Source organism: Acomys russatus, chromosome 20 (assembly GCF_903995435.1).
Source record: "Acomys russatus chromosome 20, mAcoRus1.1, whole genome shotgun sequence".
NCBI lineage: Eukaryota > Metazoa > Chordata > Mammalia > Rodentia > Muridae > Acomys > Acomys russatus.
In genome coordinates this window covers 25,851,703-25,995,489 of record NC_067156.1, presented here as the reverse complement: position 1 = coordinate 25,995,489, position 143,787 = coordinate 25,851,703, and the positions used below count along the sequence as shown (strand labels likewise).

The window sequence follows — 143,787 nt, the reverse complement described above, 5'->3', positions numbered from 1 at the left end:
TAGTGTGGTTCACTTTCAAAGTATAGTTGTATTATACACTGCAATGGTATTGGTAGGCGGAGTTGTGAGCATCAGGCCTTTGGGAAGCAGTGTGGTCTTTACCTGCACTCATTTTTTTCTTGCTCCTCTTCCAAAGTAGCCAGGCTTTAGGTTGAGGAAGGAGCTAAAGGGTTATGCTACTGTGCTTAGATGATCTGTCTAGATGAGAGTTCCCATTAGCTCCCTGTCTCCAGGTCCTAGCCTGGACAGCAATTCACAGTGTTGTGTCCATTCACTGAGGGCTTGCTGATTCACTTTAGGTCACTCACCGTTCTCTGAACCATCATTCATTTTTTTCAGGAAACAGAAAGTAAAGTCAAGAAAAGATTTTGTTCTGTTTGGTGACAGAGAGTCCCGCTGGGTGACGTCATCACTTAGGCAGGACTAGTGTGCGTTTAGTACTAACATTATCACGGTAAGCAATGCAAAGGGGTGATTGACTCTTAAGTTCACCTTGGCTCTATAACTGCTCGCACTACTATCAGTGTTACAGCTTTCTAAATTTGGTTCTGCTGGCCAGAGAGCTTTAATGACACAATATAAAGTAATGAACCATAAGAAAAGTGCTTTTACTAAACTCTACGTATGCATATAAACAGAGACAGTACCTCCCAACAAACCCCTAAATACACCAAAGCAAGATGAAATCCCCCCTCCCCAAATCATGATTCAACTTGCCCTCAACAGACTTAGAATTAAGAAGCTGTTCAGGGACCATACAATTTTAAGAGTCATTCTTTTGTTTTATTTTCCTAGAAGAATATCTCTGTGTAACAGAGCTCTGGCTGTCCTCTGACTCTCAAGTGCTGGGACTGAAGGCGCTCGCCAACATGCCCTGCCCTAGAGTCATTCTTTATACCACTAAAGAAAGCTTCATCTTTCTGTGTTACTACAAGACCAACACGATTTATTTATTATTTTTATTTGTTTATTCACTTTTCATCCTGGTCATAGCCCCATCCCTCAGACCAACATGCCTTTTCAATAACAGGTATTAAATACCTATAGAGCTGAAAGAAGGTGAGGTACAAGTCTTTATTTTTATTTATTTATATTTTATTTTATTTATTTAAAATTTAAAGATACCAGTCTTACTAGTCCAGTCTACATGTGTCCTGTCCCAGGCCTCTAACTTCCTTTTAAAAACTCCATTAAACCATCATGGTAACTCCAAACTATAGTACCAGAGGCAAGATCCAGGGAACCTACATGCTAACAAATAAGAGCTGCTGGGGACAGTTGGCAAAAGGTTTTGCTTAATATCACACCTGGTCTGCTTAGGGTCTACCATTGTTTTTCCACTTATTTGCTTCCAGTTGAAACCATTTGCTATTTTAAGTTGTTTCTGTGTTTAAGTTACATGCATCATTCTTGAGTAGCCAGTACCTAGTGAGCAGTACCTAGTAAGTAGACCTGTTTTAAAGCAGGTTAAAAAATAGGACTGGCTTCTGGCAGGAGTAGGCATTTTAGTCTGCGGAGTCCCCCAGCATATACTGCCTGAGATAGCCTGATAGCTCTGCTTTCAGCAAGCTTTCTTTTCACATGATAAGCATTAAAAGTTTAAATGCCTTCAATAGAAATCTTATGGGGCAAGCAAGAGTGAATGGGAGTAGAAGGAAAGTAAGAAGAAAAATTATCCAATTTAATTTTATTAACCCTTGGTTTAACATCTGGGAACATTTGGGAATCATTTTGGGTTTCTAGGTGAGACAGAATTAAGATTTGAGCAGAGGAAGTGGTTGCGGACAAACTCTGTTGTCTAACCTTAGGTCTGGGGTAATGGGATACCCAAACCGACAAACAGGTATGAGATCAGATCATGAGATCTTGTGACCAGGTGAGATGATTATGGGAAATCCTGGCTCAAGCAATAATCTACACAAGAAGAGAGAAACTTTCCACCAATTAAAAGGAAGGATGGGTGATGTGACCAGGTGACATAGAAAAATATAAAATGCCACAACCTGAGATCCTATCCTCAGACACTTCACTCAAGTCTGTGAGAGCAAGTATTTACTCTAATAAACTTTATCCTAATGAACTTGGCTTGCCGAGGCCCTGTGTGCATCTTGTTGCAATCCCAGTGACAACGTTAAGAACAGAAGATACCCCTGTAATGGGACTCAGATCCCTGGGATTATAAGGTAACATTGTCCTCTCTCATGAGTAGAGATCTAACCCTTGACTTTCTTGGATGTCTCTCTCCCTTGCACTAATGGAGAATCTGTCTTGCTTTCCTTCCCGTATGTTCCCTCCTTTTCCTAGGCTTTTCCCTTAAGGATGAAATCCCAAAGCTTTCCAAAGGCATCCCAGGAAACTACGTTCCTCCCCAGGCTAAGGCAACTCTTTGCTAGGACATGAAGACCAAAGAGAAGGGAGTTTGACAGATTTCAGTCTAAAGAAAAAAATTTCCTGACTTTAACAACTTTTTATTCTCTATTCTCTCTTCCTTTTCCCATCTTTTATGATTTTATCAGCCTCTTCTTCATTTCCAAGGGGTGTTTGGATGCAAAATGTAGCAAGAACAACATCTCTACCACCCACCATCCTCAGTGTCTGTCTGCCCTAGAATGGGCTTCAAATGCCAATGCCCAGAATGTTCTCTTTCATTTCCTTTCATCCCACCATGCCTTGGCCCGTAGTCCTCCATTTTTCTATAAATTGTGTTTCTGCACATGTCTGGCTATTGCTTTACGTGTGCTTCCTCTCTTAAATGCTTTCTCTGTCATGAATAGTGAATATGAGGGCAAAGAGTACTAGTTTTTTCTTTCTTCTCTAACTCCAAGGTTAGGACTCTTTCTTGCGGTACAAAACAGCTTTAGGGACAGCACATTCTTGCATAGGATCCAGGCGTCTTTCTTTGTCCTGTTGATGATGGCTCCCAATGCTACTGGCAAGAACTCCATTTATCCCTTGTCAGTATGTTTAGTGCAAAGTTTTGGAAATAGTCAAACTGTCCACTTTCAGTTTGCACCAAGTTCTTGAATGGTCTTTAATTATTCTGAGGGTATCCTTAAAGGAGTACACTCCTGGCCAAACTATCATCATTTGCAGGATGTGGAACCAATTCCATTGTCCATACTGTCAAGAGGATATCAGAAGTCAATTACTTTGGGGACTCTGCCTAATATGGTACAATCTATTGGCTGCCTATTATTTATCTTAGGATCCTAGACATTAACTTTATCCCCCAATTCCTTTACATGGTTCAACATGGCACATACAAAATTTATGTGGGACTAGGGATGTGAAGGCCCACTTTCTCTGGACATAGAATGGAAAACTCTAAGTAGCTTCTATGCCATAAAGAGAAATGCTATAAAGAACTGACAGAGTCCTCAGTCATACAACCCTGAACATGGTGAAAACTAAGCCAAGTCAAGCCTGCTTAATACTTGGATGGGAGAATAGATAAGGAGATACAGGGCAGTATCGAAGATAGGGTTGATTGGCTGCATCTGATCCTTGAGGTTAAAGATCAAGGCCCCAGGTGTGTCATCTTAGGGATAGCTGATAAAGAAGGTGATACTAGCTCACAGCAAGAACTAAATCTCTGTTTGAGGTGGGACACACACAAATTACAGGGGAGCTGATTTTCTGTTGGAGATGTTGGCATTCAACTAATGGTGAAAACTGAAGGCACCCCAAGAAGACAGTTGTGTCTCTGGGAGAGCTAGGGCTCTTTCTTCCTACTTTCTTGAGGAGATCTCTTTATATGAGTGGACACGTCCTGAGAAACTAGAATCAATTTATCCTCAAACTTTAAAGAAAATTACTTTTCTTTTACAATATGGCCTCAGTACTGAAGATGGAAAGACATTCCCTATATCCAGGCATTCCTTTTAAGAGAAAGCCCTTATTTCCAGAAAGACTCAGTTGAACCCTATTTTAGATGATCTATTCCTCTGGGGAAGTCTGCTTTACCACTTATATATGTTTCAACGATTTAAATTGCAGTGAGGAATTAGGTAAAATCTGGCTTTATAGAATGGAAACTAACAAGACAATTTGAAGTTAAAAATAAATGTCAAAGAATGGCTTTTCTCTTTTTCTTTCTTCCTTTCTTCCTTCCTTTCTTTCTTTCTTCTTTCTTTCTTTCATCAGTTCAAAGCCTGATTCCAGGCCCCTCCCTCCCAGTCCTAACTCATGTCTCCTTCCCCATCTTCCTTCTTCTCAGAGAAGAGAGGCCCCCAAAGGGCACCAACCTACCCTGGCATCTCAAGTGGCATCAGGACTAAACATATCCTCTCCCATTAAGGCCCAACAAGGCAGCCCTGTTATGGGAAAGGGATCCAAAGGCAGGTAACAGAGTGAGATATAGCCACTATTCCCATTTTTAGGGAACACATGTTGACCAGGCTGAACATCTGCTGCATATGTATAGGGGTCTAGGCCCAGCCTATGCATGCTCTTTGGTTGGTAGTCCATGGGCTCAGGTTAGTTTACTCTGTAAATATTCTTGTGGTGTCCTTGACCCCTATGGCTCCCTCTATCCTTCCTCCTACTCTTCCACAAGACTGTAGGCTTCTTTTGTTCTATGGACATTGTCCTTTGCCTTGTGGAAGCCTTTTCACTATAAGGATGGCTTTTCAAAACCATGCATTTCAGGTAGATTTTTCTTCTCTTGTTAAGAAAATTGTTCATTCAAAGAATTAAATGCAAGTTCTGGAAGACAAACTATTGAACAGACACCAAGTCCAAGAGCCCAGTCTTAGGACCCAAGTTCCAGAAAAGGCTGGGCAGGACTAGGTAACACTCTGAAAATGTGAGGATGACAATGCTCCAGATCTAGCCTGCACCGCTGGATTCTCTCAGTTCATTTCTCTTCCGGTCTTTTAGGGAAAATGTAACCATTGAGTAATTCTCCTAGTCCTTCAGAGAAACAGATTCTTTAAAAAAAAAAAAAAGAGTCAAGAGGTTCTTCTTAAGTTCCCAAGAGTAGCCAATATGAAGGCCTGCCCAACTTTAATAATGAAAATAGTGTTTAGTTTTTGATATACCCAACAGGAAAATATAAATAGGAAAATAATGTTCCCAGAAAAACGTTTATCTGGTAAAGTTACTTGCTGCCAAGCCTGATGACCTGAGTTTTAGCTGAAGGACCCACATGGTGGAAAGAGAAAACTGGTTCCTGCAAACTGTTCTGTGACTTCCAAATGTGTGGCATGGCTTCCTTTTCATATACAAAGTACATATATAAAGGCAATTTTAAAAAGTAGGGCTGGTGAGATGGCTTTGTAGGTAAAGTGCTTGATGTCAAGCTTGACAACCTGAGTTTGATTTCTGGAACCCACATAGAAGTAGAGAATTGATCCCACAATCTATCCTCTGACCTTCGCATGCACTCCATGGTATGAGCACTGTAGCATTTATTTGCCCACATACAGTCATAGACAGACAGATAGACTGACTGACAGAGGTCTCCCTCTCTCTCTCAATGTTTAAAATATGTAACATAACGAACTAAATAATTAAATGTGTGAAAAACTCTAGTAGATAATGCCTGACCACTTTCCAAAATGTTTACTTGATAACTGTTCTCATGTATAAGCCATGAATCTCTTGGGTTGCTATGTTTTCCAAGATTTGGCTTTTATGTTTCTTCAGACCTCTGTGTATTTTAGTCTGATTTTCATTGCTATTTCCATGATTAATTGCAAAAATTTTGTGTGTCTCTTCATAGGTTTATATGCACTTTTCCTGTGATATGCCTATATTTTTCATTAATATCCTACTTTTTTGTTTACATTGGTTTAGAATAACACACACACACACACACACACACACACACACACACTTTTGGTGGCCTTGGGAATTGAACCCTTGACCTTGTGCATGGTAGGTAAGTGGATCCACCACTGAAATATATCCTCTTTGAGTGTCTTTTTTGGGTACAGGATCTCACTATGTAGCTCTAACTGAGTGCCCTGGAGCTCACTATGCAGTCTAGGCTGTCTTTGAACTCACAAGGATCTTCCTACTTATGTCTCCTGAGTTCTGGAATTAGGACTATGTGTCAACATGCCCCAGACCCTATATATTCTTGACACTAATTTTTGTCAGTGTGTTGTATTTCTTCCTGATTTTTACCTTGTATTTTCACATCTCTAAAGTATTGGTAAGCAAAAGTATTTTATTTTAATCTGACCATAGTTACTAACTTCTTCCTCCTTCTGCTATTATTATTATTATTACTGAGACAGGTTTTCAATGTGTAGTGATGGCTGTCTTGGAACTCACTATGTACCAGTTTGGCCTGAGACTCAGAGGTCTGCCTGCCTCTGCATCTGGAATGCTGGGATTAAAAGCATGTATCATCACACCCAACTCAACATATTATTATTATTATTATTATTATTTGTTTTTTTGAGACAGGGTTTCTTTGTGTGATAGTCCTAGCTATCTTGGACTCACTTTGTAGACTAGGCTGGCTTTAAACTCACAGGGATCCACCTGCCTCTGCCTCCCGAGTGCTCGGATTAAAGGTGTGCACCACCACTCCCAACTAATCCTTTATTTTATATGAAATATTTTTCTTTAAACTACTTTGTCTTCAAGGTCTAAAATGTGTTTACATTTTTCACACTAGGAACTTTAATATTTTTGAGTTTGTTTTTGGATATTTGCATCTTATTTGCCTTAGGAATTGACCTCTTAAGTTTATTTAGAGGCAGAGTCTCTCTATGCCAACCACCTGGCTATGAACTTACAGAGGTCCACCTGTTCCTACCTTCTGATTGCTGTAATAAAAAGTGTGTGTCACCACACATGGCAGAAATTGACTTTTAATTTATTTTGGTGGACCATGATCCAGTTGGACTATTTTATATGGATCTCCTACTTAGTCTCAGTTCTCAACTTGACACAGAGTTATCAAAAGAGTCACAACAGGGGCAGTGCCTCCATCAGATTGCCTTGCAGACATGTCTGTGAGATAGTTTCTTGATTACTGATGGATATAGGAGGTTCCTGGCCTACTGTGGATGTTACTATCCTTACTTAGGCAGGGAGTTTTGGTCTGCAGAAGAAAGATAACCAGGGAGCAAGTCAGTTTACAGTCCTCTTTCGTGTTTTCTGCCCTTAGGTTCTTGCCTTGAGTTCATGCCCTGACTTTCATTAATGATGCATTGTGATCTAGAAATGTAAGTTGAAATAAACCCTTTCCTCCCAAAGTTAGTTTTGTCAGCATTTTATCATAGTAACAAAAAGCAAAATAGAACAATTATAGATTATAATCTTCAAGTGAGAATTTCATCTTTTTTCCATTGCTGTATTATGGCCTGACCATATCACCCATAATTTGCTTATAGAAACCATTAAAAATTTAAGACTTATTTTATATGTAAGATTTACTTTATCTGTATAAATGTTTTGACTACAAGCATGTAAAATGCACCACTTATGTGCAGTATCCTTGGAGATCTGAAGAACTGTAAAGGTAGTTGTTAACTGCCATGTCAGTGCTGGGTATTGAACCTGGATTCTCTGGGAGAACAGTGAGTGCTCTTAACAATTGAGTCATCACTCTAGCCCACGTGATTAGGTTTGACATGCCATAAAGATGAGCCCTCAATGAGAGATTTGTGCCCTTACAACACGAGGAACTCCAGACCTTTCTGCCTTTCCACTAAGCAAAGACATAGCTAGTGAGAAGGCTCATATATACAGACTCGAACAAGAGTCTCACCATGGTCTGACTGTGCCAGCATCATGATCTTGGATTTCCACCTGCGGAACATGAGAAATAAACACCTGTTAGTCAAGACACCTTAACTGTGGTTCTAATGGCCTGAGCACAATTAGACAACATGACATGTCATCTCTGTGATACTAAAGCCTATTTTGAGCTCTTTTGATCTGTTACATCAACCATAGTTTCTATTTCTGTACCAATATCAAGCTGACTCAATTAATACAACTTCATTAAAAAGTCTAAGGAATTATTAGAGTTTTCCCTCATGTTTTTGATATTTTTGAGAACTTCTTTAGCTATTACTTACAGTTTATTTTTTCACCTGAATTTCAAAGTAATGTTCCAATGATGTTTTTTGTCTATTTATTTATTAATTTAATATCTTCACGGCTTGGTCCCAGCTTCCTCCTTCATCCCCTCCTGATCCTGCCCTCACACTCTCCCCCATTCTCCTCTATCTTTTTTTCTCAGAGAAGGGGAGGTCCCCAAGGGGGTACCAACCCACCCAGGCACCTCAAGTCACAGTAAGACTAAACGCATCCTCTCCCACTGGGGTCTGACACAACCCAGCTAGAGGAAATGATTCAGTGACAGGCAACAGAGTCAGAGACAGCTCCTACTCCCATTGTTAGGGGACCCACATATTGACCTTGCTGCACATTTGTTACATATTGTAGGAGGTCAAGACCTAGTCTATTCCTGTACTTTGGTTTGTGGTTCAGTCTCTGTTAGCCTCCATGGGTCCAAGTTAGTTTACTCTCTAGGTCTTCTTGTGGTGGCTTGACCCCTCTAGCTCCCTCTATTCTTTCTCTCACTCTTCTATAGACTTCCCTGGGCTTGGCCTATTGTTTAACTGCGGGTCTCTGTATCTGTTTCCATCAGCTGCTGGATGAAACATCTCAGAAGGCAGTTATGCTAGGCTCCTGTCTACAATTATAGCAGAGTATCGTTAATAGTGATAGGCATTGGTTTCAAGTTGGGCCAGTCATTGGTCTGCCCTTCCCTCAACCTCTGCTCCATCTTTACCCTACACTTCTTATGGGCAGGACAAATTTTAGGTCTAAGGTTTTATGGGTGGTGTCCACCTCCCTCCACTGGAAGTCCCACCTGGCTACAGGAGGTGGCCACTTCAGGCTCCCTAACCCCCACTGCTAGGAGTCTCAGCTAGGGTTACCCCCCATGAACTCCCAGGAGCCTTCTCTGTCCCAGATATGCTGCATCCACTGATTTCTCTTCTCTCCTCTCTTCTTCCCACCCATTTCTCTCCAACCATTAACTTCAGATGTCTATTTTATTTCCTGTTCTGAGTGAGATCAGCATCATCTCTTGGGCCTTCCTTGGATTCTTTGGGTCTGTGGATTGTAGTATGGCAATTCTGTACTTTATTCCTAACATCCACTTATAAGTGAGTACATACCATGCATGTTTTTCTGGGTCTCTGTTACCTCACTCAGGATGATCTTTTCTTAGTTCCATCCATTTGCCTTCAAATTTCATGATGTCTTAGTTTCTAGTAGCTAAGTAGTATTTCATTGTGTAGCTGTACCACATTTTCTTTACCCATTTTTCTGTTGAGGGACATTTAGGCTGTTTCTAGTTTCTGGCACTTACAAATAAAGCTACTATGAACAGTTGAGCAAGTGTCCTTATGGTATGGCGAACAACTTTTGGGTATATGCCCAGGAGTAATATTGCTGGGTCTTGAGGTAGATCTATTCCCAATTTTATCAGAAACCACCAGATTGATTTCTAAAGTGGTTGTACAAGTTTGCACCCTCACCAGCATGTGCTATCACTTGAGTTTTTGATCTTAGCTATCCTGATGGGTGTAAGATGGAATCTCAGAGTCATTTTGATTTGCATTTTTCTTATGACTAAGGACGTTGTACATTTTAAATGTTTCTCGGCCATTCAAGATTCCTCTGTTGAGAATTCTCTGTTTAGCTCTGTACTCCATTTTGAAAATTAGATTATTTGGTTTGTTGGTGTTTAATTTCTTGAGTTTTATATATATATTGTGTATTAGCCCTCTATCAGATGTGGGGTTGAAGTACTTTTCCTAGTCTGTAGTTGTTTTGTTTTATTGACTATGTCCTTTGCTTTACAGAAGCTTTTCAGTTTCATTAGGTCCCATCTATTAATTGTTGATCTTAGATCCTGAGCTGCTGGTATTCTGTTCAGGAAGTTGTCTTCTGTGCCAATGAGCTCAAGGCTTTTTCTCACTTTCTCTTCTAATAGATTTAGTATATCTGGTTTCATGTTGAGGCCTTAGATCCACATGGACTTGAGTTTTGTGCAGGATGATCTACAATCTTTAAAAATTCAAATACTCCAGAAGCTTAGTCTCTGGGCTGGACAGTGGGCTGGTGCAATGGTTAAATGCACTTACTGCTCTTGAATAGGCCCTGCGTTCAATTCCCAGCAGGTAAGTAATGTCTCATAACTGTCTGTAATTCCAATTCCAGAGGATCCGACATCTCTTCTGGCTTCATATGGTTCACATACATACACTCAGACACACACATATACAGATACTGAAATAAATACAGATTAAATAAAAGCTCTACCCTTAAAATATCTAAATTCTCTCAACTATAGGATTTTTCATAATTAAAAAATTAAATAATACTTTCCTACTCCAAGAGGTTAAAAACCAGGGCACAGTTAGAATCAAATAAAATAAAAACCAAACTCTGAGTGCAATAGTTTAATTGCCAGGGATGGTTTTCTGGGTTCCAAAGAACTCACGAAGTTCCACTTCTCCAGCTCTGTGATCTACAATACACATGTTTTCTCCATCAATTTATTTACTTAATCACTTTACAGACAGATCTCAGACCCTCCTTTCTCTCCTCTCATTCCCACCCTCACACCCCCTCTTCCATCCTCCTTCTCTCCCCTCTCAGAGATGGCGAGGCCCCTCATGGATACCAACCTACCCTAGCACATCAAGTTGAAGCAGGACTAAACACTTCCTCTCCCAGTTAGGTCAGACAGGGGAGCCTAGCTGTGGGAAAGGGATCCAAATGCAGGCAACAGAGTCAGAGACAGCCCCTTCTCTGATTGTTAGGGGACCCACATGAATACCAAGCTGCATGTCTGATACATATGTGTAGGGTGCCTAGGTCCAGCCCATGCATGCTCTTTAGTTGGTGGTTCAGTCTATGTGAGCCCTTATGAACCTAGGTTAGTTTACTCTGTAGGTCTTCTTATTGTGTCCTTGACCCCTCTGGCTCCTTCAATCCTTTCCCCCACTCTTCCACAAAGCTCTCTAAGCTCGACCTATTGTTTTGCTGTGGGTCTCTATATCTCTTTCCATCAGATGCTGGATGAAGTCTCTCAGAAGACAGTTATGCTTGTCTTCTGTCTGCAAACATAGCAGAGTATCATTAATAGTGACAGTGAGTGGCTCTCTACCATAGGGTGGGTCTCCAATTGGGCCAGCTGTTGGTTTGCTATTCCCTCACTCTCTGCTCCATCTTTATCCCTACACTTCTTTTTAAAAATTTTTTTCAAAAGATTTTATTTTTTGGCACATACATTTATATTATTACACATAAATAAACATTACATACAGCAAGAAGAACCATGAAGCAATCAGGGATTATATGAATGTTATATTCATGGTGTTTTGGCTAATTGTATTTGGCAACCTTGAAGAAAAATCCTTCTTATCTTAGTGATTTCAAAATTCTGAATGAGAATCAATATCCATCATATCTCATCTCTGTCAAATTAAAATATCTATCTAGAACTAAAAATATCTTAGCCCCTAAATAGCTAAGGTTAATTCTAAGACTAAACTATCTGGTCTTCAACCCCATCAGAGACTTGAAAAGGAATGAAACTTAATTACTTGAGTGAACTGGAAGTGCAGGTTAGCAGCTTCCAAAATGAGAGGGGGGAAAAAAAAGACAAAAAATGACAGAGACAGTTTGTTGCCTGAAAAGTCACCCAAAAATCCTCTTCAGTCTTCTGACCCAATATATCTGACAGACATTTTTGAGAGGCAGGAAGCACCTCATGAGGACTTGCTTACCTTGTCTTGACAGAGTTTGCCTGTCGATTCTGCCTGCATCTAAGTGTGCCAATTTTAAGGCAGAATTCTGTCTATGTCGGAAATGATATTTTTCCCAGTGGCTGGTTTGCCACATTTGAAGACATCCCCACAAGGAGGTTCTTTGATTCTCATCATCTTCTTGAGGTAGGCTGGGTGTTGCCAGGAGTTAACCTGTCTTGTTGTCAAAGACTCTTTAAAATATTAAAAGCATCTTTAAATGCCATATTCTGTAGGTCTCTGAGGCTTTGAAGACCTTATCTATTTTACCTCATCTATCTACATGATCATATCAATCAGTCAAATCCAAGATGTATATTTCTGTGATTAAAAACAGACAGGTAGTTGACATGACCATGATTTGATCAACCAACAATTAGCTTTCATTACTTAATTATCCTAAATAGCCTGTGGTAACACTTTCAAGGTATTGGAAGTAAGCTTTTCATTATAGTTGAGTTGTTTGGGTTCAATACCTTATATTATAGTAGAAATATATATATATATATGTATATATATATTATGTGTGTGGAAAATAATTTTACATTTGAATTCTATATCAATGTGTCAAAATTAAACTTATTTTGTATCAATATGCAAACTTATTTACCAATGCATTAAAAATAACCTTTTTTGTTAGAACAAATAAGGCCATAGGTTGAGGAGTAGATTCAATAATCTACTTTTTATCTTATCATCCCTATATATTTCTATATCCCCCCTTCTTTCTTTTCAACCCCTATCTCCATATCTATGAAATAAAGATAATGGAAAAGATAGACATTCCTGAGTCCAATCTAGTTTTCTCTCTGAATAAGACCAATAATAAGTTATAAGTAACTCCCAATGAAAATAAGCATCTGTAGTCCAAGAGAGCAAACAAAAACCTACCCAACTCCCCTTAGGGAAAATGGGGCATCATTCTCTTAAGGTTTCTTCTGGCTGATTTGGGGCAAAGAATACCTTTGTAGGGGCCTGAATGAAATTGGGGAACATGGTTAATCAAGCCAGGACTAGCATTTGTGGTCCAGTTTCTACATGTTGGGAAATTCCAGGCTTACTAGGAGTCTTGTGTGAGACAGTCTGAAATACTGGACCAATCTGTATCAGAAGCTTTCTTTGAAGCTGTCCTGTTCTGATGAATAACAGCAACTGAAGCACTTGGGCCTGCAACATGAAGGAATCAGGATATCAGTGTCCAGCATGCTGAGGGGAATAAATCCTGTCAGGTCTGATTCAGCTTCAGTGTCCGGTTCTTTTGTTCTGAAAACATATAAATTCTTACAAGCATTATACAGTCCTAAAATTATAAATATATGAGGTGTATGTGATGCACAGAACAATTAAGGCTGGTTCTCTGCTCTTTGTATGAGCAGAAGAAAGACATCTGCTAATTTTCACTCATGCCATATGAAGAATGGCATTGAATAATAAGTCACAGGGATTATGTGACCAATAAAAAGCATCGTCTATGTATGTACACTCCTGTCTCAGCCAGTATCAGAGCTATTCCCATGTAGTGGGCTTAGCACTATAATTTACATGTTTGTTTTGCAGTTTGAATTCTCTACAGCCCAACTGTAGCCCCCTCCCTCATCCCCTCCCTATCTTATATTCCCTCCCTCCCTCATTCTTTCTCCCTCCCTCCCATAGTCCTCAGACAAGGGAGCCCTCCTCCCCTAACATCTGACCTCTGCCTATCAAGTCCCATCTGTACTACTTGAGTCTTTTTCCTCTGTGGCCTGCCAGGGCCATCCTATCCTGCCAGGGGGGAAGTGATCAATGTTGGAAGACCAGAGTCTATATCAGAAGTAGTCCCAACTCCCATTATTGTGGGACCCACAAAGAGACTGTGTTGCCTATCTACTACATCTGAGCTGAGGATCTAGGTCCACATCATATTGGTCTTTGGTTGGCACATCTGTCTCTGTATTGTAATATCGTTATCTGGAATTAAGTGGCTAATATCTGCTTATGAGTGAGTATATTCCATGCATGCTTTTCTGAGCCTGGGTTACCTCACTCAGGATGTTCGTCTCTAGTTCCATCCATTTGCCTGAAAATTTCAAGATCTCCTTGTTTTTGACAGCTGAGTAGTATTCCATTGTGTAAATGTACCAGAGTTTCTTTATCCATTCTTCAGCTGAGGGACATCTAGGTTGTTTTCCAGATTCTGGTTATTATGATCAAGGCTGCTATGAACATAGTTGAGCAAATGGCCTTGTTGTATGGTGGGCCATCTTTAGGGTATATTCCCAGGAGTGGTATAGTTGCTTCTTAAGGTAGACTTATTTCCAATTTCCTGTGAGAGTGCCAAATTGCTTTCCAAAGCGGTTGTACAAGTTTGCACTTCCACCAGCTTTAGAGGAGTGTTCCCCTTTCTCCACATTTTCTCCAGCATGTGCTGTCACTTGAATTTTTGATCTTAGCCATTTGGATAGGTGTAAGATGGAATCTCAGAGTCATTTTGATTTGCATTTCCCTGATGATTAGAGATGTTGAGCATTTCTGTAACTGTTTCTCAGCCATTCTATACTCTTCTGTTGAGAATTCTCTGTTTAGCTCTGTACTCCATTTTTAATGGGCATATTTGGCTTGGTGGTGTTTAATTTCTTGAGTTCTTTTTATATTTTGGATATTAGCCCTTTGTCAGATGTAGGGTTAGTGAAAATCTCCTAGTCTGTAGGCTGTCATTTTGTTCTGCTGACTATTTCCTTTGCCTGCCAGAAGCTTTTCAGTTTCATGAGGTACCATTTATTAATGGTTGATCTTAGAGCCTGAAGTATTGATGTTCTGTTCAGGAAGTTATCTCCTGTGCCAATGAGTACAAGGCTCTTCCCCACTTTTTCTTCTAATAGATCTAGAGTGTCTGGCTTTAAGTTGTGGTTTTTAATCCACTTGGACTTTAGTTTTGTGCATGGTGATAAATATGGATCTATTTGCATTGTTCTACATGTAGCCATCCAGTTAGACCAGCATCATTTATTGAAGATACTATCTCTTTTCCATTGTATGGATGTGGCTTCTTTGTCAAGAATCAAATGCCCATAGATATATGGGCTTATTTCTTGGTCTTCTATTCAATTCCACGATAAACCAGTCTGTTTCAATGCAAGTACCATGCTGTTTTTTAGTACTGTTGCTCTATAATACAGCTTGAGATCAGGGATGGAGATTCCTCCAGAAGATTTTTTATTGTACAGGGTTATTTTATCTATTCTGGGTTTTTTTTGTTTTTCCATATGAAGTTGAGAATTGATCTTTCAAGGTCTGCAAAGAATTGTCTTGGAATTTTGATGGGAATTGCATTGAATCTTTGGTAAGATGGACATTTTTACTGTGTTGATTTTCCCAAGCCATGAACATGTGAGGTCTTTCCATATTTTGATATCTTCTTCAATTTCTTTCTTTAGAGACTTGAAAGTTTTTTCACATAAGTTTTTCACTTGCTTGATTAGAGTTACACCAAGATATGTTATATTATTTGTGGCTATTGTGAAGGGTGTAGTTTTCCTAATTTCCTTCTCAGTTTGTTTATCATTTGTATATAGCAGGGCTACTGATTTTTTTTAGTAGACTTTGTATACAGCCACTTTGCTGAAGGCATTTATCAGCTGCAGGGATTCTTTCATAGGATTTTTAGTGTCAATTATGTATACTATCATGTCATTTGCAAATAATGATAGTTTGACTTCTTCCTTTCCTATTTGTATCCCCTTGATCTCCTTTAGTTGTCTTATTGCACTAGCTAGAACCTCAAGTACTATATTGAGAGATGGAGAGAGTGGACAACCTTGTTTTGTCCCTGATTTCCATGGAATTGATGGAAGTTTCTCTCCATTTAGTTTGATGTTGGCTATAGGCTTGCTGTATATCACATTTATTATGTTCAGGTACGTGCATTTTATTCCTTTTCTCTCCAGGACTTTAAATATGAATGAGTGTTGGATTTTGTCAAATGCTTTTTTGGCTTCTTTTTTTTCTTTCTTTTTTTTTTATTAATTTATTCTTGTTACATCTCAATGTTTATCCCATCCCTTGTATCCTCCCATTCCTCGTCCCCCCCCCCATTTTCCCATTATTCTCCTCCCCTATGACTGTTCCTGAGGGGGATTACCTCCCCCTGTATATTCTCATAGGGTATCAAGTCTCTTCTTGGCTACCAGCTGTCCTTCCTCTGAGTGCCACCAGGTCTCCCCCTCCAGGGGACATGGTCAAATGTGAGGCTAAGGAGACAATCATGTGGTTTGCTTTCTTTCAGTTTACTTGTATGATGGATTATGTTGATGGATTTCTGTATATTGAACCACCCCTGCATGCCTGGAATGAAGCCTACTTGATCATGGTGGATGATATTTTTGGTGTGCTCTTGGATTCAGTTTGCAGGTATTTTATTGAGTATTTTTGTGTCAATATTTATAAGAGAAATTGGTCTGAGATTCTCTTTCTTTGTGGAGCCTTTCTCTGGTTTAGGTATCAAGGTGATTGTGGCCTCATAGAATGAGTTTGTTAATGTTCCTTCTGTTTCTGTTTAATGGAATAGTTTAAAGAGAATTGGTATTAGCTCTTCTTTTAAGGTTTGGTAGAATTCTGTGCTGAATCCATCAATCCCTGGCCTATTTTTGGTTGGGAGATTCTTGATGACTGCTTCAATTTCCTTAGGAGATGTAGGACTATTTAATTTGTTTACCTGATCTTGCTTCAATTTTGGCAGTTGGTATCTATCAAGAAAATTTTCCATTTCATTTAGGTTATCAAATTTTGTGGATTTTTGGATTTCCTCACTGTTGTTATGTCTCCCTTTTCATTTCTGATTTTGCTGATTTGATTACTCTCCCTTTGCCTATTAGTCATTTTGGCTAAAGGGTTGTCAATCTTGTTGATTTTCTCAAAGAACCAGCTCTTGGTTTTGTTGATTCTTTGAATTGTTCTCTTTGTTTCTATTTTATTGATTTCAGCCCTGAGTTTGAAGATTTCCAGCCATCTACTTTAGTTTGGTGAGTCTGTTTCTTTTTGTTCTAGAGCTTTCAGGTGTGTTGTTAAGTTGGTAATATGGGATCTGTCCAATTTCTTTATAAAGGCACTTAGAGCTATGAATTTCTCTTAGCACTGCTTTCATTGTGTTCCATAAGTTTGGGTGTGTTGTGACTTCAGATTCATTTCATTCTAGAAAGTTTTTTATTTCTTTTTAAATTTTGTTCATTACCTAGATATCATTGAGTAGGGAGTTGTTCAGTTTCCATGAGTTTGTAGGCTTTCTGTTGTTTATGTTGTTATTGATCCAGCTTTAATCCATGGTGGTCTGATAGAATGCAAGGAATTATTTCAATATTTTTTGTATCTGTTGAGGTTTGCTTTGTGACCAAGTATATGGTCAATTTTGGAAAAGGTTCCATGAGGTGCTGAGAGAAAAGTGAATTCTTTTATATTTGGGTGAAAAGCTCTGCATATACCAGTTAGGTCCATTTGATTCATGATGTCTATTAATTTCATCATCTCTCCATTTAGTTTCTGCTGCAATGATCTATCTATTGGTGAGAGTGAGGCGTTGAAGTCTCCCACTACCAATGTGTGGGGATCGATGTGTGATTTAAGTTTTAGTAATGTTTCTTTTATGAATGTGGGTGCTCCAGTATTTGGGGCAGAGATGTTCAGAATTGCAACTTCATCTTGGTGTATTTTTCCTTTTATGAGTATGAAATGTTCTTCCTCATCTCTTTTGATTAGTTTTGGTTATTAGATACTGGATTACTACTCTAGCTTGTTTCTTGGATCTATTTGCTTGGAATACTTTTCTCCACCCTTTACTCTAAGGTAATGTTTACTTTTATTGTTGAGGTGTGTTTCTTGTATGTAGCAGTCCTGTTTATGCATCCATTCTATTAGACTGTGCCTTTTCATTGGAGAGTTGAGGCCATTGATGTTGAGAGATATGATGTTGAGAGTGGTTGTTGGTTCCTCTTATTTTGACATTGATAGTGGTAGAGAGAGAGAGTGTATGTGTGTATGTGTGTGTGTGTGTGTGTGTGTTTGTGTGTGTGTGTTTGAGAGAGAGAGGGAGAGAGAGAGAGAGAGGGAGAGAGAGAGAGAGAGAGAGAGAGAGAGAGAGAGAGAGAGAGAGAGAGAGAGAGAGAGAGAACTTCCTTTCTTTTGTTTTTGTGCATGTGAGGTTATTTTTTCCTGTGTAACGTTACCCTCCTTGGGTTGGAGTTTTCCTTCTAGCATCTTCTGTAAAGCTGGATTTGTGGCTAGATACTGTTTGAGCTTGGATTTGTCATGGAATATCTTGTTTTCTCCATCTATGGTGATTGGAACTTTTTGCTGGATATAGTAGTCTGGGTTGACATTTGTGGTCTCTTAGAGTCTGCATGATATCTATCCAGGCCCTTCTGGATTTCATATTCTCTGTTGAGAAGTCTGGTGTAGTTCTGATAGGTTTACCTTTATATGTGACTTGGCCTTTTTCTCTTGCAGCTTTTAATAGTCTTTCTTTGTTCTGTAAGCTTAGTGTTTCGATAATTATGTGGTGAGTAGATTTTCTTTTCTGATCCAATCTGTTTGGAGTTCTGTAGGCCTCTTGTATATTTATGGGCATTTCTTTCTTTAGCTTGGGGAAGTTTTCTTCCATGATTTTGTTGAAAATGTTTTTGAGGCTTGCAGTTGGAAGTCTTCTTTTTCTTCTATCCCTATAGTTTTTAGGTTTGGACTTTTCATAGTGTCCCAGATTTCTTAGATATTCTGTGTCAGGAGCTTTCTAGATTTAACATTTTCTTTGAGTACTGTATCAATTTCTTCAGTCATATCTTGTATCTCTGATATTTTTTCTGATCTCTTGAATTCTGCTGTTAATGCTTATGTCTGTAGATCCTGTCCTCTTCCCTGAGTTTTCGAGTTCCAAGATTATCTCAGATCATGTTTCCCTTGTAGATTCTATCTCCATTTTTAGATCTTGAAACCCTTCTTAAAATTTTTTCTTCCCCTGTTTGATTGTAGTTTTCTGACATTCACTAATTTGTTTAAGCAATTTGGTCAATTCTTCCCTATCTTTGCATATTCCTGTTCTAGTTCGAGGGATTTATTTTCCCCCTTTAAGGCCTCTATCATTTTCATAATCTCAGATTTGAAATCTTTCTCTTGTGAGTCAGCTGAGATAGTATCTACAGGGCCTGTTGTGGTGGTGGGACTGCCGGTTTCTGTTTTTGGTGGTATCCAGTGGTCCTGGGAATTGTTGCTTGAGTTCTTATGCTGACCTCTTCCAATTGTGATGTCTCTGGTTGGAGTGTATGCCCAATGCCTGCTTGGACCTCGGAATTTTCTGTGTATTGGCTATGAGAGCTGAGGTCAGATCCACTAGTGTTTATGACTGTGGGGTCTGCTTGGTGCTAGAACTCACAAACATTGGAGATTTTGCAGTCTCAAGCTAGTTCTGTGCCACAGGGAGTTCAAGAGCTGCAAGTCATACAGGTGTGTGGGGACCCATAGGTGTGCTGCGGCTGTTTAGGAATCCAGGAACTCTCTCTGTGGTTTTTCTGGGATGCCTGTGATCAGTTCCTCTTGTGATCCTGACTGTGGGGTCTGCTCAGTGCTAGAACCCACAGACACTGGTGATTTTGCAGACTCAAGCTAGTTCTGTGCACTAGGGAGTTCAAGAGTTGCCCGTTGGCCAGGCATGTGGCAGTTGTGAGGCTGTTAGGGAACCCAGGAGCTCTCTCTCTCTCTCAGGCTTTTCTGGGTGACTAGAGACCAGACCTGCTTGTGATCCTGAATATGGGACACTCCAGTTATTTTATTCTAACATTATACAATGTTAATTTAGGCTGGAAAAGGTTACTACTATCAAAGTTATCTTGCCCTTGCTGCTCTTGAGAGCAGACAGCCCATTTGATTCTCAGTCCCTTTTGACCGTGGCTAGACATAATCAAAAGTAAGAACTCCAGGTTTGCCAGGAGTGTCTTAGGACCAAGGTCTGTGCAGCTCTCACATTGCATCAAGTGAAAATCCTCTAAAGAGAGAACATTTCTTTAAGGTTCAAATGGTCTGAAAACAATTTCTCAGCCTCTAGTTATTAATGCAAACATAGCAAAGACTTTGCTGAAACATTTCACTTAAAGCTAAACATAAAGATTTACTGTACATTTTACTACACCTTCCCTATTTCTGCTTTAAATGGATTTACATGGATTACAATTATGTTGAGGAGTATGAAGTTGTATAATTAATATGGCCCTTTGTCTATCTAGTTGGCTAACAATTTTATACAAATAAACCAGCACACATTTCAAAGCCAGTAAAATTATCACCACAAAGATAATTATAAAAAAATAGCGGGAGCAAGAAACTTTTCAAATTGATTCCTGGGATTAAATGAAGCTACAACATCTGCAGGATGCTCTATAACATTCATCCCTGTTGCTTTAGGCAGCTTCTTTGAAAATGTTTCTGTAGCATCTTGTTGTAAGTCATTAATCATTTGAGAAGAATCAAATGCATTTTAACCTTTCCCCAATTATATTTGCTGTCATTGAATCTTAAAAGCATGACACAATAAGGAGTAGCATACAAACCATATTTCAATTTCATATTTTCTCTTAGTAATTCTAAATGATCTCCAATGAGTACTACAGTGAGTACTGAGTTGCCTCAACCCAGTTATTTCATCAGCTATTTCCCTACCAATCTTCCTTTGTTCACGAGAATTAATATGCCAGTCTTTAACAAATTCAGCAGTTTGAACGTTGTAAAGAGCAGTTCCAGCTGCAGTAGCAGTAGTGGTTAATGTGATGATCCCTAGGATCACAGAAATCACCAATCCCACCATCCAACATATTCTTCTTAATATTCTCTCAGCATGATTCTGTACTTGCATCATTACAAGTGGGTCTTGCCCTGGTCTTTACAACCTCTACTGGTATCCAGACTGCTGTTCTTGATCTGAGGATATATAAACTTTCAAAAGCAACATTTAAAGATATAATGGCAGTGACACAGGTATGAAGAGTACAGCATGTACAAGTGATGCTATAATTATTAGGGTTCCATTGCATGGTCCTTCCAGTAACAGATAAAGTGATAGCACACAAGCCATAAAGGTGAGTCTTTGATCTAAATTAATGGACAAATGATATTTATCATTGTTAAGTTTGCCTTTCCATTCTGTTCTTCAAGTGAGTGAAAAGCACCTTTCATTTTTCCACAAATTTATCGGAATAGAATTACCAAAATATAACAGAAGGTCTGACATTATGACTCCATGCCATTGAATAGATTCTCTAAAAGCAGAGACAACTTCCACAATTTTATTTGAATTGGACCAATGTTATTTCAATTCTAAGTGAGAATATAGTCCTCAAGAATTGGAAGATCCTTGAGCTTAAGGGCACCAATAAATAACTTCTCCTTAGGAGATATTAACAAGTACCCAAGGATTCTCATCTATATATTGCTGCCAATGTATCCAATCAGATTCTTACTTAGTAATCCATAATTTGTAACATGATAAATTTATGGAACCAATGGCATTAAATTTTGTTGCTCAAATACAAATCCATGAAGCATAAAAAAGTTTTCTTTAAGATTTTTGGGTAGTACTATGATTAATTCTAGTTATTCAAAATTTAAAAGTTATATTTAAAAACCAAGTTACATTATTCATACAAATAGAAATTACTTTTATTACCCACAGGATAATTTCACATTTTCTTTACCCTCTTCTGCAGGTTGAGCAGGTCCACTGTGGTTATAAGTACCAGATAACCAAGAAACTTCATTGGCCATCACAGGAATATCCATGTCTCTCCACCTTACTCCTATGTTAATTTAAGGATAAGGAATATAAACCCAATATATATAATTTTTTCTTGTTAGCTATACAGTAACTATAGACAGCATGGCAAGAAACAAGGTTGAAGTGTTTAGAAGCTTTCCAGACAGTTGAACTATTGTTTCTCCTGTATAAACAAAGGCATAGCCTCGAACCCATTGTAATAACTTCCCAGTTTTCCTTGTAATACACAGGCTGAGTAAACTCAGCAGGTTTTTCTATAATCCAGTGCCTTTCAGCAGCTGTTATTACTGTTTAATTAGCATTAAAAATTAAACTTAATAAGGCATTTTAAAATCTATCTCTGGAGTCTTTATCTTTCCCCATTTTGTTTTAAAAACATGTCTTTAATGTATGATTAGATCCCCTGAGCCCCATTGCCCACCTTCCCAAGGAGGCCTGCATGTCTCCCAGATAATCCAGTTTAGACACTTCTCCATAATTACCTGCCTTCTTGGTCCTCCTGGAGCACAGTCAGCAGCCAGCAGAGATGAACTGTGCTCTATTTCCTGAGCTCCACTGTTAGGCCCACATCTCTGCCTCCCTTCCTGAGGAAACCTGCAGAAACCCAGAAACATTCAGGTCTATCTGGACACAGCCAGCAGAGGTAAGCAGTGGACTGTTCCCTAAGGTTCATTGTCAGTCCCTAGGTCTACTTGCCTCCCTGACAAGTCTTACCAACATAAGGAACAACTAGCCAATGGACAGACGGATCATCAAGCCAGAAACTGAACTCAGAGATAATGAAACTAACCAATGTTATGAGTCAATTGGACCTAACAGATATCTACATGCATGGACTAGTCCTAGGCCCCCTGCACACAGGTAGCAGATGCACAGCTTGGTCTTCATGTGGATCCCCCAACACTGGAGTAGGGGCACTTTGTGACTCTGAGGCCTGCCTTTGGATCCTGATCCCCTAGCTGTGCTGTCTTGCCTGACCTCAGTGGGAGATGATGTGCATAGTTCTGCAAGAACATGAGATGCCAGGGTGACTTGGTACTCATTGGGGAAATCTCTCCCTTCTCTGAAGAGGAGAGGGGAGGATGGGGGAAGGTGTGTGTGATAGGTGAGACTTGGAGGAAAAGGGATGTAAAGTGTATAAATAAACCCAAACCCAAACCAAAACATAACCTCAAGTGATGGCACATGCTGGTGAGGATGTAGAGCAAGGGGAATATTCCTCTACTGCTGTTGGGAGAGCAAACTTGTATAACCACTGTGGAAACCAGACTGGTAGTTGCTCAGAAAAATAAGAATAAGTTTTTTCTTAAGACCCAGCTATAATACTCCTGGTCACATACCCAAAAGATACTCCATAATACAACAAGGACATTTGCTCAACTACATTCACAGCAGCTCTATTTGTAATTGCCAGGACCTGGAAACAATCTAGATGTCCCTCAACTAAAGAATGGATAAAGAAAATTGGTTCATTTACACAATGAGATACTACTTAGCTATTAAAAACAAAGACATCATGAACATTTTAAGTAAGTGGATGGATCTAGAAAAGATCATCCTGAGTGAGGTAACTCAGATCCAGAAAGACACAGATAGTATGTTCTCATTTATAAGTGGACATTAGCCATAAAGTACAGGATACTACAATTCACATACCCAAAGAAACAAAGTAACAATGAGGACCCACAGGAGGATGCTTGACTCTCACTCAGAAGGGGAAATAAAATACACATCTGAAGTAGATAGCAAGAGGGAACTTGGAGGGTGAGGTGATGGGAAGGGAAATGGTCATAGGGAGAGTTGGGGGGAAGACTTGGAGAGATAATGGAAATCGGTGAGTAAATATCTCTGGGATGGAGCAGGTTCTTGGGAGTCCATGCAGGTGATCCTAGATGAAACTCCCAGGAGTTGGGGCATAGACACCTGAAATGGCTACCTCCTATGCAAGGTGGAACTTCCAGTGGAGGGAGGGGGACACCAACCCACCCATAAAACCTTCGATCAAAATTTGTCCTACCTACAAGAAGTGTAGGAATAAAGATGGAGCAGAAATTGAGGGAATGGCTAAACAATGACTTGTCCAACTTGAGAACCACCTCATGGGAGAGAGCCAACTGCTGACACTATCAATGACACTCTACTATGCTTGCAGACTGGAGCCTAGTGTAACTGTCTTATGACACACTTCATCCAGAAGCTCATGAAAACAGATGCAGAGACCCATAGCCAAATAATAGGTGGAGCTTGGAGAGTCTTGTGGAAAAGTGGGAGGAAGGATTGAGGGTACCTAGAGGGAGTCAAGGACACCACGAGAATAATAAACTAACTTGGGCCTATCGGGGCTGGTAGAGACTGAATCACAAACCAAAGAACATGCATTGTCTGTACCTAGGCTCCCTACACAAATGTAGCAGATTTGAAGATTGATTATCCTGTGGGTTTCCTAACAATGGGACTATGGGCTGTCTCCGACGACTGCCTGCCTTTGGATCCCTTTCCCCTAGCTGGCTGCCTTCTCTGGACTAAGTGGGAGAGGATGTGCTTCTGCTGTGGCTTGATGTGCCAGGGTGGGTTGGAGGGGAGAAGGGAATGGGGGAAGGGAGTGTGAGGGTGGGATTGGGAGGAGAAAAAGGAAAGGGCTTAAATCAGGTTGTAAAGTGATTAGATAAATGAATTAATGAAAAGAAAAAACAGAAAATGAGGTACAGATCAAACCAGAATTCTCAAAAGAAGAAATCCAAGTGGCCGAGGAACGCTTTAAGAATTGTTTAACATCCTTAGCCACCATGGAAATGCAAATGAAAACTACTTTGAGATTTCATCTTTTACCCATCAGAACACCTAAGAATAATAAGACAAGTGACAGCTCATGCTGGTAAAGATGTAAAGTATGGAAAACACTCATCTACTGCGTGTGGGAACAAATTTGTGCAGCCACTATGGATATCAGTGTGGTGATTCCTCAAGAAGATGGGAGTTGATCCATGTCAAGACCCTGCTATACCACTCTTGGGTATTGTCTTACTTAGGGTTTCTACTGCTGTGAAGAGATGCTATGGCAATGCCAACTTTTATAAATGAAAATATTTACAGGTTCGGAGGCTTAGTCCATCATAGTCATGGTGGTGAACATGGTGGCACTCAGGCGGACATAGTTCTGGAAAAGGAGCCCATAGTTCCATATCTGGATTGGCAGGCAGAAGGAAGATGGAAGACACTGGGCCTGATTTGAGCATTTGGAACCTCAAAGCTCACCTTTCATGACACACTTCCTCCTACAAGTCCATACCCCCTAATAGTGCCATTCCCTTGCCACCAAGTATTCAAATCTATAAAAACATAGGGGCCACTCATATTCAAATCACTACAGGCATACACCTAACGATGCTTCATCCCACCACAGATACTGGCGTCTTCCTAATAACAACTGATTTTTTAGCCCCATCTGGCGAAGATCTAAATTAGAAGACATCAATACTGTTTTTAACAGCCACCTTATAATTGGAGTTTCTTAGCTGCCAGAGCCCACTCTGGACAATATCGAACAGATCCTAGATCAGGGAGTGAGGATTGAGAAAGGAACTGAAATAAGGAACTGAGGCAAGACATAGTCAGAAACACAGGATAGGCTCGAGAGGGCCTGCAGTCCATACTGCATGACCCCTTAACTTCATTCACCAGTTCAATTTATACAAAGCAGAAGGTCGCTCTCAGGAGACAATGATGACATTCTCACAGGACAAACAGTATGATCTCAATCGACCCTCAGCCTTCATGCCACAGTGTACTTTCTCTGAAATCCTGAAGACCTTGGGTGTATACTTGGCAGAACATTTCATTTAATCATGGTCTCAGCAATCCATGTGATTCTTATGCTGGAGCAGAGAGCATGAGAGCAGTGCTTATGGACAGAGATTGTTTACAAATGGCTCCAGACTTTCCCCCTTTTCATTATTATTTTTTTTTAAAAAGCCTACTAGCTAAGGTGCAGACTGACTATGTCTGTCTTAGGTTGTCCTATTCAGGGTATAGGTCTTACCTGTCGTTGTTACAGGGATTTGAGCATTTATATTCCATTTTAGGTTGACCTATCCCTAATAGATTTTACCTATCTTTGACTACAAGCCTCTGTAGAGGAATTATAGCAGTGTTTGCAATTTGACATTATGCACTTTAGCTCGAACCTTTTAAAAGGAGTTGACCATTGCTTTGACCAAAATCGGTAATATACAGATGCCAAGTAAAACATATATGCTTAAGTTTATAACTCCTCCTACAAAAGAGGTAGAAGATGACCAAGAAGATAGAGTGCCCTTTAATCTATTTAGAATATTTGTTGTTTTATCTGTGTCAAATTTGAGCTGTTTAAAATTTTTTAAGTTTAAGATTTTTTTGATGCCACTGTATTAGGTCAATAGAAGCATTTGTGTTATTTCATACTCCTTGTAAATGAATTTTAACTAAGCTCCAAGTATACACACTCTCATTATACACCTTAGAAGTAACACAAATCCAATCATAATTTGCAAGACAATTTAAATGAGCTCTAACTTTTACTCCTAGAACTTTATCTTTTAGAAATTGTACCATCTCATATAATGTTTCTAACTTATCTTAACATCAATGTCTTCTTGAGTTCCAAGTGCCAAAGTGACATTTTTAGATAACTGATTTACAAAAGAAGCAGTTTGTACTTTTTGAGACAAAGTAATTGTAGCAGTGGTAGCAGTAGCTATAAGAGTAAATAAGAGTACTAGCAGAAATCTCAGCTATAATCAATCCTATCATTCTTTGTTGTCTACTTAAAGCATTTTTTAGTTCTTTCAAAACTTGTAAACCCTTTTCATTATATCAAGATCCTGAAACATTAACTGGGACTATAACAAAGAAAGGCTGTTGAAATACCAATTTCTGATAGAGGGCATCCAGGACTGTTGTGTCTATGAGTCCTTTCTTTGGCCTCTTACCAGGCCCATGGCCACAACACGTTTTCATACATATGTCTGAAGATGTCCTGAATCCAACCACCACAGTTCAGCAAATAGTCCTTTTTTCCAATTTTCTGAATTCATTTGAGGTGATTCTTTCATACCCCCTATTTGATTACTTGACCAGTCCCTGGAAATCTGTTGCTTTTAGTCACATTATATTGTAATAGTTTGTCCCTAGACATCTTCTCCACAATAAAGTTTTGTTGCTCTATTGTGTCTCGGGTCCACATGGTAAATTTTTTTGTGGTGAAATCTTTACCTTGACAAGATTACCTTTGGGAAGTAACAGTTCAACATTGACACACAGTCCTCCACATGCAATAAGACTATGATCATAGACTCCAACACAACTAGGCAGAGAAGTATTTTTTAAAAACAGATGGGCAACCTTTTTTCAAAACCTGAATAATTAAATCTTGATGACTGTTGTGTATTTGACTGTGTTAGGTCAGGACGTGTGAGCAAGCATGTATCATTCACCAGTACCATGATTTCTTTTCTTTTACAAACTGCAGGATAAAAAAGTGGAGGATCTGAAATGTAGGTCCAATACAGCTCTCATCAGCCTGTATCATCTAACATATTGTCTCCATCATCCATAGCATCAGCTGTCTTATATTCAGTTCCAGCAAAATGCACCAACCTTTCCGGCAACCATCTGAATTTTCAGTATTCTGTGGAAAAAACCAAACATATCCTTGTCCACATATTATCACTGGATTGGGGCCATGCCTGCCATCCCCCCATAAGAGGATCTTTCCACTTAACCTGAGCATAGGTATTCTGAGCTTTATGATGCCATAACCTTTCTCCAACAAAATGACCAAGAGAACTCACATTTAAGAAATTTAAAATAAAAAGAGCATGATTTAAACTATTATGCGGAGAGGAGGGGTATAGCTTTTTTTTTAATTTTTATGTAATTGATTTTCAAAATGCCATAAGCACAATCCTCTGGCCTTGGGGATTATAAGGAATTTTAGTCTTTTGATTGATTGAGAATTGAACACAAAAGCCTTGAAACTTTTGGCTTGTGTACCCTGTACCATTATTTTTTTATAGTAGCAGGGATACCAAGTGTAGCAAAAACACTTTAGACAATGAGAAACATGTTTAGTTGTTTTTTGTTTGTCTAGTAGCCATAATAAATCTTGAATAAGTACTTAGAGTAACATGTTCATATTTTAAATTTTAAACTCTGGTATATGAGTAATATCTACTTTTCATAATTGATTAGGAATCAAACCCCTAGGATTTATTTTGTATTGATGAACAGTATGAAATTGTGGACAAGTAGAACAATTTGTCTAGCAGCCTCTTGAATAATATGAAGCTGTTTTTTAAACTTTGACTATTTTGATGATATAAAGCATGAGATTTTTTGAACAAGTTTAACCTGAGTAAACTGTGCTTGTCTAATCTGTCATATCAATTTTTTGTTAAAGGACCAGGCAATCTAGAATGAGCTCAAATATTCCTGATATAAGAAGGAGGAGTCTTTGTACATAAACACCTTTGTATTTGAGAGAACAATATTTGTATTTGAATATTAGTCGTCTCAATATATGCAACCACCATATACATATATATATGGAACTGTTTTTAAAATCTGTAAAGCTCGAATTATATACTGACTATCAGTGTATAGGTTAAAGGAAGCATTAACTATTATATTGAAGACAGCTGTAATTGCCCTTAATTTAACCACTTGATTTGATGTTGAACTTGTTTGTAAAATATACTTTTGATCTTGTATTACACAAACAACCATCCCTGTAGATAATCTATCAGTAAAGACTGTCTGATCTGGTATAGGATCATATTTTATGATTTTTGGAAATACTGCAGAATGGACATTTAAAACTGTAACAATTTATTATTAGGATAATGATTATTTATTTTGTTCATATACTGAGTGAATGCAATAGCTCATGTATCGTTATTTTGGAATAACCAGTTAACTTGTTGTTTAGTAAATGGAATTTTAATCAAATGTGGTTCAATACCAAAATATTTATGAGAATTTTTTAATTAATTGGACTAAACAAGCTACAGATTTATAATAAGGTGTCAACACCTTTGTTGGAGAGTTGAGAGGTGAATGTACAGTGAAGGAGCCTTTTGCCAAAAAGTAGTAGCAGGAGTACATTGAGTAGCTAAAAATAGATGTTAAAAGAATATCATCTGTATAAGGTACAACATATAATTGAGGATATGTCACTCGAGTTTGAGTGACTGTCTGAGCTACAAATTTTTGACATAAAGTTGGGCTATTTGCCATGCCTTTAGACAGCAGTAACCAATGGTATATTTTCATAGGCTTTTTAAAATTTGTTAAAGGCACACTGAAAGCAAATCTTTTACAGTCTTTAGGAGCCAGAGGAATAGTATAAAAACAATCTTTTAAATCCAAAATAATCTTATTACTATCTTTAGGTATGGCAGAAGGAATGGGTAGACCTGGTTGTAAAGCTCTCATCAGTTTCATAGTCTCATTTACTTTTTAAAGGTCTTGTAACAGCCTCCTTTTTTTCTTTTTACTTTTTTAAGCAATGAAAATTGGAGAATTTCATGGAGAATTAGGAGTTATGTGGCTGGCCATTATCAAGCTGTTTCTGTACTAAATGTTTTGTTGCCTGAATCTTTTCATACATGTTCTTTGCTTTTTAAGTTATAGGATCTCTATAGAGCACAGGCTATTTGTTCAGTGATCCCTTTTAAAAATATCTCAATCTCATTTTAGGGGTTGTTGCATTGGCAACAAGGGTTCCTATATTTCCTGACTATTTTTACCCAATTCTAAATTGGGCAAAAATGTTTGGTTAAACATCTGGTCAGTAACTGTATTGTTGGGACTATAAAGATATACTCCCATGTGACTCCATCATCTCTCTTTTCCAAAGATTAACTGGCAACCCTGGAACAGTGTATGGCTTAAAAGTCTTTTTATGTTTTTGTCTTTCAAAAACAATTTGTCACTACTTTGTTTAGGGTTTTGACTTTATTTAATTTTTTTGTAGGTGGGGATTGCTTAGGCCAATTGGAGGGCCATTGATCTTCATCTAGCACAGAAACATCAGCCCTGTATCTAATAACCCTTGGGATTTTTTTTCTTAATATAGGCGTACATTTAGGCCTGAGAGGCCCTTTGTGGAGGAATGTCTTGAGTGGATGTAACAACTGTCAATAAAGCACTGTTTAGCCAATCAGCAGGGCATAGGACAGGAAGTGGAAGGTGGGACTTCCTGGAGAGAGGTAGTAGCCAAGGATTGACATTTGACAGTTGACAAGGAAGGAGTAGAGAAGCGGCCTGAGGATCAGATGGGCAAGTGCTGGGGATATATGTATGTTATGAGGTTTAGAGTAGTAGGAAGTTGATAACTGACACAGAAAGACTGAAATGTACTTTAAAGTTGTCAGCACTATGGCCGGGCAGAATCTAAATGTATTCTAATCTACTTGTAAACTAAAATAAACTACTCTGCCAACCATCCCTTTCCCCATCAACTGTCAATCCTCCTCAACTGTCAATTTTTAGTAGATGTTCCAATCTAGCTACGATAGTAGGTGCTAGGCTATTAGTATTAAACCCTCTCTCTCTCTCTTTTTTTAATTTTTTAAATTAATTTATTCTTGTTACATCTCAATGTTTATCCCATCCCTTGTATCCTCCCATTCCTCCCCCCCATTTTCCCATTATTCCCCTCCCCTATGACTGTTCCTGAGGGGGATTACCTCCCCCTGTATATTCTCATAGGGTATCAAGTCTCTTCTTGGCTACCTGCTGTCCTTCCTCTGAGTGCCACCAGGTCTCCCCCTCCAGGGGACATGGTCAAATGTGAGGCACCAGAGTACATGAGAAAGTCATATCCCACTCTCCACTCAACTGTGGAGAATGTTCTGACCATTTGCTAGATCTGGGTAGGGGTTTAAATTTTACCTCCTGTATTGTCCTTGGCTGGTGCCTTAGTTTGAGCGGGACCCCTGGGCCCAAATCTGTCTATCATAATGTTCTACTTGTAGGTTTCTAGGACCCTCTGTATCCTTTTATTTTGCTATTCTCCCATGCGTCTCTCATTTAGAGTCCCAATAGGATGTCTTCCCCTCTGTCCCAGTTTCCTGGTAAGTGAAGGCTTTCGTGGGACATGCCCCCTGGGCTAGTATGCAGATATAAGTGAGTATATACCATTTAAGTCTTTCTGCTTCTGGGTTAACTCACTCATTATGATCATTTCTAGCTCAATCCATTTATCCACAAATTTTGGGAATTCCTTGTTTTTAATAGCTGAGTAGTATTCCATAGTGTATATGTACCACAGTTTCTTTATCCATTCTTCTACTGAGGGACACTTAGGCTGTTTCCATGTTCTGGCTATTATGAATAAGGCTGCTATGAACATGGTTGAGCAAATAAACCTTCTCTCTTAAAGCTGTTTTGACTGTAGCTTTTGTAATTTTAAAGACAGAGATTCCACTGTATTAGTAAAATTATTTTTGTTTTTATTTATTTAATTTAATGATATATTTTATTTTATTTTTTCTCCTCTAACATAACTCCATTTTGGGGGGGGGTTCTTTTTTTGTTAAACTTTTTTATTTTTACATATTTATTTTACATATACATTTTTATTATTACATATATGTACAATAAACTACCTATAGCAAGAAGAACCATGACACAATCAGGAATTATATAAATGTTACATTCTTAGTATTTTGGTTATTTGTATTTGACAGTCTTGAAAAAAAATCTTTCCTGTCTTGGTGCATCTAAAATTCTGAATGTAAATCAGTATCTATCATATCTCATCACTATCAACTTAAAACATCTATCTAGACCTAAAAACATCTTAATCCCTAAACAACTAAGCTTAATTGTAAAATGAAACTATGTGGTCTTCAACCCCATCAGACCCCATATTTGCAAACTCTGTCACATTTATAATTAGGAATGGAGGGAATTAATCTTTAGTGTTATATTTAATCTCCTCTTCCTCTAAGTCTTTTGTGTCCCCTGGATGGAGAAAATCATCTATTTTTTCTTTTACTAGCTCAACTGTTGGTTCTGTGTAGTTTTCTTCTAGTGGCACAGATAGTTTAATTTTCCTTTCTCTCTAGTTGTCCATTAAGGAGACTATATTTTTTCATTGAAACTGAATCTTTTATCTTTTATGCCTAGGATCTAAACTATCTCTAACCAAAGCCCACAAACTAAAAGTATTTATAGAAACCTTCTTAGGTCCAAAATCATCTTAATGATCTTGTAACTTAACTACTACTTTTTTCTACCTTTCCAAGTTTACTGTTCCCTCTTCAGGGAACCACGGACAAACATTTTCTATAAACTCTAAAAATTCAAACAATTGTTGTTGACTTACCTTTGTTCCTTGGGTCTGCAGCATAATTTTAAGCATATGTACAAATAGCAAGTGACAATTGGCGCATTTTTATTCTCAAGAGATTATCACCACACTCTTACCTTTTTATTTTACATGAGCTTACTTTTTTCTTGCAGTGTCCTTCACTGAATCCCCAGTGTCTAAGAGCTCCACTTTCGGTGCTACTTGCCAGAGGCCACTCTGGACAATATTGAACAGATCCTAGATCAGGGAGTGAGGATTGAGAAATAAAAGAACCGAAATATGGACAGAGAGCCTTTAAAAATGTCTCCTAACACAACCAAAATCCAAATGTCATTAGTGAGCTTCGGGGATTAGTACAGCATGTTTTTTCCTTTCATATTTTCTTGGCAATATTATAAAAATTGTTGCTTTGCAACTTCCTGGAAAGTGTGTCAGCTTAGGATAAGAACAGTTTGGTGTTTGGAACATTCTCATGGCTACAGCATCACAGACATGATGCTCAGCATTTAAATGACATTTCTTAATCTGAAACTGGAATGTCCTTTCACATTGAAAGGAAGACCTGGCACTCCATTTTTCCATTTACTACAAAATCACATTGAATGAGATAAAGAAAGGGGAGACATCCTGGAGTCCAAGCTTGTTTTTTCTCTAAATAAGACCAATAATAATTTATTGGTCCCAATTTACTCCCAATGAAAATAATCCTCTATCACCCAAGAAAATAACCCAAAACCTACCCAAGCCCCCTTAAGGGAAATGGGGGTATTGTTCTCTAAATGTTTCTTCTGGCTGATTTGGGACAAATAATAAATACATTTGTAGGCACCCAAATAAAATTGGGGAAAATGGTTAAACAAGCTAGGAATAGCATTTCTGGTCTAGTTTCTATCTGTTGTAAAATTCTAGGCTTAATTAGAGTCCTGTGTTGGACAGTCTGAAATGCTGGACCAATTCATATTGGGAGCTTTCTTCAATGCTGTCTTGGGAGCTGTCCTGATGAGGAACAGCAATGGAAGCACTTGGTGCTGGAACATGAAGAATGCAAGATGTTAGCGTCCAGCATGCTGAGAGAAATGAATCTTGTCAGGTCTGATCCAGCATAAGTGTCCAGTTCTTTTGTTCTGAAAACATACAATTTCTCACAAGCATTATACAGTGTGAGGCACAGAACAATTAAGCCTGGTTCTCTGCTCTTTGTGTGAGCAGAAAAAAAATCTGTAAATCTTCATTCACGCCATACAAAGAATGGCATCAAATTATAACTCACAGGGATTCTGTAGGCAACAGAAAGCATTGTATATGCATAGACATTCATGTCTCAGCCAGTCTCAGAGCTATGTCCATGTAGTGGGATTAGCAATATAAATTACCACTTGTTCTGCAGTTCGAATTCTTCACATCATGATTGTGTCCACCTCCATCCCCATGGCCCCTCCCTCCCTTGCCTAGTCCTCAGAAAGGGGAGCCCTCTTCCCCTAACATCTGACCTCAGCCTATGAAGTCTCATCTGTACTGCCTGTAACATCTTCCTCTGTGGCCTGGCAAGGCCGCCCTGTCAGGGGGAAGTAATTAAATTTGGGGGGTCAGAGTCTATGTTAGAAGTAGTTCCTACTCTCCATATTGTGGAATCCACAAGCAGACTGTGCTCCTACATCTAACCAGAGGTTCTAGGTCCACATCATACATGGTCCTTGGTTGGTACATCAGTCTCTGTATTATAGTGTAGTTATCCTGTATTATGTGGCTAATATCTGCTTATGAGTGAGTATATGCCATGTGTGTCTTTCTGTGTCTGGGTTACTTCATTCAGGATGATCTTTTCTAGTTCCATCCATTTGCCTGAAATTTTCAAGATTTCCTTGTTTTTAATAGCTGAATAGTATTCCATTGTGTAAATGTACCACAGTTTCTTTATCTATTCTTCAGTTGAGGGACATCTAGGTTGTTTCTAGATCCTGGATATTATGAATAAAGCTGCTATGAATATAGTTGAGCAAATTTCCTTGTTGTATGGTGGAGCATCTTTTGGGTATATGCCCAGGAGTGGTATGGCTAGATCTTAAGGTAGAATTATTCCTAATTTCCCAAGAAAGCGCCAGATTGTGTTCCAAAGAGGTGTACAAGTTTGCACTCCCACCAGCAATGGAGGAGTGTTCCCCTTTCTCCACATCCTCACCATCATGTCCTTCCGTCACTTGAGTTTTTTTTTATCTTAGCCATTCGGATAGGTGTAAGGTGGAATCTCAGGGTTGTTTTGAGTTGCATTTCCCTGATAACTTGCGATGTTGAGCACTTCTTTAAGTGCCTCTCAGCCATTCAATATTCCTCCCAAAAATCAAAAGGTAATTAAAAACATGACAACTCCACTTCCAATAGGTGGTGTGGGTATTTTTGGTGAGTTAATAATGTTTGTTATTGTCTAGGGGGTTGCTTATAAGTTTGTAAGATTAGATTTAGATATTTCTTTCTTTCTCTCCTCTGTGCTTCTTTCTCTCTTATTCTTCTATCCTATCTAGTGTTAGGGAAGAGGAGGAAAAAGGGGAACGATGAAAGGATGGATAAAATGTAGATTGTGAATCTACTAGCTTCAAATATTTTATGTTGGTATTGTATATTTTTAGAAATGTAAGATTATTTTATTCAGCTTTTTCTTAATGTATTGTTTGTATGCAACTCACTTGAAAATGTGATATAAAGTTACAGGCTTATGAAAGCTAATTATTCAGGATGGTTGAAAATGAAACTTAGTAGCTAGTCACCTATAAATCTTCCTTGTAGTCTTGTTGGATACTAGTTCAGTTAATTGCAGAAACAACCTTTATTTAGTCTCTTGTATATGTTTTCAAGGTTAAGCAGATAGTACATAGCTAGAAACAGTTTGTTTCTGTAGATATACTGAGATAGAGAAGTTGATTCATCAATAAATAGATAGATGATAGATATGATTATGGACTATAGCAAATAAATAGATAGTCTCCAAACTATTCAGTCTACAGAATATGACATTTAATAATAAAAGGCTTTTCTGACAGAGACATATCTGCTCCTGACCATACCTCCAATCTGCTTTAATGAAGATGATAGGCATCAAAGAAACAAATGTGGCAAAGTAGCCATTGGATCAAAAACTGTCCTTATCTCTACTGCTGATAGAAAGCCGACTGTCCAAACTGTGAATAAGCATGACACTGGGGGCTTGACTGTCCAACTTTGCAGTCCTTCAAAACTCCTGCTTCACATAAAAGTCTGTCAGATATTCTGGGCTGGTAGGCTGAAGATTGGATACCCCAATGATACATAAAAACTTTGGTGATTGTCCAGGCAGTCAGGTGTCTCTGTCATGTCTATGCTTTTGGAAGTTGTTTGCCTGAACTTCTTACATATTAGATAATATTTCCTCCTTAAGTCTCTGATGGGGTTGAATACTAGATAGCCATAGTATTCCTACAATTAAGCTTTAGTTGTTTAAGATCTAAAACATGTTTTTAGGTTGATAAATGTAAGTTATGATAAGAAAATGTCTTAGGACAATTTTGAACACTAGGATAGGACTGATTAGGATAGGATATATAGTGGAATACTTTCGCCAAGATTGTCAAATATAAATGGACTTGGCTTTGTAAATGTAATTTTTATCTGATAGTTCTCATAATTATTCTTATTGTTTATAGTTTATTTTTTAAATAGAAAGGGGGATATGTAACATATACAAACATGTTTTTGTTTTGATTCAAAGTGAGGGATGTGAAAGACTTGTAGAAGGGTATGTGGTGTTTGTCTGCTGGAAACAGACTTGTGAGAGAACACATGATGTTTTTACATGATATGAGAAACTGTTTCTTGCAGGGGCATAGTCTTTGCCAGCTGATAAACATCCTACTATGTACTCTGCATATATATCCCAAACAAGAGGCTTGGCTCTTTTGTCCTGGCATCATTTCCTATCATTTGTCTGTTCATTGCTCCACTTTAAGATGTTCTTAGAGAGAAATGTTGCAGAGAATGGCTCAAGGGTCCAGGTTCCGGTTACTGCTAGGGGTCCTCGCTGCTGCAGTTGCAGAAAGCTTTGCTGAATTGCTGGTTTACTGTTTAACAGGTCTGCTGAAATTCTGACTGCAAAGAATAAAATTGCTCCAAGGAACTAAGTCTAAAAAGGTATACTTCTCCTGTTTTCATTAACCTCTTTTCTTTCCTATCCATGGTAGGTGGGTTGGAAGGGGAGTATAAGCATTAAAGAACACCAAATAAAGTAGGTTTGAAAAAGTTCAAAGCCTACAGCACAGGTTGTTTTTATAGTGTATTTCACTGATTGATTTTTGTATGTTGAATTTCTTAGATGAAGGCTACTTGATCATGGTGGATGATTTTTTTAAACGTGTCCTTGAATTTGATTTATGAGTATTTTATTGAGGTTGTTTTTAAATTTTTACTGTGAATTTCACATCATGTACTCAATCTCACTCATCTCCCCCTCACCTCATACCTGCCCTCCACCCTTCCTTTTTTCTTCTTTTTTTATTATTAACTTATTCATATTACATCTCAGTTGTTAGCCCATCCCTTGTATCCGCCCATTCCTCCCTCCCTCCCGCTTCCCCTCCTATTCCCCTCCCCTATGTCTGTGACTGAGGGGGACCTTCTCCCCCTGTATATGCTCATAGGGTATCGAGTCTCTTCTTGGTGACCTATTATCCTTCCTCTGAGTGCCACCAGGCATCCCCATCCAAGGGACATGGTCAAATATGGAGCACCAGAGTTTGTGTGAAAGTCAGATCTCCTTCTCCACTTAACGGTGGAGAATGTCCTGTCCATCGGCTAGTCTGGGTAGGGGTTCGAAGTTTACTGCCTATATTTTTCTTGGCTGGTGCCATAGTTTGAGGAGGACCCCAGGGCCCAGACCCACCTGTAGTTTTCCAGGTCCCTCTGGATCCTTCTATTTCCTCATTCTCCCAGGCTTCTCACACATAAAGTCTCAATAGGATGTCCTCCCCTCTGACCCACTTTCCTGGTAGGTAAAGTTTTTCATGGGGACGTACACCTTGGACTAGTGGCTCAATGTAAGTGAGTATATACCATTTAAGTCTTTTTGCTTCTGGGTGAACTCACTCATTATGATAATTTCTAGCTCAATCCATTTGTCCACAAACTTTGGGAACTCTTTGTTTTTAATAGCTGAGCAGTATTCCATAGTGTAAATGTACCACAGTTTCTTTATCCATTCTTCTACTGAGGGACACTTAGGCTGTTTCCATGTTCTGGCTATTATGAATAAGGCAGCTATGAACGTGGTTGAGCATATGTCCCTGTTGTGTGGTAGTGCATCTTGTGGGTATATTCCAAGGAGTGGAATAGCTGGGTCTTGAGGAAGTCCTAGTCCCATTTTTCTGAGAAAGCACCAGATAGATTTCCAAAGTGGTTGTACTATTTTGCATTCCCACCAGCAGTGAAGGAGTGTTCCTCTCTCTCCACATCCTCGCCAGCATGTGGTGTCAGTTGAGTTATTGATCTTTGCCATTCTGATGGGTGTAAGATGGAATCTCAGTGTCATTTTGATTTGCATTTCTCTGATGACTAAGGAGGTCGAGCATTTCTTTAAGTGTTTCTCAGACATTTGATATTCCTCTGTTGAGACTTCTCTGTTTAGTTCTGAGCCCCATTTCTCTATTGGGTTATTTGGTTTGGTGGTGTTTAATTTCTTGAGTTCTTTATATATTTTGGATATTAGACCTTTGTCAGATGAAGGGTTGGTGAAGATCTTTTCCCAGTCTGTAGGCTGTCGCTTTGTTCTCTTGATGGTGTCACCTGCCTTACAGAAGCTTCTCAGCCTCATGAGGTCCCATTTATTAGTTGTTGATGTTAAGTCCTGGGCTGTTGGTGTTCTGTTCAGGAAGTTGTCTCCTGTGCCTACGTGTTCCAGACTCTTCCCCACTTTTTCCTCTAACTGGATTAATGTCTCTGGTTTTAGGTTGAGGTCTTTAATCCACTTGGACTTGAGTTTTGTGCATGGTGACAAATAGGGGTCTAATTGCATTTTTCTACATGTAGACATCCAGTTAGACCAGCACCATTTGTTGAAGATGCTGTCGTTTTTCCATTGAATGGATTTGGCTTCTTTGTCAAAAATCAAGTGACCAAATGTGTGTGGATTCATCTCTGGGTCTTCAGTTCGATTCCATTGATCCACAGCCTATTGCTGTGCTAGTACCATGCTGTTTTAATTACTGTTGCTCTATGGTACAGCTTGAGATCAGGTATGGAGATTCCTCCAGAGGATCTTTTATTGTATAGGATTGTTTTTGATATTCTGGGCTTTTTGTTTCTCCATAGAAGTTGAGAATTGTTCTTTCAATATCTTCAAAATATTTTGTAGGTATTCTGATAGGGATTGCGTTGAATCTGTAAATTGCTTTTGGTAAGATGGCCATTTTTACTATGTTAATTCTCCCAATCCACGAACAAGGTAGATCCCACCATCTTCTGATGTTATTTTCAATCTCTTTCTTCAGAGATTTAAAGTTTTGGTTAGGGTTATTCCTAGATATTTTATATTGCTTGTGGCTATCGTGAAGGGAGTAATTTTCCTAATTTCTTCCTCTGCCTGTTTGTCATTTATATATAGGAAAGCTACTGACTTTTTGAGTTTATTTTGTATCCTGCCAATTTGCTGAAGGTGTTTATCAGCTGTAGGAGTTCTCTGGTGGAATTATGGGGGTCACTTATATACACTATCATATCATCCGCAAATAGGGATAATTTGACTTCTTCCTTTCCCATTTGGATCCCCTTGATCTCCTTTTGATGTCTTAGTGCTCTGGCTAGAACTTCAAGAACTATATTGAAGAGATATGGGGAAAGTGGGCATCCTTGTCTGGTCCCCGATTTTAGAGAGATTTCCTTGAGTATCTCTCCATTTAGTTTAATGTTGGCTATTGGTTTGCTGTATATAGCCTTTATTGTGTTTAGATAAGTGCCTTGTCTTCCCAATCTCTCCAGAACTTTAAACATAAATGGGTGTTGGATTTTGTCAAATGCTTTTTCTGCATCTAAAGAGATGATCATGTGGTTTTTCTCTTTCAGTTTGTTTATATGGTGGATTACATTGATGGATTTCCGTATGTTAAACCATCCCTGCATGCCTGGAATGAAGCTTACCTGGTCATAGTGAATGATGTCTTTGATATGCTGTTGTATTCACTTTGTGTGTATTTTGTTGAATATTTTTGTATCAATGTTCATAAGAGAAATTGGTCTGAAATTCTCTTTTTTTGTTGGGTCTTTGTGGGGTTTAGGTATCAATGTGACTGTGGCCTCATAGAATGAATTTGGTAATGTTCCTTCCACTTCTATCTTTCGGAACAGCTTGAATAGTATCGGTATTAGCTCCTCTTTGAAGGACTGGTAGAATTCTGCGCTGAAACCATCCGGTCCTGGGCTTTTTTTTGTTGGGAGACTATCAATGGTTGCTTCTATTTCTATAGGCGAAATAGGGCTATTTAATTTGTTTATCTGGTCTTGATTCAGTTTTGGCAAGTGGAATTGGTTGAGGAAATTGTCCATTTCCCTTAGATTTTCAAATTTTGTGGCATAAATGCCTTTAAAGTAGGTTCTTATGATTCTTTGTATTTCTTCAGTGTCTGTTGTTATGTCTCCCTTTTCATTTCTGATTTTGTTTATTTGGATAGTGTTTCTCTGTCTTTTAGTTAGATTGGCTAACGGTTTGTCTATCTTGTTAATTTTCTCAAAGAACCAGCTCTTGGTTTTGTTGATTCATTGGATTGTTCTCTTTGTTTCTAATTTATTGATTTCAGCCCTGAGTTTGATTATTTCTAGGCATCTACTCCTCTTGGGTGTTTCTGCTTCTTTTTTTCCTAAAGCTTCCAGATTTGTTGTTAAGTTGTTTATGTGAGATGTTTCCATTTTCTTTTTAAAGGCACTTAGTGCTATAAATTTTCCTCTTAGCACTGCTTTCAATGTGTCCCACAAATTTGGGTATGTTGTTCCATCATTTTCATTGAATTTCAGGAAGTCTTTTATTTCCTCCCTTATTTCTTCTATGACCCATATGTCATTAAGTAGCAGGTAAGGGGCAGGGACAGCTCTTCTGCTATCGTGACCCTATGGCCAGCTCTCCTGTCTGCTATATGTGGCAAGGGGTGAGGGAATCTCTCTCTCTCTTCCACCTGTCACACAGCAAACAAGTTGTAGGGCAAGCTTTCTCAGTTCACACCCTCAGGGCTGGATCACCTGTGCCACTGCCATCAGGCTCAGCTCTACTGTGCTGCCCAAGTGACGTGCAGGGTCTGTTTTCCTGAGTGCTGCAGCAGCTGAGGGAAAGAAGACAGTTCTTCTGTTCTCATGATCCCATTGGGGCCAACTCTCCCACCCACTGCTAAGGTAGGGGAGGAGACCTCTCCATTGCTGATGCCACTGCACAGCAGACAAAAGGCAGGGCCAGTTCTTCCACTCTGATAACCTCAAGGCCAATTCTCCTGCCTTCCATAGGTGGTAAGGGAAAAGAGGATTCATCTCTCCCATGCTTACACCCTCAGGGCTGTCATTACCACACTCCCGGCATCAGGGTCAGCTCCACTGTACTCGCCAGTTGAGGTACTGGATCTAATCTCTTGACTTCTGAAACTGGTGAGGAACATGGATAATTCTACTGCTCTCGTGACCCCATAGCCATGTATCTCATTTGATGCACATGATAAGAGATGAGGTGGGTGGATGGTATTGCTCCCTATTCCACACCACCACACAGGAGATGAGTGGCAGGGCCAGATTTCCCATGCTTGTATCCTCAGGGTGGCTCACCTGCAACTCCTGAAATGTGCTGGGCCTAATCTTCCAAATACTACAGCTGGCTAGGGGTGGGGTCAGCTCTCCTACTTTCTTGCCCCCAGGACAAGTTCTCCCAGGATGTCCAGGTGAGGGGTGGTGTCAGTTCTGCATAGTTCTCAGACATCAACATGTCTCTGGTGGCATCCCAGGCCAGGGATGTCTGTCTGGCCTTTAGTGGTAAAGACCATTACTGCTGCAGGGCTACATATCCATATGTGTCCCCCAGTGACAACACAGGCCAGGACCCCACCATCGTCCCATGTGGCATGACTGGCTACTCACATGAGGCTGTTAAAGCCTACCCTGGAGTCTCCAATTCTGCCTGTCATTGTGCTTATATCCCTCTGTTTCTCTTTCTCTTCCATATCTCTCCACTTGCTCTTCTTAGTGACGCCTGTGATCTCTGAGTATCCAGAAGTCATCTCAGGAGTGCTATGTCCCACTTGTGCATTATGGCACTGAGCAGAGGGTCATTTTGGACATGGTCTGACACTCTAGGCCTGCACAGCCCCAGACTTCTCAGGCTAGGCCCCTGTCTGATACTGATATGGAGGTCCTCTCTGGCTTGCCCCTTGTCTGTGGGTCATCTGTTTTGGGCTCATACATGCCAGGGGCCCTGGGTGGGGTTATTCTAGTCCCTTCTTGCTTCCCACCCTGAAAGGCCATCCAGGCCTGTGCAGTGCCAGACTTGTGATTGTCTTAGCTGAGATCCCTGTCCCAGTATCCTGGCTCTGGACTGGTGGTTGTCTTAGGCTCTCTTTTTTTGCAGGAAATTTTATGCTACTCTTCATTTAGATGTTCCCAGACCAGAACACTGAGAATAGACAGCACCTATCCTCTTGGCAACTTGCTAAATTACATGCAATGCAGCAGTCACACATACAATGCCTCTAGGGATAGGGCTATTGAGTACTTTTGCATGTATGTTCATGAAAGGAATTGGTCCATAATTCTTTCTTTATTGAATTTTTGTGTGGTCTAAGTATCAGTGTCTTGGCATCATAAAGTAAATTTGGCAATATTCCTTCTGTTTCTATTTTGTAGACTAACTTGATAAATATTAGCACTAACTATTTTGTGAAAGAATGATAGAATTGTGCACTAAATCTATTTGGCCCTGGCCTTTGTTTGTTTGTTTGTTTTAGAGACTTATAATGGCTGTGCTATTTCCTTAGAGGTTATAGGCCTACTTAAAATTTTAATCTGATCTTAATTCACCTTTGGTAAGTGGTATCTATTGGGGGAGATTGTCCATTTATTATTATTGTTGTTGTTGTTATTTTAGATTTTTCCAATTTTGTGGAGTACAGTTTTTTAAAGTATAACCCAATGATTCTTTGGATTTCCTCAGTGTATGTTTCTATCCCCCTTCTCGCTTCTAATTTTGTTAATTTTGATACTCTCTCTTTGTCTGTTAGTTTGTGTGAGGGTTTGTCTTTCTTATTGGTTTTATTAAAGAATCAAGTTTTTGTTTCATTGATTCTTTGTATTATTCTCTTTGTTTCTATTTTATTGATTTCAACCCTCAGTTTGATTATTTACTGCTGCCTACTCCTCTTTGGTATACTTATTTCTTTTTGTTCTAGAATTTTTTAGTGTGCTGTTAAGTTACTATTATGAGATTTCTCCATTTTTTTTTTAAATGTAAGCACTTGTATGAACTTTTCTCTTAGCACCCCTTTCCTGGTGTCTTTTAAGTTTGGTATATTGTGTATTCATTTTTGTTGAATTCTACAAAGTCCTCAATTTCTTTATTTCTGTCTTGACACAGTTATTATTTAGCAGAGTGTTTTCAGTTTCTATAAATCTGCAGGCTTTCTGTTTTTTTCTGATTGTGTTCTTACACTGGCATCTAGATATCTTTGAGGTGATTATAGTCTAGGTACTGATTTTAGAATTTGTCTTTATTGGATAGAGTTTTTTGTTCTATGTTTTCTGTTTCCTATCTGATCTCTTGCCTGGAGTGGCCCATGTTTGAGTAGAGGGTCTCCAACATAGTTGGAGATTGAACTTCTGGTAGCTTCCACGGCCTCTGCTTTAGCAGGGGGGTTCTCTGCTGAATTGGGGGCTAGGACATGGTGATGTGGAGGGTTGGAGATCCTAATATGGTGATGTCCACTGAGAAAGTGGAGAATGTACATGAATAGGGTGTCTACATGGAGTTCTGGTGGTAGTAATGGGCTTGGGTCAAGCAGGGGCCTCTGCACAAGTTGATAGCTGGGGCATGGCCACAAGGAGGGGAGAAGAGACTGTGGATAAGGTGGAGAGACATCAAATGAGTGGGGAAGGCTTTTGGACAGGTGGCCTACTTAGAGTTTTGGTGGACATCATGGCCTCAGGTCAAGCAGGTGTTGTCACCTGAGTTGGGTCCTGGGGATGCAGTGATGAACTGTCTCAATCTCTTATAGCATAATTACTACGCATATCTTTTCTAATTGCCATAACATGTATGCTATTTTCATGACCCATGGAGTAAAAATATGAAAAAGTATCATGAAATGTCCTTTTCCCAGTATTTCCATACTTGCACTTTAAATTTTTCTCTTCTAAAATCAATGTCCTTATTCCACCATAAAAGGAGAAATACACCTTGAGTTTTCCCACCTTGATAATATTTATTGTATTTCTTTCTAGTGTGACTTTTTAGGGATCCTTAAAAGAAGAAGAAAAGCTAAAATATTTTTCCATAATCTTAACAGGTATATAACTATTGGTTTTTACTCTCTGACTAAAGAATGAGAAATATTTGAAGTCTTACTCAATTTTTTCTGTTTGTATGAGTTCTCTTCAGTGTATGTACTCACATATATAATAAAGAGAAATAGACTCTATCACATTTCTTATAGTTAAATAATTTCTCCTTGGTATGAGTTTTCATATGTCTTTGAAAGACATATATTCATATATATTATACTTTCTTCATATTAAAATAATTTCTGTCTAGTGTGAGTTCTCATATTTCATGAGGCATGAGAAACAGCTGAATATGATTTCCTCTCTCTATTGAGAAACAAAGAAAAGGCCTGAGAAGATTTCTCAGTGGTTAAGTGCACTATCTTGTCTTCTCGAGGACCTGGGTTCTACTTCCAGCATCCAAATGACATCTCATAATCCTCTGTAATTTCAGTTTTATGAGATCTGATTCTCTCATTTGGCCTCTATGGTCACCAGGCACTGCTTGTGGTGCACAGAAATACATACAGGAAAAGCACCCATACAAAGAAAAAGAGAGAGAAATAGGATTTACTTATTTATTTCACATGTTTGTGGACATTGAGAACTCCCATAATATGTTACAGGCAATCTAGAAAACCAGCTAAAGTAGCAGTGAAACTCGGTTCTATTCTAAAAGCCTGAGCCTGTGTGAAGCTGCACTGCAATTCCTGGAGTCCAAAAGCTGGAGTTGTGTTATTCAGAGGCAGGAGAGGTTTGATGTTCCAGATGAAGAAGACAGTAGGTACCAGTTTCCCTTGGATGGGTGTGAGTCTTCTCTGTCTGAGTTGATGGTTAAATTTTTCATTTTTCCAGAAACACAGAGACACCCAGAAATAATGTTGTATCTGTTGTTTATATGTCACTTAATCCAGTCAAGTTGGCTTTTAAAATGGTTTCTCTCCAATGAATAAAATAAAATATATAATATATAATGCCTAGTAAAATATGAAGAATGATTGGAAGATTTGTCCCATTGTTCAAATAAATATTTCATTCATATTTGTATCTACATAGTTATAAATGGAAGAGCAGAACCTACATGTCTTATAATTATGGAACTCTTCCATTTTCCCACTTGTAATGTAAATTTTAATGATTAAGTGAAGATTTCTCACCTTAATAAGTCCTCATTTTAATGCCAATTTATATGTGCACATTAAAAATATAAGAAATACTTTTTCATATTATATTATATCCATAGGTTTAAAATTCAACATGAGTTCTCAGCTATGCTGCAAAATATATTTTAAAAATGAAGGGCTCCCCACAATTTTTATACTCAGAGTTTAATTGGCATCAAAAGTTGGAGGGAACATTCACTGTTCTTATATTCATGAAATTTTCTTCACTGTAGTTGTTACATGTACAGTTGTGGGTGAAGAATTGAGGTTCTCTGTATTTAGTATTCTCATAGTATTCTCCAATGTGGACTTTATGTGACTCATAAGATTCAAGGAACTTTTAAAGGGTCCTCTATATAACTCATATTGATGGAGTTTATGTGTTATTCCATATGTGTCTTAACTGAGAAGTCAATAAATGAATTCTCACATTGATTGATTTTTTAAAAATTATTCTTTCCAGTATGAGTTCTCTAGTGAATATTTTGACTTGAAATCTGGATGAAGGCCTATTTCTTTTCATTATTGTCACTTCATTTCTTTGCAGTTAAAATAGAGTCTATATTGTAGACATAAAAGTCTTTTTGAGAATCTTGTAATCTGATTATATTTACATTTTCTCTACCATATGACTTCTCAAATATATCTTCTCTGTCTTTTGCTTGTTTGTTTGTTTGTTTGTTTGTTTTGAGACATGGTTTCTCTGTGTAGCAATGACTGTCCTGGACTTTGTAAGACCAGGCTGGCCTCAAACTCATAGAGATCCACATGCCTCTGCCTCCCCAAATGCTGGGATTAATAGCATTCACCACCATGTGTGGCTATATTCTCTGTCTTGTATTGAACTTCTGTGCCATAACAAAATGGATGAAGATCAAATACTTAAAACTATTTTGTATTTTATGTGAGTTAGTCTAATATTTGCATAAGGTATATTGTCATAAGAAATGACTATTTTCAACATTTTCTAGAGAAAGTACCACAGCTAAAGACAACTGGAGATATAAATCAAACACTGAAACTTCATAAGCAAAAGGAAACAAAGCTATAAACAAAGGATTGAAAATTGATGGTTTGAGTACAAAAATAAATAGATAAAACCATAAAAGTATTGCATATTACACATAAACGGACCAGCCTTTTCAATTTTAAGGCAGAACTAATAATGTTGGATAAAAAGCAAAATTCCAACTCTTTTTAAAAACAGAATATTTATGTTAGGTACAAATGCAGGTTGCACATAAAATTATGGAAAAAAGATACATCATGCAAAACTGTATAAAGAACTATAAGATGGAGCAGCTGGCACTAGGGCAGAGAGCCTAGGATCTAAGAACTGCCAACTGAACTCACTAACTACTGCCTTACTGCCTTTCTGTGCACTCATCAGATTTCTATGGGATTGCAGGTCTCTGATCTGCACTAACTCCTGTCTAACTTGTACTCTTGGCACATCCTTAAAAGAACCATTCTTCCTAGAAACTGCCATGCCACGTTCTAGCCATGTCAGTTCTCCACTGTCTAGCATCTCTACGTCTCAGGCCTAGGAACCCACTTCTACACCAGCCCTAGTCCAGCTGCAGCCCCAGCGCAGTCCAGCTGCAGCCCCAGCGCAGCGTGATAGGAGAGCATGGAAACAATGGGCATGTTGAATTCCAGTGACGTAAGTGAGAAGGTAAAAATGGTAGAGGAGTCAAACTGGAAAGAGAGAAAAGGATTGGAGGAGGAGACGGCATTTCAGGAGTAGGACAAAGCAACTGCTGTATTTGGAGATGGGTCTTTGGAGGCCACTGAGATGCTGACAAGGAAAAAGGAGGATAACAAAGGGGCTGTGCTGTGAACGGAGGGTATAGCAGATCCCAAGCATCAGAAGATGATTTATCAACTTGACACAGACTAGAGTCCCCCCAGAGCCTAGATTGAGAAATAGCCCCTACTGAACTGGCCTGCACACCCATCTATGAAACATTTTCTTCATTACTGGATGATAGAGGAGGTGTCATCATCTCTGGGATGGTGGGTCTGGGTTGTATAATAAAAGTAGGTTGGCAAGAAAAACAGGCGTAAGCAGTGTTCTGCTGTGGTCTCTGCTTCAGTTCTTGTAGCCAGATTCTTGCCCTGAGTTTTTTCAACGTTGGATTATGACTCAGGAGATAGACTGAACTCTTTCCTTCCCAAGTTGCTATTAGCTGGTGTTCTAGCATGGCAGAGAAGTAAACTAGGGCAGTAGGGTGTTAGTATGAGATTCTGCTAATGGGCTAGCAGTGAGAGGCCCCTTAGGGCACAGAGTTACAGTAGAAAAGATGAGTTACAGCTGTCTTCCGCTGGATTTCTGCTCTGAATCTGCCCCAGAGCTGATACCTTTTCTCCATTCCTGGCTTGCCAATTCTGTGTGTCCAGATTCAGCTCTTCCACCTGCACTGTCGTTGTTACAACTCTCAACCTGCTCCTGCCCTGTACTTTCTCTTCCTCCTTTTTTTTTGTTCCCTTCCTCTGCAATTCCATTTGTCCTGGTCTTCATATATCAGCCTTTCCTCCTGTTCTGCCCTATTAAAAATAACTTTTATTTGCCTGAGGTAATTGTCATCTCCAAGGCTTACTGCCTCTGTCTGCTAACCCAGGCCTAGTCCTGAAAGCTTCTAGGTTTCATACAATCTAATATAGGCCTAGAATACTTTCAGCCTCTGAGATGTACTGCTGAATAAACTCACTATTTATTGTTCATTCTGAACTCTGGCTGCCTGGTTCAACTCAGCTCTTCTGGCTCAAACTCCTCTCCAAGTTGACAGATTCAATCTGATTTCCCTCCCAGCTTCTGACTGAGTTACTCTGCCTGGCCTCAAACTATCTCTAGCAATCTGTTCTAATCTTCTGGCTTCTTCTCATTCTCTGGCTTGTTCTGTCTTCACCTGTGTCTAGCTTGTTCTTTCTTCAACCTGTCTCTGAATTCCATGAGCTGAACAGCCACAAACTCAACTCCACTGCACTGCCTCTCAACTCACAGACTCAACTGAACTGACTGAAAAGAACTCAGAGATCTGCCTGCCTCTCTCTCCTAAGTCCTGGGGTTAAAGGCATGCACCACAACACCTGGTCGTCAAGTTTCCTTTACCTGAAACTTGCTCGATACCAGGCTGGTCTTGAATTCAGAGATCTGCTTGACTCTGTCTCCTGGGATTAAAGGTGTGTCTGCATCCCAGCCAGAGTAGCTATGTTCCTGGATTAAAATTCCTCTGTACTGCCTGACTCATCTTTTGCTTTTCTCTTCAGCCTCCCTCAAGTCTCCCTGTCTCAGGTAGTGTCAGGCCAAGGTGGATCACACTTTATCAAGCCTCACAGCTTAGCCCACTATGCTCCCACTTTTGTAAAGTTTAGTAAAAACATGGTCACCATATCACAAAAAGGAGACCCATAGGATGCCTATATCAGACGAATGCTAACTAGGAACTGAAATGTGACAAATACCAAGTCATCACACTAAAACATCTTACCTATGTGAGTCAAATGAAAGCTTCAAGTTGAATAAGATTTTAAAAAATGCTAGACTCTAGAAGAAAAACAGACAGATAAATACACAATCGTATTTGATAAAATTAACACATTTCTGCTAGTGAATTATAAAATAAGTAGGGAATTATGTATAAGTAATATTAAAATATTATTAAACAATCTTAAGTAATATTTATAAATATTCACTCTTACTACAGAATATACATTCTTTCAAATGGACATGGCATATTTTCTTGGTCTTTCAAGGCAAGGTTTTTCTCTGTAGCTATAGATGTCCTTGAACTTAGTCTGTAGACCAGACTGGCCTGGAACTCACAGAGAAGCACCCGCCTTTGCCTCCCAAGTGCCAACAGTGTTGCATTCACTTCTCAGAAGACATGGGATTTTCATTAATGCACGTCAGAACACTGGATACTTTGAATAAAATAATTCAACAATTCAAGGGCTGCAGTTTTACAGAGTATATTCTCGGATAAAAAAATTGGGGATTAATAAAATAGTATCTCCAAAGTACTTTGAAATTAAGCAAGATACACCTACCAAAGAAGATGTAAATTATACATTCAAATAGAATGTTCATAAAATACAAGATATCAAGTTTCATGAGCTTCATTTTAAGTATTATATGGAGAAAAATGTACAATTTCATTAATATTTTATATACTTTGATTTAAATTAGAAGAGTAGTGCTTAAGGTATACAAGAAAGGTAGCAGAAGTGAAAGCTAAATCCAAAGGAGATAGAAGACTTTATAACATAATAGTATAACTAAATGAAACAGAAAATAGAAATCCATAGGCATTGTATCAAAGAGAATGATGGCTTGTTTAAAAATAATAATAAAGTTGATACTCTCATACTAATGCTTATAATAAGAAGAGGGGGAAACATGTATTACCAATATTTAAAATAAAAATAAGAGCATTATTGCATAGCCTAAATGCTCAAAAGATAAAATTAATATTATAAATAAAGTCTGTCAAAAATTCCATATCTTTCATCAATTTTGAGATTTTTTTTAAAGTCTAAAAAACCCCAACAAGTTGCCAACAGAAAATAGAAAATTGGAGTTGCAGGATATCAAATTAAGTTTGTAATTCCATCTTTCCAAACAAAAAAGTTTATCCATGGGTGATTTTAATGGTCAATTATATCAAATCCATAAAAACATAACTAATAAAAGCATTGTTAGTTATTCTTCTGTTGCTGCAACAAAACACAATGACCAAATGAGACTGAGAGAAGGAAGAGTTTATTTTGCTCACATTTCCAGAGGGAGAATCCACAATGCTTGGGGAGGTATGGCAGCAGGCATGCAGAGTAAAAAGCTGACAGATTACATCTTCAACCACACACACGCACACCAAGTGGAGAGAGGCACCTGGGTGTGGGTCAGTGGTATGAACTCTTGAAGCTCACTCCCAGTGACTTACTTTCTTCAGCAGTCCTATACTACCTCCCCAAACAGCCCCACCAACTGAGGACCAAGTGTTAAAATGTCTACTATAGGTAGACATTCATTTAAACTGCCACAAAGAAATATACAAACTTTCATAAAAGGGAAGAGGAAGAAACAATTGCAAACTAATTTATGAGACAATGCAGTCTTTGTTAGATATTCATGTCTGCTGGAGTGGCAGGGAAAACCTTCTCTGCCAGACTCCTTTTGTAAACTTTGTATACGTTTTAAACTTTGTATACTTTGCTGGAAATAGTCCAGGTCCCTTCCTGAGGAGTTCCAACATGGAGTCTGGGCAGCCTCAAGTTTTGCCTCTTGGATCCCCCCAAATCTTACTCTAGGTGCCCCCTTTTCATCTTTTCAGCTCCCTTGGGTGCTACCCCCTGAGTTCACTGAGGGGGTGCTTGGATCTTCACGTTGTGCTGCTGGCCTCTCTACACCTCCAGACAGCAGCACCCCAGGACTCCAAAGCACTGAGGCTAAATCTCCACAGCCCAGGGACCTGAGATTAGATGCCCAGAGTAACTGAGAAACGGAAGCCACAGAGAAAGCAGCAGCACCTGCCTCAGTTATGGCTGCTGCTGACAGGGAACTGGGAGGGAAGGAGGAGTGTCCAGCTGAAACTAGTCTGTGAGCTTCCTTGCAATCTCTGTGGCAACAATGTACAAACTAGCCATTTTTCTAAGGCTTGGAGCTTTAAATGATCTGGCACTGTCAGCTAGAGACTAGGACCAGGAATCTGACCCCTTAGTATAGGTTCATAGGTTAGTTAAGGAAGGTTGTTTTGGTTAGAGCTTAGCGTTCAAACCCGTGCAAATCGCTTGAGGCATGAGTTAGTAGACCCCTCCTCCACACCTCTTTAACTGTTATAATGGTATTTCCAGTGTCTAACTGTCACAAAGGCCCTTCCCCAACACGCCAGTTGGGACCCCTTCATGCTAACTTTAGGTGAAAAGTCTGAATAAAACCCCACCAATTTCTAATTTCTCTGAAGCTCAGGACTTGAAATCCTACCAATCCTCACTCTGGAAATCTCTGCCCTAGAAATCTCCACCTAATATATATAGAGACAACCACTCCTGATTCGTCCCTTCTCTCCCAGAACGATCCCTTCAAGAAACGTCTTTTAAGAGATTTGCTGCTTGATGTGACTTTCTCATTGAAAGAAGCCAAGAAGCCCAGAAGAGAAGGAAAACATGTTAGGTTCCTAAACTCCTCAGATCAGCTGGGGATACCCTGTCTAGGAGCTGTAACGTCTTTGCTGAGGAGGCCTCCTCTCCGAGCTGTGTGGCTCCTGGGTTCCTGTGTCTCAGGATACCCTTCCATTGGAATACCTTCCCAGGCTTCTGTGTTGTGGGTTTCATGGCCACCTTCCCATCTGAGTTGGAAGGCCAACAATCTTGAATGAACTTACTCCTAGCAATGGGAGATACAGACCCTGAAGTGGCCACCTCCTGTAGCCAGGTGGGACTTCCAATGGAGGGAGAGAGACACTAAGTCACTCATAAAACCTTTGACCCAAATTTTGGCCTGCTTACAAGAAGTGTAGATATAAAGATGGAGCAGAAACTGAGGGAATGACTGGCCAAACCTGAGACCTGTCCCATGAGAGACAGCCAGCCCTGGACACTATTAATGATACCCTGCTATGCTTGCAGACAGGAGCCTAGCATAACTGTTCTCTAAAAAGCTTCATCCAGCAGGTGATGTAAACAGATGCAGAGACTCACAGCCAACCTTTAGGTGGAGCTTGTGAGCATAATGGAAGAGTTGGGGGGATGGATTGAGGGAGTTAAAGGGCTCAGGGGCACCACAAGAAAATCTACAGAGTAAACTAACCTGTGTCCATGGGGGCTTACAGAGATGGAACCATCAACCAAAGAGCATGCATGGCTTGGACCTAAGCCCTCTAACGTATGTAGCAGATATCTAGCTTGGCCTTCATGTGGGTCCACTAACAATGGGAGTAGGGGCTGTCTCTGACTCTGTTGCCTGCTTTGGATCCCTTTCCCTTAGTTGGGCTGTCTTGTCTGGCCTCAGTGGGAGAAGATGCGCTTGTTCCTGCTGCGATTTGATGTGCCAGGGTGGGTTGGTACACGTGTGGGTACCCTCTCCTCAGAGAAGGGGACGGATGAGTGAGAGAAGGGGATGTGAATGTGGGGATGGGAGGAGAGAAGGGAAGGGGGCTGTGATCAGGATGTAAAGTGAATAAATAAATTAATTAACGGGAAAAAAGAAACATGTCATTCTTCCTGGAGTCTGTAGGCTTTACAGAAACCTCTTGAGCATGGGCAGTCTGGATATCAGCAACATGCCAAACACTGCCATGAGCTAAAGATAATGGAGACCTTTAATCTTTTCTATGTTAATTTAGATCAGAAAGAACAGGAGATATGGATATATTTTTGTGAGATAATATTTACAGTGTTGGATAATAGAAAAAATAATCAGGGAATCTGGAAGAAACTTAACATTAATGAATATGAACTGCTTTAAAAGAAAACACAATGAGACTATTGAAGTCATAGCCATACAAATAATAAAACTAAGAACTTCGATCTTAAAATGAAGCATAATTTAAGTATCATTTAAGAGAAATCATATATTCATCTATGATGTCACACACCAGGAATGTTTTTTATTTTCATTTTTATTTTTGGGACTTAATCCACCTTTTCGTCATATAGGTCAGGCTGAATTTGTATTCTCCATGTAGAAGGTGACCTTGAATTCCTTATACCTTGCCTTCACCTCCAAGTGCTGGAATTACAGAAGGATTCAATCTAAAGCCTCCAACAAACTACACAAACAGTGTATAAACTAATCTATTTCCCTAAGTGAGGATATATACTTTTAAAATTACAACTGTGTTCATTAGAAGAAATGCACATTCTTTAGGAAAGACTACTGCTAATTCAATCAGGAACATGAAGTAACTGATGTAAAATGTTCAGTAACAGAATTGCAAAAATGCTTATACAGTAAGCAAACCAACAAACAACACTTTTTAAACTAGTAGGAAAAAAGGAAAAAGACCACAATAAATATTATTACCAAATTTTTAAAAATGCAAAAGCAAAAGGAACAGAATTATACAGCGAGTAAAATGTGAAGTTTCACATGCCGAAAATACTTGGGAAGGACGGATTATCTCCTGGTTGCCCACCAGTGTTTTGGTCTAGAATACTAGAAAACACTGGCTTCAAGAACTTGAACTCATTACTCTGAGAGTCTCCTGTCAGACACACCTCATACTGGTAGCTCTGGGACAAGGTTCCTGCATTGCTAACGTCCACCAGGTGGGCAGGAAAGTGTCCGTCAGGCACAGAGCAGACACCGAGAGAAGCTGCCCTGGCCCTCCTGCACAGCCTCACCCCTACGAACAGCAGCACAGACAAGAGGAACAGTGAAGACACAGATGCCAAGGCAATAACCAGGTACAGCGTGAGCTCATCTTCATCACCTTGTGCGGTATCGCGCGCCACCTCTGGCAGAGGCAGGTAGGGCTGGGAGAAGCCATCCACCACCAGCACATGCAGAGTGACGCTGGTAGAGCGCTGGGGCTCACCATTGTCCTTGACCAGCAGCAGCAGCCTGTGCTTGGTTGCATCGCGCTCACTCAGCAGCCTGGTGGTGCGCACCTCGCCATTGTGAGCCCACACGCTGAACAGCCCAGGCTCCGTGGTCTTGAGCAGCTGGAAAGACAGCCAGGCATTTTGGCCAGAGTCGCGGTCCACTGCCACCACCTTGGTGATCAGGTAGCCAGGTTCTGCCACTCTAGGCAGCAGCTCTGTGCAGGGCGCAGAGGCGTTCTGCAGCGGGTAGAGCACGAAGGGCTCATTGTCGTTGTCGTCCAGAACCAGCACGCGCACCAGCGCCTGGCTGCTGAGTGCAGGTGAGCCTTGGTCTGTGGCGCCCACTCGGAATTCGAAGGCCTGCAGGGCCTCATAGTCCAGCGCCCTGAGCGCGAACAGCTGCCCGTTTTCTGCATTGATGGAGATGAGTGAGGCAAGGGCCAGCTGTTGGTCGTAGGGTGGCATCAGTGAGTAGGTGATGTGGGCATTGGAGCCAGAGTCTGAGTCTGTGGCGCTGATGGTGCCTATGTGCAGGGCGGGGCTGTTGTTCTCGCGGACAGACAGGGTGTAAGAGGTTTGAGTGAAGGCAGGGGCGTTGTCGTTGATGTCTGACACCTGCACTGTTATGGTGTGCTGAGTTGTGAGCCTAGGTGTGCCCATGTCGCTGACTGTGACGGTGATGTTGTACTCATCTTTGCTTTCTCTGTCCAGTGCTCCTTCTGTCATAAGTCTATAGAAGTTCTCAACGGAAGGTTCCAGCGTAAAGGGAACACCATGCTGGATTGAACAAACTGTTCTTCCATTTTCCCCAGAGTCTCGGTCCCGAACCCGAAACAGAGCCACTTCTGTCTCTGGTGAATTTTCTGGGATGGGGCTGGTGAGCGATGATATAGTTAGTTCCGGGTAATTATCGTTGACATCCACCACCTGAATAGAAACAGAGCATTTCCCAGAAAGCCCTCCGCCATCGGATGCCTCTATATCTACTTCGTATGAAGAGGTTGTCTCAAAGTCTAGTGTTTTAACCAGCCGAACTTCTCCTGACAGGGCGTTTAGCGCAAATGTTTTGCTCATCTCTTGAGAACTTTGAAAAAGAGAGTATGAGACCTCCCCGTTTGTCCCACTATCCAAATCCTTAGCCGAGACCTTAGCAACCACGGAACCCACTGGGCTGTTCTCTGGGACTTGCACCTGATAGAACGCCTGTGAAAATTCTGGGGCGTTGTCATTGGTATCCATGACAACAATACGGATTTGTGAGGTGCCAGTCCTGGGCGGAGACCCGCCATCCAGCGCTGTCAGAGTTAATCTGAACTCAGCTTGCTCCTCGCGATCAAGTTCTTTGTCCAGCACCAGCTCTGGGTATTTCCGCCCGTCACCTCGCTTGCGGATGGATACGTGGAAATGAGAATTGGTACTAACGTTATAGTTCTGAATGCTGTTATTGCCCACATCCAAATCCTGAGCGTTTTTAAGAAAAAACGCTGTGCCCACAGGGCTGTTCTCTATGATTCTCACAGTCATTTCTCTTTCAGGAAACTCAGGAGAATGATCATTTATGTCTCCCACCCGTAGCTCAGCTCTAAATATCTCCAGTGGTTTTTTTAGTAACACCTGGAAAGGAGTGACACAGGGCTCAGTGGGGCCACACAGCTCCTCTCGGTCCAGTTTTTCATTTAACATTAGCTTCCCAGTCTGTAGATCAAGCTGCAAGCGTGCTTTGTTATCCTCAAACACTACCTGGGCTCCTCGAGCAGATAGCTCCGCAACTCCCAGCCCTAGGTCCTTGACTAGATCCGCCAGAAAAGTGCCACTAGGTGTTTCCTCCAACACAAAGTAGCGGCGGGGTTCCCAGCCCGCAGCAGCAGCCACTCCCAGTAAGAGAAAGGTCAATAGAACTTGCCTTTGTCGGTGCTCCCTTCCAATATTCATCTTGTTTCCACACCCAGGGTACAAGGACACCTAGACAGTGGTCAGTCTGTCAGTTAATAGCCTGTTCCAACGTGTGAATCAGGAGCATTCTCCGGAGACTCAATGGTTTTGGGCTCTGCTTTAGTCTTTTCGGCTAGAGATCTGATAAAGAAAGCGGTTTTCCCCCCTTTCCGTGGGCGTCCTTTTCCTAAGCCTTAGCCTACAGCGCCACCATGCGTTGATTTTGCTTCTCAGCCTATCGCTACACCGGTCCAGTCTTTCTATCCTGTTTGGTTGTCAGAGGCTTGCAAATAAATTTAATCACTAAATAACATGATTTTAATTATCCAATACCGCAACCAACAACAAAGAATTCTTGTTGTCAATGTGCCAGATTATGAAAAATACACGCATAAACAGCCCAGACAAGTTACTATTTTTAAGAAACCCTGCTGTCTGTGTTGGGGTACTCCAGGAGAAACTGAGAAATGAAAACAAAACAAAACAAAACAAAAAAAACCCATAGTACTGATTGACCAGTCACCCTGTAAAATTAGTAACATATAGCCATGCAATTTATTAAAAGATTCTCAGCAAAAAGTGGGGTTAAATACCTCTGGGTTTTTTTTTTTTTTTTTTTTTTTTTTTTGTGATTTTATGTTTCCTAGGTACTAGAACTGTCGTTTCTATTGGTTGAGTTTTGCAGATTAAAAAAATTCTACACGTTTGTTACAGTTTATTATATACTTTCTACATATAATTAGGAACTTAAAATTTTATACAACTTTTCAATACTGGGAAAACTCATATCAAAGCACCTCTTGCCCCATTTTTCACTTTGTTTTTTCATCGAATATAGTTGATTACTTTCTTTGTATAATCTGCAAGTGCTGCAGTGTTGATTGCTTCACTGTTGCACACAAATATCTAAAATAATCCTTAGGACAAAGAAAATGCTCAGTAAATATTTGCTTAATTTATCATAGAATAAAACACAAAATTGTGTGGATTCTTTCCTATGGGAGATGCTTCTTGCTTTGTTGGGATCCTAGCTCATTTTATAATAAGCAGAATAAAGAAGACAGCACTTTCCTAGGTACCATTTCTTTATACATTTTTAATAGTGACTTGAAATAACACAGAGTGCTCTAAACCATCTTTTCACTAGAGGAAAAATACTGTGGCTTGTCCTAATTAAAAAGAGTCTTGAGGCTAGCTCTGAACTCAAGGTTACTACCACTCTAGTCTTCAGAAACTCTCCATTTAGATAGAAGCTTTGCATGTCCTTTTCATGCTGTGGGTATAGTTTGCAAACCCTTTGATTATGTTATATTCACATGAAAGTTTCAATAAAAATATAAAATTAACAGGTATATCTAGCAACTCAGGCAAGGATATCTAAATAATGTGTTTAAAGCAAATAAATGAACAAATCTTGACTGAGCTGCACTTAGAGACATTTATTACAAGAGCATAAATTAGTTCTCTGTTCCCTAACCCCAACCCAATAGTGAAGGCAGACTTGTCAATGACTGACAAGAAAGTCCTCAACAAAATTGCTTGTTTGGTATGTCATTTCTTTAGTCTTTCAGGGGTTTGACAGTTGATACATCATCAAAAGATGATAATCACTTTTTTGGGTAACTTTCCTAACAGAAAGAATAGAATAAATTTTGTTTCTAAAGTATTTTAAACCTAACAAGGACCACACTGGCTCATCTTAGATTAGCAATGCCCATCACTCCATCCAATTGTATGAAATCATAGAGAGACCTGAATTGTACAAAACAAATGCATCTTTGATACTATGCATATGCTGAAGAGAGTTTCAGAAAATGTGAGGTGGGCTGGACAGATGTCACAGGAGGGATCTAGCTTTTTACAAGTTTTGAGATAATCTATAAGCATTGGATGAACAGTTGTATGTTCATATTAAGACAATAAAAGCCCTGGCATTTCAGAGAAATTGTCATTTTCTGTCAATACTGCTGTACAAGAAACCCATGCATTTTCAGACACTCTAAATATTCTAGATAGGAAGGCATAATGTTAGATTAGACAGAAGTTATACCAATAATCTATTACATTTGTACTGCATTCATCTTCAAAACATCAAACCTTTCAAAAATGTTTCTGGACAACAATCAAATAGAATTAAGGTGAGAATTTTCAGATCAATAATGATTTATGATGAGAATTTGACAAGTTGAAGAGACTGACTTGTGAGTAAAGTTTTCTGTCTTCATCAGGAAGCGATTTTTTAAAAAAGAGAAAAAAAAGAGAAAAAAAAAAAAAGAGGCCAATCTGTAATTAGGAATTAGGAAACTAAAGGTAAAACGTTAGAAATTCCTTATGAAGATAAAACAATAGCAAACAAGAATGTTTAGAAAGAGTTCATGCAGAATCATCAGAAAAGTCAACCAATTGTTAGTTGTATCCAAAACCATTCATAGAGGTGGGATTTTCTTTCACACAATTCACAGCCCTCTCATGATTGGGAGACACAGACGTTAGGAACTGAAAATCTTTGGAATCCAACATTCCGTTCAGACACACCTCATACTGATAGCTCTGGGACAGGGTTCCTGTACCACCAAAATCCACCAGTTGGCCAGGAAAGTGTGCCTCAGGCATAGAGCAGCCACCCAGAGAAGCCGCCCTGGACCTCCTGCACAGCCTCACCCCCACGAACAGCAGCACAGACAAGAGGAACAATGAAGACACAGAAGCCAAAGCAATGACCAAATACAGCGTGAGCGCATCTTCATCACCTTGTGCGGTATCGCGCGCCACCTCTGGCAGAGGCAGGTAGGGCTGAGAGAAGCCATCCACCACCAGCACCTGCAGAGTGACGCTGGCAGAGCGCTGGGGCTCGCCATTGTCCTTGACCAGCAGCAGCAGCCTGTGCTTGGTTGCATCGCGCTCACTCAGCAGCCTGGTGGTGCGCACCTCGCCATTGTGAGCCCACACGCTGAACAGCCCAGGCTCCGTGGCCTTGAGCAACTGGAAAGATAGCCAGGCATTCTGGCCAGAGTCACTGTCCACAGCCACCACTTTGGTGACCAGGTAGCCAGGCTCAGCAGCCCTGGGTAGCAGCTCTGTACAGGGCGCAGAGGCGTTCTGCAGGGGGTAGAGCACGAAGGGCTCATTGTCGTTGTCGTCCAGCACCAGCACGCGCACCAGCGCCTGGCTGCTGAGCGCAGGAGAGCCTTGGTCTGCAGCACCTACATGGAACTCAAAGGCTTGCAGGGCCTCATAGTCCAGCGCCCTAAGGGCGAACAGCTGCCCGTTGTCTGGATTGATGGAGACCAACGAGTCGAGGAACAGCTGTGGGTCATGGGGCGGCAGCAGAGAGTAGATGATGTGGGCATTGGAGCCTGAATCCGAGTCTGTGGCGCTGATGGTGCCTATGTGCAGGGCGGGGCTGTTGTTCTCGCGCACAAACAGGGTGTAGGAAGGCTGAATGAAGGCAGGAGCGTTGTCGTTGATGTCAGACACCTGCACTGTTATGGTGTGCTGGGTTGTGAGCCTAGATGTGCCCAGGTCACTGACTGTGATGGTAATGTTGTACTCATCTCTGCTCTCTCTGTCCAGTGGACGCTCTGTTACTAGAGTGTAGAAATTTTTGAAAGTAGGTTTCAAGAGAAAAGGGAGTACGTCTTGAATTGAGCACATCATTCTCCCGTTTTCTCCAGAGTCTTGGTCTCGTAAACTGAAAACAGCGACCGCCATCTCTGACAAACAGTTCTCCGGGATGGGGCTCATAAGAGACGCAATGACTATTTCTGGTGGGTTGTCATTCACGTCCGTAACCTGAACCGTAATGGCTGATTTTCCAGAGAGACCGCCACCGTCATTGGCTTGAACATTTATGGTGTAAGACTGAACTATCTCAAAATCTAGGAGCGCTTTCAAACGGACTTCACCAGAAATTGGATGGATTTCGAATGTTTTCCGTACATCTCTAGAGCTGTGAGAAAGCAAGTAAGATATCTCTCCGTTTATTCCCGAATCCAAATCTGTAGCAGACACCTTGGTTACCAGTGAGTCCACGGGACTGTTCTCTGGCACTTGAACCTCATACAGGGTTCTTTCAAACTCAGGGGCATTGTCATTGACATCCAGAACCACAATTTGAATCAGTGCAGTCCCTGACCTGGGCAGGGCCCCACCGTCCACAGCTGTCAATATTAAACTAAATGAAGCTTCCTTTTCTCTGTCCAGAGATCTATCCAGCACCAACTCTGGGTATTTTCTTCCTTTACCACTGTCTTTTAACGTAAGGTAGAAATAAGGATTGGGGCTTATTGTATAGTTTTGGACACCATTCATTCCTATATCCAAGTCCTGAGCATTATCCATTTGGAATGAAGTTCCTGGAGTAGCACCTTCTGAGATATTTAGAAATATGATTTTTTCTAAAAACGTGGGTGTATGGTCATTTACGTCTTCAACCAAAAGCTCAGCCTGGAAAAATTGCAAAGGATTTTCCAATAACACCTGGAAATGCAATATACAGGGTTCGCTGCTAGGACAAAGTCCCTCCCTGTCCAGTTTTTCATTTAGGAGCAAGTTGCCTGTCTCAAGTTCTAACCGCAAATAATGCTGGTAGTCATCAAATATAACTCTGGCCCCCCGGGCAGCCAGATCCCCCACATCCATATCTTTCATTATATTGGCTATAGAGGAGCCAGCATCCATTTCTTCTGCCACAGAATAACTCCAGGTCTCGGAAAGAACCGAGGATCCTTCCAGGAAAACAAAGAAAAGCAGCACTTGCCTTATTAGCTGAGCAGCCACCACTGGGGGCTCCATCATTCCTTAGACAAAATGGTTTCTGCTCTGCTGTTTCCACTCAGTCTCTGGCAGCTCAGAGCGTGGCTCCACTCATCCGGACCTTCGGGAATTTGTGGACTTGCAATCCGTTCTGGAGGATCTTGTGAGTGTCCCACCTTTTCAGAAAGCCTGTGTGCTGTTTTAACCAGTATTTTCACTTCCGCTTGTTAAGGGAAACCCTGAGCTGCTCTTAGGAAGCATTCTCCTGTCTTATCCTGCAGCGCCACCATGTGACTATACAGGTTGTCAGGTTTCAGCCAAAGTCAAACAAGTTTGAGACAAAATATTAATTTATCCAAGTATCTATTAATCAACCTAAATGGCATTTTCTACTGTGTTCCCATTTCCGTTTTCTGAGTTGCAGTTTTTATGACCAATGCAACAAATTACTATCTGATAAAGCTGTGGTGGTTCAAAACAGAATCCTTGTTTCAGTTTATGGTTTCTCTTTGCAGACAACTGTAAAGCTGAAGATAGTTCAAAGGACTCCCACGTCATTGACTTTACAAAAATTATCAAGAGATTCTTAGGAAAATTGAAAATGGAAACTTAGATATCTTTTCTAGGTATTAACAAATGCTCTCAGAAAAAAGCAGGAAGGGTGTGTTTATGAACTTGAAGTTGAGTCTGGTATGTGCAAACAGTTGGGGGAAGTTGGACATTTTGGGCTAGGTAAATGTTAACATTTTACTTAGGAATACTTATAGGAGACTTACCTAGCTACAGTAGAAAATAAATACCAGAAAATAAAGTACGATGTGTCTGGATTCTGACAACATATAACTGTGAAACCAAACTTCACTCTTTTGCACATCTAGAGCTTCCAATGGCATGGTTCTAAGTGTTTTATTTATCCCCTGATTTGCTTAGTAAATACTTACCAAGCATATACTTGGGATAGCAATAGTGGTAAGTATTGGGGATTTGATGATAAGCAGGCAGAAACTGTTTCCTCCATGAAAAGGAGAGAAATACAAAGACCACTAAACACGAAGCATAATGGCTGCCTTGGCGAGGAAGGCTCCTGCTAATGGAAGATCATCGTTTCAGATCGACTAACCAAAGTTTGGAAGTGGAGAAAAAGCCTTCCTGGAGGAGTATAGTCTAAGCTGATACATGTAAAATAAGAGGAAGTAATCCAAACAAAAATTAAGGGAGGGCTGGAGACATAGCTCAGTGGTAGACAGCATATGCAATGCTGGGTATCAGGGAAAGGAAAACCATGATGGTACAAATATAAAACAAGAGGTGCCTTTCAAGAGAACTGAAATAAGATCATGCTAATGACAGAAAGCCAGAGGAAAATGGAAGGTGAAATGGGAAAAGCAAGCAAATAGTTTTGAAGGCATGTCCATGGAAATGCAAGACTGTGAAAGGGTTCTGAACATAAAAGTAATATAATTAAGGTTTTATTTTTAAAGATAAATGTGTTTCAGAGTTGAGAATAAGTTGGAAAGAACTAATATAAAAAACTGGACACTGGTAATAGCTGGTTATAATAATAGAGGTAGGAGACGATACTGACCTCAAATGTAGCAATGGATTTGCACCAAAACTATGGAATAATGACAGACCGGCCACACAGGAAGAATTATAATGACGAAAAACTACTTGGTTTACAAGATTAAGAATTAAATGATATTTTTATTAACTGATGGTGTAAACACAGAAAGAAGAAAAAGAGGCATATGCATGGAGGTGGAGGGGGAATGCACTTTAGGTTTGGGGAAGAGGACATTTTAACTTAAGACCCATCTAGAGTATTTAAGAGTTTAAGGTGACCATGGAGCATCCTTGTAGTTGCACATCTGAACTTCCATTAATGAAACTAGGGCAACAAGCGAGTTTCAAGGACAAACACTAGAATTTGTTGATATGAAATGTTTGAGACCTTTCAAGAAAAATAATAAAACACTACCTAAAGATGTTTGAATTTGCGATTTATTGGGGCTGTAGCTCAGTAGTACAGCACTTATCTTTGCATGTCCAAGGACTTTTTCTTTGTATTTGTACTCATTTCTGGAGGGTCCTCTTGGGGATGGGGAATAAAGTGAGTAAGAGGACCAGAAGAGAGGAGAGAGTACACAGCCATAAGAGACTGTTGTCTCTAGAATGTACTTGTGGCCATAGGTTAAACGTTCTGGAGTAGAAATGAATGTGGATTCAGGCCTGATGGTACCCAATCATAATCCCAGCATTCCAGAGGCCAAAGCATGGGGATCACCAGTTTGAACTCAGCCTGGGCTGCAAAGTGAGACTTTATCAGGAGAGGAGGAGAGAAAGAATGTTGTTAGAGGCTACAGACAGAGATAAGCCAACCCCCAGACCCACATTTGTGGCAAGGCATGGGTCAATAAAGAGAAAGATGTCTTCACACCATGTTTTCCCTGTAATCTTTATTAATTTAAAACTAAAATGATACCAAGTTTGTTTGATTTTCTTCTTGATGACTTTTACAAAAGCTGGATAGAAGGGTTTTTCTAATTTCTTTCAGCACATTGAAGTTCTCTTATTTTCCATTGCTTCTACTGAGAAAGACAAATTAGACTGGACAGTGTAATTGTCATGAGTTGAAGTTAAATTTCTTGTTCCTGTGATTTTTAAATTAATATTTCTCTTTGTCTTTGGTTTTCTAAAATTTGACTATGATGTTTATAGACATGAACATTTCTGTAATGTATTTTTAAAAAGATTTACAGCAATCTCTTGGATTTATTTGATGATGTTTTCATCAATTGTAGAAGTTCCCCAGTCTTTATTTCTTCAAATATTGCTCTAGTTAAAATTTGCTCATCTTTATTGCTGTGCAGTGGTAGCACATGTCTTTAATCTAGAACTCAGGAGGCAGAGGCAGGCAGATCTCTGACTTCGAGCCCAGCCTGGTCTACAGAGAAAGTTCAAGGACAGCCAGAGCTACACAGAGAAACCTTGTCCTGAAAAACAAACAACAAACAAAAATTCTCATCTTTCCTTTCGAATGTATGTTGAATCCTTTTTTACTCTGTGTTTTAAATAATCTCCTCTTGTATTTTCATCACATTAACTTTCTGAGTTGCAGTGCTCGAGAAATCTTCCTGGATGTGTGGATGCGGAAGAGCTGGCGGGCTGGCCAACTCAGCTACCACCCAGGACCAGATCCAACCCAGATTTGAGTTGGCCCTCCCAACATCTATCCTATCTACGAACCTCTGGAGCATGTGAAGGGGCCAGTCTTGCAGATTCAAAGCTTCAGGATCCCCATGACACAGGCCAACAACAGGATATCAGAGAGGAGTCCCCAGGAGGATCCGGTATTGAGAGTGTAGCCAGAATCCTTGAACTAGAGCAGTGACCGATTGCAATGAACATTTGCAAGTAAAGAGTGTGGACAAAAGGTATACTGTGGGACATAATGCAGTTCCCCTTAAGAGATTTTTCTTATTATGCTTTATTTTCTTTTGGGAGGGTTGCAAGGTCAGAGGATGGATGTGAAGGGGTGGGGGAGATGACTGGGATTGGGGTGCATGAAGTAAAATTCACAAAGAATCAATAAAAAGTTTAATTTTTTAATTAATGTGTTTTTTATTAGGGAAACTTAATTTTGTCTTTATCTAATATGTCATTTTAATATTGATGTGTCTGTGTGGGGGATATATACACGTGTGAGTGCAGGTGCTGGCAGAGGTCAGAAGAGGGCGTCAGCTTCCCTGAGGCTGGAGCTGAGGTACCAGGCATGGGTATCAGGAATGGAATTCCCACTCTTAATGTCTGTACCAATCTCTCTAGCCCCCGTCCATTGTATTTTACACAGGTTTGCTTGTTTGTTACCTGTATATTTTTCACTTTAACTTCCATTTCAACTAACATGGTTAGTATTTTGTGGGTTTCCTGATCATGACAATAATTTTACATTCTTTCAAATTATTTTGTTTCCTTCTGGCACTTACTCATGGCTTGATGTTCCCTGGGTATGCAGTTGTCAAGAGTATTAAAAGTGAAAAGCAACAGAGTAAGTAATCTATGCCTAGGGTATAATTTATTTTATATAAATCCGCATTTGATTTTTATCAGAACCTAAGTCAGTGATAGCTAATTAAATTTAAGGCAAGTTCAAGGCTGACATTTCACACAGGGGTGGATGTATTTCCAGTTTACTCTCTGTGTTGGATAATAGGAAGGGCTTCTGTAAATGTTCCAGTTTGTTAGGGTTTGATCCCTAGTCTATAGATTGCTGCCACGAAGGCTTGAATTTCCCAAGATTCTAGATGGTCCTAGAAAAAAATATCCACTTTATAATTACCTATTTCTCTACAGTTCAACATGAAATTCAAGCCTATGGTGTTTAATAGCTAATTGTTTCCAGTGAAATGAGAGGCCAACGTAAATTACATTTACTTTTGAGAGGAATTACAAAAATGTATCTGCATGCTAGCCTTCTACGCACACCACACTGTAGCTATCAACATCTCTGTCTATAATACTCCTTTAAACTGTCCATCTACAGACTGGAGAGCCTATAATTTGTGAAAAAAATTAAGCATTTATCAATCATTTATCAATACATAAATACTTTGTGCCTATCTGAGAGAGACCACAAATATTATTAATATTTTATAATATTACTTGCACTTCTTGTGCATGCTGAAAATTGAACTCTGGGCATTCAAAGTTCTCAGTGTGCACAGATTCCCGTGTTTACTCTTTTTTTCTGGGAGTTGAGAGTGAAGCCAAGGCCTGGTACCTACCTGCTGGGCCTACACAACTAGACATGATAGTTATGCGTTTCATTCTTAATTTTAAGCTCTATTGGGTTCTTTTTGAGACAGGGTCTCAGTCTGCAGTGTGGCACGGTCTTGAATTCATTACATAGCACGGTTGTCCTGTGACTTATGATGGCCCTCATGCCACAGTGTGTCAAGCTCAGGGATTGCAATCCTAAATCCCCACCCTGCTTCTTTTAATTTTTTGGAAACATGTCTCACAAAGCTCAGGCTGGCATCACACTCCTGGCTTTCCCGTCTCTTAAATTACAGAAATACCAGCATACCAGATTCTACTTTTTCTTTATTAAGGAAAACTCTTACTGATTAGCCCAGGCCAATCTTGAACTGATTATTCTCCTTCCCCAACTGCCTAACTGTTGGGATTATACATTAATCTTCCCATATTTGCTTATATTTAATTAGTGATCAGGAAAAGTAACTCTGTCACTTTAACACTTTAAAAATCTTTATTTCAGGGGCTGGGGAGATGGCTCAGGAGTTAGGAGCACTGGCTGCTCTTCTGTGTTCAATACTCAGCACCCACGTGGCAGCTCACACCTGTCTGTAACTCCATTTCCAGGGGAATCTGACACCCTCACACAGAGAAATGTGCAGGTAAAATACCAGTACACATAAAATAAAACAATAGATCATTTAAAACTATTTCATTGGGTGGTGTCAGTGAATGCCTTCAATCCCAGCACTCAGGAGGCAGAGGCAGGCAGATCTCTGTGAGTTTAGGCCAGCCTGGTCTACAGAGTGAGTTCAAGGACAATCAAGGCTACACAAAGAAACCCTATCTTGAAAAACCAATAAAAATTTTTTAAAATAAATAATTAAGTAAATATTTATTTTGATCACTAGGAAGGCTTTATCCATTCTTTTATTTTATAAGACTGCTTTACTTAGGACAAGATCATGAACTACTGTCTGCTTTAGCAAAACACGATACAGAATACCACAAAATTTAACCAAGCAAATATGGTGTATTTAAAGACAAGAAAACAGTTGCATCAAGACCTATAATGTTTTGAGAACTAGAAAGTGTCATTAGAAAATAAAGAAGGGGGGGTACAATACTTAAGAAATCAGTATTTAATGCAGTCACATTAACAAAAACCAATTCTTGAAAACACTATGAAACAAAGACCTCTACTACTGAATACAGAAGGGCAACATAAAAAAAACTTTATCAGATGAAATAATCTAATAGTGAATACTATAAATGATCTAACATAATTTCTACCCAGATGCAACAACATTTAAAATCTCTGTCTGCAAGGCTTTAATAGCATATTGGAGTAACTTTTGTGTATGGTTAATGTTTGCTCCTTTTTAGTTCCTCCCTTCCCTCCCTCCCTCTCTGGCTTTTGCTGTAGATCCACCGAGGGCTGCCTGTTTGTGGACTTCTCTTGGTATTACAGCAATCACCAGCTCAAAAAATTCACTCTAACTACTTTAGTCAGCATTTCCATTGCTGTGTCTTGCATAACAAGCAGCAGAACCATTCACACAACACTTTGACAAAATAAACAAGACAAAAAATGCAGGTTGTTATTTTTGCATCGCTATAATCCCAATAAAGATTTTCAAAGCAACTCTGAGAAAAACATGTGAAATGAAAATGCATGCATCAGTAAAACCTAAACTCCATTACAAGGTAAGAAAAGAAAAAGCATTTGCAATCTTGTCAAGAGAAAGAAAATATTAAGAGGATTTTTTTCTATTGAATATTAAATCCAAGGCTATTCCGAAAGTTCTCCTTTTCCTGCATATTAGAACCAGGATCCTGGAGTTGAAGGCTGGGGATGACTGGCTTCAGGAATTTGAATTCATTTGTTCCAGTGCCTCCAGTCAGACACACCTCATACTGGTAGCTCTGGGACAGGGTTCCAGTGTGTGTAATGTCCATCAGATGTTCAGGAAAGTGGCCTTCAGGCACAGAGCAGCTGCCCAAAGAAGCTGCCCTGACCCTCCTGCACAGCCTCACCCCCACGAACAGCAGCACAGACAGGAGGAAGAATGAAGACACAGAAGCCAAGGAAACGACCAGGTAGAGTGTTAGTGAGTCCTCTTCGAGCTCTGGGTCGCGTGCCACCTCTGGCAGAGGCAGGTAGGCCTGAGAGAAGCCATCCACCACCAGGACATGCAATGTGACACTAGCTGACCGAGGAGGCTCACCATTGTCCTTGGCCAGAAGAAGTAGCCTATGCTTGGTTGCATCGCGCTCGCTCAGCATCCTGGTGGTGCGCACCTCGCCATTGTGAGCCCACACGCTAAACAGCCCAGGCTCCGTGGCCTTGAGCAGCTGGAAAGACAGCCAGGCATTTTGGCCAGAGTCACGATCCACTGCCACCACCTTGGTGATCAGATAGCCAGGCTCAGCAGCCCTGGGTAGCAGCTCTGTGCAGGGCGCAGAGGCATTCTGCAGCGGGTAGAGCACAAAAGGCGCATTGTCGTTGTCGTCCAGCACCAGCACGCGGACCAGGGCCTGGCTGCTGAGTGCAGGTGAGCCTTGGTCTGTGGCGCCCACAGGAAACTCAAAGGCCTGCAAGGACTCGTAGTCTAGCGCTCTGAGTGCGAACAGCTGCCCGTTTTCTGCATTGATGGAGATAAGTGAGGTCAAGGCAAGTTGTGGGTCATTGGGTGGCAGCAGCGAGTAGGTGATGTGGGCATTGGAGCCAGAGTCTGAGTCTGTGGCGCTGATGGTGCCTATGTGCAGGGCGGGGCTGTTGTTCTCGTGAACAAACAGGGTGTAGGAGGTTTGGGTGAAGGCAGGGGCGTTGTCGTTGATGTCTGAGATCTGCACTGTTATGGTGTGCTGGGTTGTGAGCCTGGGTGTGCCCAGGTCGGTGACTATGAGGGTAATGTTGTACTCATCTTTGCTCTCTCTGTCCAGTGCTTTTTCAGAAAGTAGAGTGAAAAAGTTCTTGAAAGTGGGTTTCAGGATAAATGGGAGGTCATCCTGAATGGAGCAGAGAACCCTTCCGTTGTCCCCAGAATCTTGATCTCGGACACTGAATAGAGCAACGAGGGTTTCTGAAGCATTCTCTGGAATTGTCTTCGTAAGTGACGATATGGTCACTTCTGGTGCATTGTCGTTTATATCTAATACTTTAACTAAAAGAGTGCACTTTGCTGAAAGGCCTCCACCATCTGTTGCTTGGATATTTACAGAATAAGATTGTATTACTTCAAAATCCAGTAGTGATCTCAAGTTGACTTCCCCAGATGTTGGGTTGATTTCAAAGTTTTTTCTAATATCTTCTGATGCATGCAAAAACGAATATGATACTTTTCCATAATTTCCCATATCTAAATCTTTAGCAGAGATGGCCATAATACTGGAGCCAACTGGTGTGTCCTCTGGGACCTGCACCTCATAGAAACTCTGAGCAAATTCAGGAGCATTATCATTGATGTCCAAGACCTTTATGAGAACCAATGTTGTTCCAGACCTGGGTGGAGATCCACCATCCAAAGCTGTAAGTGTCAATCTAAGCTCAGATTCCTCCTCATGATCTAAAGGTCTGTCTAGAACCAGCTCCGGATATATCTTTCCATCACCACTGTCATGAATTTTAACACTGAAATGAGAGCTGGGGCTAATGCTATAGTCCTGGAGACTGTTGCTTCCTATGTCCAGATCTTGTGCATTCTCAATTAAGAACGTAGCTCCAACAGTTGTGCTTTCTGATATTTTAATCATTATTTCCCTGTCTAAGAATGTAGGGGAGTGATCATTTATATCTCTGACATGCAGCTCAGCTCGATAGAACTGTAAAGGGTTTTCCAGTACCACTTGAAAAGGCAGCACACAGAGCTGGGTGGAGCCACACAGCTCTTCTCGGTCCAGTCGCTCACTCAGAAGCATATCACCAGTGAGTAAATTAAGGAGTAGATGGTTTTTATTATCATCTGACACTATCCTAGCATCCCTGGAGGACAGCTCCGCAACCCCCAGCCTTAAATCCCTTGCCAGATTAGTTACAAAAGAGCCTATTTCTGTTTCTTCTGCTACAGAGTAGCGCAGAGATTCAGTACTCGCCTGAGACAATCCCAGCAAAACAGTGAAAACCAAGACTTGCCTTTTCTGCAGGACGAGTGCCCTTCCGGTTCCCATGGTTACTTCAGGCAACTTCTTTTATTCCAAAATTCAAATTCAGTTCCAGTTTTGAGAGATGAAGGTCCGATATTTCTAGTGAAAAACCTTGGCAGCTCTGTCCGTGAAGCTCCTGTAATACCTCCCTTCTCAATGGATTGGCTGTTCTCTGGTCTTCTGGATAGTGGAGCCCACAGGGAGAGCTATGCACTGTTTCATCTTATCCTATAGCGCCACCATGTGTTTCTGTGGATTTTTTCATTTTATATTTTTCTCCTAAAAATGTGTGACTACATCTATCTAGAATATTCAAAAGCAAATTTCACATAGATTAAATTTATCTCCAAATATTCACTAATTATTTCTAATTAGCAATACCTTTGAAATATAGTTACGATATCATTACCACAATAGACATATAGAAATGATTCTTGGATATAACTTACAACTCAGTCTGTTTAAGGTGTTCTCAGTTTTCTACAAAATGTCTCATGTTGTTGGTTTGTTTGAAGTAGAATCCAAAGTTCATACTTGCTATGAAATTATTAGTGATTTGAATGCCCAACTAAAAAAGATGATCCACTAAAGTGCCTCAAAATAAGTAAATAATATTATTTAGTAGTTACAAATATTTACCTCCAGTCTGGTAAATATTTTTGGGGTGAGTTCATTATATAATTGTAACACCATTTCAACACACACACACACACACACACACACACACACACACACACACACCAGGAAAAAAACATACTACTTTTTTGGTAGTAGTTAACTTAATATATGGGAACATTAGACTCCTTGTTTTTAGCATTAAAAAAATTAGTAAGGTGTGGTTGCTCACACCTTTAATCGAAGCAGTTGAGAAGCAGAAGCAAGGGGATCTGTAAGACTTTAAGGTCATCCTGGTCTACATGGTGAGCGCCATGCCAGTGAGAGCTGTGGAGGGAGACTTTGTCTGAAAACACATACACACATATGCATACACACATATCCACATACATATGGGAAGATACAACACAATAAGAGGATCTTTTTATGGAGCTTGCTGGCAATAAAAATTTATTAGCTAGCAATAAAGACATAAGGATGCATAGGTAAAGAGTAATAGAAACATCTAGAGGAGACATATAACTGTCACCTAGGAGATGGATAATGTTTAGGAACACAGAATCCTGGTTCTGCCACTCACACTCTACAGATACGGACAAAGTATGTACCTTTGTTTCCTGGTAGTGTATTCTTTGTCACAGAAATTAATGAGTTGGCATTTTCAAAACAACCAGAAAGGACTAACTAAATGTTTATTAAGAGAAAACAACTAGAACATTTTATAAGGTTGGTTGGTTACTTCTATGTAAGCATGAGAGCCCCCAAAGTCTTGGTTACTCTACACTAGAGAAAGGAGACACACAACTTCTTCCAGAAATAGAGAAGTCTTGATGCTCATGTATCTGGAAAAGCCTGAAGCAACAAGAGAATCACCTTGACCCTCTGCTTTGTCTGCTGTTCTGTCTGTGGAATTCTCTGCCTGGGAAGTGTATCAAAGACCCAGCTTACTTGGGTCTATCCTCCATAGAGGATACAGCTATCCTCCATTGCTTTGAGCATTTTTGTTGAAATAGAGACATCATAGCATCTCACACATCTGAGGTATACAGTTTAGTGGTTATTCTTATATTTGCAGAACTGCACAACTATTGGCATTACTTCTAGTTCAAAATGTTTTCATTATCTCTCATATAAATTGGACTCAACTAGTCTCCATTCCTACACTCCTTCCCAACCATAGACAACCACCAAAAACACCTTTATCACCACAGATTGTTTGTTTTGATTATTTTGTATAGACAGAATTATAGAATGTGTAACTTAAAAATAAACAAGTTTCTTTCATCCAGCATAGCACTTTTGAGAGAACACCAAATCCTAACCAGGAATCCCAAGGCATATAAAAACTAGCACAATATATTTGAGATTGCCTATGGTGAGTGTGCTGGCTAGTTTATGTCAACTTGTCACAGGCTAGAATCATTGGAGAGGAGGGAGCCTCAACTGAGAAAATGACTCCATAAGATGAGGCTGTAGACATTTTCTTAGTTAGTTATTGATGGGAAAAGGCCCAGGCTATTGTGAGTCATGCCACTTCTGGGCTAGTGGTTCTGGGTCCTATGAAAAAACAGGCTGAACAAGGCTTGGGTGGCAAGGCAGTAAGCAGCATTCCTCCATGGTCTCTGCACCAGCTCCTGACTCCAGGTTCTTTACTTTTTTTCTCTATATAATATTAATTATCTCAACTACATTTTCCTCCTTCTATACATACAGACTTTAGACTTTTTATGAAGGTCACAGGATACCAACCATTGCACTTTCCCTTGTAATGTTGTCAGAACATTAAGGCCAAGAACCATTATAGGCTGGTTCTCCTCAACACAAGATAAAGCTCTCCTCACTGTGGTGGTTTGAATTTATTTATTTTTAATTAGAACCTAAGTGATGATTTCCTCAAAAACTTCTCAGTGCTAAACATATATGACACTTTCATACATTAAACAAATGTGGTCATCAAAATTGTGGACGCTACTCTTCAGTAGAGTTTAAGACAGACTTATTGGTCTATGACAAGGAAGGTTAAGCAAAAGAGTAAGATAGGAAATTTCAAGCTCACAGAAGACTAAGTACTGAGCATAAAACATTTCTTCTTGTTAGGTTTGAATGTTGCATAATACACACAGCATAATTACTTGTGGGTCAGTACTCAGTGCATGCTTATTTATTTCAGGGAGAACATACAGTTATATATTACCTCACAAGCTTGCTTCTCCCATCCAAAGTGTTGTTTAGATGCCTATGCACACCTGTCTTACAGTCTGTCTTTGTGACATTAATAAGACATTTGTAAAATTAAGGCCTCATTTTCCAAGATTCTGTAAGTAGCCACAGTATTCATATGCTTCTAAAGCTACCTTCTAGGACACATAAGATTGGGATATTAAGAAGCTCATAACCGGTCCCCACTTGTTTATTCTGTGTTGTGATCTATCTGGGTATCTAGCATTGAGCCATTTTTAGACCCCTCAGGGCTTCTTTTCAACAGGTACAATGGTTACATCACAGGATAGATTTCCCAATATATCAACATATTCGATAGTTTAAAACATTTTTAAAAATGTCCAAACTAGGGTGGTTTTTAAAAATAAACTTACTTAAAAATAATATCCAATAATAATAAGCCACCAGAAAAACTACAAAAAGACATGCTTGAAACTTTCAACTACTCCTAAAATGGTCTGCAGGTGAAAGTGCAACTGGAAAAGGCAGATGGGGGAAGAGTGATTCTGTGTTATTTACAACTTAGGATATCCTAGAGAATGAGCTACAGAATAATTTACCATCTTATTACAAGCTTATAAGCGCTGCTATAAACTGAAAAGTGGGAGGAGCATAATAAAATGCAAACATTGGAGATTTGAAGATTTGCGAACTGGGAGAAATACACAAAATCAGATCTAGTAGCTAAACAACCCAAAACTATTGCGTAAAGAAGGACTTCCCTCCATTTCTTTCCCAGGGAACTGAGGTGGTAGGTTGGGGGAAACTGGCTTCAAGAATCTGAACTCATTGGTCTCGGTACCTCCCATCAGACACACTTCATACTGGTAGCTCTGAGACAGTGTCCCTGTACCGCTGATGTCCACGAGGTGGCCAGGAAAGTGTCCCTCAGGCACAGAGCAGCCACCCAGAGAGGCCTCCCTGGCCCTCCTGCACAGCCTCACCCCCACGAACAGCAGCACAGACAGGAGGAAGAGCGAAGACACAGAAGCCAAGGCAATGACCAGATACAACGTGAGCACATCCTCAACATCCTGTGCGGGGTCACGAGCCACCTCAGGTAGAGGCAGGTAGGGCTGGGAGAAGCCATCCACCACCAGCACGTGCAGAGTGACGCTGGCTGACCTAGGAGGCTCGCCATTGTCCTTGACCAGCAGCAGCAGCCTGTGCTTGGTTGCATCGCGCTCACTCAGCAGCCTGGTGGTGCGCACCTCGCCATTGTGAGCCCACACCGTGAACAGCCCGGGCTCCGTGGCCTTGAGCAGCTGGAATGATAGCCAGGCATTCTGGCCTGAGTCTTGGTCCACTGCCACCACCTTGGTGACCAGGTAGCTAGGTTCAGCCGCCCTGGGCAGCAGCTCAGTGCAGGGCGCAGAGGCGTTCTGCAGCGGGTAGAGCACAAAGGGCGCATTGTCGTTGTCGTCCAGCACCAGCACGCGCACCAGCGTCTGGCTGCTGAGTGCAGGTGAGCCTTGGTCTGTGGCGCCCACGCGGAACTCGAAGCTCTGCAGGGCCTCATAGTCTAAGGCCCTGAGCGCGAACAGCTGCCCGTTGTCTGCATTGATGGAGATGAGTGAGGCAAGGGGCAGCTGCGGGTCATGCGGTGGCAGCAGCAGCGAATAAGTGACGTGAGCATTGGAGCCTGAATCTATGTCTGTGGCGCTGATGGAGCCTATGTGCAGGGCGGGGCTGTTGTTCTCACGGACAGACAGGGTGTAGGAGGTTTGAGTGAAGGCAGGGGCATTGTCGTTGATGTCTGAGACCTGCACTGTTATGGTGTGCTGGGTTGTGAGCCTGGGTGTGCCCAGGTCGCTGACTGTGATGGTGATGTTGTACTCCGCTCTGCTCTCTCTGTCCAGCGCTCCCTCCGTTTCTAGGTGGTAGTAATTTTCAATAGAAGATTTTAGCACAAAAGGGAGGTCCTCCGGAATAGAACAAACCATCCTGCTATTCTCTCCAGAGTCCTTGTCTCGGATACTAAAAATCATAACTAAAGTCTCTGCCGTGTTTTCTGGGATTGGGCTGATGAATGACGACACAGTAATTTCGGGAAAATTGTCATTCACATCCATCACCTGAATTCTTACTGTAGACTTCCCAAAAAGTCCTCCCCGATCAGTAGCTTTAATGATGACTGAGTAGGATTCAGTTGTTTCAAAGTCTAAATAGCCTAGTAAACTTATTTCTCCAGAGTTTTTGTTAATTGCGAATGTTTTCCGGATATCCTCTGATGCATGGGAAAAGGAGTAGGATACTTCACCATTAATTCCTGAGTCTAAATCCCAGGCTGATGCAGTGATAATCAGTGAGCCAAGCAAGCTATTCTCTGGAATGTTCGCTTCATAGAATACATGTTCAAACTCAGGGGAGTTGTCATTAATATCTATGATTCTTACCCGAACCAAGGCTGTCCCAGACCTGGGAGGAGTGCCACCATCCAACGCAGTGAGGATGAGACTGAGCTCGGGCTGCTCCTCGTAATCCAGTGCCTTGTCCAAAACTAACTCTGGGTATTTCCTGCCATCCGGATTAACCCTCATTGTAATGTGGAAATGAGAGCTCTGGCTTATCGTGTAGCTTTTTACAGCATTGGTCCCTACATCTAAATCTGCCGCACTTTCTAGTAAGAACACAGCACCAACGGGGCTGTTCTCTGGGATTTCTAGAACCATTTCCTTCTCCAAGAATATGGGGGAGTTGTCATTTATATCCATGACCTGAAGCTCAACTTGCAAGATCTGTAAGGGGCTTTTCATTACCACTTGGAAGGGCAGCACACAGGGCTCCATGGAGCCACATAGCTCCTCCCGGTCTAGCGGTTCGCTCAGGAGCAAATCTCCTGTATTCACGTTCAGTTGCAAGGGCAGTTTGTTATAATTAGAGGCCACCTGAGGCCCTCGTGAAGACAGCTCAGCGACCTCGAGCCCCAGGTCCTTTATCAAATTCCCTACCAAGGCCCCACTCAGCGTTTCCTCCACCACGGAAAGTCTCCCAGGCTCAGCGCGTGCCTCAGACATTCCCAGTAAAACAAAGAGAAGCAGGACTTGCCTTGTCTGCAGATAGCTTCCCCCTGGGTTCTCCATAGCTCCTTCCCAGCAGGCTTCTGGCAGAATCACTTCTGGTCCACCATGTAATTCCGTAAAAGGTGCCCCTTGATTTGTCCACAGGATCCTCAGAATCCGAAGGATTAATGGTTTCTTGATAGCACCCTCATGGCTTGTTATTTCTTCCTAGTTTTCTGTGCTCATTTGGGCTGTGTGGCTGCAGCACTTAAGGTAATTTTTTCCTGTAACATTATCCTGCAGCGCCACCATGTGTCTTCATGGATTTTCACAGTTTGTGATGAATGCTACCTAAATTCCATTCACATCAAGTGTCCCCCAGAAACAAATATTTATTTTTATGTGATTACTAGTATATTTTTCATCAGCATTCTTTATAACTCATGGTGATGTTAGTGTTTGTTTTAAAGCACTTGTTAAGTATTTCAAGAACATGCTGTTGTTAGGTTTAACACATTCCTTCACCACTTGGCCTTGGTTAGACGGAAAGGGAAAGAGAAAGTGTCCATGGAAAGCTTCAGTGGTTCTCCGAAGGTTATGAAACTGGATTATCCAGGAGATGGTACACATTAAGGGACGTTAAGGGACAGTTTCTTACAAGTGACAAAAATTCAGTAAGTGGTGCACAAATACAAACATGTGCTGCCTTATGTAAAGCATACTCTTACTCCTAAAGCTGACCTCCTCCAGTTTCTCAAAATAGCCTGCCAATAACACAACATACAGAGGTTCAGGGAGAAAATGAGAGAGATTTGCTTTCCTAAAGAGAGCAACTATTTAATCTCCGATGGAACCAAGCAATGCCATTTTTTTTGCTAGTGAAGCAATATACAGTTACTTTAATAGAGCATTATAAGGATAGTTTTTAGTCACAGAGCCCAAAGACCTGCCCGTTGATTCCTTAACTCCAGTGAGTATCATCTGAGAAACATGGAGGTGTTTTAGCCCTAACTGAAGTTCACAGTTGCTACTGAAGGAGGATGCTGTTGGGACTGGATGCTAGGAACACATCAGTGATGTCCACTATTGAAAGCTTCAAAAGTGTCCCAGGAATGGATGAACAGTTGGGGTTGAAAAATGCTAAATTTGAATTGAATTTTTAAAGTATAAGTTCTATATATAGTTAAAAAAACAGCACAAAGATAGAAACTGAAAGATAGGTGGTCTGGATGGATGCACAGTTAGCCTCCTACCTTTAAAATGTCTCTTAAGCTGATAGAAGAGTAACAATATTGAGACCTCACTAAATTAAAGTGCACAAGGTAGCACACACGTGTTTAATGGTAGAAGGCAGATGGAAGAAACTCATAATGAAGTTCCGGGAAATGGCTAAAACCCACCGCTAGAGATAGGGCAACCAACACACCTGTCTAACAGTGCCATTTACATACCAGATTCAGAGAAATGGGAAGATTAAAGTTTATCATGTGGTGAACAAGTTATCATTTGAAAGTGTATTTACAGGAGTGTTGACGTCTCTGTCCTCAGTGTCTACAGAGACAGAGGCATCACTTGTGGTAGAGAGTGGGCAGCTGATTTGAAAACATTAGCAGATTTTCTCTAGGCTTTGGCATTTAAGTAGTGCTGAAAACTAAGGAAAGTAGAACTTCAGACTTTGAACAGTGAGACTTCAAATCTATTCTCAAGCACCACTCCCAGACTGCAGGAAACAAGGGACATCCCAGAATTCTCACCTGGAACTGTGAAGGCTCAAATACATTCTTACACTTACTGATGTGGCTCTTTTTACACAATACCTCTATGGTAACATCAGAGTGAAGTCTTGCCATTGACTCCTGCTTAGTTACAAAGCGCTGGTATCCAGTGTTTTATGCAGTTTTCTTTATTATGATAACACATCCAATGCCTACATGATATATGAAGGGATGACAACAGGAAGTAGGAAGGCCCAAACCAACATGCATGGCCATATTGTTCAGCGAGTAAAGCCACTTTCTATGCAAACATGGGGACCTGATTTTGACCCCTAGTATCTATGTAAAAATCCAGATGCAGTACTACATATCTTTAATCAAAGCACAGACAGTAGATGTAGACAAGAGAATCAACACACACACACACACACACACACACACACACACACACACACACACCCCTACAAAGTAAAAAGAAAAGAGGAAATGCGTATAGTCAGATGGAAGAAAATGTCTCTGGTAAATGTCTGATTAACATCCTCAGAAATAGAAAATCTAAGGGCAAAAGTTTACTAAGTATTATACTTACATCTCCCACGACTCTGTGTGTTTCAAGTGCATGTACCCATCTCATGTTAATAACATTTGTATGCAGTATGTGTTCTTGTTATCAGAAAAAAATGGATTAAAACTGGGGTATTTCGAATTGTGTGTGCCTTTAGTCTCAATATACAAGAGATACAGTCAGAAAGACTGAAAAATTGAACCTACCCTATACTATATAGTTGAAACTCTGATTCAAAGGTGAAAAAGGAAACAGAATAGATTACAAGACTTTAGTGCCCTTTACAAACCATATAATTTTGGTTAATTTCTTGAACTTCCATGACTTACTCTTAGTTTTAAAAATGAATATAGAATACTAATAATACTGTATAGTACATCTTCATAATATAGTCAAAGAGGGTAAATTACAGATAGGAAAAATATCACATTTTCAGTGAGTACTATTTAAAAATAGGAAAACAAAATAAACCTTCTAAAATTAGGTATTTATCTGACAAAAGGAAAGCTTACAAATAAAGATTGAATGATTAAATAGCAGTGCAAGAAAGTAGAATGAGAGGCAAATAGAATGGAAATATAAAATGTAATGAGCTTAGAATCTTATAGAACTCCTCCAGTCAGTCAAATATTTCAGCTAGATTTTTAGAAAGTATAGGAGAAAACTTATAGCAAACTAAAATGAAGTTCTCTCTGAATTAATAGTCTAAACCTGGTAGTGTATATCCTTATGAGCAAGTTAACAAAGAATTAGCCCATGCTATGGTATTTTCAGACTACTGAGGGTGAGTTTTCCAGTGATTCCAGAATGAGTAGGAAAAATATTGCAGAAAATGGAATAGAGTTTAGAATGGAATTGTCCTTGTGAAATATGAGTCCACACAATTAAGAAAAGGAAAAGTGCTTTTTAAATCTGAAAGAGAAACTTTCAAATTATTCTTTTATACCCAGTCAAACTATCAACCAAATGAAAAGATCGCTTCACTATGTAAACTATCAAAAGCTGTCTTTTTTAAACTACCTTTGCATCTATTTTAAATAAATTGGCTGCCAACCAAGTAAGAAAGTAAACTCAGAAATGATACTGGGACCTATAAAAGGTGGGTTAGGTAGGGAAAGTATTAAAAGCATGACACCCATAGGAAAACAATCTAAAAGGAGAACTATCAGTAAAAAATCTCTAGGAAATAAACACTATTAATTTGTACATAATCTATTTGAATATCTGAAGGCAAATAGTCAATATTCAAGAGAAATATGATATGAAAAGATCAGTAGCAAATATAGAGGGTACAGCTCATGCTAACCCACTGCTTTGTTTGCTCACTTAGCATGGAAAGAGAGGGGCAGAAAAATCATTAGCAAATAGAAATTTAGTCAAATCTAAAATAGTAACTATCATCTCTGGGAAAGATGTTTTCAAGAAAGGAAAGATAATTGTACTGCACTACTAAGTATGTATACATAAAACATCATATTGAGATGGACCTTAATATTAGTTTCATTTCAGGGATGATACTCATCTAGGAAGACTTGAATTTTACCCTAGAAACCCACAGAAACAAAACTAACAACATTTTTCTGACAATTCTACAGGTATCAAGAAGAGAAATGTGCATCTTGTGTGTGTGTGTGTGTGTGTGTGTGTGTGTATGTGTTTGTGTCTATTAATGGAAAATAGGAGCAGTAAATAGTGGATGACACATAAAAGCTGTTTATCAAGATAAAGTCTAAACAAACCACCTGGAAATGTATCATAATTGAAGAACAACATGTAGAAAGAGACTGGACTTAAAAAGCATTTTCTCTGTAACCTTTAATTTATCTTAGTTTCTAAATCTGACAATTCATTGTTTCAACATAAAATGAAAATTATCTTTTCAACAGTTCATCATGAGTGTCACACAAAAATTTAAATGTGTTCAAATTTATGTTGATTTTCATGCAGAGTATTACATTGTATTTTCATTACAGGACATGATCTGTTTTGTATGTCAGCAAGAATGAACATTAGAAAGAGCTCTTGTCAGGTAGTGGCTCATGCATTTGATCCCAGCACTCAGGAGGCAGAGGCAGGTGGATCTCTGTGAGTTTGAGGCCAGCCTGGTCTACAGAGCTAATTCTAGGACAGCCAAGACCACACAGAGAAACAAAAAACAAGCAAAGAAACAAATGAGCTCTTAAGGGGAATGGGTGATAAAATAGCTGTGATTAGAAAGCAGAATGGGGCACTTGCTGAGAAAAAGAAGGGAAGCAGTGAGGCAGCAAGGGTTGGGAGTGAATGAGACTAAAACATGGCACCTATTTGTGCAGAAGTCATGCTGAAACCTGCTCATTAGTACGCTAGCACAAAATTATCAGAAACATGGGAGGGGACTCCTAGGGAGGAAGAGAAGTAACAGCAGTTGCAGGGAGATTTGGCAAGAGATTTATAATAAACATGATGCATGACATAGATGCATAAAACCGCCAAAGAGCAAACTCAGTGAAAGTTAAAAAAAAAAATACAGCTTTTAAAAGTGAGTATAAAGTATGCCTTGCTAGAGATAGAGCTCAGTGGTGGAACAGTTGCTTAGCATGCAAAAAGGCTCGAGATTAAGTCATAGGGACAAAAGAAGACAAAACAGTAACAACAAAACCCAAACCTCGGTTTTCTGTAATGAGAAATGATAGCAAATTATTGTACACGATAAAAGAATCAAAAGCCTCAAACTTAGAGCAGTACATACTCTATTTTAAAAAAACTAAGCACCTAAACAAACACTAAAGTAAAAACACTGTAAAAATGTAAATGTGACTTACTCGGTAGTTGAAAACAAAGTTAGTTTTGTTGTGTAGCAACTACTACATATGATAACATTTATATGGCATCATCATACATTAAATGGAATGAAATGTTACTCAAAATTAAATAAGAAACTTCAAAATGTGGGCGCTTCATCACTACCTCTCTGGGAACCATGAGCGTGAAAATCAGGGTAAGTTGGTTTCAAGAACTTGAAATCACTGGTACCTCCCATTAAACACACCTCATACTGGTAGCTCTGGGACAGGGTTCCTGTGCCGCTGATGTCCACCATGTGGCCCGGAAAGTGGCCCTCAGGCACAGAGCAGACACCCAGAGAAGCAGCCCTGGCCCTCTTGCACAGCCTCACCCCCACGAACAGCAGCACAGACAAGAGGAACAGTGAAGACACAGATGCCAAGGCAATGACCAGGTACAGCGTGAGCTCATCTTCATCTTGCGCGGATTCGTGCGCCACCTCTGGCAGAGGCAGGTAGGGCTGAGAGAAGCCATCCACCACCAGCACATGCAGAGTGACACTAGCAGAGCGCGGAGGCTCGCCATTGTCCTTGACTATCAGAAGCAGCCTGTGCTTGGTTGCATCGCGCTCACTCAGCAGCCTTGTGGTGCGAACCTCGCCATTGTGAGCCCACACGCTGAACAGCCCGGGTTCTGTGGCCTTAAGTAGCTGGAACGACAGCCAGGCATTCTGGCCAGAGTCGCGGTCCACTGCCACTATCTTGGTGACCAGATAGCCAGGCTCAGCAGCCCTGGGCAGCAGCTCGGTGCAGGGTGCAGAGGCGTTCTGCAGCGGGTAGAGCACAAAGGGCGCATTGTCGTTGTCGTCCAGCACCAGCACGCGCACCAACGCCTGGCTGCTGAGAGCAGGAGAGCCTTGGTCTGTGGCGCCCACGCGGAACTCGAAGGCTTTCAGGGCCTCATAGTCCAGCGCCCTGAGCGCGAACAGCTGCCCGTTGTCCGCGTTGATGGAGATGAGCGAGGTCAGGGCCAGCTGCGGGTCCTCAGGCATCAGTGAGTAGGTGATGTGGGCGTTGGAGCCAGAGTCTGAGTCTGTGGCGCTGATGGTGCCTATGTGCAGGGCGGGGCTGTTGTTTTCCCAGATGAACAGGGTGTAGGAGGTTTGGGTGAAGGCAGGGGCATTGTCGTTAAGGTCGGATACCTGCACTGTTAAGTTGTGTTCAGTTTTGAGCTTTGGTGTTCCCAGATCGGTGACTGTGATGGTGATGTTGTACTCAGCTCTGCTCTCTCTGTCCAGTGCACCATCTGTCATCAGGATGTAAAAATTGTCTACGGAGTGTCTTAGAAGGAAAGGCAAATTTTCTTGAATGTAGCAAACCGCCTTTCCATTTTCTCCAGAGTCTCTGTCATTAATCCTAAAAACTGCCAGCACGGTTTCAGGAGAGTTCTCAACAACTTCGTCGACTAGTGATGACATGATCAGTTCAGGGCGGTTGTCATTGATGTCTAAAACCTGAACTATAACCACACATCTCGCTGCAAGGCCCCCACCATCAACTGCCTGTATATTTAACTTATAGGACTTTACCAACTCATAGTCAAGCAAGGCTCGGAGCATGATTTCGCCAGAGACAGGATTGATTTGAAAGGTTGCTCTAATATCTTCGGAAGCATCAAAAAACGAATAGGATACTTCTGCATTGACTCCAGAGTCTACATCTTCTGCGGAGACCTTAAGAACAGCAAGGCCCACTGGGCTGTTTTCTGGAGTCTGGGTTTGATAAACTTCCTGGGGAAACTGTGGAGCATTATCATTGATGTCCAAGACCACAATACGTATGGCGGCCGTCCCAGACCTGGGTGGAGACCCACCATCAAGCGCTGTGACTGTTACACTGAACTCCTGGTACTCCTCCCAATCCAGAGCTTTGTCTAGCACCAGCTCTGGGTATATCTTCCCTTCATCGCTGTCATGAATTGTAATATGAAAAAAAGAGTTGGGGCTGACAGTGTAGTTTTGAATGCCATTCATTCCTCCATCTGAGTCCTGTGCTCTTTCTAATCGAAATGCTGCCCCCACCTCTGCATTTTCTGGTATTTTTAAAATCATCACTTTGTCCTGGAATGTGGGTGAGTGATCGTTTATATCCACAATTCTCAGCTCAGCCCGGTAAATCTGAAAGGGGTTATCCATTAAAATTTGGAAATACAGCATGCAGGGCTCTGCAGAGCTGCACAACTTCTCCCGGTCCAGTTTCTCATTGGTGAGCAAATCTCCAGTGTGGGAATCCAGGAACAAGTGCTGTTGGTTGTCATCAAAAACCACCCTAGCTCTCTTTGCAGCCAGCGCTTCCACCCCTAGCCCCAGATCCATTGCCAGATTCGCCACAAATGAGCCCCGTTCTGTTTCCTCAGTCACCGAATAACGTCCAAACTCAGCACCTGCCAAGCACAGTCGCCCAAACAGAAAGAGAAATAGCACTTGCCTTTGCCTGGGGAAGCATGATCCTCTGGCTGCCATTGTTTCTTCTTTCCTTACTATAGGTCTCAGCCACATCTCCCAGCAGTCATAAACTCCAGATGTTCCACCTATCTGGAAGGATCTAGGGTATTTTTTCCTTTCTCAGTTGCGAGGAGCCCCAGCTTTTCCTCCAGCGGTTAGGATTTTCCTTTCGTGCATGTGTGTGTGTGTGTGACTTCTATAAGGTGCAGCCTCAGTTTAATTTTCCTTGCATCTCTTTAGCCTGCAGCGCCACCATGTGGCTATCAACAGATTTTAGCTGGCTGTACCCAATTTTTGTGTCCACGCATACATCCGTATTAAATCTTTCCTGTAGCAGCTTATATTGGTTTCTTAATTTTTAATTTTGTTTGTTTTGTGAAAATAATGTTGGGATAGGCGCCCATTCATACTGGTTCTCCACTGTTTCATGGAAAAGTTACCATTCTAACAGTTGAATAAAGGGGTTGTAACATTTTACTGCTATATTTAACTCCATGCTACTTCTTTCACCTCTGGCATCAGCTAATGCAAACAAAGGGAAAATTGTGAACATGTCTTCTAATAATGTATCTCACAGTTCTGAAAATGTGGGCACAGGAACACAAGAAACAGGTAAAAGAAATCTCTGTCACACGTTCCTCAGGAAGCTTATTCAAATTCGATCACATCCCTAAACAGAAGCACCACTCTGCAGCCAGACCTGTCCCCCTCTACAATCACACTGCCCCTCCTCTGCACCCAAGTATGTATGACTGTGGCTTATGCACATACCTATGTTTATTATCTGAATAGTGTTTCTTCCAGCTCTATAAGACTCTTCCTCTCCTTCAATATGTAACCTATTTGGGGCAGGATAGGTGTCTTATCTTCAGTTGGCAAATTATTCAGTCACTAATGTTTATTGAATCAAAGGATTCATGAATGAACATAAGGAGGACACTGTCCTATGGTTTCCAGACCCTATCATTTGAAAAATCATATTATTTCACTTACTTTTCCTTCTTTTTGTCTTTATTTTCTTATACTAGTCTTCATCTATAGGGATAGAGAAAAGTCTTACCTTTGCTTAAATGTTCCTCTTAATGAAATCTAACATGATTTCGTCACTGTGCATTGAATAAAAAGGAGACCAAAACTACGACAAACCAACACATTCTAATTTGGTTGAAAGCACAAATATATCACTAAAACATCTTGCTTAATTTTTTATAGTCAAAGGCCTAGAATGTTCTAATTTTCCCATGATAAGCAAATGACATAGATTAAACTGTGGAATGTGTACATGAAAAAGTTTAGATAGAGCCCCAAACCCCAGCTCTGTTGAATAGAAAAATCACACAATCTAGTTGATGATAAACATATGCTGTTTATTCAACAAGGTGGGACTGAATTGTAAACCATTGAAAACTCAACATCTGTTTCTAAGGTTTCCATGCAGAACTAAAACAAATTATTAAAGACTTCTGTTTGATGACTTAGAATGCCAAAATTTGCCTTCATTCCCACAAATTTAGCCACATCTACACAAACTCAATATCTTATGGTACTATTCTTATTTTTAGATTGACTAGATAGTTGGCTTACTTATGACAAATGGATTTTAAATCAAGATATGTAAACAAAGCAAAATAGAACTATAAATAGAACTAATCAATAAGACTGGCAATAGAGAAAGGAAATACAGAAATACTAATATTGTACATGTACATAACATGCAGCACAGTATCTTAGTAGTGCTCCAGGAACAGAGCACTGACATGAAATGTGTAGAGCTAATGAGGTAAACAAAAGTGGTAGAAAAGTTTTCACGATCATATGTAACTGTACAGATAAAGCATTTTCATGTACTGGGATCATATGAAGAAATTCTATGGGACAAATATGAGTAAAACCAAATGTGTGGCATTTGCATGAACCTGAAAATTAAACCTGTTGCTAGTCACTGGTGTACAGAGTTTACCTAAGCCACAAGACAACATTGGGAAGGAAATATCTGTTAAGTAGTTTTCTATTAATGATCAAATCCAAAACTATTCTGGAGTGTAGAATTTTCCTCCATTTCTTTCCCAGAGCACTGGGGCAGGGAGCTAGGGAAAACTGGCTTTAAGAAGTTAAAATCGCTGGTCCCAGAAGAATCGCCCATTAGACATACCTCATACTGGTAGCTCTGGGACAGGGTCCCCATGCCTCTTACGTCCACCAGGTGGCCAGGAAAGTGGCCCTCGGGTACAGAGCAGCCACCTAGAGAGGCTGCCCTGGCTTTCCTGCACAGCCTCACCCCAACGAACAGCAGCACAGACAGGAGGAAGAGCGAAGACACAGAAGCCAAGGCAATGACTAGGTAGAGTGTTAGTGAATCCTCCCCGTGCTCAGAGTCGCGCGCCACCTCTGGCAGAGGCAGGTAGGGCTGGGAGAAGCCATCCACCACCAGCACATGCAGAGTGACGCTGGCAGAGCGCTGGGGCTCGCCATTGTCCTTGACCAGCAGCAGCAGCCTGTGCTTGGTTGCATCGCGCTCACTCAGCAGCCTGGTGGTGCGCACCTCGCCATTGTGAGCCCACACGCTGAACATCCCGGGCTCCGTGGCCTTGAGCAGCTGGAAAGACAGCCAGGCATTCTGGCCAGAGTCGCGGTCCACAGCCACCACTTTGGTGACCAGATAGCCAGGCTCAGCAGCCCTGGGTAGCAGCTCAGTGCAGGGCGCAGAGGCGTTCTGCAGCGGGTACAGCACAAAGGGCACGTTGTCGTTGTCATCCAGCACCAGCACCCTTACCAGCACCTGGCTGCTGAGCGCAGGTGAACCTTGGTCTGTGGCGCCCACGCGGAACTCAAAGGCCTGCAGGGCCTCATAGTCCAGCGCTCTGAGCGCGAACAGCTGCCCATTATCGGTGTTTATGGAGATAAGTGAAGCCAGGGTCAGTTGCTGGTCGTGGGATGGCAGCAGCGAGTAGGTGATGTGGGCATTGGAGCCAGAGTCTGAGTCTGTGGCGCTGATGGTGCCTATGTGCAGGGCGGGGCTGTTATTCTCGCGGACAAACAGGGTGTAAGAGGTTTGGGTGAAAGCGGGGGTATTATCGTTGACGTCTGAGACCTGCACTGTTATAGTGTGTTGGGTTGTGAGCCTCGGTGTGCCCAGGTCGGTGACAGAGATCGTGATATTGTATTGTGCTCTTTCTTCCCTGTCTAGTGCTCTTTTTGTTATTAAAGTGTAAAAGTTCTTTCCAGAAGGTTTTAGAAGAAAGGGAAGGTCTTCCTCAATCGAAGAAATCACTTTTCCATTGTTCCCCGAGTCAGGATCTCTAACAGTGAAAACAGCAACTACTTCATCTGGGGAGTTTTCTGGGACTGGGCTGGTAAGCGCGGATAACATCACTTCTGGGGGGTTGTCATTTATGTCCACTACGTGCAGGAGCAGAGTACATTTTCCTGAGAGACCTCCTCCATCCGTGGCCTGGACATCCACCTCATAAGAGGGAATCGTTTCAAAATCGACCTCTTTTCGTAGCCGAATTTCCCCCGTTATAGGATTTACTTCTAACGTCTTGCTTATATCTTCTGAAGGTTGAGAGAGAGCGTACAATACTTTCCCATTATCTCCACTGTCTAAGTCATTGGCCGAGACTGTGACAACCAGGGAGCCTGGGGGGCTGTTCTCCGGAATTTGCACTTGGTACATTGCCTGCTGAAACTCTGGTGCATTATCGTTGGTGTCCACTACTTCAACGAGAACTTGCGCCATCCCCGACCGCGGAGGAGAGCCACCATCCAAAGCTGTCAGGGTTAACCTCAGCTCAGGCTCCTCCTCCCAATCCAGTTCTTTCTCCAGTACCAGCTCTGGGTACTTCCTGCCGTCACTGCGGTTGCGGGTTACAACCAGGAAATGAGAGTTGGAGCTGAGTTTATAGCTCTGGATGTTGTTGACTTCTACATCTGAGTCCAGAGCATTATTTAAAGGGAATGTATTTTCCAGGGGACTGTTTTCTGGTATTTTTAGTATCATTTCTCTTTCGCTGAACACGGGAGAATGGTCATTTATGTCTTTAACCCTCAGCTCAGCTTGAAACACCTCTAAAGGGTTTTCCATCAACACTTGGAAGTGCAGAACGCAAGGCTCAGTGGGGCCGCATAGCTCCTCTCGGTCTAGTTTCTCATTTATGAGCAAATCTCCAGATTGAACGTTGAGCTGCAAATACTCTTTGCCTTCCTGGGAAATGATCCGAGCCCGGCGGGTGGCTATCTCTGTCAGCTCCACCCCCAGATCTTTCCCAAGATTTGTCACAAAGGTGCCCCTCTCCCTTTCTTCCTCTATGGAGTAGGGACCCAGTTCCGTGCTTGCCCCAGACACACTGAGCAAAACAAAGAAAACCAGGACTTGCCTTTGTCTCAGACTGTGCATCCTTGCAGCCTCCAGGGCTCCTCCCTCTGTGTTTTCTTCACCGCGTTGCGTATGCCCAGAATCCTGACAGCGCTTACAGTCCAGAACGACAGAATCAAGCCTCCAAATAGAATATAAAAGGTTTCACGCTCGCCTCTACTTTGGCTGGAAAAGGCACGTCTTTTGCTTCTAGGTGGTGAGAAAGTGGTCCCGGCAAGGGAAGAAATTGCAGAAGCCGATTTCTATCCTCTGTCTTCTTAACCTGCAGCGCCACCGCGCGGTCTCACGGAGTCTTACATTTTCAGATTTAACTAGAGGCAGTATTCTCCAAGGCATGTGGACTAAACTATGAAACATGAATCACTGGCTTCTTTTTACAAGCTGCTTTCATGTGTATGGATAAAACATTGAGTTATTGTATTGAAGTAAGTAGGCTATCATTCATGGTGTTGAGTATGGAATGCTGTCGATGTGTCAAAAACTAAATATGATCGTGTAATCAACATTTAACCTGAAAACGTGCATTGAGGGGTAAAAGTGTCTCAAAAACCATGGGGACAGTTTCATATGCATATATTTTCCACCATACATACTACAAACGTGTAATATGTTACAAATGAGTAGACAATGCAAAATTTCAACTAGTGGATTCTACAGGATATATTCTTGCCTTGTTAATGAACTAATGGATTCCTTCCTTTCTTCAACATCCAAGGGAGAGGATTGTAAGTTTTCCCAATGTTAAATTACTAGAAAATTATTTCACAAATAGACATATATGGGCCTAGATTGATTTTTATATTTACTATGAATAATGTGTGTTAAAAAAAATATACAGCTTCGGGATATAACATATACTTAAATGCATCCATTTGAAAGTATAAAGCTCAGATGCTTTTAATATATAAGTGATGCTACCAACATCAAGGTCAGCTTTGGAGCATGTAAGAACTTTGCATCCTTTAACTATCACCTTAGTATTTCTCCCTTTCCTCTCTGGAAATCATTAGCCTAAGGGATCATTAGTCTCTTTTCTGGTCTCTACAGAGTTCTGTGTTGTAAACTTCCATATGACTGGGATGACAGGATATTTGGACCTCTATGGTTAGCTTTCTTCCCTTAGCCTGAGGCTTTGAAGCCTGATCCAAATTCTAGTATGTGTCAGTACTTTATTACATTTTCTGGCTGAAGCAGGCTTATGTTTATTTGGACACTTAGGCTATTTCTACCCTTTTGCTCTTCTGAACAGTGTAGCTATGAAGACTTATGTACCTATTTTATGTGGACGTATTTGTATTCCTCTAGGAATTGAATTGTTTACCACATAGTAGCTCCATATTTACCACTTGAAAAACTGACACGCTGTTTTCAAAAAACGGCTGCATCATTTTACATTTCATCAGCTCTGTGTCTGGGTTCCATTAGGAGGATGCTTACCCTCTAACCCTCTGGTCCTAGCCATCCCAGCATATATGAATGCCTTGCTCTGATGTTGATTTGTGTCTCCCTGATGAGGGATGTTACACAGCCTTTCATGTGCTTATTAGCCATATCTTCTTTGGAAACTATCTATTCTGGTCTTTGCTTATTTTTAATTGAATCGTTCATCTTTTACTAATTGTGATATTAGTGTTTTAAAAATACATTTAAAATTTAAAATCTATTTTAAAATAGAGTTTACATTGTATATTGAAAGCCTGGATCGTTTTCGTATTCTTTTGTTTAGGTTTTCTGTTTTTATAATTTGAACTGAGTTGCGGTGAATGATCACCATGGGCAGGGGAGGAAGTTCAGTGAAAGAACATCTCTAGCATACATGAAGCTCGGAGTCTGAAATCCAGGACCACACAGACACTGACACCCTTATCAATTGTTTTTGCTAAAGACTCTCTAGAGCCATTAATTGAACTTCTCAAGTAAATGAGGCCTAAAATATTGTTATAATAATCTTTTGGAGGCCTCCATTTGACAGAAAAATAGCCACTCAAAGATGTCACAGAATTATGTTACCTTACCCAGCAAGAAAATCCGTTGGAAACCTGATTAAGATCCCCTTGAACAGGAGATTGCCCTTCATTATCTGAATAAGACTCTTATTAAATCTGAACAAAGGACTTTTATTCAAATAATATCTCCTGGGTGGCTCAGAGGGAAATGGAAGCCATGATTTCAGGCTGTGAAGTTGGAGGAAGGGGCCAAGCACTCATGCATTGTTGGCAGCATCTAGGTGGAAAAGACAAAATAGATTTTGTAGTCTCCAGAACACAATGTGTCCCCGTGCACTGTTGTCATTAGTTCTGTTAGACACTTATATGCCTTTGACTAACAAACTATGAGATAATACATTGTATTGCTTTAAGCAACTGGTTGTGAAGTTTTTGACAGCAATACAAAACCCAAACAGGACATATATGTGGATAATTGTGTATCCAGCAGCTGAACCACTGAAAACTGATAGCTTCTACATGAGTAGCATTATTGCAAATGCTAAAGGATTTGTTGTTCAGTTCTCATTAGCCATTCTTTAAAAAGTCATGTATGGCCCACTGATGTCTTCCAGAATCATTTAAACATTAATGAAGGCATTAATGGACACTATTTTGCCAAAGACATAAGTTAACTGTAACAGAAAGTAATTGAAAACCTATCAATTTTTCTACAGAATTCCAACAATCTCTCAGTTACTTAAATACAAAAATTCATCCAGAACGTTGCTAGTTGCTTTTTAAAATTAATTTTCAGCAATACTGCTGGAAGGCAATCACTTTCAAACACACACAATGATGAAATGAGCATAAGATATTCAGCTTTAATAAAGGCACCACTATATACAACGTATATAATATGTGAGAGTTTATGGAAGGTGACTGAAGGGACAGTATACAATGCTCAATTAACACAACCACAGAGTAACTCTGCTGCCTGTGTAGGACAAGTCACTTCCTCAATAATGCATGTGACATGGCAAGCACAAGCAAGAATGTAATCAGGCTTATTTCTTCATCATGAAGAGAAGTTGTAGTATAATCTAGCTTTATTTAGGTTTTTGATTCTGTGAGCACTTTGGGCTTATCTTCTACACTGTGTGGTCGCTGCTCTAGAAAGACATACAAAATGAGAGATAATGGTTACATTAACACATGCTCATTTTATTTGTGGAATGGGACTAATGTATTTCCCTGCATAGGAAAGTAATGCTATTAGTGTGTGCCTGCCAGTATAGCATGCTATTAAGAACTGGGTCATCAAATCAGGTAACTTGGGTTGTATCTCAGACTTTCCCATTTATTGGCCAGAATCATAAGTGAGTGAGTTGGTTAATGTTTCTACAGAGCTCTCTGACTAGCCCAGATAATTGAACAAAGAAGGTGGACACATGATATCAACCTCTGACCTCCAGCATACAGAGGAACACATGTTCAAGGGCACCTGCAAGCACACATGCACAAACAGGCAACCCATATAAACACACAAAATTAGATTCCATACCATAAAAGCTAAAATAAAAACATAGAATGTCCTTTATCTCTGAATTTAAAAAAGTTTAGTATTGGCCACACAGGAAATAATATAACAACGCCTGAGTCATGAGGGAACCTTTCTCTGTTAAGTTATTCCATGCTACTTTAGTCCACCACTCTTGTCACAGAGCCAACAAGAGTATTTGTGCACCTGTGATACCATACACACCCCAGAGAGAACATAGTGTTAAAGGGTAAAGGGGCAAGGAAACCCTTTTACAGGTGAGACATCTCCTTCAAAAGTTCTTGGAAGTTTGAGGTGGGTATATCAGTGATACTGTCATTACCTGGCATGCATGGGCCACTAGGTTTATCCTCAACTGAAAAGTTTTGTAAACTGCCTCATTTTTACATCTCACCACAACCTAGCCATATGCCCAGCTGTACTTGCCAAGGAAGACAGTGAAAATGTATGAAAACTATGCATATCAATGGCTAGAGTGAAACTTGAAACAAGACAGTATAAAGAAGGTGAAAAAAGAACGAATACAAGCTGGTGCAGCTTCCTTCACCGGCAGACATTTCTCAGAAGAGAAAAGTCAATTTTGCTGACATGCTATTTCAGTTTAGCAGGTTAATAAGGGGCAGCTCTTGGAACCTCCTCCTTCTCCTCCTCCTCCTCCTCCTCAACAACAACAACAACAGCAAAGTGGAAAGAAGTTTAAAATAGTGATGTTAAAACTAAAAGCAGGCTAATGAAGACCCATGTGGCTATGTAATGTTCTTTAAGAGAAAACACCAATAAAAGAAGGCTAGTCTAGTGGAGGCCGAATAAACCAAAAGCCAGACCGCCTAGGAGGAGCCTTCTTTGCCCTTTCTGCTTAGACCTCACTTAGTTTTTAGCATCACTGTGTAGTGTATACTCAGGGCTTAACAGCAAGTAACAGAACACACACTGAGTCGCATCTGATTCGGTGCAACTGATTTTCCATTTATCTTTTTGAACATTCCTAAGCCATTCCAGAACAAAGATTTGTGCAACTAATGACAAATTAGAGAGACAAGATTAGAACATTTCACATTCCAGTCTGGAGAGAAAAGCTGAGATATTATCACTAAAACCACAGACAAAATATCCTGAAAACAAGTTTTAAGCGTGCTTTAAATTTTCATAATGGGCACAGCAAGAAAAGTAGTTTGAGTTTATAACAAAAATGACAACAGGTGATGAAAACCAGTTATTTTAACTGAATACCCAAACCCCAGTCATTCCTGGAGTTGGGATTTTCTTCCATTTCTGGTCCAAGAGAATGGTTTTGGAAAGTAGGTAAAATTGGTTTCAGGAATTTGAACTCACCAGTCCCAGAGTCTCCCTTCAGGCACACCTCATACTGATAGCTCTGGGACAGGGTCCCTGTACCACCAAAATCCACCAGTTGGCCAGGAAAGTGTGCCTCAGGCATAGAGCAGCCACCCAGAGAAGCCGCCCTGGCCCTCCTGCACAGCCTCACCCCCACGAACAGCAGCACAGACAAGAGAAACAGTGAAGATACAGAAGCCAAGGCAATGACCAGGTACAGCGTGAGCTCATCTTCATCACCTTGAGCGGGATCGCGCGCCACCTCTGGCAGAGGCAGGTAGGGCTGGGAGAAGCCATCCACCACCAGCACTTGCAGAGTGACGCTGGCAGAGCGCTGGGGCTCGCCATTGTCCTTGACCAGCAGCAGCAGCCTGTGCTTGGTTGCATCGCGCTCACTCAGCAGCCTGGTAGTGCGCACCTCGCCATTGTGAGCCCACACGCTGAACATCCCGGGCTCCGTGGCCTTGAGCAGCTGGAACGACAGCCAGGCATTCTGGCCAGAGTCGCGGTCCACTGCCACCACCTTGGTGACCAGGTAGCCAGGCTCAGCAGCCCTGGGTAGCAGCTCAGTGCAGGGCGCAGAGGCGTTCTGCAGGGGGTAGAGCACAAAGGGCGCATTGTCGTTGTCATCCAAGACCAGCACCCTTACCAGCGCCTGGCTGCTGAGTGAAGGGGAGCCTTGGTCTGAGGCGACCACGCGGAACTCGAAGGCCTGCAGGGATTCATAGTCCAGCGCCCTGAGCGCGAACAGCTGCCCGTTTTCTGCATTGATGGAGATGAGCGAGGTTAGGGCCAGCTGCGAGTCCTGGGGTGGCAGTAGCGAGTAGGTGATGTGGGCATTGGAGCCAGAGTCTGAGTCTGTGGCGCTGATGGTGCCTATGTGCAGGGCGGGGCTGTTGTTCTCGCGGACAAACAAGGTGTAGGAGGTTTGAGTGAAGGCAGGGGCTTTGTCGTTGATATCAGATACCTGCACTGTTATGGTGTGCTGGGTTGTGAGCCTGGGTGTGCCCATGTCGGAGACTGTGATGGTGATGTTGTACTCGGCTGTAGTCTCTCTGTCCAGTGGCTTTTGTGTTAGTAGCGTGTAAAAGTTTTCCCCAGAGGGCTTTAGGAAGAAGGGTAGATGGTCCTGTATGGAACAACTTATTTTCCCATTTTCTCCTGAATCTAGATCAGACATGCTAAAAACTGCCACCATAGTTTCTGGTAAATTCTCAAGGATGGGATTTGTAAATGCGGACAGGACGATCTCTGGAGCATGGTCATTCACATCCACGACTTGGGCCAGAATTGTGCATTTTCCAGAAAAGGTTCCAGCGTCTCTTGCCTCAACATTTACCTCATAGGACTGAGTCTTTTCAAAATCAAGGAGTTCTTTCAGTCGCACTTCCCCTGTCAAGGGATGGATTGAAAAGGTTTTGCTAATATCATCTGAAGCCTGGAAAAGTGAATAGGAGATCTCTGCATTGACGCCTATGTCCTTATCTGTAGCAGTGACAGTGATGATCAGCAAGCCTATTGGACTGTCCTCTGGGATTTGCACCCTATAAAAAAGCTGCTCAAATTGAGGAGCATTATCATTGATGTCCAGTACTTCAATGTGGACCTCAGTGGTGCCAGACCTAGGTGGAGAGCCGCCGTCCTGTGCTGTGAGGGTCAGCCTGAGCTCAGCTTCCTCCTCTCTATCCAGTGCTCTGTCTAGTACCAGCTCAGGGTATTTCTTGCCATCACTGCGTTTTCGAGTGAGCACGTGAAAGTAGGAATTAGAACTGATAAGATAGTTGTCAATTCCATTTTGTCCTATATCCATGTCCTGAGCATTCTTCAGAGGAAATGTGGTCCCAGGAAGACTGCTTTCTGATATCCTGAGCATGATTTCTGTGTCCAGGAATGCTGGAGAGTGGTCATTTACGTCTCTTACTTCTAGCTCAGCTTGAAAAATATCTAATGGGTTGTCTAGCAACACCTGGAAGCGTAGCAGACATTGCTCTGTGTGCCCACACAGTTCCTCACGGTCCACTTTCTCATTTAACAGTAAATCCCCTGTCTCCTGATCCAGCTGCAAATGTAGCTTGTTACCTTTAGAGACGACTTTAGCCCCTCGCCTAGAGAGTTCCAACTGCCCAAGACCCAGGTCATGTACTAAATTTGTAACAAAGGACCTACCCTCCTTTTCCTCCACCACAGAATAGCGTCTCAGGTCCCCTGCACACACCAGCGTTAATCCTAACAGGAAAAAGGAAAAAAGGACTTGCCTTTGTCTGCAAATGAGCTTCCTGGCCTCCATTCTTCGTGGTGGTACAGTGTCCCGGAGGATGCTTCAGCAGAACTGTAAATCCGCCTGGTATCTGGTACTGTGGTTGTCTCACTAGATACCTGAGAAGTATCCCAGCCCTTTTGTGGGGGGCCCAGATCTCCTTTTTGAGGTGCCCAGGCTTCCCTAGGCTTCCGGATTTCTGCAGTTTTTCTTCTTCCTGTGTTAATGGAGTCACCGCTGCCTTCTAGTTTTTAGTTTCTTATCCTGCAGCGCCGCCATGTGTTCTCACAGTATCTTAACATTTTGTGAGATAAAAATGGATGTAAAAGAAAAAACAAACTACCTATATCTGGCAGTGGGCAAGATAACTTTACACTGTCTCTCTTATTGCTGTGCCTTCTTGGCCAGACAATTGCCCAAAGGCCACACTAGAGAAATGTCATTGGTTTTTCAATAATGCTGAGTTTAGGGCAAAAGATACACATTTAAATTACAGCCTGGAAGGAAAAATATGTGCAAGAAATATATACATATGTGTACGTGTATGCTTCTAGTGATAGGAGATTTGGGGAATTATATACTTTTAGTGTGATAAACCACAGAAATAATAGCTGTGATTCTTAGGCAAATTATTTAACCTCTTTTCCCTAGTTTCCTCATCCATAGATGAGATAATAGCATCTTGGTCCTAGGACTGTTGTGACCCCCTCCATCTTACAAATGAGAAACATGGGGAGGGGATTAGTAACCCAACACTATATGGGAATTTGATGTAGACAAACTCCTTCTCCCGTTCCTCTTCCTCCCCTCCCTTTTCTCCTCCTTCAGCTTATGAGACAGGGTCTCCCTTTATGGCCTTGGCTGTCTTGGAACTTTTTCCTGTAGACCAGGCTGCCTTCAAAGTCATAGAGATCTCCCTGTTTCTGCCTCCCAAGTGCTGGGATTAAAGGTGTGTTCCACCATGCCAAGCATCCAACTTTTTTACACATTGGGATTTAGTTAAGTCAGAGCTTTAATAATGGTTGGGTAGTGAACCTCAGAAGAGGGACTGTCAGTTTAAAAGTAGATATGACTACCGGTCAAGAGGAGCACTGCTGTTTCTGAATACAGAGAAGCTAATGAGCAAAGGTGAATATGACAAATGATATCTAGTGATTAAAAAAAAACTAGCACAGTATTGTTGCAAAGTCTGGACACCTGGACAGAACAAGGTGTCTCCTACACTCCAAAAATGGAAAACACAACAGAAACAATTAGGAGATGCCTGGCCAGTTAATAATTGTAAAACTTGCCAAGTCTTTATGAACTTCTACTTACTTTTTCATTATAAAAATACCTTTACTCATCGGTTTCTTCTGAAATAAAGTGGGAAAATAGGCTTGTAGTGTTGGAACTTTGGGAGTCTGGGGCAAGAAAATCAACAGTTCAAGGCTATCCTGGACCATGTCCCAAAATAGTGGTGAAATGGTGTATGATGCACAGTAGTAACTAAGGAAACTTTAAAAATCTGCATAGTATAACCTCTCAAGTTGTAGGGTGGGTATATTTATATGTAATTCCAATCAGCTCAGAACATGAGTATTAATGAAGAAATTAGACAATGGAGAAACAGCTTAAGCCATCCTTAGCAAGATTTGTCATGTAATAGACTGCAATCCAACCAATGCTTAAAAACAAGAATCCAATTAAATTTGAGATATTATGCAACACGCGAATTTCATGCCTAGGTTCTTGGGAATGACTTAAGGTTTTTTGTTTTTTGTTTTTGTTTTTGTTTTGGTACTGAATTAATTAACTTCGAGATGTTAATAGAAAATCATTCTTCTTCACTCAACAAGGGCGAGCTTTAAACTAGGGCTGCATCCACATGTGAAGGGGTTTAGTTTTCACTCCACTTCTCTCCCTGCGCTTTCTGTTAGGAAGTTGGGGGTAACTGGTTTTAGGAACTTAAAGTCACTGGCTATCCCTGATCCTCCAGTCAAACACACCTCATACTGGTAGCTCTGGGACAGAGTCCCTGTGCCACTGACATCCATCAGGTGGCCAGGAAAGTGTCCCTCAGGCACAGGGCAGCCACCCAGAGAGGCCTCCCTGGCCCTCCTGCACAGCCTCACCCCCACGAACAGCAGCACAGAGAAGAGGAAGAGTGAAGACACAGATGCCAAGGCGATGACTAGGTAGAGAGTTATCGCGTCCTCGTCGTGTTCGGGCTCACGTGCCACCTCTGGCAGAGGCAGGTATGGCTGAGAGAAACCATCCACCACCAGCACATGCAGTGTGACACTGGATGAACGCGGAGGCTCGCCATTGTCCTTGACCATCAGAAGTAGCCTGTGCTTGGTTGCATCGCGCTCACTCAGCAGCCTGGTGGTGCGCACCTCTCCGTTGTGCGCCCACAAGCTGAACAGCCCAGGCTCCGTGGCCTTGAGCAACTGGAAAGACAGCCAGGCATTCTGGCCAGAGTCGTGGTCCACAGCCACAACCTTGGTGACCAGGTAGCCGGGCTCTGCAGCCCTGGGTAGCAGCTCAGTGCAGGGCGCAGAGGAGTTCTGCAGCGGGTAGAGCATGAAAGGCGCATTGTCGTTGTCATCCAGCACAAGTACGCGCACCAGCGCCTGGCTGCTGAGAGCTGGCGAGCCTTGGTCTACAGCACCCACTCGGAACTCGAAGGCTTTCAGGGCCTCATAGTCCAGCGCCCTGAGCGCGAACAGCTGTCCGTTGTTGGCATTGATGGAGATGAGCGAGGTGAGAGCCAGCTGTGGGTCCTGGGATGGCAGCAGTGAGTAGGTGATGTGGGCATTGGAGCCTGAATCCGAGTCTGTGGCGCTGATGGTGCCTATGTGCAGGGCGGGGCTGTTGTTCTCTTGGATGAACAGAGTGTAGGAAGTTTGAGTGAAGGCAGGGGCGTTGTCATTGATGTCAGACACCTGCACTGTTATGATGTGCTGGGTTGTGAGCCTGGGTGTGCCCAGGTCGGTGACAGAGATGGTGATGTTGTACTCAGGGTTTGATTCTCTATCTAAAGGTTTCTCCGTTACCAGAGTATAGAAATTTTCCACAGATGGCTTCAGGAGGAAAGGGAGATCATGTGAAATGGAGCACGTGGTTTTCCCATTGTTCCCTGAATCTCGGTCTCTAATCCTAAAAACAGCAACGACGGTCTCTGGCGAATTTTCCGCAATGGGGCTAGTGAGTGATGACATGAGAAGCTCAGGTGGGTTATCATTTACATCCGTCACCTCTACAACCACAGTACATTTCCCAGAAAGTCCCCCGCCGTCTTTGGCCTGAAGAGTTATTGAATAAGTTTGAATTGCTTCGTAGTTGAGTTTGCCTTTAAGGTAGAGATTGCCAGACGTAGAGTTGATTTGAAACGTTTGGAGAATTCTTTCAGTGGCATAAAAAAACGTGTATGCTATTTGCCCGTAACTTCCTGTGTCTAAATCCCTAGCAGACACAGCAACCACCAAGGAGCCAACAGGGGTGTTTTCAGGTGACTGCACTTTGTAGATCGACTGCAAGAACTCAGGGGAATTGTCATTTATGTCCAACACCAGGATTTGCACCTGGACTGTCCCAGATCTAGGCGGAGACCCACCATCAAAGGCTGTGAGAGTTAAAGTGAACTCTGGCACTTCTTCCCGGTCCAGCATTTGATCCAGTACCAGTTCAGGAAAGACGGTCCCTTCCCCACCATCATGCACTTGAATGTGGAAGTGACCATTGGGGCTGATGGTGTAGTTACTCAGGCTGTTTGTTCCCACATCGGAATCCTGTGCCCTCTCCAGGAGAAACGTCGCCCCTGGAGTGGTACTTTCTGATATTTTCAAGAGAATTTTTTTGTCTAGAAATACTGGAGAATGGTCATTTATATCTTTGACGTGTAGCGCAGCAGGATAAATCTGAAATGGGTTTTCCAACAGCACCTGAAAACTAAGCACGCAGGGCTCCTCGGAGCCGCACAGTTCCTCTCGGTCCAGCTTCCCGTTTAGAATTAATTCCCCAGTAAATGGGCTGAGCAGTAAAAACTGTGTGTTCTCATCTGAAACAATTCTAGCTCCCCGGGCTGACAGTTCCCGCAGCCCCAACCCCAAATCCTTCTGCAGATTGCCCAGGAAAGCGCCTTTCTCAGTTTCCTCTGCCACAAAATACTGAAGCTGTTTGGCTCTAACCAAAGACACCCCCATAAATACACAGAAAAACAGTACTTGCCTTTTCTGCATAGCTCTCTCCAATCTGGCCTCCATTCTTTTTTAAGACTTTCAAAAAATAAAAAATAAGAAATCCTCAAACAGCTCCCTGGAATGCCAGCAACTGTAATCCTTAGGAATGACCCGGACACTAGCAATTTCTCTGAAAAGAGAGAGGCACCTTCTTCCAGCGCTTGCTACAGCAAGCTGTATAATTTCCTATGGCTTTGTCGGAAATCCGGAATATCCTTTGTACACTGCCCCAACCCTTCCCGGCCCTTTTCTTTCCTCTTTTTAGCCTGCAGCGCCACCTTGCGTTTTGCGAGCGTTAATCTCTTTCTCAAGATCAGAGCAAATTGATGGCAGATGAAAGGCATTCCGAGTCAGGGTTTACATTAAACTCTGACTCTCCACCGGAATTTAAGAAAACCCGACAACCTCCTGTTTCAAAAGTAGGCGGTAACGACTATAAAAGGGAATCAAGCATCCACCAAAAAGTCAACAAATATTTGTAAACCACTTTGCAATAATGATATTCTTAACATGGAACAACTAGGTTAAAAAAAAACTTTCTTGTTAATTGGACAATTCTTCCACTTTCAAGGTCTTTACTCTTCTTCTATACGTCCTATAATACTTACTGCTCCACAATTTTCACACTTAATCTGCCCTAAGCACTACATATTGGCATTAATTGCCAAGATCTCAAACACCCAGCAATTGCTCTAGTATTGCCTGCAGCAAGTAGGCCAGACTTGCATTTCTGGAAGTGCATCTACATCTCATCTTTATGATGGCTTCTTTCAGGTAGAAACAGTAAGATTTTTAAATCAAAGGTGTTTTCTTTTTCTTTCACAAATTTTTTTTAAAAATGTAATTGTTTAAATTGTCCTTGTCTTATTTAGCTTTTAAGTTCTTGAGTCCTTAACATAAACTTAACCATGATGAGCCAGTCTTGATGCGCAGGTAGATTTGATATGTCAACTTGCTTTTAGGATATTTCTGGCCCATGCTTCCCTTCATGTTTATATTGTTTAACTTAAGTGGTTTGGGTAGTAGATTGATATTCTGACCTCATGGGAGGGTGAGAAAGCTTTCAGTCTTCTTTTACAAAACAGAACAGGCATAGGTATAGTGTTTACTTCCAATGTTAAGTCACAATTGCCTTCTAAACTGCCTGAGTTCACTACTTTCATTGGAGGTAGATCTTTACCTTGTCCATTCTGTCTTGAGTTATGTCTGTCCAGAATTCTTTAAATACTTTACATTTTATTCAAAGTAATTTTTTTTTAGTTTTTTTTTTTACACTTGTTAGCGTTATTTGTGATTTCCTATTATTTTCACTAGTGCCTCATAGCCTATCCACTTTGTACTTGTGGTGAGACTTGTAAGAACTCCAGGTTACTGACATTAATTCATGTTCTCTCAAAATAAAATGTAAATTTTATTTAAAAAACCCAAACACTAAAATACTTAAAATACAACAATCCTGCCTCTTTTCTTACCTCTATTTCTCTCCCAAGATGCAGCCATTTTTAGACTTTTTTAGTCACCACCTCTGCCACTAATTTTTAAAATATATCTAATTCTCAGACATTACCAACTGACACCTTAGTAAGTTGGATTGAGTTTGAGCTCTTTCATGCCTCCCTTCACATGCAACATGTTAGGAACATTGTAGTGGATATAAGCATGTTTTTGTTTTGGTCCCAAGTGTGGGATGTGAAACTGCATCATGTGAGAGCATGTGATGTTTGCGCACTGGAAACAGACTAGTGAGAGGGCACATGATCTTTGTCAGCTGGGAACTGTCTCGTGCAGAGGCATGGTCTTTGCCAGCTAGAGAACATTCTGTTCAGACTCTGGAAGAGTGTAAAATAGTCCAAAAAGCAGAGATGGAAGAGAGAGAGAGAGAGAGAGAGAGAGAGAGACAGACAGACAGAGAGAGAGACAGAGACAGAGAGAGAGACAGAGAGAGAGAGACAGAGAGAGAGACAGAGAGAGAGACAGAGAGAGACAGAGAGAGAGACAGAGAGAGACAGAGACAGAGAGACAGACAGAGAGAGAGAGAGAGACAGAGAGAGAGAGAGAGAGAGCGAGAGAGAGAGAGAGAGAGAGAGAGAGAGAGAGCTTTTGCTCTTCTTCACATCCCTGAGTTTCCTTGCTTCACATTGCTTCACTTACACAAGCTCCTAGAAAGAAACTTTCTAGAGAATGCTTTGAGGCTGCTGCTAAAGCTGCTTTTGTGTTTACTGGATTACTGGTTTGCTGTTTAGCTTGATTGCTGGAATCCGGACGATGAAAAGTGGAACTGCCCCCAAAGTGGTTGTACAAGTGTGCACCTCCACCAGCAATGAAGGAGTGTTCCACCTTCTCCACACCCCCCACAGTTTTTTTTAAATCCTAGCCATTCTGATAAGTGTAAGATGGAATCTCAGAGTCAATTTGATTTGCATTTCCCTGATGGGTAAGGTTGTTGAGCATTCTTTAAGTGTTTCTCAGCCATTTGGTATTCTGTTGAAAATTCTGTTTAGATTTCTACCCTATCCTTTAAAAAAAATTGTTCACTTTACATCCCAGTTGTGGTCCCCTCCCTTGTTGCCTCCTGTTCCCACCCTCCCTCGCTCATAGCTCTCCTTCCCTCCCCTAGTCACCAAAAAGGGGAGCCCTCCTCCCCTAACATCTGACCTCAGCCTGTCAAGTCTCACTTGGGCTGCCTGTATCCTCTTCCTCTGTGGCCTGGCAAGGCCGCTTTACCAGGGGGGAACTGATCAAAGTGTGTGTGGGGGACCAGAATCCATGTCAGAAGTAGTCCCTACTCCCCATATTATGGGACCCACAATGAGACTGTGCTTCCTATCTTCTACCTCTGAGCAGAGGTTCTAGGTCCTCACCATGCCTGGTCCTTGGTTGATGCATCAGTCTCTGCAGCCCTTCTCCCTCTGCTTGGATTTGTTGGTTCCATTGGTCTCCTTGTGGAGCTCCTGACCCATCCAGGTCCTTCTACTTGACAATTCTTCCATAAGACTCTCTGCACTCCACCCCAAACTTTGGTTGTGTGTCTCAGCATTTGCTTGAATCCCCTGGTGGATGGAGCTGGAGGGAGTCGTTAAGAGAACCTCCATGCTTCTTCTCTTCAACTGCTTCCAGTGTCTATTCTATTTGACCTTCTAAATGAGAATAAATTATTCTCCCTGGGGTCCTCCTTATTATTTAGTTATTTTGGGTCTGCGTATTGTAGTGTGGTTATCATGTATTATTTGCCTAATATCCACTTATAAGTCAGTATATATCATGTGTGTCTTTCTGGGTCTGGGTTACTTCACTCAGTATGATCATTTCTACTTTCATCCATTTGCCTGCAAATTTCAACATTTTCTTGTTTTTAATAGCTGAGTAGTCTTCCATTGTATAAATGTACTACAGTTTCTTTATCCATTCTTTGGTTAAGGGACATCTAAGTTGTTTCTAGATTCTGAAATTTACAAATAAAGTTATTTCTGTATCCACACACTTTGCTGAAGGTGCTTCTTAGCTATAGGCATTCCCTCGGAGAATTTTGAGGTCATTTATGTATACCATCATATCATCCATGAATAATGATACTTTGAATTCTTTATTTCCAATTTGTATCCCCTTGATCTCCTTTACTTGTCTTATTACTCTAGCTAGGACAACCAGAACTATATTGAACAGATATGGAGAGAGTGGACAGCCTTGTTTCGTGCCTGATTTCAGTGTAATTTACTTAAGTTTCTCTCCATTTAGTTAGATTTTGGCTATAGGCTTGCTGTATATAGCCTTTACTATGTTTAGGTATGTGCCCTGAATCCCTACTTTCTCTAAGGTTTTAATATGAATGGGTGTTGCGTTTTGTCAAATGCTTTTTCTATATCTAAGGTGGTGGTCATGTGGTTTTTTCATTCCGTTTGTTTATATGGTGGGTTACATTGATGGATTTCTGTATATTGAACCATCCCTGCATGCCTGGGATGAATCCTACTTGGTCATGGTGGATGATACTTTTTATGTGTTTTTGGATTTTATTTGTGAATATTTTATTGAGTATTTTTGCATTAATGTTCATAAGGGAAATTGTTCTCAAATTCTTCTTCTTGCTTGGGTCTTTATGTGGTTTAGTTATAAAGGTGACTGTGGCTCCATAGATTGAGTTTGCTAATGTTCCTTCTTTTTCTATTTTGTGGAATAGTTTGAAGAGAATTGGTATTAACTCTTCTTTAAAGGTCTGGTAGAATTCTGAATTCATTTGGCCCTGGGCTTTTGTTGGTTGGGAAACTTGATGACTGCTTCTATTTTGGGGAGATATAGGACTATTTAATTTGTTTACTTACTCTTGAATCAGCTTTGGTAAGTGTAATCTATCAAGAAAATTGTCCATTTCATTTGGATTTTCAAATATAGCTGCATGTAGTTTTTTGAAATAAGACCTAATGATTCTTTGGGCTTTCTCCAAGTCTGTTGTTATGTCTCCCTTGTCATTTCTGATTTTGCTGATTTGGATAGTGTCTCTTGGCCTTTTGTTTAGTTTGGCTAAGGGTTTGGTCTATCTTGTTGATTTTCTTGAAGAACCAGCTATTTCACTGATTCTTTGAATTGTTCTCTTTGTTTTTAATTTGTTGATGTCAGCCCTGATTTGATTATTTTCAGCCCTCTAGTCCTCTTGGGTGTGTCTGATTCTTTTTTCTAGAGCTTTCAGGTATGCTATTAAGCTGCTTGTATGTGATGTTTCCATTTTCTTTATGAAGGCACTTAGTGCTATGAACTTTCCTCTTAGCACTGCTTTCATTATGGCCCATAAGTTTGGGTGTGTTGTGCCTTCATTTTAATTGAATTTTAGGAGGTCTTTAATTTCTTTATTCTTCCCTGACTCAATTGTTGAGTAGAGAGTTGTTCAGTTTCCAAGGATATGTAGACCTTTTGTTATTTCTGTTGTTGTTGAGTAGAGAGTTGTTCAGTTTCCATGGATATGTAGACCTTTTGTTATTTCTGTTGTTGTTGAGCTCTACCTTTAGTCAATAGCGGTCTGATAAGATACAAGGAATTGATCTTTCTGTATCTGTTGAGGTTTTCTTTGTGACCAAATAAGTGGTCAATTTTAGGAAGGTTCTGTGAGGTGCTGAGAAGAAGATATAGTCTTTTGTGTTTGGTTGAAAAGTTCTGTAGATGTCTGGCAGGTCCATTTGATTCATGACATCTGTTAGTGTCATTATTTCTGCTTTGATGGTCTGTCCATTGGTGAGAGTGGGGTGTTGAAGTCTCACACTATTAATGTGTAGGGATCAATGTGTGGTTTAACCTTTCTGTGGGTGCCCTTGCATTTGGGACATAGAAGTTCAGAACTGAGATGCCATCTTGGTGGATTTTTCTTTTGATGAGTATGAAGTGTTCTTCCTCATCTGTTTTGATTAAATTTAGTTGAAAGTTTATTTTATTACATATTAGAATGGCTACTCCAGCTTAATTCTTGGATCCATCTGTTTGGAAAATCTTTTTCCAGCCTTTTACAATCAGGTAATGTCTATCTTTGTTGCTGAGGTGTATTTCTTGTAGGCAACAGAATGACAGGTCCTGTTTATGCATCCCTTCTGTTAGTTTGTGTCTTTTTATTGTGAAGTTGGGTCTATTGATGTTTAGATATATTAATGACCAGTGACTATTTATTCCTGTTATTTTGATGCTGGTTGTGGTGGGGGCTTTGTGGTTTTGTCTTCTTTGGTTTTTGTTATAGTGAAGTTAATTATATCCTGTGGAGATTTTTTTTTTTTTGGTGTAGTTAACCTCCTAAGATGGGAGTTTTCCTTCAAATATCTTCTGTAAGGTTGGGTTAATGCATAGATATTGTTTAAATTTGGTTCTGTTGTTGAATATCTTGTTTTTTCTATCTAAGGTGATTGAAAGTTTTGATGGGTATAGTAGTCTGGATTGGCATTTGTGATCTCTTAGGGTTTCTCAGATGACTGCCCAAACATCAGTACTGTATAGTGGTATAGTGGTAGGAACATTCAGTCAAGTCATTGCTTATTTGTGTAGATGTCAGTTTTAACGGGGACCAGAGGCTGTTGCAACATCTACTTATTTTGTTCCAGTACATGGGTATGAGTTTAGGAGGCAGAAGAGGATATTGTGCGTGGAAGTTTTGTTGAGAGTTGCAGGATCACTGTCTCAGTCTTTGTCCTATGCCTGTGGTGGCATGCGTAGAATCAGGAGCATAAAGTACCAGTTCAAGGTAATTTTTCAGGTATGCTTATTCAGTTCTTCCAGTGAATTTTGTCTCCGCTTCTCATGAGTAGGGATTATCAATATTTTCTATAAAGGCTTGTTATATATTTTAATAAAAACTGGTTTATGCATTATAAGTTGTATTACTGCAGTGTGAACAAAGCAAGTATCAGATACTATATGTAGTAAGCGAACATTTTACACAAAGCAATGCATTTGTACATAATTTTAACAAGATCTTATGTAGCCCAGACTGACCTCAGATTTGCTGTGTAGCCCAGGATGGCCTTAAACTCTTGCTTCGCTTTCATCTGACTCCCAAGTACTGGTATTGTAATTATACAATGCCAACAATTGTGATGTAATCTTTAAGTTTACTATGATACATAAACTAAACATAGGTCTGGCAGAATGGCTTATCCAGCAAAGGTGCCTTTCACCAGGGGTGACAACTGTGTTCAAATCTTAGTAGCCAGACAGAGGAGGGAGAGCGATGATGACGCCTGCAGGTTATTAGCCAGACAGTGGAGGGAGAGCGATGATGACGCCTGCAGGTTATTAGCCAGACAGCGGAGGGAGAGCGATGATGACGCCTGCAGGTTATTAGCCAGACAGCGGAGGGAGAGCGATGATGACGCCTGCAGGTTATTAGCCAGACAGCGGAGGGAGAGCGATGATGACGCCTGCAGGTTATTAGCCAGACAGCGGAGGGAGAGCGATGATGACGCCTGCAGGTTATTAGCCAGACAGCGGAGGGAGAGCGATGATGACGCCTGCAGGTTATTAGCCAGACAGCGGAGGGAGAGCGATGATGACGCCTGCAGGTTATTAGCCAGACAGCGGAGGGAGAGCGATGATGACTCCTGCAGGTTATTAGCCAGACAGCGGAGGGAGAGCGATGATGACTCCTGCAGGTTATTAGCCAGACAGCGGAGGGAGAGCGATGATGACTCCTGCAGGTTATTAGCCAGACAGCGGAGGGAGAGCGATGATGACTCCTGCAGGTTATTAGCCAGACAGTGGAGGGAGAGCGATGATGACGCCTGCAGGTTATTAGCCAGACAGTGGAGGGAGAGCGATGATGACGCCTGCAGGTTATCCAGTGCCATCCGCACACTTGTCATTCATGTGCTTCAACCCTCATATGCAGAAAAATAAGTTTTAAAATGTAATTAAAATAGCAGTTTCACACTTATTAGCTAACCTATTTGTACAATGTATATTTTCCAAGCATGTCAAAGGAAGAGCTCTACAGAACGGTACAGAATGGAGGCCATTGATTTGTGAAGTGTATCAGAGAAAGGCAAGAAAAGAGGGAAAAACAAATCTGTAGTTACAGATTGGCCCTTGAATATACATATGTTTGAATATATATATACACATACATATATATATATATATATATATATATATATATATATATATATATATGAATTGCAAGAATCTTCCAGTCATAAACTTTATTTGTGGTGAATCACTATCAACATCATTTTCAGTATCCTAGATGAAACAAATTGAGATTCAGTTTGAAGGACAAAACATTCAACCTGTTTGCAGATATCCAACAAGTACATCTTATAAAGGGTAAACAACCATATGAGTCATACAAAAAATAAAGGTAGAATGAACTATAAGAAGCATAAATAGGCCCCCCCAACTAACTTCAGATATTGAAAATATCAGGCAAATTGTGGAACAGTTGCACTTACAATATAGATGGCATAATTGAAAATATCTGTATGGATTATATGCTGATTTACAAAAAGCTATAATTTTAACAAAGCTAGGTGGCTGGAATGATGGTTCAGTGGTTAAGAGTTTTTGATCTCTTCAAGAAGACTTAGATTCAGTTCCAAGTATGCCCATCAAGTGACTCATAAACACTTTAGCTCTAATTTGAGAGGGTTCAAGGCCCCTTCTGGTCTTCACGAGCTCTGCACACATGCTGTGCACATATAGATAGCAATACTCAAAAAACATCAACAAGGTCAGGGAGATCATCAGTTAGCAAAGAGCCAACCACAGGAACAAATGAGTAAAAATTGTAAAAGGAAAAGTAATAAACTTCAAACAGAGAATGAAGTGTCTTAGTCACTTTTCCATTTATTTATTTTACAGCCTAATTGCAGCCTCCTTCCTCTTCTCCCCCCAGTCCCACCCTCACACCCCTTTCTCTACTTTTTCCCTCCACTTCTTCTCAGAGAAGGAGAGGCCCCCATGGATGCCAACCCATCCTGACACCTCAAGTTATATCAGGACAAAGCACGTCCTCTCCCATTGAGACCAGACAAGGCAGCCCCAGCCATGGGAAAGGGATCCAAAGGCATGCAACAGAACTAGAGATAGCCTCCATACCAACTGTTAGGAGACTCCCAAGAAGAACAAGCTGCTACATATGTGTAGGGGGCCTAGGTGCAGGCCATGAGTGCTCTTCAGTTGGTGGTTCAGTCTCTGTGAGTCCCAAAGGGCCCAGGTTAATTTACTCTGTAGGTTTTCTTGTGGTGTCCTTGACTCCTGCTACCTCAATCCTTTCCCCCACTATTCTACAAGACTCCCCGAGCTCCACCTACTATTTGGATGTGGGTCTCTGCATCTGTTTCCATGAGCTGCAGAATGAAGCTTCTCAGAAGACAGTTATGCTAGACTCCTGTCTGCAAGCACAGCAGAGTATTGTTAATAGTGTCAGGGTTTGGCTTTCTCCCATGGGATGGGTCTCAAGTTGTTCCAGTAATTGCTTGGCCATCCCCTCAATCTCTGCTTCATCTTTATCCCTATACTTCTTGTAGGCAGGACAACTTTTGGGCCAAAGGTTTTGTGTGTGTGTTGGTTGGCCTCATCCTCCACTGGAAGTCCCACCTGGTTACAAGAAGTGACACTTCAGGCTTCATATACTCCACTGCTAGAAGTCTCAGCTAGAGTCACTCCATAGACTCCCAGGAACCCGCCCAGACCCAGCAATGCCCCCTGCCAATTTTGTTTTCATTCTCATGCCTCACCCACCACCCGACTTCCCCACACCATTTCCCTCTCCAAACTATCACCCACTCAGTTCTCTTCCTCCATCTACTTCAGGTATCTATATTATTTCCCCTTCTGAGTGAGATTCAAACATCCTCCCTTGGGCTTTCCTTGTTACTCAGCTTCTTTGGGTCTGTGGATTGTAGCATGGTTATCCTGTACCTTATGGCTGATATCCACTTATAAGTGAGTACATACCATGGGGGTCTTTCTGGGTTACCTCACTCAGGATGCTGTTTTCTAGTTCCATCATTTTTACCGCAAATTTCATGATGCTTTTGTTTTTAATAGCTGAGTAGTATTCCATTGTTTAAATGTACCACATTTTCTTAACCCATTCTTTAGTTGAGGGACAGCTAGGTTGTTTCCAGTTTCTGGCTGTTATGAATAAAGATGCTGTGAACATAGTTGAGAAAGTGTCCCTGTGATATGGTGGGGCATCTTTTGTGTATGTGCCCAGGAGTGGTATAACTGGGTCATGAGACATAACTAGTCCCAATTTTCTGAGAAACCACTAGATTGATTTCCAAAGTGGTTGTACAAGTTTGCACTCTCACCAGCAATGGGGGAGTGTCCCCCTGTTCCACATCCTCTCCAGTGTGTACTGTCTGTCACTTGGGTTTTTTAAATCTTTGCCATTCTGACAGATGTAAGATAGAATCTCAGAGTCATTTTTGATTTGCGTTTCTCTAATGAAAAGGGGTGTTGAGCATTTCCTTAATTAAGTGCTTCCCAGCCCTTCGAGATCCCTCTGTTGAGAATTCTCTGTTGAGCTCTGTGTCCCATTTTTTAATTGGGTTATTTGTTTTGTTGGTGTTTAATGTTTTGAGCTCTTTATATAGTTTGAATATTAGCCCTCTGTTGGATGTAGGTTTGGTGAAGATCTTTTTCATTCTGTAGGCTGCAGTTCTATCTTATTGTCAGTGTCCTTTGCCATACAGAAGCTTTTCAGTTTCACTAGGTCCTATTTATTAGCTGTTAATCTTAGAGTCTGAGCTATTGGTGTTCTGTTCAGGAACTTGTATTCTGTACCAATGTATTTAAGGCTATTCCCCAGCTTTTCTTCTATTAGATTTAGCATCCAGTTTTATGTTGAGGCCTTTAATCCACTTGGAGTTGAGTTTTGTGCAAGGTGATAGATATGGATCTATTTGCATTCTTCTACATAAAGACATCCAGTTAGACTAGTGTTGAAGACATCTTCTTTTTTCTATTGTATGGTTTTTGGTTTCTTTGTTAACAATCAAATGTCCGTGTGTGTGTGTGTGTGTGTGTGTGTGTGTGTGTGTGTGTGTGTGTGTTCATTTCTAGGTCTTCGATTCTATTCTATTGATCAACCAGTCTGTTTCGATGCCACTGCTATGCAGTTTTTATTACTATTATTCTGTAGTACAGTTTGAAGTTAAGGATGGTGTTGCCTCCAGAAGTTATTTTATTGTACAGGATTGTTTTAGCTAACCTGGATTTTTAACGTTTCTATATAAAATTGGAAGTTTCTCTTTCAAGCTCTATAAAGAATTATGTTGGGATTTTGATGGGAATTGCATAGAATCTGTAGATTGCTTTTGGTGAGATGGCCATTTTACTACATTAATCCTAATGATCTGTTAACATGGGAGATCTTTCTATCTTCTGATATCTTCTTCAATTTATTTCTTCAGAGACTTGAGTTCTTATCATACAGACAGTTCTCTGGCTTGGTCAGAGTAACAACAGGACATTTCATATTATTATTGGTTACTGTGAAGGATATTTCCATAATTTCTTTCTTAGCCTGTTTATCACTGGTTTTAAGGGGGGCTGCTAGGTATTTTTAAATTTAATTTTGTATTCAACTACTTTGCTGAAGGTGTTTCTCTACTGTATGACTTCTCTGGTAGAATTTTGGGGGCCACTTATGTATACTATCATATCTACAAATAGCTATAATTTGACTTTTCCTTTCTAATTTGGATCCCCTTGGTCTCCTTTAGTTCTTATTGCTCTAGCTAGAACTTCAAGTACTATATTGAATATATATGGAGAGAGTGGGCAACCTTGTCTTGTCTCAGATTTAGTGGAATTACTTTAGTTCATCTTCATTTAATTTTATGTTGATTATTGGCTTGCTGTATATTTCCATTTCTCTTATTGTCTTTGGGCATGTACCCTGTAACCCTGATCTCTCCAAGACTTTGAACACAAAGGGATGTTGGAATTTGTCAAAGGCTTTTCTGCATCTAATGAGATGCTTTTTTTCTTCAGTTTGTTTATATGGTGGATTATATTGGTGGATTTTCATATATTGGACCATCCTTGTTCATTGGAATGAAGCCTACTTGATCATGGTGGATGATATTTTTGACATCATATTCAGTTTGCTAGTATTTTATTGAGTGTTTTTGTCTCAATGCACATAGAGAATTTGGTCCACATATCTTGTTCTTTGTTCAGTCTTTGTGTAGTTTAGCTATCAGGGCGACTTGGCCTCATAGAATGAATTTGACAATGTTCCTTCTGTTTCCATTTTGTAGAATAGCTTGAGGAATATTTGTATTAGCTCTTCTTTGAAAGTCTAGTAGAATTCTGTGTTAAAAAATATTTGGACTAAGGCTCCTTTTGGCTGAGAGACTTTTAATGACTGTATTTCCTCAGTGGTCATGTGCCTATTTAAATTGTTTACCTCATCATAATTTAGCTTTGTATCTATCAAGAAAATCATCCATTTACTTCAGATTCTCCAATTTTGTGAGAATAGGCTGTTGAAGTAAGATCTAACGATTCTTTGTATTTCTAAAGTGTCTGTTGTTATGTCCCTCTTTTCATTTCTGATTATGTTAATTGGGATACTGTATCTCTACCTTTTAGTTAATTTGGTTTAGGGTTTCTCTATCTTGTTGATTTTTCTCAAAAAAAAAAAAAAAAAGACAGCTGTTGGTTTCTCTAATTCCTTGTATTGTTTGCTTTGTTTCTAATTTATTTATTTTTAGCCCCGAGTTTGATCATTTTTTTGCTGTCTACTCCTCTTAGGTATGTTTGATTCTTTTTCTTCTAGAGCTTTTAGGTGTGCTTTTAAATATCTAGTATAAGATCCCTTCAATTTTTTTTATAAAGGCATGTAGTACTATGAACTTTCCTCAGCATTGCTTTTATTGTGTCCCGTAAGTTTCGGTATGATTCATTTTCATTGAATTCTAGAAAATCTTTAATTTCTTTGTTTTCTCCCTGACCTAGTAGTCATTGGGTGGAGAGGTGTTCAGTTTCTATGGGTTTGTAGGCTTTCTGTTGTTTCTGTTGTTGAAGTCAAAATTTAATCCATGGTGGTCTGATAAGAAACAAGGAGTGATTTCAATTTCCTTGTATCTGTTGAAGCTTGTTTTTTGACCAACTATAACATCAATTTCGGAGAATGTTCGATGAGGTGCTAAGAAGAAGGTATATTCTTTTGTGTTTGGGTTAAAAAAAATCTATAGGTACCTATTGTGTTCATTTGAGTCGTAGCATCATTTAGTTTCATTATTTCTCTGCTTATTTACTGTCTTGATGACCTGTCCAGTGATAAGAGTGGGATGGTGAAGTCTCCTACTATTAATGTGTGGGGTTTGATGTGTGATTTAAACTTTACTAATGTTTCTTTTAGAATCGAAGACCTAGAAATGAACACACACACACACACACACACACACACACACACACACACACACACACACACACAAAATTGAGATGATGTCTTGGGTGATTTTCCCTTTAATGAATATGAAGTTTCCTTCCCTCTTTTGATTAGTTTTGGCTGAAAATCTATTTTATCAGATATAATAATGGCTACTCCACCTTACTTCTTGCATTGTTTGCTTAGAAAACCCTTTTCTACCCATTTACTCTGAGATAATGTATATCTTTGTTGCTGAGGTGTGTTATTTTTTGTATGCAACAGAATGAAGGATCCATTTTCACATCCATTGTTAGCCTCTGTCTTTTATTGGGAACTGAGTCCATTGATGTTGAGAGATATTAATGATCAATGATTGTTAATGCCTGTTATTTTGATGGTGGTAGTAGTAGTAATTGTAGTAGTAGTAGTGTGTATGTGTGCACTTTTCATTTTTTAGTTTTGCTGGTATGGAATTATTTATTTCCCATGTTTTCTTGTCTGTAGTTAACTTTCTTTGGTTGGATTTTTCCTTCTAGTATTTTCTGTAGGGCTGGATTTGTGGATAGATAATGTTTAAATGTGATTTTGTCATGAAATATCTTGTTTTCACCATCTATGGTGATGGAAAGATTTGCTGCATATAGTAGTCTGGGCTGACATGTGGTCTCTTAGAGTTTGTAATATGTCTGCCTAGGCTCTTTTTTTTTTTTTTTTTTTTTTTACCATTTCTGTTGAAAAGTTGGATGTAATTCTGATAGATCTGCCTTTATATGTTACTTGGTCTTTTTCCCTTGCTGCTTTTACTATTATTTCTTTGTTATGTACATTTAGTGTTTTGATTATTATGTGGTGGGAGGATTTTCTTCTCTGGTCCAATGTATTCAGTGTTCTGTAAGCTTCTTGTATGTTTATAGGCATCCCATTCTTTAGGTTGGGGAAGATTTTTTCCTAAGATTTTTTGAAAATGTTTTCTGGGCCTTGAAGCTGGGAGTCTTCTCTTTCTTCTATTTCCAGATTTATTGCATGTTTTGTGTCAGGAATTTTAAGATTTAACATTTTCTTAGAATGATGTATCAATTTCTTCAGTTGTATTTTCTACACCTGAGATTCTCTCTTCCATCTCTTGTACTCTGTTAGTGATATGTTTGTGTTTGTAGTTCCTGTTCTCTTTCCTAGGTTTTTTATCTCCAGGATTCCCTCAGTTTATATTTTCTTTATTGCTTCCATTTCCATTTTCAGGTCTTGAACAATTTTATTCATTTCCTTCCCCTGTTTGATTGTATCTTCCTGTGTTTCTTTAAGGGATTTATTACTTTCCTCTTTAAAGGCTTCTGTCATCTTTATAAGGTTGGATTTGAGGTCATCTTCTTGTGATTTGGCTGTGTGAGGATATTCAGGCCTTGCTGTAGTGGGATAGCTGGTCTCTGGTGGTGTCATATTGCCCTGGCTCTTCTTGGTTATGTTCCTATGCTGGCCTTTAGCCATCTGGTATTTTTTATGCCGGTCGGTCTCCTCAGGGAGGCAGACAGAGCTTTGGGCCAGAACAATGGAACTCAGGGAACACCCTACTGCTCACCTCTGCTGCCTGTGCCCCACATGTACCTGGATGTTCCTGGTGTCCTGCAGGCCTCCTGTGGTTGTGAAGCATAGCCATGCCCCTGGCAGTGGAACTCAGGGGACAGAGTGCAGCTAACCTCTGCTGGCTGTGGCCCAGGTTGACGAGGAAGGCTAGAAATTGCCAGGAAAGGCTCTATCCTAGATGTTCCTGGGTCCTCACAGGCCTCCTCTGGAAGGCATGCGATGGAGCTCAGTGGAAAGCATGCTGCTCACTTCTGCTGCCCGTGGACAAGGTGAACCCAACAAGCTTTTTCTGTTGTTGTTGTTGTTGTTGTTGTGCTGTAATAAAATACTTTGTCAAAAGCAACTTAACAGGGAAAGATTTTATTCTGGCTTACCATTCCAAGGTGTTGTCTGTCATGGTAGGACAGTCAAGGTGTCAGGAGTTTGATGCAGCTGGTCACATGGCATCCACAGTTAGGAAGCAGAGAGGAACAAAACTATGCTGAAGTTTAGTTCTGTATTTTCCACTTATCCAATCCAGTATCTCAGGCATAGAACTGTGATAGCTACAGTGGGAAAGTTTTCCTAGCTCAGTTAATGCAGTCGAGACAGTCTTCAAATCAGGTGGTGGTGGTTCACACCTTTAATGCCAGCACTCGAGAGGCAGAGACAGGTGGATCTTTGTGGTTCAGACTAATCTACACAGTGAGTTACAGAGTCATCAAGGCTACACAGAGAAACTTTGTCTAAAAAAAGCAACAAAAGTTAATCTCCCAATAGGAATGTTCAAAGTCTTACTGAATCTGTTTAACTCCTTACAGGTGTACCTGAAGGCTTGTATCCTAAGTGAGTCTTGTCAAATTATAAGCAAGTCTTGCCAATTAATGCTAACTATAACAGGAAGGTATTCAAGGGTGAAGAGGTACTGAATAGCTAAATACTTGCTGGTTTTGATACTCATCATGGGAAAAAGAAAGTCAAGAACAGATGCTCCAGACCTCTAAGAAATATTTTACATATAATGTAACTGGGAAATGTGACAAAAAGCTAATTTGGCTTAATAATTTACCTAATCTATATTGGACAAATACAGAGTTGTATCAGTATTGATAAGTATTTATTGAAATAAACTACTTGAAGCTAAAGTTCATCCAACTATAGATAGATGGAGAAACTGCGATGGAAGGACTAATGTGGTATTTGATGTCAAAAATACCTGAGGAGATTTTCTCTCCTCCCTCTCCCTCTCCTCCTCAAGAAAAAGATTGACTAGTTGTTCAGGTCAGATTTAATCTTCACCCACTTTCTGCATGGAACGAGATCTACCAGTTGTCCTTTTTAAAAACTCTGTTCATCATTACACCTTTTAACCTCTCCTCTTCTCCCTTCTTTCCTCCACACTTATCCTCTCCTCTCCCCTCTCCTCCCAAGAAATAAGGTTGACCAGTAATCTAGGCCAAATTTCATCTCTCCTCACTCTGGAAAAGCAGTGAGGTTGGTTGATCAGTTATCCTTCTTCCCAGTTTGGGCTATGGTTTGTGTGTGCTCACCCACAATGCCACAGTACTTGAGTGGTTGTCACAGGACAATTTGCAAAGAGTCTGACTCCTTATTGTATGTGAGACCTGGAGATCAAACTCAGGGTCTTAGGCGTGGTGGTAACCACCTTTACCCATCTCTTGAAGGCCAATTAACACACATTTTGTACTGCTCTGTCTCCATGAAAATCTACTGACTTTCATGGAATTATGAAGCTACCCAGACAAGGTTAAGCCAGACTTTAATGGCACCACAGAGTGGCATGCATCCCAGAGCCCTATGTTGAGACTCCAACTAGAACTGGAATTTTCATTCACCATAGCTCATACTAATATCCTAGAATATATATTGGCCAATATGGACTACTCCCCTTCCCATAGCACAAATTACATACTTGAGAACTACATAAGAAGAAATTTTAGCATCTGAATGTAGAAAGATGTGCCTTGCCCTATTTACATAACATATAAGTGGTATTATAGTTACAGTCCACTTGTGCTCTTCCAGTGTACTCAATAAAAATGTTTGCATTAAAAAACTTTGAGGAGTGGGTGGAAAGATGATTCAGTGGTTAAGAACACTTTCTTCTCTTTCAGAAGACTGGAGTTTGGTTCTCAGCACACACTTTAAGAAAATTGACTGAAGAATGTTATACCCAGCTAAACTACACTCCTCAGTCATGTGAAAACTCAAGAAATAGTTCACTTATAAACTACTTTCAATGACTACTTCTGTCAAAATGAAACAAGATATGAGATAATGTGGATGATTCAGGTATAGAGAAGCTGGGAATTCATTTTAATTTGAGTTGATCAGTTCATCTTGATTTTCTTCTTTTTAAAAAAAATTTATTTATTTATTTATTTATTTATTTATTATGTATACAGTTCTCTGGCTGCATGTACACCTGCAGGCCAGAAGAAAGCATCAGATCACATTATAGATGGTTATGAGCCATCATGTGGTTGCTGGGAATTGAGCTCAGGACCTCTGGAAGAGCAGTCAGTGCTCTTAACCTCTGAGCCATCTCTCCAGCCCTTTGATTTTCTTCTTAATCCATATTTAAATAACAGTGAGAGATGGGTGGCACATACCTGCAATCCCAGCACTCTGAGAGGCAGAGGCAGGTGGATCTCTGTGAGTTTGAACCCAGCCTGGTCTACAAAATGAATACAGAACCAGAGTATGCAGAAAGACTCTGTACTTCTCCACCCCCAATCCAAATAAATAAATAAATAACAGAAAGTGTGTGTTAAAATAAATTAATGGGTAATGATAAACAAAATGAGATAAGAGTACACTTCAGAGAGACCCACAAAAATTTTGGAAGGTGTAAAGAAAACAAATAAGTGGTAACTGAAAAATTGCATTATTTTCTGCTCTATTAAGAAGGGTATTAGTAATAGGGAAATCAAATATAACTATAAGTATTGACTCAAATGGAAGTTTCATAGAGAGACTAAAAATGACAATGACTGAAAATATCTATGAGGAGTACTTATAGCTGACATTTCTCTTCCCCATCCCTCTGAGTATCAGAGAATGGCAGAGCTCTGGACCAAGGTACAGAGAAGAACCAAGGAGTTCAAAATGCCAGGTGCCAAGTTTTTAATTCCTTCCATCCCACCCACTGGCCTCTTTATTGAATTTCTCTCTGGAGAATAACAAGGGCCACAAGAAAACTTACAGATACTGATTTTTGGTCCTAAAATAAATGATCTCCCCATAAATTAAGGTTCACCATTCAACTAGTCCTAACCAAACACAGGATATCTAATAAGCATTTTACTTCCATGAAACCAATAAAAACAGTCAGCCAAAAGGCGTGATAAGGAAAGTCTCTAACATGAAGATAGAAATATAAAAATAAAGATGATAATGTTATAAGTACTTTTAAAACTTTAAATTAATACTTCTTGCTTTCTGTAATAAAATAAGAGAACACTATAGATAAGCTGGCAATATAAGTTTAAGGGCCAAAACTATAAAATGGTGTTATAAATTATTGACCTCAAATACAGGGCAAAATTTAAGAAGCCCTTAGGAGGAAACAGTATAATCTTCATGTTTTCATTAGGCAGTGATTTCTTTTTTTAATTTTAATTATTTATACTGAATAGTGTTCTGTCTGAATGTACACCTGCACACCAGAAGAGAGCATCAGATATCATAATAGATGGTTATGAGCCACCATGTGGTTGCTGGGAATTGAACTCAGGACCTTTGGATGAACAGCCAGTGCTCTTAACCTCTGAGCCCCCATTAGGCATTGATTTCTAAGATGTAACACCTAAAGTACAAACCTCCAATGAAAACTAAATATTGGGTTTGACAAAATGTAATTATTTTCTTGAAAGGACATTATCAACAAAGTAAAATGATAACATACAAAATGAGAGAATTGTCCATAAAGTGTTCATAAATTATCTATTAAGTCTCTAGTTTAAACTGTATATTATTATTACAAATGTCTTCATATAATATATTCAAATGTGTAAACACTCTCAATACTAGTAGTTATTTGGGAACTGCAAATCAAACCACGGTAAGAGGCTGCTTCACATACATAGGATGATAACAATAAAAAAGAAAACAGAATATGGAGAAATTGATTTCTCTATGTATTGTGTGTAGGATTGTAAAATGGCAGTCTCTTTGAAAAATAGTTTGACCACAATTCAAAACATATAGTCACTTTGTAACTCAGCAGCTCTAATCATAGGCATATGCCAAGAGAATTGAAATTTTTATGCAAAAACTTAATGAGTGTTCATAGCATCATTATTTATAATATCCTATGTTTCTTATATCTAATGAGTAAAGTATGGTACATTCACACACATTCATACAATAGAGTATGTGCTACAAAATAAATAAAGCACTGTTATATGTTATAGCAGGCTGGGCCTTGAAAACATTATGTTAAGTGAGAGAAGCCAGACATACAATACTACATATTATATGATCTCATGCATATGAAATGCACAGGATAAGAAAATCCAAAGAGATAGGAAACTGATTAGTAGTTTACCATGGACTAGAGGTGTGTGTGTGTGTGTGTGTGTGCACGTGCACAAGCATGTGCATGTGCATGCTATGTGCTAATGTACACCAAGTTCATTTTAAAGGTGATAAAAATATTCTCAATTTTGATAGTGGTAATAATTGTACACACACACATATACCACTAGAATACAACCACACGTTAAATAAATCATTTAACACTTTTAACTTAAAGGCTACTATAAAAAGAAACACTCACAGAGTAAGAATGAACTTCTTGAAAGCAAAACTATGATATCTGAGACTGAAATTTTAATCAGAAGACTAAAAAAAAGTAGCTGGAGAAGATCTGATACGTTGTGGTAAAACCCAAAACAAAAGATAGCAATTAGTACCAAGATAGGAAAAAGTAAGCTGTGTGTGGTGACACTAATACATAATCTCAGCAATGCCACTCTGGTCAATGAGGTGAGTTTCAAGACACCTTAGGGTACACAATGTGACCATTTCATCTTAAAAAGAAAGAATTGGAAAACAATAAACATCAAGCAACCCACTTTTGAGCAATAAATTAATCAACAATTAAAATCAAGGGGGAAAAACTACCAAAAAATGAAAATTAACACATAGCAACCCGAGACCTAGCGGACAAAGAAGAATCACTATCAGTAGGGATGGAAATCTAGCAGTCAGTGCTGCCATTGAAAAAGATACCTCTGAAAAAACAATCTGCCCCTGTGTTTTAAAGGACCAATAGGACAGGGCCATGTTCAAAATTAATACATGAAAATAATAACTACAAGGGCAGAAACAAGTGAGAGGATGAGCAGCCAGCAAAAGGTGAATGCAACCAAGAGCCAGTTCGTAAAAAACAAAACAAAGCAATAAAACTGAGAGAAACACTTAGATAGACAAAAAAAAAAAAAAAAAAAAAAAAAAAAAAAAAAAAAAAAAAAAAAAAAAAAGGAAGAAAGAAAGAAAGAAAAACAAATGAAAACCCCAAAAGAACAAAAATTGTAGATGGTGTTTACATTTTCATCATCTGTGAAAAGGATAGTGAAAGAATATAATGAACAGGCACATGGCAGCTAATTTATAACCTAGACAAATTATTTTTTGTATTTTTAAATTTTATTTTTTATTTAGATATTCACTTTACATCCTGATCACTGAAGCCATTTATGAAAAATTTGTCAAAAGTCTATCATTTTTATATAAGAGTTTTCCAGAATGTTAAAAAATAGTTTAATTAATTGTATCTATTTTGAAAGAAAATACTCAATTTAGAAACATTATCCCGATTAAACAATGGTTTATTTGAAGGAAAAAAATAGAGCTCTTAAAAGCAGGCAACAGAATCATAGGATTTAGAAGCTCACCAAAATGTTTGCAAAGTTGAAAATTACTTTAAAAACTGAAAGCCATCATTTACAGTAACGTTAAATTCACCCTACCAATAACCAGAACTTTTGAAACACGAATTTCAAAATCAATGCACAAGCTCAAATACTAGGGACCTGAAAACATCTGTGACTTTAAAATGGTGGTGAAAACAAATACAATCAAGAAAGAACATTTCACAGCTACTTTGCACTTGAGTCTAAGATGGCAGCAAAAAATTGGAAGGAATACTGGACAATTTGTATCATCTATAAATATGACTATTAGTAACATGCTAATACAGACCCCTTTACATGAGCAAAAGCATGGGAAATTATATGTGCGCCAGTGGAGACTTATTAATCACGGGAGGCCAAAGTGAAATTCCTAGCTAACCCCCCAAAAATCCTTAAAATTGGAATTTTCCTCGGTGTTCCTATAAGCCTCTTCATTCGAGAAGTTGGGAAGTATCGGTTTGATAAATTTAAACTCATTCGTTCCATTACCTCCCTTTAGACACACCTCATACTGGTAGCTCTGGGATAGGGTCCCCGCGCCGCTGACATCCACTAAATGTCCAGGTAAGTGGCCTTCAGGCACTGAGAAGGAGCCCAGGGAGGTCTCTCTGGCCCTCTTGCACAGCCTCACTCCCACAAACAGCAGCACAGACAGCAGAAAGAGGGAAGACACAGACGCCAAGGCGATGACCAGGTAGAGTGTTAGCGCATCCTCATCGTTCTCCACATTATGCACCACCTCAGGCAGAGGCAGGTAGGGCTGAGAGAAGCCATCCACCACCAGTACATGCAGAGTGACGCTAGCTGACCGCGGGGACTCGCCATTGTCCTTGACCATCAGAAGTAGCCTGTGCTTGGTTGCATCGCGCTCGCTCAGCAGCCTGGTGGTGCGCACCTCGCCATTGTGAGCCCACACACTGAACAGCCCAGGCTCCGTGGCCTTGAGCAACTGGAAAGACAGCCAGGCATTCTGGCCAGAGTCGCGGTCCACTGCCACCACTTTGGTGACCAGGTAGCCAGGCTCAGCCGCCCTGGGTAGCAGTTCTGTGCAGGGTGCAGAGGCGTTCTGCAATGGGTACAGCACGAAGGGCTCATTGTCATTGTCGTCTAGCACCAGCACGCGCACCAGCGCCTGGCTGCTGAGAGCTGGAGAACCTTGGTCTGTGGCGCCCACGCGGAACTCAAAGGCCTGCAAGGCCTCATAGTCCAGCGCCCTGAGCGCGAACAGCTGCCCGTTGTTTGCGTTGATGGAGACCAGAGAGGTGAGGGCCAGCTGCGGGTCCTGGGATGGCAGCAGCGAGTAGGTGATGTGGGCATTTGAGCCACAGTCCGAGTCTGTGGCTGTGATGGTGCCTATGTGCAGGGCGGGGCTGTTGTTCTCACGGACAAACAGAGTGTAGGAGGTTTGGGTGAAGGCTGGGGCGTTGTCATTGATGTCTGAGACCTGCACTGTTATGGTGTGCTGGGTTGTGAGCCTGGGTGAGCCCAAATCGGTGGCTGTAATGGTGATGTTGTACTCAGCTTTGCTCTCCCTGTCCAGTGCTCCTTCAGTTACTAAAGTGTAGAAATTTTCTTCAGAAGGTTTCAAAAGGAAGGGCAGATGGTCTTGGATGGAACATACCATTTTCCCATTGTCTCCAGAGTCTGGGTCTGAAATTCCAAAGATCGCCACTACAGTTTCAGGGGAGTTTTCCGGAATATCGCTCATGAGTAATGACATGGTGAGTTCAGGGGCGTGGTCATTTACATCTATCACATCTATGACCACTGTGCATATTCCTGAAAGTCCTCCCCCATCAGAGGCCTCGATTTCCATGCGATAAGATTGAATTTCCTCGAAGTCCAACCGCTTTTTTACCCTAATTTCTCCGGTGTCTGTATTTATTTCAAAAGCCCGGAGGACTTGATTTGAGGATTGAAAAAGGGCGTAGGAGAGCTCCCCGTTTGTCCCAACATCTAAATCTCTTGCGGATACGGTGATGACTAGGGAGCCCACAGGGCTGTTCTCTTGAACCTGCACTTCATAGAGCCCCTGGACAAATTCAGGGGCGTTGTCATTAATGTCTAGGACCACAATGAGAACCTGGGTAGTCCCAGTCTTGGGAGGTGACCCACCATCTACAGCCTTGAGTGTTAATCTAAGCTGTGCCTGGTCCTCCCGGTCCAGCGCTTTGTCCAGCACCAGCTCAGGATATTTCCTGCCATCGCTGTGATTGCGGGTGAGAAGGTGGAAATGGGAGTTGACGCTGATTGTATAGTACTGAACTGTGTTGCTACCTACATCCAAATCTTGAGCTATTTTCAATGGGAACATAGCCCCTGGTTGGCTGCTTTCCACGATTTTAAGGAGGATTTCATCTTCCATGAATTCTGGGGCGTGGTCATTTACATCTTGAAGCTGTATTTCCCCTTGAATAAATTGCACTGGGCTATTTAGTAACACCTGGAAATGTAGGATGCACGGGTCGGTGCTCCCGCACAACTCCTCTCTATCCAGTTTTTCTTTCAGGAGCAAATCTCCACTCTTCTGTTCCAGCTGCAAGAGCTGTCTGTTCCCTTTGGAAAGAATCTGGGCACCCCTGACGACCAACTCCCTTAAGCTCAGTCCTAATTCTTTGGCTAGGTTGCCCACCAAAGAGCCCCTGTCTGTCTCCTCTAGAACCGAATACTTAATGCTCACACTTCCTGCCTCCCACAATAGTAACAGAAAGATAATGGCGGTCACTTGCCTTCTCCGTAGTGCCTTGTCTAGTGATGTCTCCATTGTTCCTCAGCTCCAAAAGATGCAGCAGTTAGTCACCCAAGAATTGCTTTGTGAGCAACTCAGGATTCTTGGCTTAATAAATTTGAGCCTCTTTTCTTTCTAACGTCGCTGGAAACGGGGGTATCTGCCTCTCTGAAAGGCTCTATCGGCAGAAATGTAAAAAGCTTCCCCTCTCGGTTCCAAGAAATGGCTCTGCTTTTACAGTCACGCATTTTGCAGGGTTTCGTTTTCTTAGCCTGCAGCGCCACCAAGCGTTCTGCTTTACAACTTCAGGTAATTTTTGTTTCAGAGTGCACTGCAAGGACTAAAATGAGTGGCCCACCTTTTAGGTCAAATTAATTCTGTTCTTTCCTCACCCCACCCCACCCCGCCCCAGTCTCATTTGGTAGCTTTGAGACAGCTAAGCTGTGTGAGAGAAATATATATCTTCCTTGTAAAGGAGCAAACTCAGCACACAAAGCTCTGCAGAGACAGTCATTCATTTAAAACCTGTCTATCTGTACAGATGTTCATTTAGTTTTTCGGGATAGCCCCACAGAGAAAACACATTTTTTTGTTCTTGGAAGAGTTTTTATTTTATTATAAAAATTACTATTTTATACTAAATATTACTTTAAAGAACAGTTTCTAACTTCCCAATGACAATGTGCCTATAATGCCTGAGGGGAAACTAAAAGATGATTTTGTGTTTGTTTATTTCAGTCTCTCGGGGTATGTATTATTTGGGAACTTTCCTTAACAAGTGCACTATATGTGATGTCCAATAAAATTGACTGGAGATGGTCACTTACTTTATAAGTAGTCAGCTCTGGCTCAGAGTTCAACTGGCTTTTCTACAGACATGAAGAAGATAATGAAGTCAAGGATGTAAAAAAGATCCCTTTTCAGGAAGGGCTTTGGCCTATGTGCCATGGGCAGGGGACCAGACAGTGCACAACCTTTGGGCTGTAGAAATTGTGTTGTTCAAAAACATTGACGTTCCAACCACAGCTTTATTGTTGCAGTAAACAAAGCAAATGCTCCATGAAGAAAGATGCCATATGAAGGGTTGGGCAAGCATGCCGGAATCCCAGGGAGTAAACACTGTCTTTGCCCATTATAGTCTGAATTAATTAATGCTAAAAAGTAAAATATTCACTCATCGCCTTAATATAATTTGCCTTCCTTTGATAGATATTTGAAAAGAAAAATTTTCATACAATACAGCAACTATAACCTACAAAACTATCATATAAATGGCCTTGTAGTTAATAAATGATGTTCATAGGACATTAGAGGAGAAAATGTAGATGCTTGAGAAAGAAAAATGCAAAGTTTGCAAAATATAATTTAGGTTTATATTTATGAACAAAATGACTTTGAACTCTCAGACTGTTACACAAAACAGGATAAAATGTACTATCCTGAATTTTAGTCTCAACAATAGAATTTAGAATGAGCAGAAAGATGTTTTCTGCATTGGAGGAAAGAAGACAACATTATTAAGCATTAATGTCTAAAGTTTCATGTAACAGCAATTAAAATAAAATAAAAACAAAATCTTCATTTACTAGCAAAGGCAAATTGTTTCTGGGGAGAATGATAGAATTTCTTTGTAAAAAAATTTTTTTTAAAGGACCATTGGATAGTCAAGAACATTCAGCAAATATTTATTCAACATGTATAAATATCTTGATGGTAAAATTAGATCCTACTATTCTTACACAAGGCTCACAAATTATAAATTTATGATTTGATAGTTTAGTAAACTCTATATTCAAGAAATATGTGTTGATTATTAAGATATGCCAGGACATTCCCAACGATGTATACAGAAAGCATGACACTTAGCATTCAGACTTCCTTACTTCTATATTTAGAGGTGCATGTGATAATGTTACCCACAAATGAGACTAAATTTGAAAAAGTCAGTACTATCAAATATTCACATTTAAATTTTCCTACAAACTAATAGTAAAATTAATCTAATCATGTGTTTAACATGGCATCTCAAAGGCTTTGCATGATAATATATTTAAAAGATAATTTAATTTCATGTTTTACTAAAATATTTTTATTTAAATTGTCAAATACAGGTTAGTGCCACTAATTTAAAAAAAATTAGCCATGCAGTATAATAGAGAAACTAGTGGAATCTAAAGAAACTGACTTTTAAGTAGTACAGTCTCAAGAATACTAGCAACAGGGCAAGGCTAGGCTAGGCACGATGGCAAAAGCCTTTAGTCATAACACCAAGGTGATAGATACAGGTAGGTCTCTCTGAGTTGCAGGGTGACTGGGTCCATAGAGAGATATTCAGACCAACCCAGGCTACACAGTGAGACCCCTGGTGGAACTCACCTTCAATCGCAGCACTCTGTAGGCAGAGGCCTGTGGATCTCTATGAGTTTGAAGCCAGCCTGGTCTATAGAACAAGTTCCAGGACAACCAGGGATACACGAAGAAACCCTGTCTCAGAAAACCAAAACCTCAAAAACTAAATAAAATAAATAGAAACAAAAAAAGTTTGGAGATTTAACTCAGTGGTCAAGTTTGCATTAGACACCGGATTACAGTTCCAGGCACTATTATAGAAGGTAATGCCATAAGCCTCTGCCGATATACACCAACAGCATGAGATGCAGGTTAAAAGGTATTTCTAAGCTTAAACAGAATTTACTGTGACACTGCAGTATTTAGATGAATAGGAAACTATTCCGAAGAGTGGGACTATTCTCTATTTTTATCTCAGATTCTAATGGAGGGAAGTTGGGGTTAATTGCCTTTAGAAAGTTGAACTCACCATTCCCAGAGTCTCCCCTCAGACACACCTCATACTGGTAGCTCTGGGACAGGGTTCCTGTGCCACTGACATCCACCAGGTGGCCAGGAAAGTGTCCCTCAGGCACAGAGCAGACACCCAGAGAGGCTTCCCTGGCCCTCCTGCACAGCCTTACCCCGACGAACAGCAGCACAGACAGGAGGAAGAGTGAAGACACAGATGCCAAGGCAATGACCAGGTAGAGTGTGAGCATGTCCTCCTCCTGCACAGGGTCACGTGCTACCTCGGGCAGAGGAAGGTAAGGCTGTGAAAAGCCATCCACTAGGACCACGTGCAACGTGACGCTAGCTGACTGCGGAGGCTCGCCATTGTCCTTGACCAGCAGAAGCAGCTTGTGCTTGGCTGCATCTCGCTCGCTCAACAGCCTGGTGGTGCGCACCTCGCCATTGTGAGCCCACACCGTGAACAGCCCGGGCTCCGTGGCTTTGAGCAGCTGATACGATAGCCAGGCATTCTGGCCAGAGTCGCGGTCCACTGCTACCACCTTGGTGACCAGGTAACCAGGCTCTGCTGCCCTGGGCAGCAGCTCAGTGCAGGGCGCAGAGGCGTTCTGCAGCGGGTAGAGCACAAAGGGTGCATTGTCGTTGTCATCCAGCACCAGCACGCGCACTAGAACCTGGCTGCTGAGTGCAGGCGAGCCTTGGTCTGAGGCGACCACGCGGAACTCGAAGGCTTGCAGGGATTCATAGTCCAGCGCCCTGAGCGCGAACAGCTGTCCATTGTCGGCGTTGATGGAGATGAGCGAGGCCAAGGCCAGCTGTGGGTTCTCAGGTGGCAGCAGCAGCGAGTAGGTGATGTGGGCATTGGAGCCAGAGTCTGAGTCTGTGGCGCTGATGGTGCCTATGTGCAGGGCGGGGCTGTTGTTTTCGCGGACAAACAGAGTGTATGAGGTTTGGATGAAGTCGGGAGCATTGTCATTGATATCTGAGACCTGTACAGTTATGGTGTGCTGGGTTGTGAGCCTAGGTGTGCCCAGGTCGGTGGCTGTGATGGTGATGTTATACTCGGCTCTGCTCTCTCTGTCTAGAGCCCCATCCGTTTCCAGTGTATAGAAATTCTCCACAGAATGCCTTAGAAGAAATGGAAGACTATCTTCTATGAAACACATAACCCGCTGGTTATTTTCTGAGTCTGCGTCGGAAACGCTGAATACTGCCACTATGATGCCTGGTAAATTTTCAGGGATGGGACTGTTGAGTGAGGATAGGATCACCTCTGGAGCATTATCATTCACGTCCAACACCTGGATGACTATAGAGCATTTTCCTGTTAGCCCACCACCATCTGTGGCCTCAACATCCACGTGGTGAAACTGAAATGCTTCAAAATCCAAAGGGCGTCTCAGTCGAATTTCTCCCGTCTTTGCGTTGATTTCAAAAGGCTCGTTAACATCCTCATCTTGAAACAGTACATAAGACACCTCCCCAAAGGATCCAGTGTCTAAATCTCTTGCTGAGACGGTAATAAGCAGTGAGCCAATGGGGTTGTTCTCAGGGACTTGCACCTCATAGACTTCCTGATCAAATTCGGGAGCGTTGTCATTCATATCCAATACTAGTATTTGAATCTCTATGGTCCCTGACCTGGGCGGAGATCCGCCATCCGTTGCAGTGAGCGTTAGTCTGAGCTGCGCCTGCTCCTCGTGGTCCAATGCCCTGTCCAGCACTAGCTCTGGAAACTTCTTGCCGTCGCTGCGGTTGCGAGTGACTACGTGGAAGTGATGGTTGTCACTGACAGTGTAGCTTTGAATGCTGTGGCTGCCAGAGTCTAAGTCCTGAGCCATTTTCAAAGGGAATATCTTTCCTGGTGCAGTCGCTTCCGGTATTTTAAGGTGCACTTCTCTGGCAGGAAATTCTGGGCTGTGGTCGTTTATATCCATAACTCTCAGTTCAGCTTGATAAAACTGCAAAGGATCTTTTAGTAACACCCGGAAAGGCAGAACACAAGGCTCTGTGGGGCCACACAGCTCCTCCCGGTCCAGTTTTTCATTTAGCACCAAATCCTGAGTCTGTGAGTCGAGCTGCAAATATTGTTTGTTCCCCTTGAAGACCACTCTAGCGCCCCGAGCTGCCAGTTCCCCCACCCTTAGTCCCAAGTCCTTAGTCAGGTTGGCCACAAACGTGCCCCTTTCTGTCTCTTCCAGCATAGCATACTGAATCGATTCTGAGGCCACCTCCCGCAAAAGCATCAGTGTAATCAAAATCATCACTTGCCTTGTCTTCCACCAGTCTTTTGTTTGCGGCATCTCGGTTGTCATGCCTGATTCCGGAAGGAAAATTCCTTTCAGCTCTTAATCACTGAGGTAACCTTGGCCTTCCACAGCCAACAGAAAGCCTTTGTTGTGGAATTGTGGATTTTATCTTACAAGTTCCAGGTGACTCCCTTTCTCCGGAATGCTTAGCTGCAGCAGCCAATGGTTTCCGTATTTTGCTTCAGTTTCTAGGCGAAGCCGAATCTGAGGACTCTAAAGGGTTCTTAGTCATTCTCTTAGCCTACACCGCCACCATGCGGCCAAATCAATAACTTCACGAGCTATCTTCAGATCAACACTGACTTAAAATGAATCAGTGTTTCCAAACTGAGTGTGTGAAGGGTTTCTTCGGGGCTTGAGTTTCTTAGTTGCTTGTGTGTGCAAGTGCATACTTGTGTTTTGAGGTTAGATTGGGTTTCAAGCTCACTCTAGATCTTGAATCGACCTGCCTGCTAATGTAAGGGGAGTTCACACTACAGCCTTTGATTTGTAGAAACATTTAAGAATCATTCTCTCTGGACATGTAAACCTCACATAATCAACTATGGTCCTTTAACAGTGTAACTGATCTCTGATGAGTTTCATAAATTCATGAATTTAAAACATGCAGTTTAATCACCCCAATATACAAATCAACAAACTATTAAAATGTGAAAGTTCTTAAGAAACATAAATGTTGAACTAAACATTAAGTTCTCTAAAATACATGACCCATAAATGGCATGAGCAACAGACTTTCTTTGTTACAGGGCAACATGAAGACAATTATGGTAATAATTATGCTACCAAAAGGCACACATGATAGCAATATCTAAACAAAACACATAATTAAAAATAAGAATTAGGAGCAATTGATATTTGTCACTAGAACCTTTAACAGTTAACTTCATTTCTAAATGAGTAGAATTGGTTGTGGTTTTGAGAGATGCAAGTGATTTATTGGGACTTTTCATTGGATAAAACATCCTCATGTTATTTGATCAAAGCCCAAATACATTATTCTATTGTCATAAATGGCATAATGCAGAACACGGCATTCAAGGACTATCTCTATTCATGCACAGTGGTGCGCAACTGTAATCCCAGAACTTGGGAGTCTGAGACAGGAGGATAGCAAGTTTGAGGCAAGCCTAAGCTACATAAAAAGACTGTGTCTCAAAAAACAGGAAATAGAAATGCAGAGAATGTAAAAGGGATTACATTTAAATATGCTATGGATATCAATGACTGAATATCATGGCTATATTCTGTTACTCTCTTGTCCTTTTTTGGTAAATTTAAAAGTATCCTTAAGTATCATATAAAACATGGATAAGTACACATACAAAAGCATAAAATGCAATAAATATAATTTGTTTCTGATGTATTTTGTATTTATTTAAAGATACATTATTTTGAAGTCAGGAAAGCCTCACTTCACAAAAAAGTGAAGACAATGAGAAATTAGAATATATTAAAACTATTTTAACTCTAAGTTGTAGTGGTTGCAAACATGTTTTTGTTTTGGTCCCAAGTGTGGGATGTGAAACAGATTTGTGTGAGGGCATGTGGTGTTTTTCCACTGGAAACAGACTTGTGAGAGGGCCATAATGTTTGTTTGATAGAAGAGGAACTATCTCATGTGGGCACATGGTCTTCACCAGCTGGTAAACATCCTGGTATGGACACTGAGAAGAGATATATATGAGCCCCCAAACAGAGGCTTGGCTTTTGGCTTTTGCATCACTTTAAATCACTTGGCTGTTCACCACTTCAAGACACTCCCAGAGAGAAATTCTCCTGAGAACTATTCAAGGTTCCAAGTTCTGGCTGCTGCTCCGGATTCCAGCTGCTATGTTTGCAGTGGCTTTTGCTGAATTCCTGATTTGCTGTTTAACAGATTTGCTGGAATCCTGATGACGAAGAGTGGAATCCACCCAAGGAACTGAGTCTAAAAAGGTCTACTTCTCCTGTTCCCATAAACCTCTTTTCTCTCCTATCTAGGGTAGGTGGGTTGGAAGGGAGGTATAGGCATTAAAGAACCCCAAATAAAGTAGGTTTCTAAAAGTTTGAAGCCTACAAGAATGCATCTCTGCTTTCTGTCTCTCTCTCTCTCTCTCTTTTATGTCTAACATAAAAAGGAAACGAAATAAACTTTTGCATTCACATTACTCAGCTTTACAACAATACTTTGCTCCCTTTATGATTTCCCTTCCACTTTATTGCCAACAAATACTTGCTTTTCTATGGCCCTCTTTCCCCTTTTCTTTTTCCTTTTCTTTTTATTGAAGATACATTCTTTTCCCATATAATATATCCTAACCACAATTTCTTCTTCTTCCACTCCTCCATCTCCCCCTTATCTCCTTTCTTCCCTAAACCCACCCCATTTCCTTCAGAAAAGAGCAGGCCTCCAAGAGACAACAATCACACACAGCAAAACAGGAAACAACAAGGCAAGGCAAAAGCGCTCACATCAAGGCTGGACAAGGAAACTCAGTAAGAGAAAAAGGGTCCCAAGAACAGGTGAAAGGGTCAGAGACACATGAGAGCAGACCCCTGCAGGCTCTGCAATTTGCAGCTTCAGACACGTGAGCCTTGCTTAGTGATTCAGTGGACCATCTTCTCCTGGTGCCCTCCATCCCTCCTAACTCCTAAATCTTCCATCTCCCTCTTCTTTTGGGTTCTCTGAGCTGAGTGGAAGCTATTATGGCCCCTATCTTAAGGTAACATTTAAAAAATTTTAAATTTGTCAAGCTTGACAATCTTAATAATTGTGGGATATTGGAAAGTTTTAGGATGAAACAGATGTAAAAGAAAGAATAAGGATGACATTCATAAATTGGATGTGGTAGGTAGCATATGCCTTGATTCCAGCACTCAAGAAGCAGAGGCAATTGGGTCTCTGTGAGTTTGAGTCCAGCTTGGTCAAAACGGCAAGTTCCAGGACAGCCAGGGCTGTTACACAGAGAAAGCCTGTCTGGAAAGTAACAACAGCAAAAAATAATGCCTTTCATTAAATTCATTAAATATTAAACTGTTATTAATGATACAGTAAAAGAAGCTTTTTGTTTAATCAGATATGTATTCAATGTGGTGACAGAGCTATAAGAATTTTAAGTGTGCTAGTTAATTAGCAATCATGACAGATTATTTAAAGATTATGAAAAATCTTAGTGAGCTAAGACTGACAACACAAAATTGAGAAATTAAATTGAGTGAATTTACTCACTGTTCTAAAATATAAAAGTTTGAGAGGAAAGGACTGACAAGGGTAATTTTATTGTGAGGCTTCTGTTTTTCCTCACAGATTACTTCCTTCCTCTGGCATCTTCACATAATTTCATCTGTGTTCTCTCTCCCATCTTCCCTCTTCTCTCTTCTTGCTTTCTCCCTCCCTAAACTTTTCTTAAAGATACTAGGTTCCTTTTCACTAAGGATCTAGCCTAATCACATGTGGTAATATAATAATCTCATTAGAAGCCTGTCTCTGCAGGGTATGGTGACACACAATGTTAATCCCAACACTTGGGAGGCAGAGGCTGGAGGATTTCTGTAAGTTCAAGACCAGCCTGGTCTTTAGGTCTTCCAGCCTAAGTGGTAATATCAGGCAGGAGGAGGAGGAGGAGGAGGAGGAGGGGATGAAGAGGAGGAGGAAAGCCTTATTTATTTATTTTTTGTAGTTTACTGCATTAAATCTACAAATATTATCATTTAATATAAAATGGTAGTCTATGATTGCATCTAGTCCCACAATTTTACATAAAATCTCAAGACAGCTTTGTCCAAGGATTCCAATGCTCATTCAGAGACCCAGAACGATTGCAGGCCCACAGTACAGGGGAGCTGATGATCACTGGCTGTGAGAGGAAAGCCTTATTTAAATAGCAGCAGATTTTATGATAGTAGGTACCAGGGCTTTCATATATAAATCTGAGGGTTCTAACAATTCAGCTGATAATAGTTAAAACATATTTCTTATGACAAACAAGTTGACTAAAAAGATCTTTTAAAAAAGGTTTGAAAGTGTTTCTGATGTTTTGATGGGTAAAAACACTTGCCTCTACAAGCGTGAAGATCCTGATTCAAACCCCCAGAACTCATATAACGACAAGACACCTGTGGCAGGAACTTCTATATGGCCCAGTGTTCTCTAGGGGAATGGGAGGCAGAAACAAGAGAATCTCTAGAATCTCTGGGCCAGCTAGTGCATACAACAGAAAACCAGCAACAGGACCATGTCTGAAATAAGGTGGAAGGCTACCCCAAGGTTGTCTTCTGACCTTCACACAAACGCCTTTGTCTACACAAGCCTACACTGTATACACCCCAGCACACACAGCACTTGCCAATGACAGCATGTTTTGGGAAGAATGTGGACAGAGTCGTACGTGCAGATATTGCTACTTGTAGTGTACGTTAGTGCAACCACTTTGGAGTTCTGGTTGGAAATATCTACTGAAAGTTTACTTATACAACTCAACCCCCAAGAAGTGAATGTTTTTCACAAATGCAGATATAGATGTAAGCAATATATGCGTGTGTGTGTGTAAGAATGTTCATAATATTATTTATAACAACTAAACCTTACACAAAGACAAATGAGCAATTTAGTAATAAAATGTGGCATGCTCAACCAGAATAATAATTTATGTTAATAATAATAATAATAATAATAATAATAATAATAATAAATAACAGATTAAAGCATTACTATGCAGACATATCAAAAACACAATACAGAGTTAAAGGAACTTTACACAAAGCACCTGGTACCCTATAATAAATTTACATAAATTCAAAAGAGGCAAGACTATAGAATTGAAATAAGCATGTTTGCTATACTTGGCCCAATAGAATTGTAAAGGGTCATTTGTGCAGAACCTTGAATGTTAGTAATGCTTCATTTTCCCCATCTCACTGATGGTGTGATGTGTTCTCACTTTGTTGAGCATTGGTAGCCCCAGGACAGTGCCCACTACACTGTTCTCTTTGTCATGCTATAATTTGAGTTAAAGGCTTAACATTTATTTTTTGACCACAGAGGTCAAGACTGGAAAAACAAACAAAAGGCAGAACAGTCCATAGAAAACTGTTTTATTGTTTTCTCAAATGTGGCTTGCGACATTGTTTCTATTAATTCCAATAACAATGACTTAAGGAGAATGTTAGAAATGTTTGCATTTTCAATTTAGCATCAAGCAGACTGTCAAGAAACAAGATGGCTAGAATACACAGAAAATAAAACTAGCATTTGATTTTTATTGAGGCAGTTTACCACAGCTGAGCCTGCTTGTGTATGCTCATATCCCAACATGTAGGGCAATGGAAACAGATGGGTCACCATAAATTTGATGTCAATCTGTACATAGCCACTCCAGATCAACCAGAGCTACAAAGTAAGACCAAATTTCAAATAAGAAAAACAAAACAAGGTGCCACTAACAATGAAAGCAGTTCCAATCCATACAGCAAATACCAGTTTTCAAAAAAGAACAAAACTATTATAAAAAATCCCAGCATGCATTAGTAGAGCATAGAAATATAGACAAGCACGATGAAGTAGAATTAAACATTCTAGAATAGGATCATATCAGAATAGTTTGACCCAAAACAAAGGAGCAGTTAAACATATATTTCAGGACTGATTCGCGGCACTATATAATTCTACATCAGGGATAGTTAAGAATAAGTGAGGTAAACGCCACCTCAAAATAAGCTAATAGAACCCAAAGCTATTGTGCACAACAGCGTCTTCCCTTTCTTCAGCACCTGCCTGGGTCTGAAGGTTAGGAAATAATGGTTTAAGAAATTTGAATTCATTTGTACCAGTACCCCCCTTAAGACACACCTCATACTGGTAGCTCTGGGAAAGGGTCCCTGCGCCACTGACATCCACCAGGTGGCCAGGAAAGTGTCCCTCAGGCACATAGCAGCCACCCAGAGAGGGCGCTCTGGCCCTCCTGAACAGCTTCACTCCTACAAAGAACAGCACAGACAAGAGGAAAAGCGAAGACACAGAAGCCAAGGCGATGACCAGGTACAGTGTGAGCATATTGTCATCTTCTGGAGCGAAATCCCGCGCCACCTCTGCCTGCGGCAGGTAAGGCTGCGAGAAGCCATCCACCAGCAGTACGTTCAACGTGACGCTGGCAGATCGCGGAGGCTCGCCATTGTCCTTGACCAGCACCAGCAGTCTGTGCTTGGGCGCATCCCGCTCACTCAACAGCCTGGCTGTGCGCACCTCGCCATTGTGCGCCCACATGCTGAACAGCCCGGGCTCCGAGACCTTGAGCAGCTGGAAAGACAGCCAAGCATTCTGGCCAGAGTCGCGGTCCACTGCCACCACCTTGGTGACCAAGTAGCCAGGTTCTGCCGCCTTGGGTAGCAGTTCTGTGCAGGGTGCAGAGGCGTTCTGCAACGGGTACAGCACGAAGGGCTCATTGTCATTGTCGTCCAGCACCACCACGCGCACCAGCGCCTGGCTGCTGAGGGCTGGTGAGCCCTGGTCTGTGGCTCCCACAGGGAACTCAAAGGCCTGCAGGGACTCGTAGTCCAGCGCCCTGAGCGCGAACAGCTGCCCATTGTTGGCATTGATGGAGATGAGCGAGGTCAAAGCCAGCTGTGGGTCCTGGAGTGGCAGCAGCGAGTAGGTGATGTGGGCATTGGAGCCAGAGTCTGAGTCTGTGGCGCTGATGGTGCCTATGTGCAGGGCGGGGCTGTTGTTTTCGCGGACAAACAGAGTGTACGAGGTTTGGGTGAAGTCGGGAGCATTGTCATTGATGTCTGAGACCTGTACAGTTATGGTGTGCTGGGTTGTGAGCCTGGGTGTGCCCAGGTCCTTGACTGTGATGGTGATGTTGTATTCGGCTCTGGTCTCTCTGTCCAGTGGTCCCTCAGTCATTAAAGTGTAATAGTTCTTGAAAGTGGGTTTCAGGAGAAACGGGAGATCATTCTGAATAGAACACACCATCCTTCCATTATCCCCAGAATCTGGGTCAGAGACACTGAAAACAGCAACTACAGTCTCTGGAGAATTTTCTGGGATGGGGATTGTGAGCTTCCTGATGATCAACTCGGGGGCATTGTCATTCACATCCAGCACCTGAACAGCCATAGTGCATCTGCCTGAAAGGCCCCCTCCATCTGTGGCAGCAATTTCTATGTTATAATGGTTAGTTACCTCAAAATCCAACTCTTCGCTCAGACGGATTTCTCCTGTGACTTCATCTATTACAAATGGTTGAGAAGCTCCATCGCCTTGAAACAGAGAGTAGGCTACATTCCCGTATATCCCAGCATCTAAGTCCCTGGCAGAGACCATGACAATTAAGGCATTGAGGGGGCTGTCCTCAGGAATCTGCACTTCATATAACGACTGTGTAAACTGGGGGGTGTTATCATTGATGTCCACGACTTCAATTCGAACTGTAGTGGTCCCAGACCTGGCAGGGGTCCCCCCATCCAGAGCAGTGAGGGTTAAAGTGAGCTCAGGCTGCTCCTCCCTGTCCAGGGCTTTGTCCAGCACCAGTTCAGGGTGTTTCCTACCATCTGCTCTACTGTGAGTAACAACGTGGAAATGGAGGTTGGGGCTGACTGTGTAGTTCTGAACAGCATTGTTCCCTATGTCAGGGTCCTGAGCTGCCTTCAGAGGAAACACAGTCCCTGGCTGGGCACTCTCAGGGATTGTTAGAAGCATTTCCCTTTGAGGGAACTCTGGAGAATGGTCGTTTATATCTGTGAGATGCAGGTCCATTTGAGAGACCTGCACAGGGTTTTCCAGTATAATCTGGAAGTGCAACACACAGGGCTCAGTCACCCCACACAGCACCTCGCGGTCTAGTTTTTCCTTCAAGAACAAATTCCCAGTCTCAGCATCCAGCTGCAAGAGCTCTTTGTTTCCTTTGTAATGGATTTGCCCTCCTCTAGTGGCCAGTTCCTCAACCCTGAGCTCCAGATCTTTTGCGAGGTTAGCCACCAAGTAGCCACTCTCCGTTTCTTCTGGTATGGCATATCTAACTGCCTCAGAACCAGCCTCCCACAGAAGCAAAAATAGAGCAAGAAAAATGACTTGCCTTTGCAGTGGCGGTTTTGCTGGTGCTGTCTCCATTGTTCAGATTCAGTACGGAGGGCGCTGCTTCTTCAAGTCGATTGCAATCCACTCTCATGAGCGTCGGTGAAGCTACTGGACTAAATCCGATTAGGGAGACGCCTTCTTCCCAAATGCTCCCACAAGCGCTACTCAGTTACCTCCTCTTTCAAAAGCTTCCCAGGTTCTGATTCTCGGGTTAATGAGATAGATGGCTTCCTGAGCATTTGCAGAGTCCGTTCGTGATATTCTTAGCCTGCAGCGCCACCAAGCGTCCTTACTCGCTCTTGCACTTCACTTTGCCATTTCATTCCACATTTTAACGTGGACGTGTTTCGGTATCCTTTTAATATACACACGCAACCTGAATTGTAAATTCAATTCTTAGCAACTGGGAGTTCTAAATATGATCTTGATGAATTATTTTTTGCCGTAGGAATACATTTTGAAACAAACTTAGATGGCATTATTATTATTATTATTATTATTATTATTATTATTATTATTATTATTATTATCATAAGAGTACTGAGTAGATGAATCCATTTTCTTGTGCTGGTTTATATTTTTATTTTGATCAAGAAGGTAAACATAATGGCTATGTAGAAATTTTACTTTTACACTTTTAGTATTTGCTTTGAAATATACTCTATATCCAGAAAGAAGAAAAAGGTCTTAATTGTGTAACACATTGACTTTTTATAATTTTTTAAAAGCTCAACTTACATAATAAAATAGGCCAAATTCTGAGAGAACATGGCCTTCTATTGTTTGTTACTTTACTCATCCAAAAGAGAAACAGTTTTTCATGTGCAGTTGTACTAAGACCATCAAAACATGAGAGTTCCAGTTGCTTCATTTCCCTGTTAGCATTTGGTGTTGTCACCTCAATTTTTAGCACTTAAGTCAGTGTGGGTGACTTCACAGTGAAAACATAATCAGCATTTGTCTGTAACTCACCAAGTTCTGCACACTTTCATGTTTACTGGCCACCGGGTTACAGTCTCATGAGGTGCTTATTCATATATGTTCCCAATATATGGCTTCTGTTTGTTTGCTTGATGGTTTGAAGACGTATTTCATATATTCTGGGTATAGTCTCTTTTTCAGATAGATATTCTCAAATATCTCCCACTTTATGCCTTGGGTTTTGTTGATTTTGTTCTTTGATCAATAAAATATCTTGTCTTTAGTTTGACTTGGTAATACCTTTCAGTTTTAATTAGTACTTTTAAAGTTCCATAATACAAGATCATAAAAATATGGGTATATTTTGAAAATGTCATCTCCAGACACAAACATATTATATACCTGAAATATGTTTTGAATGAATTAAGTTTGAGCTCTTGATTTCCAAATACCTTTACACCATGTTACAAAAGTGATGCCGCCCTCTTGATGGGTTTCCCCTGTGAGGAATCAGGCTGGTTACAGGCCTGCCCCACTGTTCCAGTTTTCTGTCTCAGGGTCATGTAATACTCTTGTTGTCTTCATTACCCCAAGAATCATTACAGATTTTGTTGAGAGAAAAGTCTTCTCTTTCAGAAATGTCTATTTTTAATTAGTAGTTTTAAGACATCAGGACATGACTGGGAAATGTGGATATTTCTGACACACCCTCTCTCTCCACACCAATGCAACCTTCCTCATTATATCCCCTGTTGAACTGGTACATTTCTTACAATTGATGAGCCTATATGTTTACCACAGAATCCATACTTTAAAATAAGATTCCCTCTTGCTGACTATAGGCATGGGAAAACTTAATCCCACATACATGTATTTTTAGAATGCCACAGCTTCACTGTATCTCCATATCCTCTATATCTACCCTTGTATCTCTCTTCCCGTTGGAATCTTTGGAAATTATTAATAGTTTTTTTTTGCCTCCATAGTCAGAATTTTTTTACTATTGGGTTTTTTCTATGTCTTACAAATGTGCATTTCAGTTTCTCAATGGCTTTCCGTAGGTAGATAGCTCTCTTCTTTTTGTTGTTGAATAACAATCACCTTTGTGCTTCCCCACAGAGCCAGAGGACCATAGAATCCCATGGAACTGGAATTACAATCTTTGCTTTACCTTTATCCCTGGACATCTTGTAGGCAGGGTAAATTTTGGTCTGTAGTTCTTGTGGGGGATTGGGGTTCCCCTCCATCTACCAGGAGACTTTTCTAGTTAAAAGGTGTCCTCTTCAGTCTCTATGATCTTTTTTTACTAGGAGTCTCTGATAGAGTACCCCTCATATCTTCCCAGAAGACTAGTTTGACTTAGGTCTCCAGCTTGTCACAGAGATGTCCTGCCCACAGTTTCTCTTTTCTCTACAGGCCTTCTGACCTCCTGCCCTTGCCCTCTCAAGGTCTGATCTCCACCCTCATAATTCTCTGTACTCCCTCTCCTACCTTGTTTCCTCTCTTCAGTGATCACCTCTGTCTATTCTATTTCCTCTTTCGTGTGAGATTTAAGCATCCTCACTTTACTTGATAGCCTATGACCATATAGTGAGGGAGGAGGCCCCCTCGGTCATAGACCTAGGAGGGAGGAAAAAACGTGAAAGCGAGAGGGAGGGAGGAATGGGAGGATACAAGTGATGGAATAACAATTGAGTTGTAATCTGAATAAAGTAATTAAATAAAAAAGCATCCTCACTTGGATCCTCCTTGTTACTTATCTATTTTGGGTCTATTCATTGTGGTATATCAATCCTGTGTCATGGTAAATTCCCCTTATAAGTGATCACATACCATGTGTGTCTTTCCAGATCTGGATTACCTCACTCAGGATGATCTTTTCTAACTCCATCTATTTGCCTGCAAATTTCATGATTTTTCAAATAGCTAAGTAGTATTCCATTGTGTAAATGTACCACAGTTTTTTTTATCCATAATTCAGTTGAGGAATATCTAGGTTGTTTCTAGATTTTGGCTATTATGAATAAAGCTGTTATGAACATAGTTGAGCAAATGTCCTTGTTGTATCATGCGGCATTTTTTGGTATGTACCCAGGAGTGATATAGATGAGTCTTGAGATAGAGCTATTCTCCATTTTCAAAGAAAGCACCAGATTGATTTCCAAAGTGGTTGTACAAATTTGCACTTCCACAAGCAATGGCAGAGTGCTCCTCTTTCTTCATATCCTCGCCAGCATGTGTTGTCACTTGAGATTTTGATCTTAGCCATTCTAATAGGTGTAAGATGGAATCTCAGAGTCATTTTGATTTGCATTTCCCTGACAACTAAGGATATTGAACATTTCTTTAAGTGCTTCTCAGACATAAGAGAACTCTGTGGAGAGTTCTCGGTTTAGCTCTGTGCCCAATTTTTAATTGGGTTATTTTGTTTGCTGGTGTTTAATGTTTTGAGTTCTTTATGTATTTTGGATATTAGCTCTTTTTTTTTTTTGGATTTAATATTGGTGAAGATCTTTTCCCAATCTGTAGATTGTCTCATTTTGTTGTATTGACAAAGTCTTTTGCTTTACAGAAGCTTTTCAGTTTCATGAGGTTCTATTTATTAGTTGCTGATCTTAAAGCCTGAGCTGTTAGTGTTCTGTTCAGGAAGCTGTCTCCTGTGCCAATGAGTTCATGGCTCTTCTCTACTTTCTTTTCTAATTGGTTTAGTGTGTCTGGTTTTATGTTGAGGTCTTTGATCCACTTGGACTTGAGTTTTGTGCAGTATGATAAATATGGATCCATTTTCATTTTTTACATGTAGACATTCAGTTATACCAGCACCATTTGTTGAAGATGTTTTATCTTTTTTATTGTATTGTTTTGGCTCATTTGTCAAAAATCAATTGTCCATAAGTATGTGGATTTATTTCTGGGTCTTTGATTCAACTCCATTGATCAAGCAGTCCATTTTTATGATAGTACCGTTCAGTTTTTATTACTAACTCTCTCTAGTATAGCATGAAGTCAGGGATGGAGATACCTCTGGAAGTTCTTTTATTGTATAGAATTGTTTTAGCTATTCTGACTCATTTTTGTTTTTGTTTTTCCATAGAAAGCTTAGAATTATTTTTTCAAGGTCTCTAAAGAATTGTGTTGGTATTTTGATGGAGATTGCATTGAATCTATAGATTGGTTTTGGTAAGATGGCCATTTTTACTATGTTAATCCTACCAATCCATGAGCATAGGACATCTTTTCATCTACTGATATCTTTTTCAATTTATTTCTTCAGAGACTTGAAGTTCTTGTCATACAGGTCTTTGACTTGCTGGGTTAGAGTTACACCAATACCTATTTGTGGCTGTTGTGACGGGTATCTTTCTGTAGTTTCTCTCTCAGCCCATTTGTCATTTGTATGCAGGAGGGCTACTGATTTTTAAAAAAATAAATCTTGTATCCAGCCACTTGGTGAATGAGTTTATCAGCTGTAGGAGTCCACTAGTAGAATTCTTGGGCTTGCTTATGTATACTATCATATTATCTGTGAAGAGCAATACTTTGACTTCTTCCTTTCTGATTTATGTCCCCTTGATCTTCTTTAGTTGTCTTATTGCTCTAGATAGAATTTAAAGTACTATATTGAAGAGATATGGAGAGAGTGGGCAATCTCATCTTGTCCATGATTTTAGTGGAAGTGTTTTGAGCTTCTCTCCATTCAATTTGATATTGGCTATCAGCTTGCAGTATATAGCCTTTATTATGTTTCAGTATGAGCCTTGTATCCATGATCTTTCAAAGTCTTTCATTATGAAGGAGTGTTGGATTTTTGTCAAAGGTCTTTTCTGCATCTAATGAGATGAGCATGTGATTTTTCTTTTAGTTTGTTTATATGGAGGAACATATTGATGGATTTTCATATGTTGAACCATCCCTGAATCCCTGGGATGAAGCCTACTTGATCATGGTGAATAATATTTTTTATGTATTTTTGGATTCAGTTTGCTAGCATTTCATTGAGAGGTTTTTTTTCTGCCTCAATGTTTGTGAGTGAAATTAGTCTGAAGTTCTCTTTCTTTGATGAGTCTTTGTATGGTTTAGGTATCAGGGTGACTGTGGCTTTATAAAATGAGTTTTGCAATGTTTATTCTGTTTCTATTTTGTGAAATAGTTTGAGAAGTATTGATATTGGTTCTTCTTTGAATGCCTGGTAGAATTCTGCACTAAAACCAACTGTCCTTGGCCTTTTTTTTTGGTTGGAAGATTTTTGATGACTGCTTCTGGTTATAGGACTGTGTAAATCTGATCTTGATTTAACATTGGTAAGTGAAATCTATAAAGAAAATCATCCATTTCCTTTAGATTTTCCCATTTCGTGGAATAGAGGCTTTTGAAGTAGGACCCAATGAGTCTTTGGATTTCCTCAGTGTCTGTTATTATTCCTCCCTTTTTATTTCTAATTTTGCTAATTTGGATACTATCCTTCTGCCTTTTAATTAGTTTGGCTTAGGGTTGTCTATCTTTTCGATTTTCTCAAAGAACCTTCTCATGGTTTCATTAGTTCTTTGTATTGTTCTCTTTGTTTCTAATTTATTGATTTTTTTTAAGCTTTGAATTTGATTATTTCCTGTTGTCTACTACTCTTGAGTATATTTTCTTCTTTATGTTTTAGAGATTTCAGGTGTGCTGTTAAGTTGCTAGTATGGGACCTCTCTAATTTCTTTATGAAGGCGCGTAGGCTATTAATTTTGCCCTTAGTACTCTTTTCATTGTATCCCATAAGTATGGGTATGTTGTGTCTTCATTTTCATGAGTTCTAGAAAGTCTTTAATTTCTTTCTTTATTTCATCTCTGACCCAGTTATCACTGAATAGAGAATTGTTCAGTTTCCATAAGTTTGTAGGCTTTCTGTTTTTTCTGTTTTGTTCCAGTTTTAATGTATAGTGGTCTTAAAAGATACACAGGGTTATTTCAATCTTGTATCTCTTGAGGCTTACTTTGTGATAGAGTATATGGTCAATTTTGGAGAAGGTTCCATAAAGTTTTGAGAAGAAGGTATATTCTCTTGTGCATGGGTAAAATGTTCTGTAGATATCTGTCAGGTCCATTTGATTCATGATGTATACTAGTTTCATTATTTCTTTGTTTAGTTTCTGTCTCAATGATTTGTCCATTGATGAGAGTGACATGTTGAAGTCTTCCCCTATTAATGTGTGGGGTTCGATGTGTGATTTAAGCTTTAGTGATATTTCTTTTACGAATGTGGGTGCCCTTGCATTTGGGGCATAGATGTTTAGAATTGAGACATCATCTTGTTCTATTTTTCCTTTGATGAATATGAAGTGTCCTTCCTCATATTTTTTTGATTAATTTTGGTTGAAAGTCTATGAAAGTAGAATGACTGCTCCAGCTTTGCTTCTTGGATCTGTTTGCTTGGGAAATGTATGCAGTAGAATGAGTGATCCTGTTTTCCCATCCATATTAATGGCCAGTGATTGTTAATTCCTGTTATTTTGATGTTGGTGGTGGTTGTGTGGTTGTGTGTGTGTGTATATATGTGTGTGTGTGTACGTGTGTGTGTGATTCCCTTCTATTAGTTTTGCTGATGTGAGGTTATTTATTTCCTATGTTTTCCTGGATGTTGTTAACCTCCTTGGGTTGGAGTGTTTCTTCTAGTATTTTCTGTAGGGCTGGATTTGTGGATAGGTACTGTTTAAATATGTTTTTGTCATGGAATCTTCTTTTCTCCATCTATGGTGATTAAAAGTTTTGCTTGGTATAGTAGTGGTGGCTAACATCTGTGGTCTCTTAGTGTCTGTATGATATCTGACCAGGCCCTTCTGACTTTTAAAATGGTGAGAAGTCAGGTGTCATTCTAATAGGTTTGCCTTTATATGTGACTTGGCTTCTTTCCTTTGCAACTTTTAATGTTCTTTATTTGTTCTGTACATTTAGTATTTTGATTATTATGTGGTTGGGAGGGTTTTCTCTTCTGGTCCAATATATTTGGTGTTATGTAAGCTGGCATTTCAGTCTTCAGGTTGTGGAAGTTTTCCTTTATAATTTTGTTGAAAATATTTTTTGGGCCTTGAAGCTGCAAGTCTTCTCCTTTTTCTATTCCTTTTATACTTAGGTTTAGTCTTTTCATCATGTCCCAGATTTCTTAGATGTTTTGTGTCAGGAACTTTTTGGTTTAATGTTTTCTTTGACTGGTGAATGGATTTCCTCCTTTGTAGCTTCCATCTCTTGTATTCTGTTGCTCATGCTTATATCTGTAGTTCTTGCTCTTTTCCCTAGGTTTTTCATCTCCACGATTGCCCCAAGTTGTGTTTCCTTTATTGCTTCTATTTACATTTTTAGGTCTTGAGCAGTTTTTTCATTTCCTTCTCCCATTTGATTGTATTTTTCCTGTATTTCTTTAAGGGGTTTATTCAATTCCTTCAACCATTTGATTGTATTTTTCTGCATTTATTTTGGGGATTTATTTTCCTTCTTTAAGGCTTCTATCATTTTCATAACCTCAGGTTTAAGATAATTTTCGTGTGCTTCAGGTGTTATGGTATACCACTGTGGTAGGATCGTTGATTTCCAGTGGTGTCATATGGCCCTGGGTTTTGTTGCTTGTGTTTTTATACTGACCTCTCACCTGGTTGTTTCTGGTGATAGCCAGCCTGGTAGTCCCTGATGGTCATGCAGTAAGGGCACTTGTCTGCATGTTGCTCAGGCCACCCATAGGCCTCCTAGGGATGGCAGATGGATAATATGGGTCAGAGCCAGAGTGTAGCTCACCTCTGCTGGCCTTGTCCCAGGTGGGTCAGGCAGATCAGGACTCACCAGGGAGAGGGCTGAAAGATGAATGTTGCTCACTCATCTTCCCCCATAGGCCTCTTTGGGATGGTGGACAAAGGGAGTTTGGGCCCACATATAGCTCATCTCTCTGCTGACTGTGTCCCAGATGGGTCTGGCAGATCAGGCAGATCACAAGTGGGCATGGGAGTTACCACAGTGAATGGGTGCTGGGACTGTAAATTCAACTGTGCAGCCATTTGCTAGCCAAGTAGGCACTGTGCTCCCAGCACTCAGACTTGGCTGGGCTTTGCCATCTTAGACCCAAGATGTTGTATGGTCATATTGTTCATCTGGTCTCCGCAGGGGGACCAGTAGAACCGTGGATTGAGGCTGGGATGCTGACCCTGGAATCCAGGTGCTGGCTTTGGAAAACTGGGAGGAATCTGAGGTCTGGTTGTTGGAACTGAGCACCCCTAGAACTGAGAACCCACCCTTGTATAGCCAGAAAACTCCAGGAAAGGGGAGTTCAGGACCTTGGTAACTCCTGGAACCAGGAAACACCTGAAGGGGGCCTAGAACTGTGCATCCTCAGCTCCCTTCCACCCAGGAACCACCGATGTCTATGTTTTGGAGTCAGCTGCTAGGTTACTCACCATAACCAGAGTCTCTGATCCTCTGCCACTCAGATACAGAACACCCTAGTCAACGCCATCTTAGAAGTCCCTAGTCAGTTATTAAGGTTGTTTTCTGATGTCAGATAGTCAATTTAAATTCAAAGGAAATTCTACCAAACACTTGGATACTATTTAACTTCATATTTTAAAATATATTTTGTGACTTTTGGTCATGAAAGAAGAGAAGAGGTTTTTTTCTTCCTAATTCTGTGGCAACTGAACCTAGGGACTTGCATCTATGAGGCAAATGTCTTCCTGTTCAGTCATAACAGCTTGTTTTGTTTGTTTGTTTGTTTGTTTGGATTTTGTCCTACGCCCTGGCAGTCACCCTTAGTATTGGACAACACAGCAGAATAGACATCTTGGCACATAATGGGCAAGCCAATATAATTTCCTGTAAGATTAAAGTCTTATTGATATATGTGTTTGTACTTACTTTTCTTCACTTTTACATCTCTCACTTCAATTTTAAATTTTGATAGCCAGAATTACATTTCAAGGATAAAAAAATGATCAGCAATTTTCTTATATTTCATTACAGTCTTAGGAGGGAAAACATTAATTCATGGAAAGATGCAAATATGTAAACTCCAGAGAAATGACACTTGAGATTTAAAACAAATAAAGGGTAAATATGACCAATGTCTGTATATTATGCACATGCACAAAAAATTCATAAAAGCCCATTTCTTTATACAGTGGATATGTACTAACTAAAAATAAAATATATACTAAAGATATTAGATTATAAACCAAGCTCTTCATTTTTTCATATGCTGCCAAAAGTTCAACAAAGCTTTCTTGCAGTTGTATCCATATAAACTTACCTAGTTATAAATCACATAATAAGCTCATTTAGGTCATTGAATATAAGTAAATTATAACTCATTTAAATTTCTTATAGCTCAGATAAATTAAGAACCAACAATTTTTTGTATTACGAAATAGTCAGCATAATTGAAAATTTAAATTAACAGAGACTACTTCAAGGCTATATCAAATAACAGACAGGAGATACTTAAATATCACAAAAAGAACTATTTTGCTTTTTATATCTACAAGATAATATAAAATAAACATTTTAAGAACTAATAACCAGAATCAAATAGAATATTGAAATTTCCAGAAATTTCCTGGGTCTTTTGAAAGGTGAGGAGAAGCTGCAGGAAAATCAAAGGAAACATATGTATTAATATAAACTAGAAACAAGGTCACAGTGAAGAGCATGCTTAGAATGTATGAGTCTCAGGTATGATATTAAATACCATAAAAGCATGCAATCTGTCCTAGTTACACTTCCTGTTTACAGGATAAAATATCACAACAAAATCAAATGAAGGAAGGGTTTGTTTTGGCTCCAAGCTCAAGATTACATCATA

At 40.6% G+C, this 143,787-nt stretch overlaps 9 protein-coding genes and 1 non-coding gene across 12 annotated transcripts; all 10 read right to left on the bottom strand.

Annotated features, from left to right (window-relative positions):
* Nucleotides 1-41,542: 41,542 nt before the first annotated feature.
* LOC127204830 (small nucleolar RNA SNORA17) lies at nt 41,543-41,671 on the bottom strand. The gene has a single exon (XR_007832527.1). It is a non-coding gene; the product is annotated as a small nucleolar RNA SNORA17 (small nucleolar RNA).
* A 10,624-nt stretch (nt 41,672-52,295) lies between these two features.
* Nucleotides 52,296-55,197, bottom strand: LOC127204196 (protocadherin beta-15-like). The gene has a single exon (XM_051163130.1). It carries the CDS (start codon nt 55,081-55,083, stop codon nt 52,693-52,695), a length of 2,391 nt encoding a protein of 796 aa, XP_051019087.1. The 5' UTR covers nt 55,084-55,197; the 3' UTR covers nt 52,296-52,692.
* Nucleotides 55,198-57,460: 2,263 nt separating this feature from the next.
* LOC127204197 (protocadherin beta-18-like) lies at nt 57,461-59,968 on the bottom strand. Its single transcript, XM_051163132.1, has one exon. It carries the CDS (start codon nt 59,878-59,880, stop codon nt 57,490-57,492), a length of 2,391 nt encoding a protein of 796 aa, XP_051019089.1. The 5' UTR covers nt 59,881-59,968; the 3' UTR covers nt 57,461-57,489.
* Nucleotides 59,969-65,860: 5,892 nt separating this feature from the next.
* LOC127204189 (protocadherin beta-14-like) lies at nt 65,861-69,353 on the bottom strand. Its single transcript, XM_051163122.1, has one exon. The coding sequence runs from the start codon at nt 68,761-68,763 to the stop codon at nt 66,364-66,366; it is 2,400 nt and encodes a 799-aa protein (XP_051019079.1). The 5' UTR covers nt 68,764-69,353; the 3' UTR covers nt 65,861-66,363.
* Nucleotides 69,354-72,210: 2,857 nt separating this feature from the next.
* On the bottom strand, nt 72,211-82,665 carry LOC127204191 (protocadherin beta-18-like). 2 transcript variants are annotated; one of them, XM_051163125.1, is made up of 2 exons: nt 80,275-82,665; nt 72,211-72,785 (listed from the first exon to the last, which is right to left on the bottom strand). In XM_051163125.1, exons 1-2 carry the CDS (start codon nt 82,174-82,176, stop codon nt 72,252-72,254), a joined length of 2,436 nt encoding a protein of 811 aa, XP_051019082.1. In that variant the 5' UTR covers nt 82,177-82,665; the 3' UTR covers nt 72,211-72,251. The 2 variants fall into 2 exon arrangements, with proteins under 2 accessions (XP_051019082.1, XP_051019081.1); XM_051163124.1 differs by lacking the exon at nt 72,211-72,785 and having other exon boundaries at nt 79,611-82,665.
* A 1,249-nt stretch (nt 82,666-83,914) lies between these two features.
* On the bottom strand, nt 83,915-86,518 carry LOC127204771 (protocadherin beta-16-like). The gene has a single exon (XM_051163990.1). It carries the CDS (start codon nt 86,516-86,518, stop codon nt 84,134-84,136), a length of 2,385 nt encoding a protein of 794 aa, XP_051019947.1. The 3' UTR covers nt 83,915-84,133.
* A 4,122-nt stretch (nt 86,519-90,640) lies between these two features.
* Nucleotides 90,641-93,913, bottom strand: LOC127204187 (protocadherin beta-8-like). The gene has a single exon (XM_051163118.1). The coding sequence runs from the start codon at nt 93,603-93,605 to the stop codon at nt 91,197-91,199; it is 2,409 nt and encodes an 802-aa protein (XP_051019075.1). The 5' UTR covers nt 93,606-93,913; the 3' UTR covers nt 90,641-91,196.
* A 1,436-nt stretch (nt 93,914-95,349) lies between these two features.
* Pcdhb7 (protocadherin beta 7) lies at nt 95,350-97,847 on the bottom strand. The gene has a single exon (XM_051163134.1). It carries the CDS (start codon nt 97,820-97,822, stop codon nt 95,462-95,464), a length of 2,361 nt encoding a protein of 786 aa, XP_051019091.1. The 5' UTR covers nt 97,823-97,847; the 3' UTR covers nt 95,350-95,461.
* A 20,040-nt stretch (nt 97,848-117,887) lies between these two features.
* On the bottom strand, nt 117,888-121,279 carry LOC127204194 (protocadherin beta-14). The gene has a single exon (XM_051163128.1). The coding sequence runs from the start codon at nt 120,915-120,917 to the stop codon at nt 118,524-118,526; it is 2,394 nt and encodes a 797-aa protein (XP_051019085.1). The 5' UTR covers nt 120,918-121,279; the 3' UTR covers nt 117,888-118,523.
* A 2,146-nt stretch (nt 121,280-123,425) lies between these two features.
* LOC127204188 (protocadherin beta-6-like) lies at nt 123,426-134,264 on the bottom strand. Of its 2 annotated transcripts, XM_051163121.1 has the most exons (2): nt 132,318-134,264; nt 123,426-124,222 (listed from the first exon to the last, which is right to left on the bottom strand). In XM_051163121.1, exons 1-2 carry the CDS (start codon nt 134,076-134,078, stop codon nt 123,593-123,595), a joined length of 2,391 nt encoding a protein of 796 aa, XP_051019078.1. In that variant the 5' UTR covers nt 134,079-134,264; the 3' UTR covers nt 123,426-123,592. The 2 variants fall into 2 exon arrangements, with proteins under 2 accessions (XP_051019078.1, XP_051019077.1); XM_051163120.1 differs by lacking the exon at nt 132,318-134,264 and having other exon boundaries at nt 123,426-126,366.
* Nucleotides 134,265-143,787: the final 9,523 nt, after the last annotated feature.

Excerpts from the sequence above, each read along its gene's own strand:
- LOC127204196 (XM_051163130.1), bottom strand. The coding sequence starts at position 55,083 with ATGAATATTGGAAGGGAGCACCGACAAAGGCAAGTTCTATTGACCTTT.
- LOC127204197 (XM_051163132.1), bottom strand. The coding sequence starts at position 59,880 with ATGATGGAGCCCCCAGTGGTGGCTGCTCAGCTAATAAGGCAAGTGCTG.
- LOC127204189 (XM_051163122.1), bottom strand. The coding sequence starts at position 68,763 with ATGGGAACCGGAAGGGCACTCGTCCTGCAGAAAAGGCAAGTCTTGGTT.
- LOC127204191 (XM_051163125.1), bottom strand. The coding sequence starts at position 82,176 with ATGTGGCTGAGACCTATAGTAAGGAAAGAAGAAACAATGGCAGCCAGA. Across the intron at positions 72,786-80,274 it reads TGTGGGCTCACAATGGCGAG|GTGCGCACCACCAGGCTGCT; the intron begins GTTCGCACCACA and ends CACAATGGCGAG.
- LOC127204771 (XM_051163990.1), bottom strand. The coding sequence starts at position 86,518 with ATGCACAGTCTGAGACAAAGGCAAGTCCTGGTTTTCTTTGTTTTGCTC.
- LOC127204187 (XM_051163118.1), bottom strand. The coding sequence starts at position 93,605 with ATGGAGGCCAGGAAGCTCATTTGCAGACAAAGGCAAGTCCTTTTTTCC.
- Pcdhb7 (XM_051163134.1), bottom strand. The coding sequence starts at position 97,822 with ATGGAGGCCAGATTGGAGAGAGCTATGCAGAAAAGGCAAGTACTGTTT.
- LOC127204194 (XM_051163128.1), bottom strand. The coding sequence starts at position 120,917 with ATGGAGACATCACTAGACAAGGCACTACGGAGAAGGCAAGTGACCGCC.
- LOC127204188 (XM_051163120.1), bottom strand. The coding sequence starts at position 125,995 with ATGACAACCGAGATGCCGCAAACAAAAGACTGGTGGAAGACAAGGCAA.